This window comes from Nycticebus coucang, chromosome 5 (assembly GCF_027406575.1).
Source record: "Nycticebus coucang isolate mNycCou1 chromosome 5, mNycCou1.pri, whole genome shotgun sequence".
Classification (NCBI taxonomy): Eukaryota; Metazoa; Chordata; class Mammalia; order Primates; family Lorisidae; genus Nycticebus; species Nycticebus coucang.
Window position 1 is genome coordinate 58,451,482 of NC_069784.1, and position 140,687 is coordinate 58,592,168.

The 140,687-nt window shown below is 48.8% G+C and overlaps 2 protein-coding genes and 2 pseudogenes across 7 annotated transcripts; all 4 read left to right on the forward strand.

Moving 5' to 3' along the window:
• Positions 1-895: 895 nt before the first annotated feature.
• Positions 896-4,483, forward strand: LOC128585498 (ribosome biogenesis protein NSA2 homolog; annotated as a pseudogene).
• A 13,922-nt stretch (positions 4,484-18,405) lies between these two features.
• On the forward strand, positions 18,406-69,904 carry INTS3 (integrator complex subunit 3). Of its 2 annotated transcripts, XM_053591103.1 has the most exons (30): positions 18,428-19,181; positions 28,675-28,758; positions 31,726-31,809; positions 38,418-38,531; positions 38,720-38,804; positions 40,088-40,154; positions 44,881-45,025; positions 46,075-46,204; positions 47,593-47,690; positions 50,033-50,224; positions 51,412-51,499; positions 51,909-51,988; positions 52,392-52,483; positions 52,838-52,944; positions 54,436-54,555; positions 54,918-55,047; positions 55,505-55,559; positions 55,793-55,896; positions 56,888-56,932; positions 57,095-57,214; positions 61,967-62,120; positions 63,812-63,880; positions 65,125-65,200; positions 65,636-65,749; positions 66,001-66,049; positions 67,047-67,214; positions 67,633-67,733; positions 67,905-67,977; positions 68,160-68,316; positions 68,434-69,904. In XM_053591103.1, the coding sequence occupies exons 1-30, from the start codon at positions 19,035-19,037 to the stop codon at positions 68,509-68,511; spliced, it is 3,126 nt and encodes a 1,041-aa protein (XP_053447078.1). In that variant the 5' UTR covers positions 18,428-19,034; the 3' UTR covers positions 68,512-69,904. The 2 variants fall into 2 exon arrangements, with proteins under 2 accessions (XP_053447079.1, XP_053447078.1); XM_053591104.1 differs by lacking the exon at positions 68,434-69,904 and having other exon boundaries at positions 18,406-19,181; positions 67,633-67,741; positions 67,912-67,977; positions 68,160-68,298.
• A 526-nt stretch (positions 69,905-70,430) lies between these two features.
• SLC27A3 (solute carrier family 27 member 3) lies at positions 70,431-75,097 on the forward strand. Of its 5 annotated transcripts, XM_053592624.1 has the most exons (10): positions 70,435-71,182; positions 71,512-71,721; positions 72,002-72,160; positions 72,589-72,713; positions 72,952-73,146; positions 73,257-73,347; positions 73,470-73,668; positions 74,127-74,224; positions 74,333-74,463; positions 74,800-75,097. In XM_053592624.1, exons 1-10 carry the CDS (start codon positions 70,534-70,536, stop codon positions 74,974-74,976), a joined length of 2,034 nt encoding a protein of 677 aa, XP_053448599.1. In that variant the 5' UTR covers positions 70,435-70,533; the 3' UTR covers positions 74,977-75,097. The 5 variants fall into 5 exon arrangements, with proteins under 5 accessions (XP_053448603.1, XP_053448600.1, XP_053448601.1 ...); XM_053592628.1 differs by lacking the exons at positions 74,333-74,463; positions 74,800-75,097 and adding an exon at positions 73,844-73,899 and having other exon boundaries at positions 70,431-71,182; XM_053592625.1 differs by lacking the exons at positions 73,257-73,347; positions 73,470-73,668 and adding an exon at positions 73,348-73,469 and having other exon boundaries at positions 70,432-71,182.
• A 41,469-nt stretch (positions 75,098-116,566) lies between these two features.
• Positions 116,567-135,622, forward strand: LOC128585499 (uncharacterized; annotated as a pseudogene).
• Positions 135,623-140,687: the final 5,065 nt, after the last annotated feature.

Here is a 140,687-nt window from a genome sequence, read left to right on the forward strand (position 1 = left end):
CAGAGTCTCGCTCTGTGGCCCTGGCTATAGTGCTGTGGTGTCATTTCCCACAGCAACCTCAAACTGAAGGGATCCTCCTGCCTCACCTTCTCAAGTAACTGCAACTACAGGCACCCACCACAACCTACACCTAGCTGATTTTTCTGTTTTTAGTAGAAACAGTTTTGCTCTTGCTCAGGCTGGTTTCAAACTCCTGAATTCAGGCAATCCACCTGCTTAGGCCTCCCAGACTGCTGGGATTACAGGCGTGATCTACCACATCTGGCCCTTCCTAGCTTTGTATTTTTTGGCCAGGGCTGGGTTTGAACCCACCACCTCCGGTATATGGGGCCGGTGCCCCACTCCTTTGAGCCACAGGTGCCGCCCCCTTCCTAGCTTTTTTAATGTGAAAAGAAACATATGTATCTGCTTTCCCTTTTCTTTCATGAAAGATAGCACCTTGCTTAGCTCACTTAATAATATATCTTGGAACTCTCTGCATGTTAGTGTTGACCTAGAAGGAAGAAGCTGAGGTGGATTAAGTAGAGGATGTTTGGGCCAACCTGAGGACTGCAGCCCAGGAGCACAGACACAAGTGGCCCTGAATATACACCTAGATCAGCAGCAATTACAAGTGGGTTTTTAAAGCCAAAATTACAGGAGTGCACTACCAGGCCAGGCCCTAAAAGTTAATTACTTTTCTCATCAGTTTGGAAAGAACTTCTGTAGAGACCAAAGGAAAGCTTTCCATTTGTTTTCTGAAAGTTCACTGATAAAAAGCACAAAAGGCGATTAAGTGGAGAAAAGTTATTAACTTGCAAAAGGGGAGAGAACGACAGAGTGATCACACCTTCTCAGTGGGGTTCAGAGCTCACTTGAGGCTGCAGAAAGAACAGGGCTTGTATCATGGCAAAACATGTTATGGGAAGCAGGGAAAAGAAACCTGATTAGCAAAGGTAGTTTATGTGTATAAAATCTTACAAGCAGAATCTCTCAGAGAAAGTGATGGGAAATGTCCTTCTGATTTTTTATTTTTATTTATTTATTTTTTTGTCCTGATTTTTAAAGGTGTCACAGTCTGAGTTAATCTTATTTATTTATTTTTTTTTTTTAGACAGAGTCTCACTGGTCACCCTTGGTAGAGTGCTATGGTGTCATAGCTCACAGCAACCCCAAACTCTTTGGTTAACATGATCCTCTTGCCTCAGCCTCCCAAGTAGCTGAGACTATAGACACCCGCCACAGCGCCTGGCTATTTTTTGGAGATGGGGGTCTTGCTCTGGCTCAGGCTGGTCTCGAACCTGTGAGCTCAGGCAATCTACCTGCCTCAGCCTCCCAAGTGCTAGGATTACAGGCGTGAGCCACCAGGCCCAGCCTTCTCTCAGTTAATTCATGGATCTGTGGGAGGGCAGTCTTCAGAGAAAACCTGGCTGCCTCAGTGCAGATTTTCTATACAGATGCAAATCTCCCCAGCAAAGGACAAGTTTGTAGGAATGCTTGTTTGTAAATCCTCTAAACAGCCATCTCAAATTATGTCAAAGAAGTATATTTGGGGGTAAAATATTTTTTCTTTTCTTTTTTTTTTTTTTTTTTTTATTTTTGGCCGGGGCTGGGCTTGAACCCGCCACCTCCGGCATATGGGACCGGCGCCCTACCCGTTGAGCCACAGGCGCCGCCCTTCTTTTTTTTTTTTTTTTTGAGACAGAGTCTCAAGCTGTCGCTCTGGGTAGAATGCCATAGCATCATAGCTCACAGCAACCTCAAACTCTTGGGCTTAAGTGATTCTCTTGCCTCAGCCTCCTAAGTAGCTAGGATTACAGGTGCCTGCAACAATGCCCAGTGAGTTTTATGTTGTAGTTGTCTTTGTTATTTGGCAGGCCGGGGCGGGCTGGATTTGACCCTGCCAGTCCCGGTGTATGTGGCTGGCACCCTTGCCGCTGAGCTACAGGCGCCAAGCCCCGGCGATTTTTTTGCTACAGTTGTCATTGTTGTTTTGTTGCAGGAAGACAAGGCCCAATGGAGAGAAAGAGCACCCAAACACCACGTTTATAAGAGGAAGGGCTTTATTCACCAGCCGGAGCTTACGGCATAGAAGAATTCCAAATGGCCATGCTCTCCGACTACCTTAGTCTTTCCCTTTTTATTGACAGTCAAAAAGTTCCACCCCACAGGTACCCTTCTCATTGGCCAGTTTGAATCAAGTGGGAGATGCTATTCCCGTCCCTACAGAACTACAGGATTTCACAGAACTTGGAAATTTCCAAGTTTCAGGAAGTTAAGTTTACAAATTCCCAAGAGCTGAGACACCGTAGAGAGGACCCTGCATGTGTATCTTGTGGTCTCCTTGAGAAGACCTGTTCTTCTAGACCTCACCCTTCTCGAGTATCCTCTCTCAGTTTTAGCTGGCCCATGTAGGGTTCAAACCTGCCAGCTCTGGTGTATGTGGCCAGTGCTTTGGCCACTGAGCTATGGGTGCCGAGCCTATTTTTTTTTTTTTTTGTAGAGACAGAGTCTCACTTCATGGCCCTCGGTAGAGTGCCGTGGCCTCACACAGCTCACAGCAACCTCCAACTCCTGGTCTTAAGGTGATTCTCTTGCCTCAGCCTCCCGAGTAGCTGGGACTACAGGCACCCGCCACAACGCCCGGCTATTTTTTGGCTGCAGTTTGGCCGGGGCCGGGTTTGAACCCGCCACCCTCGGTATATGGGGCCGGCGCCCTACCGACTGAGCCACAGGTGCCGCCCCCTATTTTTGTTTTTTAATTTAAAGAAAGAAGTTTAAGGCTTAGTGCCTGTTACACAGTGGTTACTGCACCAGCCACGTACACCGAGGGTGGTGGGTCCCAACCCGGCCTGGGCCAGCTAAACAACTGCAACAAAAAAACAGCTGAGCATTGTGGTGGGCGCCTGTAGTCCCAGCTACTTGGGAGGCTGAGGCAAGAGAATCGCTTAAGCCCAAGCATTGCTGTGAGCTGTGATGCCACAGCACTTTGCTAAGGGTGACATAGTGAGACTCTGTCTCAAAAAAAAGAAAGAAAGAAAGAAGTTTAATTAATCACACAACTAGAAGACAAGTGGGCGACGCCTATGGCTCAGTGGGTAGGGCGCCGGCCCCATATATGGAGGGTGGTGTGTTCAAACCCAGCTCTGGCCAAATTACAACAAGAAAATAGCTGGGCATTGTGGCGGGCACCTGTAATCCCAGCTACTTCGGAGGCTGAGGCAAGAGAATCGCCTAAGCCCAAGGATTTGGAGGTTGCTGTGAGCTATGACAGCACCGCACTCTACAGAGGGTTAATAAGTGAAACTCTGTCTCAAAAAAAAAAAAAAAGAAAAGAAGACATGTAAGAAAGTTTTTAAAAAAGGTCTAAAATAAAATAATTTCTTAAGTCTCTTTGATCAGTGATTTGTCTTACTTTGATCATCCATATTTTTACCATTAAATGCCGTGGGATTTCTTTTATATTTTGTAAAATATTAAACATGGTATTGGTTTCTAGTGTATAAATAACTTACTTTGTTTTGGAGTTGAAGATTCAGTTTAATTGATTTCACATGTTTTTTAAAAATTTTAAATAAATTGCTTTTCCTGTCGCGGCAGTCCTGTGTGGAGTCGGCCCCTGGATCTGAGAGTCCCTAAGATTGACAGGGTCTTTGTATCCCAGAGGCTGCGCCCATCATGCCACAAAATGAATATATTGAGAATATATTGAATTACACCGTAAACGCTATGATTATTGCTTGGATTACCATGAGAAAAAGAGAAAAAAAGAAAGTCCAGAGGCTCATGAACGGCCAAAGAAGGCAAAGAAGATGATTGGTCTGAAGGCTAAGCTCTACCATAAACAGCGCCATGCTGAGAAAATACAAATGAAAACGACTATTAAGATGCATGAAAAGAGAAACACCAAACAAAAGAATGCTGAAAAGCCTCCACAGGGAGCAGTACCTGCCTATCTGTTGGACAGAGAGGGACAATCCGAGCCAAAGTACTGTCCAATATGATTAAACAAAAACGAAAAGAGAAAGTGGGAAAATGGGAAGTCCCTCTGCCCAAAGTTCGTGCCCAGGGAGAAACAGAGTACTAAAAGTTATTCGAACAAGAAAGAGAAAGAAGCATGGAAGAGGATGGTTACTAAAGTCTGCTTTGCTGGAGATGGCTTTACAAGAAAACCAGCTAAATATGAAAGATTCATCAGGCCAATGGGCTTGCCTTTCAAGAAGGCCCATGTAACACATCCTGAACTGAAAGCTACCTTTTGCCTGCCAATACTTAGTGTAAAGAAGAATCCTTCATCCCCATTATATACAACTTTGGGTGTTATTACCAAAGGGACTGTCACTGAGGTCAATGTGAGTGAGCTGGGCCTTGTGACACAAGGGGGCAAGGTATTTGGGGGAAATATGCCCAGGTTACTAACAATCCTGAAAATGATGGATGCATAAATGCAGTCTTACTGGTTTGATAACCATTTCACACAAGTAACTTGTTGAAGATCACACGACAATTGAGAAAACCAGCATTGGGTGGCCCCATATACCGAGGGTGACAGGTTCAAACCCAGCCCTGGCTGAACTGCAACAAAAATAGCCGGGTGTTGTGGCGGGTGCCTGTAGTCCCAGCTGCTCGGGAGGCTGAGGCAGGACAATCGCCGAAGCCCAAGAGCTGGAGGTTTCTGTGAGTCCTGTGACGTCATGGCACTCTACTCAGGGCCACAAAGTGAGACTCTGTCTCTACAAAAAAAAAAAGAAAAAGAAAGAAAGAAAAAGAGGGCGGTGCCTGTGGCTCAGTGAGTAGGGCGCCAGCCCCATATACCGAGGGTGGAGGGTTCAAACCCAGCCCCGGCCAAACTGCATCCAAAAAATAGCCGGGCGTTGTGGCAGGCGCCTGTAGTCCCAGCTGCTTGGGAGGCTGAGGCAAGAGAATTGTGTAAGCCCAAGAGTTAGAGGTTGCTGTGAGCTGTGTGACGCCACGGCCCTCTACCCGAGGGTGGTACAGTGAGACTCTGTCTCTACAAAAAAAAATAAATAAATAAATAAAGAAAAGAAAAAGAAAACCAGCGTTACTGTGATGTTTCTGAATGCTACCAAACAGTCTTACATGTCTGCAGTCATTAAAAGAACTATTTATTAAACTGTACAAAACTTTAAAGTGGTCCAGTTTAAAAAAAAATTTTTAAGTAAATTTATTTGTTTAATGTGAGAGCATAAGCAAGCAGGTCAAATATTTGATTTTGTGGGCGGCGCCTGTGGCTCAGTGAGCAGGGCGCCGGCCCCATATGCCGAGGGTGGCGGGTTCGGACCCAGCCCCGGCCAAACTGCAACAGAAAAATAGCCGGGCGTTGTGGCGCGCGCCTGTAGTCCCAGCTCCTCGGGAGGCTGAGGTAAGCCCAAGAGTTGGAGGTTGCTGTGAGCCGTGTGACACCACGGCACTCTACCCGAGGGCGGTACAGTGAGACTCCGTCTCTACAAAAAAAAAAAAAAAAAATTTTGATTTTATTAGGTAGAGTTTGTCTAGTGGTTGTATCCCACATACAAAAGGTGTGCCAACCTCCCCATCCCATGTCCATTCAGTGAGAGTGCCCCCAACCCCCTCCCCCACCCTTGTTACCTCTCCCCACAACTTGAATCAAAATGAGGCCTTTTCCTATTTGGGCATGCCTTGGATCATCATATTAGTATTGAATACATTGGATATTTGCTTTTCCATTCTTGTATTAGTTTACTAAGAGAATATATAATATATTTCAGCTGTATCCAGGATATTACAAAAGATGTGAAGTCACCATCTTTTGTATGGCTGCATAGTATTTCCATGGTATGCATATACCACAATTTGTTAACCTATTCCTGAGTTGATGGGCATTTAGGTTGTTTCCACATCCTTGTAAATTGAGCTTCAACAAACAATCTAGTGCAAATGTCCTTATGGTAAAAGGATTTTTTTCTTCTGGGTTGATGCCTAGTAGTGGGATTGCTAGGTCAAATGGGAGATCTGAGATCTTACAGGATTGTCCATATTTCTTTCCAAAGAGGCTATATGAGTTTGCAGTCCACCCCAGAATTTGCAGCTTTGGGACTTTGTAATGTATTTCTTTCCAAAGAGGCTATAAGAGTTTGCAGTCCACCCCAGAATTTGTAGCTTTGGGACTTTGTAATGAGGGCTAACCTTACTGGAGTTATGTGCTATCTCTGGGTGGTTTTGATCTGCATTTCTATGATCATTAGGGACGATGACTATTTTTTCATAAGTTTATTAGCCATTCATGTGTATTTCTTTTTTTTTTTTTTTTTATTGTTGGGGATTCATTGAGGGTACAATAAGCCAGGTTACACTGATTGCAATTGTTAGGTAAAGTCCCTCTTGCAATCATGTCTTGCCCCCATAAACTGTGACACACACCAAGGCCCCACCCCCCTCCCTCCGTCCCTCTTTCTGCTTCCCCCCCCATAACCTTAATTGTCATTAATTGTCCTCATATCAAAATTGAGTACATAGGATTCATGCTTCTCCATTCTTGTGATGCTTTACTAAGAATAATGTCTTCCACGTCCATCCAGGTTAATACGAAGGATGTAAAGTCTCCATTTTTTTAATGGCTGAATAGTATTCCATGGTATACATATACCACAGCTTGTTAATCCATTTCTGGGTTGGTGGGCATTTAGGCTATTTCCACATTTTGGCGATTGTAAATTGAGCTGCAATAAACAGTCTAGTACAAGTGTCCTTATGATAAAAGGATTTTTTTCCTTCTGGGTAGATGCCCAGTAATGGGATTGCAGGATCAAATGGGAGGTCTAGCTTGAGTGCTTTGAGGTTTCTCCATACTTCCTTCCAGAAAGGTTGTACTAGTTTGCAGTCCCACCAGCAGTGTAAAAGTGTTTCCTTCTCTCCACATCCACGCCAGCATCTGCAGTTTTGAGATTTTGAGATATGGGCCATTCTCACTGGGGTTAGATGATATCTCAGGGTTGTTTTGATTTGCATTTCTCTAATATATAGAGATGATGAACATTTTTTCATGTGTTTGTTAGCCATTCGTCTGTCGTCTTTAGAGAAAGTTCTATTCATGTCTCTTGCCCATTGATATATGGGATTGTTGGCTTCATCTGTATTTCTTAGAGAAGGTTCTATTCATGTCTCTTTCCCAGTGATATAGGGCAGGAGTCCTCAAACTACGGCCCGTGGGCCACATGCAGCCCTCCAGGGACATATATCTGGCCTACGGGTGTTTTTGCTGCAGCTGCCTGTCCTGCTTAGCAGCCGACTCATCCCGGGCTGCAGTGCGCATGTGTGGAATGTGTGCCATACTCTCTGACTCCCCTCCTTCTCTCTGGCTCCTCTCAATCTCGGGTGTGATCAAACTAGTCACCAGCTTGCCTGTGCAGAGCCTGCTGCTGCCTAGGACCACAGTAAGAACAAGTTAGGATTTATTTTTTTTTTTAAGTTAGGAGGTCTATTTTTTTTGCAGTTAGTAGGGTTTTTTCTTTGCGGTTAAGGGGGGCCGTTTTTTCCTGAAGTTAGGAGGTCTTTTTTTTTTTTCAGATAGGGGTGCTTTTTTTTTTTTGAAGTTAGGAGAGCCTTTTTTTTTTTTTTGGTAGAGACAGAGTCTCATTTCATTGCCCTCGGTAGAATGCTATGGGGTCACAGCTCACAGCAACCTCCAACTCCTGGGCTTACACGATTCTCTTGCCTCAGCCTCCTGAGCAGCTGGGACTACAGGCGCCCGCCACAATGCACGGCTATTTTTGTTGTTGTGGTTTTTTTTTTTTTTTTTTTTGGCCGGGGCTGGGTTTGAACCCACCACCTCTGGCATATGGGACTGGCACCCTACTCCTTGAGCCACAGGCACCACCCATGCACGGCTATTTTTTTGTTGCAGTTTGGCTGGGGCTGGGTTCAAACCCGCCATCCTCGGTATATGGGGCTGGCGCCCTATCAACTGAGCCACAGGTGCTGCCCGGAGAGCCTTTTTTTTAAAGTTGGTTAGTTGGTTGGGGGTGGTTTCTGGGGGGGGGTTGCATGACAGTGATAATGCAAATGGTCAGTGCTCAGAGGTAATGCGAATAGTCAGTGCTCAGTGGTAATGATAATTATAAGTGCTCAGTGTTAATGCAAATGGTCAGCACTCAGTGGTAATGCAAATTGTCTGCAGTCAGTGTTAATGCAAATGGTCAGTGCTCAGTGTTATGGCATGGGGGCCCCAAACTGGTAATCTGCCTAGGGCCCCATGGGAACTTAATCTGGCTCTGCAGACAGCCAAGGAGTAGGAAACCCAATTTAATTGACAGTAAGTGCATTTATATTCTGATTGATATTCAGTTGTGTATGATGTTGTATGTTGTGTGCTTGTAAGCCCCGGTCACACTGTTGCAATCTCTGAGCAGTGCGAGTTCAGCCATACAAGCATATGGCTGAACTCGCATTAGATTTGGAAGAAAGGGGCAGTGCCTGTGGCTCAAAGGAGTAAGGCACTAGCCCCATATGCCAGAGGTGGCGGGTTCAAACCCAGCCCTGGCCAAAAACCGCAAAAAAAAAAAAAAAAAAAAAACTTCGGGAAAAAAAGGCATATGTGCCTTCTTTTTTCCTGCTGGAATCTGATCACATGGGTCTTCTCACAGATTCCTGTGTGAGTTCATAGATGGCAGTGAGGTTTGCACAGGCTAATGTGTACTGGAAAGATGGTGGAGGAACTGGCTCTGTAATCGTGCCAGTTACCACACCACACCAGTGTGAGCCTGAGGTAAAAGTGGACTTCCACCAATATGGGCACTGGTGAGGCTGAAATGATGTGGACTGGCAAGGCTGCATTGATGGGCACTGATCAGACTGCATTGATGGGCAGTGCAGTCTATCTGTGTGGGCAAAGTTATTGCTGGTATATTGTTTTTGGAGTGCTGTATATATATATTGGTATTTTACTAATAGCAATTTGGAATCCCTAGGAAACAATGATATCAAGAAAGAGAAAAATTGACTCAGAGTGTAGGATATTCAAAGAACAGTGGACTTATGATTACTTTTTCATGCAGTACAAGGAAAGTGCTGTGTGTTTGATATGCCAGAATATAGGGTCTGTGTTCAAAGAAGACAATTTGCGTTGACACTATCAAACTTAAAGATAAATATGATTATTTGGTCAGAGAAGTGAGAAAAGATAAAATATTAAAACTGAAAAATACATTGACAACTCAGCAAAATACTTTTGTGAAGCAGAGCAGCTAAATATTTCATCACTGCGAGCAGTTTTCAAGTTGCCAAGCTAATAGCATGCACTGGCAGACCATTAGTGGAGGGAGAATTTGTTAAAGAATGCCTTCTTTCTATTGCCAAAGTGATTATGTCCAGAGAAGGCTGATTTATTTAGTACAGTGAGTCTTTCAGGACCTAGAATTACATGAAGGATTGAAGAAATGGGAGACAATTTGCATCAGCATTTGCAAAACTCTGCAAAAAAACTTTCCTATTTTTCCTTGGCACTCGACGAAAGTAATGATGTTTGTTATTCTGCACAACTTCTAATTTTTATTTGTGGGATGAATGACTATTTCAAAATCACAGAAGAGCTTGCTGCACTGCAAAGCATCAAAGGAACAACTATAGGAGAGGATATCTATGAAAAGGTTTGCCAAAAAAAAAAATAAAAAAAAAAAAAAAAAAAAAAAAAGGTTTGCCAAACTGTGAATGGTTTGGAGCTGGACTGGGCTAAACTAGCCAGTGTGACAACTGATGGTGCTCGTAGCATAGTGGGGTCTAAGAAAGGAGTAATTGCTGGGGTGGTGCCTGTGGCTCAAAGGAGTAGGGTGCCAGCCCCATGTGCCGGAGGTGGTGGACTCAAAGCCAGCCTCAGCCAAAAAAAAGCAAAAAAAAAAAAAAAAGAAAGGAATAATTGCTCGCATTAACCAAGAGATGGACAAGCATAACCATTCTCAAATAAGCACTGTGTAGTAAATCACTGAAGTGGGACTCTATTTTGAAAATTGTGGGGCGGCGCCTGTGGCTCAAGGAGTAGGGCGCTAGTCCCATATGCCAGAGGTGGCGGGTTCAAACCTAGCCCCGGCCAAAAGGAAAAAAAAAAAAAAGAAAATTGTGGTATCTTGTGTTAACTTCATTACAGCTAATGCATTAAACCACAATTTCAGGAATTTCTGTCTGAGCTAAATATTGTCTATGAAGATGTTCTGTACCACACAGAAGTCCATTGGCTGAGTCGAGGGAGAGTTTTGAAACATTTCTATGACTTACTTCCACAGATTACAGCTTTTCTGCTTTCAAAAAACAAAGAAGTACCAGAGCTCAGTGATGCAGAGTGGAAATGGCACCTCGCCTTTCTGACAGCAGAACTACTCAATAGTTTCAATGTGCAACTTCAAGGAAAGGGGAAGCTCATCGGTGATATGCAATCACATGTGAAAGCATTTGAAGTAAAATCAGGCCTCCTCATCAAACAAGTGAAGGAGGAAAATTTCTGCCATCTCCCCACAACTCAAAATCTGTTAGTGGAAAAACCATTGGTTACATTCCCAAACAAAACATGTGTGGATTCACTGGAAAAGTTGCAAAAGGAGTTCTAATTTAGATTTAAAGAGCTTCATCTCCATGAACAGGACATACAGCTTTCCGCAACCCATTTTCTACTGACATTGAAAATGTGGATACAGGGCGGCACCTGTGGCTCAGTCAGTAGGGCACCGGCCCCATATACCGAGGGTGGCGGGTTCAAACCCAGCCCAAACTGCAACCAAAAAATAGCCGGACGTGGTGGCGGGCGCCTGTGGTCCCAGCTACTCGGGAGGCTGAGGCAAGAGAATCGCTTAAGCCCAGGAGTTGGAGGTTGCCGTGAGCTGTGTGAGGCCACCGCACTCTACTCAGGGCCATAAAGTGAGACTCTGTCTCTACAAAAAAAAAAAAAAGAAAAAAGAAAATGTGGATACAGTTTACCAAATGGAACTGGCTGAACTGCAGAACTGTGACTCTCTGAAAGATGCATTCAAGTCAAGCAGCCTTCCTAATTTCTATGCATCTTTCCCCTCTGAGACATACCCTAATCTCAGGAACCATGCACTCAAAATGGCAACCATCTTTGGCATCACTTATGTCTATGAACAGACTTTTTCCAGAATGAAACCTCCGAAATCTCCAACCAGATCTAGACTAACGGATGCACACTTGCATCACTTGTTACGACTAGCAGTGACAAATATGGAACCGGACATTGACCATCTCATTAGGCAAAAGCAGGCCCATAGTTCCCATTGAAATACCGGTAAGTAGGGCGGCGCCTGTGGCTCAGTGAGTAGGGCGCCAGCCCCAGGCTCAGTGAGTAGGGCGCCAGCCCCATATGCCGAGAGTGGCGGGTTCGAACCCAGCCCAGGCCAAACTGCAACCAAGAAATAGCCGGGCGTTGTGGCGGGCGCCTGTAGTCCCAGCTGCTTGGGAGGCTGAGGCAGGAGAATCGCGTAAGCCCAAGAGTTAAGAGGTTGCTGTGAGCCGTGTGACGCCACGGCACTCTAGCTGAGGGCGGTACGGTGAGACTCGGTCTCTACAAAAAAAAAAAAAAAAGAAATACTGGTAAGTTTGTTGATTTAACTTTACTTGTTCTTCATTTTAAATATTGTATTTGTTCCCGTTTTGATTTTTATTTCAAAATAAGATATGTGCAGTGTGCATAGGAATTTGTTCATAGTTTTTTTTGTTTGTTTGTTTTTTGTAGAGACAGAGTCTCACTTTACCGCCTTCGGTAGAGTACCATGATGTCACAGGACTCACAGCAACCTCTAGCTCTTGGGCTTCCGTGATTCTCCTGCCTCAGCCTCCCGAGCAGCTGGGACTACAGACGCCTGCTACAACGCCTGGCTATTTTTTGGTTGCAGTTCAGCTGGGGCTGGGTTTGAACCCACTACCCTCGGTATATGCGGCTGGCGCCCTACTCACTGAGCCACAGGCGCCACCCAGTTTTTTTTTTTTTTTGTAGAGACAGAGTCTCACTTTACCACCTTCGGTAGAGTGCCATGATGTTACAGGACTCACAGCAACCTCTAGCTCTTGGGCTTCCGTGATTCTCCTGCCTCAGCCTCCTGAGCAGCTGGCACTACAGGCGCCCACCACAATGCCCGGCTATTTTTTGGTTGCAGTTCAGCCGGGGCTGGGTTTGAACTCGCCACCCCCAGTATATGGGGCCAGCACCCTACTCACTGAGCCACAGGCGCCACCCTGTTCAGTTTATTTATTTATTTATTTATTTTGTAGAGACAGAGTCTCACTTTATTGCCCTTGGTAGAGCGCCATGACATCACAGGACTCACAGCAACCTCCAGCTCTTGGGCTTAGGTGATTCTCTTGCCTAAGCCTCCCGAGTAGCTGGGATTACAGATGCCTGCAACACCACATGGCTATTTTTTTGTTGTTGTTGCAGTTTGACTGGGGCCAGGTTTGAACCTGCCACTCTCAGTATATGGGGCCGGTGCTCCACTCACTGAGCCACAGGCACCACCCTCTTTTCTTTTTTTTTGAGACAGAGTCACTTTGTCACCCTTGGTAGAGTGCCCTGGCTGCTTTTATCCATCTTGAATCAATTTTTGTGAGTGGTGAAAGGTGGAGGTCCGGTTTCCGTCTTTTACATGTGGTTATTCAGTTCTCCCAGCAACATTTATTGAATAGGTATTTTCTCCCAGTGTGTGTTCTTGTTTGATATTATCAAAGATCAGGTGGCTGTTAAGATGTTAGTTTCATCTCATGGTTTTCTATTTGGTTCCAAATGTCTATGTCTCTATTATTGTGACAATACCATGCTATTTTGATCACTATGGTCTTGTAGTATAGCCTAAAGTCTGGTAGGGTGATGCCCTTAGCTTTGTTTTTATTACTAAGAATTGCACTGACTGTATAGGTTTTTTTATTTTTCTTTTCAAACAGAGTCTCAGTATGTCACCCTTGGTGGAGTGTGGTGGAATCACAGCTCACAGTAACCTCAAACTCTTGGGCTTAAGCGATTCTCTTGCCTCAGCCTCCCAAGTAGCTGAGATTACAGGCATCTGCCACAACACCCAACTATTTTTTTTGTTGTTGTAGTTGTCATTGTTGTTTGGCAGGCCCGGGCCAGGTTCAAAACTGCCAGCCCCAGTTTAGTTTATGTGGCTGGCGCCCTAGCCACTGAGCTACAGGCGCCAAGCCTGTACAGGTTTTTTTTCTTTTTCTTTCTTTCTTTTTTTTTTTTTTTTTGTAGAGACAGAGTTTCACTTTATCACCCTCAGTAGAGTGCCATGGCGTCACACAGCTCACAGCAACCTCCAACTCCTGGGCCTAGGCGATTCTCCTGCCTAGCCTCCAGAGTAGCTGGGACTACAGGCACCCGCCACAACGCCCAGCTATTTTTCTGTTGCAGTTTGGCCGGGGCCGGGTTTGAACCCGCCACCCTCAGTATATGGGGCTGGCGCCCTGCTCACTGAGCCACAGGCACCGCCCTACAGGTTTTTTTCTAATTCCAATCTTATTAAAAGACTAATTGTGGGGCGGCGCCTGTGGCTCAGTCGGTAGGGTGCTGGCTCCATATACTGAGGGTGGCGGGTTCAAACCTGGCCCCGGCTTAACTGCAACCAAAAAATAGCCGGGCGTTGTGGCGGGCGCCTGTAGTCCCAGCTACTCGGGAGGCTGAGGCAAGAGAATCGCTTAAGCCCAGGAGTTGGAGGTTGCTGTGAGCTGTGTGATGCCATGGCACTCTACCGAGGGCCACAAAGTGAGACTCTGTTTCTACAAAAAAAAAATAAAAATAAATAAATAAATAAATAAAGACTAATTGAAACAAGCAAACAAAGCAAATGTTGTGGATATGTCTTTACAAATATTTAAGGTTCGGGCGGTGCCTGTGGCTCAGCGGGTAGGGCGCCGGTCCCATATGCCGGAGGTGGCGGGTTCAAACCCAGCCCCGGCCAAATTAAAAAAAAAAAAAAAAAAAAAAAAAAAAAAACAAATATTTAAGGCTCAGTGCCGTAGCTCAGTGGTTAGGGCGCCGGCCATATATACCAGGGCTAGTGGGTTCAAACCGGGCCACTGCCTGCTAAACAACAATGACAACAGTAACAAAAAAATTGCTGGGCGTTGTGGCGGGCACCTGTAGTCCCAGCTACTTGGGAGGCTGAGGCAAGAGGATCACTTAAGCCCAAGAGTTGAGGTTGCTGTGAGCTGCGACACCATAGCATTCTACCAAGGGTGACAAAGTGAGACTCTGTTTCAAGAAGAAAAGATTAGAGAAGTAGCAGGATTTTGAATGGACTGGAATCCACTGGACTCCCTAAAGAGATACATCTACAATGTGTGTGTGTGTGTGTATATATATATATATATATATATATATATATATATATATATGTATATAGCATTGGCCAGAAGGGAGGAACACATTCCAGAGATATTTCTAAGAAAAAAAGGATGAATGTCAATAACAAGCTTCTGCTCTTACGTTGCTGGGGGCAGAGGGGCATATGCTGACACTGACACAAATGGAGCAATTGGGAGGACAATGTCAAGCTTCTAGAAGCTTTTCTAATAATGAATCAGTGAGTCAAGTATTCCTAAATGCCGATTCATTTTTATTTATAATTTATTAATTATTTAAGATTTAACATGGTTAATAGGGCTAGGTGCTTTGAGTTAGAGAAAGGTGTTACAAACTTTTTGAAGTTTATTACAGCAAAAATGATTTTCTTTCTTTTTTTTTTGTAATTTTTGGCCAGGGCTGGGTTTGAACCCACCACCTCCGGCTTATGGGGCTGGCACCCTACTCCTTTGAGCCACAGGCACCACCCTAAAAATGATTTTATTTTTGAAAAGTTGAAATTTCCCAAATCACCACTCTGTTTTCTACTTTGTATTAACAAAAAGGCATTGGGCATGTTCTGGGGCCAGGCCCCTTGGGTTCACATCATAACTCTTGATATGTCCTAAGCTAAGTGATCTGGAAAAATTATTAAATTAAGTGCCTCGGTTTCTTTCTCTTTTTTTTTGAGACAGAGTCTCACTAAGTCGCCCTCAGTAGAGTGCCGTCACATCACAGCTTACAGCAACCTCACACTCTTGGGCTTAAGCGATTCTCTTGACTCAGCCTCCCAAGTAGGTGGGACTACAGGCACCTGCCACAGCACCTGGCTATTTTTTTTATTGTTGTTGTAATTGTCATTGTTTTGGCAGGCCCTAGCTGGGTTTGAACCTGCCAGCCCCGTGTATGTGGCTGGCGCCCTAGTCGCTGAGCTACAGGTACCGAGCCTCAGTTTCTTCATCTGGAAAGTGGGAAAGATAGTAATACTTAACTCAAGGTATAAATGAATTACAACACAAAGTATTTGGATTGTTGCCTGGGACATAGCAGGCCTCTGGTAGATGTAAGGTGTAACTTTATTAATATGTATGTAAGAACTATAATGTGTACCCTGACCATCAGGTAAGCTACTAGAGAAGGGTAAATACATTTCCTCTTAAAATATATATATATATATATATTTTTTGTAGAGACAGAGTTTCACTTTATGGCCCTAGGTAGAGTGCCATGGCATCACATAGCTCACAGCAACCTCCAACTCCTGGGCTTAAGCGATTCTCTTGCCTCAGCCTCCCAAGTAGCCGGGACTACAGGTGCCCGCCACAACACCCGGCTATTTTTTTGTTGCAGTTCGGCCGGGGCTGGGTTTGAACCCGCCACCCTAAGTATATTGGGCCGGCACCCTACCGACTGAGCCACAGGTGCCGCCCTCCTCTTAAAATATTAGTCAGATTTATTATTTTTTGTTTAGAGACAGAGTATCACTTTGTCGCCCTTGGTAGAGTGCTATAGCATCACAGCTCACAGCAACCTCCAGTTCTTTCTTGGGCTTAAGCGATTCTCTTGCCTCAGCCTCTGGAGTAGCTGGGACTATAGGCACCCGCCACAACACTGGGCTATTTTTTGTTGCAGTTTGGCCGGGACGGAGTTCCAACATGCCACCCTCCGTGTATGGGGCCCGTGCCCTACTCACTGAGTCACAGGTGCCATCTTTTTTTTTTGTAGAGACAGAGTCTCACTTTATTGCCTTCAGTAGAGTGCCATGATGTCACAGGACTCACAGCAACCTCTAGCTCTTGGGCTGCAGCGATTCTCCTGCCTCAGCCTCCAGAGCAGCTGGGACTATAGGCACCCGCCACATCGCTCGGCTATTTTTTGGTTGCAGTTTGGCGGGGGCTGGGTTTGAACCCGCCACCCTCAGTATATGGGGCCAGCGCCCTACTCACTGAGCCACAGGCGCCACCCAAGGTGCCATCTTTTAAGTTCAGATTTAAATAATCACTACATGGGCGGCACCTGTGGCTCAGTCGGTAGGGTGCCGGCCCCATATACCGAGGGTGGCGGGTTCAAGCCCAGCCCCGGCCAGACTGCAACCAAAAAATAGCCGGGCGTTGTGGTGGGCGCCTGTAGTCCCAGCTACTCGGGAGGCTGAGGCAAGAGAATCGCCTAAGCCCAGGAGTTGGAGGTTGCTGTGAGCTGTGTGAGGCCACGGCACTCTACCGAGGGCCATAGGATGAGACTCTGTCTCTACAAAAAAAAAAATAATAATCACTACATGTACATGGTGCTTATCTTAAAAATCATGAAAACTCACACAGTAAAATATTAAGTTTCTCTCCCACTCCATGTCCCAGTCATCCAGTCTCTTACCTGGAGAAAACCAGTATTATGGGGTTTTGTGTATGCTTCCAGAGATAGACTATTTATACAGTAGAACCTCTGTAAGTTGACCATCCAAAGGACTATAACAAACTGGTCAGCATATGGAGGTGGTCAACATAAGGAACTAGGCCTGCTGTATACTGATACATACATGTGATGCATGTCTAGTCTATGAAAATTAGGTCAACTTAAGGAGGTGGGCAACTATGGAGGTTCTATGAAGTTAAATTGTCAGGTCATTACAAGTGGAAAAATAGAACTGGCTGTACAGCAGTGATAACTAGTATCGCTACAGTGATCTCCTATCCATAAAATCTCAAAGCTAACAGGTAGGTAGCCCTCGACTCCAATTTACATTAAGCAAAACAAGGAGGGGTATTGATTTTTTCTTTTTGAGATAGGATCTTTGTCGCCCAGGTTGGAGTCCAGTGAGCTCGTCATAGCTCACTGTAGTCTCAAACCCCAGCCTCCCTAGTAGCTGGGAGAAAAGGGGCGCACCACCATGCCAGATAATAATCCTTCTTTTTTTTTTTTTGGTTTTTGGCCGGGGCTAGGTTTGAACCCGCCACTTCCGGCATATGGGACCGGCGCCCTACTCCTTGAGCCACAGGCGCCGCCCTAGATAATAATCCTTTTTAAAACAGTGAAATATGAAAATAAAGATAACAAAATAAAAACACTGAAATATGATCTGTCTTTGAGTCTCTTAAGAATCTTAAAATGCTCTTGAAAACACGGAAAATGCTATTGTGAAGCACAGATCAAGAATGAGCTCACAACGCATTAACGTTCTATCCCGGACCATTAGAGGGAGTACAATGACTTCAGTGACGCGGATCAGTCTCAAATACTCAAAGAGGAATGATTCCATGATTTAGCAAAAAAATTTTTTTTTTTTTGTAGAGACAGAGTATCATTTTATTGCCCTGGGTAGAGTGCCGTAGCGTCACAGCTCACAGCAACCTCCAACTCCTGGGGTTAGGCGATTCTCTTGCCTCAAATCTCCCAAGTAGTTGGGACTACAGGTGCCCGCAACAACACCTGGCTATTTTCGTTGTTGCAGTTTGGCCAGGGCCGGGTTTGAACCCACCACCCTCGGTATAAGAGGACGACACCCTACACACTGAGCCACAGGCGCCGCCCCGATTTAGGAAATTTTTGCTAGGGCTAGTGCTGGCATGATTCTATTGATAATGTTTTGCACAAGTGGGTCAAAGCGCTTTCTTGCATTCTGCCTGATAACCGCACTTGAGTGGGCGCACGCACTTGCCCCCGCGATACACTCAGCTCTGGGAGCTGGTTCCATACCCTGCGATGGCCTTTGACCTGATTGTTTAAGGACAGGGCTCCACTCCCTCTCCCTGCATTGCTTCGCGTCTCCCAAGGCCACGCAGACAGAACGCGCGGTTCCCACACCCAACTAAGTTCTAGAAAGGAGCAAGAGGGCAGGCGGCTACACCACGAAGGAGCATGCACGTACACAGACGCGCCCCTCTCCTTCCTGATCGTCAGATATTCCCACCCACACCGCTGCTGGCCGGCCCGCCCCTGAAAGCAAAAGAGAGATGCGATTGGGCACGTTGGGTGCCCATCAGATCGGGTTCTCTTGTCTTCAGTACAATTGGCCGCCAAGGAAAAGACCTGTCAGTGGCGGTCTTCCTGCACCTTGGAGACGCGGCTCCGCCGCGGAAGCCGCCATTGGCGGAGGACAAGGGCAGCGCCGGCTCACTTCCGGCGCGGGCCGCGACGATTCCCCCTCCCCCTTCCCCCGCTGCCGCCCTCGGCCCTCCACCCCCTTCCCTTCCACCATGGCGGCCTGTGTATGGTGTTACAGGGAGACGCTGGTCCTCCGTGTCCTCCTATAGCGCTTACTGCCTCACCTTCACCTCCTAAGGGCCGGATCTAAAGGAACCTCACTCCCCCAGCCCTCAGGGCACCAGCCAGGAAGGCTTCCTATCCCCTGCTTAAGGGGCAGGACTCCTCTTTTCCCCCCACCAGGAAAAGGGGTAAAAACTTAAGGTTTTCCCTTCTCTAGGTCAGAAGCTCTTAAGGTCCATTTCTTCAGGGGCGGAGGCCTCTGCTCCCCTCCCGTAGGAGCGCAGACCTCGACCCCACCATACTCTGGTGCTAACGGCTTCCCTTCAGCAGCGCCGCTGCAGAGCCGGGACCCCGAGCACCGCCGCCTTCGCCCGCTCCGCGTGCGGCCTTGGAGAGAGGCGCGGAGGGACGGGGCCCTTGCTCTCCTCGGCCGCAGCGTGCTCCTCTGGCCCCCGACCCCTGGCAACCCGGAGTTCTCCATTTCTAGAACTTTCTACCCATCCACTCCCTGACCTTTTCCTGTCTCCTGGCTGCAGCCATGGAGTTACAGAAGGGAAAAGGGACCGCAGCAGCAGCTGCTCCGGGAGCGGCGGGAGGTGGAGGAGGAGGAGCGGGAGCAGGAGCCCCAGGAGGGGGGAGGCTGCTACTTTCAACCAGTTTGGATGCCAAGGATGAGTTAGAGGAGGTAGGTGTGGGGGGTGGGAAAGGGAATTAAGAAACTGGGTGAGGAGTGATACTGGAGCGGATGTGGGGCGGGGGTGGGGGAGGAGGCCTTCAAGTTTTTTATAAAGCTACGCAAACTGCTCCAGCTTCCTGCTCCTGAAGGAAGAAGTGTGTGCCAACATCCTGGACAGTTGTTATAGTAACAGCAGCCTCTAGCATGAAAATAGGTGGGGAGCATTGGTGAAGGGATACTGCATCCGTGTTTACCGAATTTAGTTTTGACATTCCTTTCCACATACACAACACAGCTATTTTTACTGTCGACCCTGTCATATGTCAAGTTGAGAAGTGACGTGTGTCTTTATAGGTGTTTGGGGGCTGGCAGAAGTTGGCAGCAGCTCTTAGATGGGTAGATGGCTTCGTGGACCTCTTGTAGGCACCGTCAATTACCAGTGATGTTAGCTGGGCATTCAGAATGAGTGAAGACTTAAAGGAAAGTGACTAGTGTTTAGTTGGGTGGCATCAACTGTAGCAATGAGAGGGGAAAATGGGACCTAAGGGACTGTCCTTCAGAGCCAAGTAGCACACACACAGGGGAGAGAACATATATGTGGGCTGAGAAAGAGGGTGGAATGAGGCAATGTGATCCAATTGAATGGGGACTTTAGGGACCCTGTTCCTCCCTACTTATGCCTCTTGCCCCTGCCAGCCCAGAGTTGAGTTTGCACACCTTTCCACTGCTCCACAGGAGGTGACTTACTTGGGTATATGAGATCTGGAACTGGGACATGATTGCTCAACTCTTTGTAAGGCCTGATGCATTCAACTCAGTAGTTGTGCAGGGACAAGATGAGTTAATGAACAGGTCCTGGCTATTCACTGGCCATTTCCCTACTTCTGACTTGTTTTTGCTCTTTATTAGTTATCAGAGGGTGGGCAGACAGGTGAAACTCGGAGTTTAGATTTCAAAAGATGTTCAGTCAGATACAGATGTAAAAATGAACTTTGTGAATCAAGGGGTGGTTGGATGGAAACTTTGTGGATTATCCCCTAGCAAATGTCTATTTGCAGTCTGGCTTTTCATCATGCTTTCTGTACAGAAGTAATTCTGTACTTTTAGATAAATCAGATTTGTTTTCTGTTGTGTCTTTTTATCAACTAAGTAGATGTAATCCGGCATGTAAATAGTACTTCTAGAAATAGTGTATTTCTAAAACAAATGAAAATAATTTTGGGATTGCGTGATAATTTGAATTATCCACTTTTTTAGACATGGCCACTGTCCTGTCAAGAGTATTTATTGAGCTCTGTGTCCTAGCATTGGCACTCTAGATTTGTAGAAGGTCAATGCTTTACTGATCCCTACACCAGGTTGGTAGAGGGGAAAATACCCTGAGAGTTGGAATCCCCACCCTGACTTTTAGAGAGATCATTGTGTCTCTGCTTTAATTTGTACCACAGGATAGTAAGCATCCTGTTTCAAGCAGTGACATATTTGCTAGTAAATGAAATGGTATGGTAGGATGAGAGCGCCGAAGAGAGAAAGTGTTTATTTTCTTGCTTATTTATTTTTATTTATTTATTTTTTTTGTAGAGACAGAGTCTTACTTTATTGCCCTCAGCAGAGTGCCATGGCATCACACAGCTCACAGCAACCTCCAACTCTTGGGCTTAGGCGATTCTCTTGCTTCAACGTCCTGATAGCTGGGACTACAGGCGCCCGCCACAACGCCCGGCTATTTTTTTGCTGCAATTTGGCCGGGGCCACCCTCAATATATGGGGCTGGTGCCCTACCCACTGAGCCACAGGTGCTGCCCGTTTATTTATTTTTTTATTAAAAAAAAAAAAAATTTTTTTTTTTTTGAGACACAGTCTCACACTGTGTCACCCTGGGAGAGTGCCGTGGCATCACTGTAGTCACAGCACCCAAACTCTTGGGCTCAGTGATCCTCCTGCCTCAGCCTTCCCAGTAGCTGGGACTACAGGCTCCTGCCACAATATCCAGCTAATTATTCTATTTTTAGTAGCGACAGGGTCTCTTGCTCAGGCTGGTCTCGAATTCCTGAGCTCAAGCACTTCACTAACCTCTGCCTCTCACAATGCTAGGATTATAGGCAGGAGCCACCATGCCTAGCCTTCTTACTTTTATAGACTGCTGAAAGTGAACTTTCACCTATTGCCAGGGATGAGAGGGAAGGAGCATTTCTTTCTTTTCTGATCTCCTTCATGATGTGGATGTTTTCTAACATGTCTCAGACTCTTTTCTTTACCCTTTCTCCTTTGCTTTTGAATTTTCCAGCAGGCCTTGTCACTATTTTCTTCCCGTGTGTATGGATGGCTCTGTTATCCCACTAGACCAGAGTGTCTCTGAGGACAAGACTTGTTTCTTCCTGTTGGGTCTCTTCACAGATCTTTGCACACAGAAGTTATCAAGACCTGGTGTTAATTGACCAACCTCTGAGTGCCTTTGCTTGGTTATTATTATTTTTTTTTTTTTGTAGAGACAGAGTCTCACTTTATGGCCCTCGGTAGAGTGCCGTGGCATCACATGGCTCACAGCAACCTCCAACTCCTGGGCTTAAGCGATTCTCTTGCCTCAGCCTTGCTTGGTTATTTTCTATAACAGATCTGCCTATTGCCTAGGAACATGGAGGTAGCTTCCCGACCAGATATACTTACTATGTGCTGAGTCTGATAGGAAAATAGCACAGGGGAGATCCAAGGTCTGCCTTTCAGAGCTTGTCATAAAGGTTTGGGTTGGCTCAGTGCCTATAGCTCAAGCACCTAAGGCGCCAGCTACATACACCAGAGCTGACGGATTTGAATCCAGCCCGGGCTTGCCAAACAATAATGACAACTACAAGTAAAAAATAGCTGGGTGCTGTGACGGGTGCCTGTAAAAGCTACTTGGAAGGCTGAGGCAAAAGAATCGCTTGAGCCCAGGAGTTGGAGGTTGCTGTGAGCTGTGATACCACAGAGCTCTACCCAGGGTGACAGCTTGAGGCTCTGTCTCAAAAATAAAATAAAAGAAAGGCTTGGGCTAATGTGCCCACAAGGAAGGTAAAGGGGTATGAAGAGACTGGGCTCATTTTAGCTGGGTGTGATTAGGAAAGAACCCTTAAAGGTCTGGAGTGTGAAACACTGGTCAAAAGCATCCTGGGCAGGGACTGTAACTTCTACCCTAGGGACCATTTGTTATATCCTTTCTTCTCTTTGGCCCTGTTTCTCCCTTTGAAGGTGGAAGTCTTCTTGCCTATCCCTTTCCCAGTCTGAGAAGGGAATGAGATAAAAATAGTGCCAGAGATTGGACAAGTTTAGATAGTCTCATGAGCATTTGTACTTCCTGGTTATTCTGTCAATGGGGTCCAGTCACTTAGCAGGTTGAAGCTGAGCCCTGTGGCTCACACCCATAATCCCATCGCTCTGGGAGGGTAAGGCCGGTGAATTATCTGAGCTCAGGAGTTCAAGACTAGCCTGAGCAAGAGTGAGACCCTGTCTCTAGTAAAAGTGGGAGGCGGGAGGATCACTTAAACCTAAGAGTTTCAGGTTGCTATATGAGACTCTGTCTCAAAAAAAAAAAAAAAAAAAAAAAGTAAGGTTGAAAGCAGGAGTGGTGGTCCTAGAAGTCAGAATTTCTTCTTCAGCTATGAAGAGGTCTCAGGGTTGCATTTGGTTAGAGGCATGCTCCTACCAGGTTTTTCCCAAGGAATAAGTCATGTCTTTTTTGTGAGGAAATCTCTAGGGAAAGGGTTTTTTTTTTTTTTTGAGACAGAGTTTCACTTTATTGCCCTCGGTAGAGTGCCGTGGCATCACACAGTTCACAGCAACCTCCAACTCCTGGGCTTAGGCGATTCTCTTGCCTCAGCCTCCTGAGCAGCTGGGACTACAGGCGCCCGCCACAACGCCCGGCTATTTTTTTGTTGCAGTTTGGCCGGGGCTGGGTTTGAACCCGCCACCCTCGGCATATGGGGCTGGCGCCCTACTCACTGAGCCACAGGCGCCGCCCCCCAGTTTTTGTCTCTTAAAGTCATCATTTCATATACAAGTGATTCTTGGTTGTGGATACTTGGGACCCAGTTTGTTCAGTAACTCCTCACCAATATGCATCTTTGAGGATTTTGTAGGTTCCCTCAAGGCCACCCGTATTTACTGTATGCTTTTTACCAGACTGTATATTCACCTGGCTGAGGGAGGGGCAATGGAAAGGTGAGAGGGACCCTCCAACTTGTCCAGTCTGAGTCTCCAGGTTTGGGTATACAGAAAGGCCTCTGCCCCATTCCCTATTCCATCTACTGCTACTGTCATGGAAATCATGGTCTGCTAGTCTTAGTACTAGAGAAATTAGTTCAGGAGCTCCTACAGATGGTTAAATATTTACTCAGCTCTCTGAGGTGCCATCATGGAGGGCTTACTCTGAACAGAGCTATTCTGCTAGCGATTGCTGGCAACTGCATGTATGATTGATTCCATTTTTATCAAGGGCCTCCAGAGGCTGGAGGAAGAGGGGTCCTGCTTGATTGGCGGGATATGGTTTCCTGTGGCTCTGTTTGAGGAGACATGGTCTTTATGTCACTCTGAATGATTTATAATAAATTCTTTTTTTTTTTTTGTAGAGACAGAGTCTCACTGTATCGCCCTCGGGTAGAGTGCCGTGGCGTCACACGGCTCACAGCAACCTCTAACTCTTAGGCTTACGCAATTCTCTTGCCTCAGCCTCCCAAGCAGCTGGGACTACAGGCGCGCGCCACAACGCCCGGCTATTTTTTGTTGTTGTTGCAGTTTGGCCGGGGCTGGGTTTGAACCCGCCACCCTCGGCATATGGGGCCAGTGCCCTACTCACTGAGCCACAAGCGCCGCCAATTTTTATAATAAATTCTTCCATCCTTGTTTGGAAAATAATTTCTGTAGTTGAGAAAGAATAGCATCATCTTTATTTCTGTTGCCTAGAAAAGACTGGCCTCACATTTCTTTCCTCATTGCATTTATTCACCTACCTAAATACTAGATTCTTCCACTTTTTGCATCCTTAGCTGGGCCTCCTCGTTCCAGCGGAACACTTTTCTCCTTGACTGGCCAGTGAGCCATAGAATTGACTCAAGCCTCTGAGCAGAGCTTAGAATATTGAGGAAGGGCAGAGAGAAGCTATTCAGCCTAAGGTCTCTTCAGTGTTAGATCACAGCCAGAGACTCAGGTAGCCCACAAGGCTGCAGAACCAGCTTTGTAGAATCTTGTGCAGGGTATGCTAGAGGGTCTGTAGGAGAGAATGCTTTTAGCTGGGTCAGGCCCTTTATCCTGTCCATGTCTTTTTGTTTTTTTGAGAGAGGGATCTCGCTGTGTTACCCAGGCTGGTCTCAGACTCCCTAGACTGAAGCGTTCCTTCTGCCTCGGCCTCCTGAATAGCTGCGATTATAGGCACACTAGTTTAGACATTATTTCTATTTTTCAGATAAGAAAACCAGAGTTTTTAGAGGCTAAATCATCCAAGATTAGTTTAAGGCTAGCAGCAGTGGAGGAGCCTTCTATACTGTGCTTCCTGTCTGTCACTCGTCTTTTAGCTAGCTGCTGTTTGCCTCCCTACTTGTTAATTCAGCAGAGATTTCTTCTTTTGATAGGAAGCAATATCTAGTATTTTAGGATGCTGTGCTACTTTTGTTCGCTGTCTGCCTCTACTCTGAAACTGTTTGTTAACCTAGGTTAGGTACAGGGTACTCCCAGATCTCCCAGCAAGGATAGTCTGGTTCTAGCAGCTGTAGTGATTGATTCTCCAGTCCTTGATAATAGTCTTGGGTGGAGAGGGGAAAGATTTGAAAAAGAGAGAAAATCCAGCCTGAGGTTTTTTTTCTTCTCTCCTCTTGTCCTATAGGAGTTGGACTAGGTACTGATGGGTCTCAGAGCTTGTGGAAGAGGTGGGTAGCAGGAGTCACAGCTCAGCTTTCATGTGATCTCACAGCTCCTTTCACAAGAACACAGGTGCTGTTTATTGATGCTGATCTGATCTGACCTAATTTAGGGGATGCTTACACCTGACTAATAAAGTACTTTCAAACCCAAGTGGTTTTGGGCCCTCCCTCCCTCTTCTTTCTTTTTTCTCTCTTTCTTTTTTTTCTTGTATTTCTAACTTTGTTTAGGAGGGCTTATTTTAAGTGGAAGTTTTTTTTTTTTTGTAGAGACAGAGTCTTACTTTACTGCCCTCAGTAGAGTGTCATGACGTCACACGGCTCACAGCAACCTCCAGCTCTTGGGTCTACACGATTCTCTTGCCTCAGCCTCCTGAGCAGCTGAGACTACAGGCACCTGCCACAATGCCCGGCTATTTTTTGTTGCAGTTTGGCTGGGCCTGGGTTTGAACCCACTACCCTTAGCATATCGGGCCAGCACCCCACTCACTGAGCCACAGGTGCCACCTAAGTTTTTTTTTTTTTTTTTTGCAGTTTTTGGCTAGGGCTGGGTTTGTGGGTTTGAACCCGCCATCTCCACCATATGGGGCCGGTGCCCTACTCCTTTGAGCCACAGGCACCGCCTCCCCCCCCCACTTTTTTTTTTAGACAGTCTCCAGCTATTGCCCTGAGTAGAGTTAGTGTCACAGCTCACAGCAACCTCAAACTCTTGGGCTTACGCGATTCTCTTGCCTCTCCCAAGTAGCTGGGACTACAGTAGCTGCCACAGTGCCCAGCTATTCTTTTTGTTGCAGTTGTCGTTGTTTAGCAGCTCTGGCCGGGTTTGAACCTGCCATCCTTGGTATATGTGGCCAGTGCCCTAACCACTGATCTACCGTGCCATCTAAGTGGAAGTTTGTAGCTATGAGAGTTCCCTTGCCTTAGCAACTCAGTTCTATCCTGTGCTACTTTATACTCTTACACTGTCTAAAATGAAATGAAAGAGAAATAAAGAATTTAAATTTAAAAGGTATGTTTTAATACATAGGACTCATATATTCTTTTATTTATTTATTTATTGAGACTCAAGCTGTCACCCTGGGTAGAGTGCTATGGCATCACAGCTCACAGCAACCTCCAACTCTTGGGCTCAAGCAATTCTTCCTCTGCCTCCCAAGTAGTTGGGACTACAGGTGTCCGCCACAATGCCCAGCTAGGTTTTGGTTGCAGCCGTCATTGTTTGGTGGGCCCAGGCTGCATTCGAACCCGCCAGCTCAGGTGTACGTGGCTGGCGCCTTAGCCAGTTGAGCCACAGGCGCCTCATATATTCTTTATGTGGATTCATCAACTATTAATATTTGCCACATTTGTCATTGCCTATATACATATTGTTATTTTAACCTTTTTTTGTGTGGGGGGGAACAGAGTCTCACCTTGTCTCCCTCAGTAGAGTTCGTGGCATCACAGCTCACAGCAACCTCCAGCTCTTCGGCTGGGGAGATTCTCTTGCCTCAGCCTCCCAAGTACCTGGGACTACAGGCGCCAGCTACAACTCCCGGCCATTTTTGTTGCAGTTGCCACTGCTGTTTTAGCTGGCCGGGGGCCAGGTTCGAACCCGTCACCCTCCGTATATGGGGCTGGCACCCTACCCGCTGAGTCACAGGTGCCGCCCATTTAACCTTTTTGTGTGTGTTTTCTATTTTTTGAGACAGTCTTGCTCTGTCAGTCTGAGTAGAGTGCAGTAATAGCTTAGCTCACAGCAACCTCAAAGTCCTAGACTCAAGCAATGCTTCTGCCTCACGCTCTTGTAATGCTGGAATTATAGGTGTGAGCCATCATGCCTGGCCTATTTTAACCTTTTAAAAGTAAGTTGCAGCATAATGTTTCTTTATGTTATTTTTTGAGACAGAGGCTCACTTTGTCACTCTCTGTAGAGTACTGTGATGTCATAGCTCACAGCAACCTCAAATTCTTGGACTCAAGTGATTTTCTTGTCTCACCCTCCCAAGGAGCTGGGACTACAGGTCTCCACAATGCCTCCACAATGTCTGGCTATTTTTTAGAGACTAGGTTTCACACTTGCTCAGGCTTGAACCTGTGAGCTCAAGCAATCCATCCACCTCGACCTCCCAAGTGCATGACCCACCCCACCTGGCCTTGTAATACCTCTTTAGATTTAGGTATTTCAATGTGTATTTGCTAAGAATCTCTTACATAACCACTGTTTTGTTATCAAGATCGGATCATTTAACAATGTGTTACTGTTATCTAATTTATCATTTATATTTGCATGTTATCGTCCCTGAATGTCCATTATGACAGTCCAGGATCACACATTGCATTTAAGTGTGATGTCTCTTTATTGTTCCATGATGTGGAACAGACTCTTGGTCTATTTTTGTCTTTCAAGACCTTAAACATTTTTGACAGGCCAGTTGTTTTTAGGGTATCTCTCAATTTGGGTTGTCTGAGATTTTTTTTGATGATTAGACTGAATTTATACATTTTTGGCAAGAAAACAATAAAAGTGATGTGAGTCTTTCTCAGGGCCTCGTGCTGGAGGTGCGTGATGTTGGTCTGTCTCGTTATTGGTGGATGCTAACTGTGGTCACTTGGTTCAGGTGACATCCTCCAGGTTTTCCTGCAGTGGTTATTTTCCCATTATAATTAATAAGTATTCTGAACCTATATAAATTGGGTCTTTCTCCTGAAAGTTTCAACTGGTTTTAGTATCGTTGGTGATAATTTGCCTGAATCAATGTCTGTTTCCACCATCTTTCTATGTTTATTAGTTGGCATTATTCTCTAAGGGAGAGCTTTCTTTTTTTTTGCAGTTTTTGGCCGGGGCTGGGTTCGAACCCATCACCTCCAGTATATGGAGCCGGCACCCTCCTCCTTGAGCCACAGGCGCTGCCCTAAGGGAGAGCTTTCCTTTTCCCTTTATTATGTATGTATCTTGTCAGAATGGTCTCAGGAATTTTATTTTATTCAGTGGGTTATAATCTTGTATCTCTTTTTTTTGAGACAGAGTCTCAAGCTGTCGCCTGGGTAGAGTGCTATGGCATCACAGCTCACAGCAACCTCCAACTCCTGGGCTTAAGCGATTCTCTTGCCTCAGCCTCCCGAGTAGCTGGGACTACAGGCGCCTGCCACAATGCCTAGCTATTTTTGGTTATAGTTGTCACTATTGTTTGGCAGGCCCAGGTTAGATTCGAACCTGCCAGCTCTGGTGTATGTGGCTGGTGCCTTTGTGGCTTGAGCTATAGGCGTCGAGCCATAATCTTGTATCTTTTTTTTTTTTTTTTTTTTGTTGCAGTTTGGCTGGGGCTGGGTTTGAACTCGCAACCCTCGGCATATGGGGCTGGTGCCCTACTCACTAAGCCACAGGCGCCGCCCAATCTCGTATCTTTTAATGTGTTTTTTTCCCCCTTGCAATTTATGTGATAAATCAGGTAACACATGTTGTTGTTGCTACCTTTTAGATTTGGCTAGCTTTATCTCCATGGTAACTTTACTGGTAAACTGGCAGTTAGATCTAGTGGTATGATCAAGGTTGAATTTTTAAACATTTTAGGGCCAGAAGTACTTCCTAGGTAGTGTCATGACACACTTTTCGTTTTTTTCTCACCCCTTCCCAGAGGTTGGAAAGGTGTATGAACGTTGTGACTTCGATGACTGCTGGTGTCTCTGAGAGAGAGGCCAATGATGCCCTCAATGCCTATGTAAGTAGAGCGTTTTCACCACAGCCACTGTTACCACGAGAGCTGAGACAACAGCCAAGCAGGTGGAAAGACTCAGTAGCCAGATGCCAGGGGCCTGAAGTTCCCATCTTGGCTCCCAGAACTAGGTTTCTCAGCTCCTCTCTTTTACTGTGTGAGTCTGTCTCTTGGAACACTGGACATCTTTAAATAAGGATTTTCTATTTGCATAGATATGGTGCATTGCTGTGTTACTTAGGCTAGAGTAGAGAGATGACTCACCAGTGCAGTCATAGCACACTGAAACTTTGAACTCCTGGCCTCAAGAGATCTTCCTGCCTCAGCCTCCCAAGTAGCTGGGACTACAGCAATATACCATCATACTAAACTAATTTTTCTTTCTGTTTTATTGGGATGGGGTCTTGCTGTGTTGCCCGGCAGTTCTTAAATTCCTGGCCTCAAGACATCCTCCTGCCTTGGCCTCCCAGACTGCTGGGGTTGCAGGCATGACCCACCTACACCCAGCTTGTACATTATTTTTAATAATTTTGCACATGGGGTAGCACCCGTAGCTAGGTGGGTAGGGTACCAGCCACATACACCAAGGCTGGTGGGTTCGAGCCCAGCCCAGCTAAACAACAGTGACAACTACAACAAAAAAATAGCTGGCATTATGCAGGCGCCTGTAGTCCCAGTTACTTGGAAGGCTGAGGCAAGAGAATTGCTTAAGTCCTAGAGTTTGAGGTTGCTGTGAGCTATGATGCTGTGGCACTCCACTGTGGGAGGGGAGGGGGGGAGCAATATAGTGAGACTCTGTCGCAAAAAAAAAATTTTTTTCTTTTTTTTTTTTTGCACATGAAACAAAGTTTTGACTACAATCCATAACATGAAATCTGTTGTGGAATTTTCTTTTTTTTTTTGTAGAGATAGAGTTGCACTTTTTTGCCCTTGGTACAGTGCCGTGGCGTCACACAGCTCACAGCAACCTCCAACTCCTGGGCTTAGGCGATTCTCCTGCCTCAGCCTCCCGAGTAGCTGGGACTACAGGCGCCCGCCACAACACCCAGCTATTTTTTTGTTGCAGTTTGGCCGGGGCTGGGTTTGAACCCGCCACCCTTGGTATATGGGGCTGGCGCCCTGCTCACTGAGCCACAGGCGCCGCCCTGTTGTGGAATTTTCAACCTGTGTCATCTTTTTCTTTTAGACAGTTTCACTGTGTCTCCCTCAGTAGAGTGCTATGGCGTCACAGCTCACAGCAACCTCAAACTCTTGGGTTTAAGCGATTCTTTTGCCTCAGCCTCCCGAGTAGCTGGGACTACAGGCACCCTCCACAATGCCCGGCTATTTTTTTGTTGTAGTTGTCATTGTTGTTTAGCAGGCCTGGGCCGGGTTCAAATCCTCCAGCACTGGTGTATGTGGCCGGCACCCTATCCACTGAGCCAAGCCACATTTTTGTCATCTTGACACTCAGAAAGTTTCAGATTTGGGAGCATTTTGGATTTGTAAATTAGGGATGCTCAGCATGTAGTATATTATTATTCTTATTATGTCTTCACTTTACAGGTGTCAGCAGTACAGTCATTTGCCGGTGTTTACTGCTGAGTGGGCGTGTTTGTTACTTCATGACTCTGTAGCTCTCTTTTGGCTGAAGGCTATTAAGTTCTGATAAAGGTGGTGGTGGAGTAGGATTTTTTTGTTTTTACTTTTTCCATTGTAAACATTTGTTATTTTCCACCTCTGGCTTGCATCAAGCTTTTGGAGAAAGTGATAAAGGTTTATCCCTCTCTTCTACCTCTCCCCTAAAATAGCTGCCTCATCCTCTCCCCGACTTTTTATTTTATTTTTTTTTAAGAGACCAGGTCTCGGCCAGGTGTCGTGGCTCATGCCTGTAATCCTAACACTGTGGGAGGCCAAGGTGGGTGGATTGCTTGAGGTCATGGGTTTGAGACCAGCCTGAGCAAAAAAAAAAAAAAAAAAAAAAAAGCCAGATCCCATCTCTACTAAAAATAGAAAAACTGAGTCAAGAGGATCGCTTGAGCCCAGGAGTTGGAGGTTGCTGTGAGCCATGATGCCATAGCACTTTAGTCAGGGCAACAGCTTAAGACACTGTTTCAAAAAAAAAATAGACAAGGTCTCACTTTGTTGCCCTGGCTGGAGTGCAGAGAGTAGTTACAGTCAGGATCACACCTCACTGCTGGAGCTGTTGGCCTCAAGCAGTCCTCTCGCCTCAGTCTCCTGAGTAGCTGAGACTACAGATGTGAGCCACATGCCTGGCTTCCTTATTCCTTTTTTTTTTTTTGAGACAGAGTCTCATTATATCGCCCTTGGTAGAGGGCTGTGGCATCACAGCTCACAGCAAACTCTTGGGCTTAAGTGATTCTCTTACCTCAGCTTCCCAAGTAGCTGGGACTACAGACACCTGCCACAACCTCCTGGCTATTTTGTTGTTGTTGTTGTAGTTGTCGTTGTTTAGCAGGCCCAAGCTGGGTGTGAACCCGCCGGCCCAGGTGTATGTGACTGGCGTTCTAATCACTGAGCTATGGGTGCCAAGCCTCCTTATACCTTTCATAAGGAAGAGATTATCATAGTTAAGAGTTATTGATTCCTTTTTTTTTTTTTTTGAGACAGAGTCTTAAGCTGTTGCCCTGGATAGAGTGCAGTGGCGTCATAGCTCACAGCAACTTCAAACTCTTGGACTTAAGTGGTTCTCTTGCCTCAGCCTTCCAAGTAGCTGGGACCACAGGCACTCACCATGACTATTTGTTTTTTTGTTGTTGCAGTTGTCATTGTTGGTTTTTTTGGCTGACCCAGGCCGGGTTTGAACCTGCCAGCCTCAGTGTATGTGGCTAGCGCCCTACCCACTGAGCTATGGGCACCGCCTCTTGATTCCCTTTTGCATGTTACTCAAGAGTCTTATGTTTTCTAGGAGAAACTGCTCAAGAACTTTCTACCTATGAGTGACAACTAGTTTTTCCCATCCTCACCTTCTAGGTGTGCAAGGGGCCCCCCCAGCATGAGGAGATCTGCCTGGGCCTCCTTACTCTTGTTCTCACTGAGCCTGCCCAAGCCCAGAAGGTAAGACACCTGCTCTGGACTCTCAAACCCTTTTCAAATGATATCGGCGATGCGGTGGAACGTACAGTCTCACTGGGGTAACCTGACACTTGTTAGTCAGAGCTGGATCACCTTGTTCTCCAGATACATATATACTTCCTTCTTTACCTCAAAGAACTGGTCATCCTCCAGCTAAAGTCCTTTCCAGATTCTGGAACTAAAAGTCAGCAAAAAGCACATAAGAGTTTTAATTTTAGATTAAAGAGGCGAGGCTTAAAAGAATTGGAATTTAATCCAGGGCAGAGAAAAAACAGCTATAACCAAGTCCATGAGAGTTCTTATCCAGAAGAACATGACCTGGAGTTTGCAGGTTTTGCCATTGGCAACTGAATGGAAAGCAGGCTTAAAATTGCACAGATAGGATTTAGAAGAGACAGCGTGATGTTGCATGATTGATGCAGTAAATACTGTGATAAGAGTTGTCCTGAGGTACACTGGAGTCAAACTTCCTGAGGAACATCATATAGAAACTAGTATGAGGTTCTTCATAAACAGAAGAGTTTCTCCTAATGTGGAATGGTTTAAGTAGGGTCCTTTCTTGAGGTGAGGGACTAGGCAAGGGTGGTCTCTTTGTATTCTGTTCTTTTCATAATTAAGTACCAAAATTCTATTTTCTGTCCCTCTAGATTTTCCCTTTCCAGCAGTTCTGTTTCCTTTGAGTCTTGCTATGATGATTTAAATAATGTCTGTAGTCTCTGGCATTAACTGTGTGACACTAACAAGAGAAGAGCTTAGAGTGGGGAATCCACTGTTCTCGTTGGCTTGTTCCTGAGTGAGGGTGATGTAGAAGCATTCAGACATGGTCTGTGCCCAGCATTCTCTTGGGCCTTATCCAAACAAGATCTCATTTGGTCCTTCCCCAGAACTGTGAGGTTGCTGGCCTTATCCTCTCCCCCAGACTATTCCCAGTTTACCTGTGAGGCTTGAAGGTCAGAGATACTGTTGTCAGGAAACCAAAGGGAAATCATTCCCAGGGACAGGAACAGTCTGCTCGTGGTCCCCTGGCATAGCTGCTGGACTTAGTCTCTCGTGAAAGATTTGTGGACCTGGGAATAAGACCTATTTGTACTTCTCTGATGCCAGCTGGAATATGGTCTAGGGCAGCGGTTTTTAACCTGCGACCCACAGGAACTGTATTAAAGGGCTGTGGCATTAGGAAGGTTGAGAACCACTGGTCTAGGGTAAGGGTGGGCAAGGAGGCAGCAAGTATTCCCAAGATCAAAGTTTAATTCCTATCCTACCCCCTGCCTTTTTCTTTTTGAGGTGGGGTCTCACTATGTTGCCTAAGCTGGTCTTAAGTTCATGGGCTCAGGTGACCCTCTCATCTCATCTTCCCAAGTAGCTGAGATTACTGTGCCTGGCTAATTTTCTCTTGTGTGGGTTTTTAAAAATATAATTAAAATCCCATTAAGTCATCTCATGCGAAATTAGTGTTGTTTGCTGGAAGCTTTGTCTGTTTCAGGCGCTCTGAGTCAGCCAGGGTAAACCAGTAAACCTCAGTAAAGGGTATGCATGGTAATCAGCCCTTTGCAGGACCTGGTGGCAAGAGGCCTCTGGGTTCTGCACTGTAAATGCTTGTTACATCATGACTCCGGCCATTCAGATGCAGCAAGGAACTAGGGAATCTCTGTGACTGCCCCACGAAGGAGGCCAGGCCGTCTGGGAGGTGAGCTATCTCACTGTAGGTCTCATAACTAGTTGACAGTGGTCCCGGGATTCATGTTTACGTGATGACTTTCTCCATGTAAATGTCTTACCAAGGAGCCTCCCAGAGTAATCCCCTCAGGGCAGGTCTTTTCAGACAAAGGCAGAAGACATAGTTTTAGGTTTCAGGATTCAGGACATAGTTTCAGGATGCATTGAGAGACCATGAGCCAGGTCAGAGTGTGACGGAAGAGTTAGTAACATCTACCTAGAGTTTAATCCTTCTCCCTAAGAGAGTGATACTTTATAAAAATGTCAGTCATGCTGAAAGAAGGTTTAGGTGGGAGTTACTGATGAGAACTGATCGTAATGCTGTTTAGCAAGGGGGTTGATTTCTGGGAGTTTATATTTGGGGTTAATTCTACTTTGGAAACAGAAACCTCTGGATGGATTTGAGATTCCATTGTTCCTGAATCTTCACAGTCTGAGAGGTAGGGTGGGATTGGTAGAGAAGGTGGTAATGAAGTCTTGAGCACACTAGAACCTGCTTTGCAGAAGCACAGGCTACACAGCTTGTATGGTCAGGCAGAGTCAAGGGCTAGGGCCAGCTCTCTGGGGTCCAGTGGGTGGAAGGAGGGTGGATTGAAAGGTGAGCAGGGGAACTCAGTTAAGGAGAGAGTGGGTCGGGCGGCGCCTGTGGCTCAGTCGGTGGGGCGCCGGCCCCATATGCCGAGGGTGGCGGGTTCAGGCCCGGCCCCGGCCAAACTGCAACCAAAAAATAGCCGGGCGCTGTGGCGGGCGCCTGTAGTCCCAGCTGCTCGGGAGGCTGAGGCAGGAGAATCGCTTAAGCCCAGGAGTTGGAGGTTGCTGTGAGCTGTGTGAGGCCATGGCACTCTACCGAGGGCCATGGAGTGAGACTCTGTCTCTACGAGAAAAAAAAAAAAAAAGTAAAGGAGAGAGTGGGTCAGGCATTGGTAAAGAGTGAAATATAGGGCATATTTTTGCTCTGGTTTTACCTTCTTGAATTGCATTTGCTTTTTTGGCCACTCCTAGAAATGTTTATATTCTTTGAGTTTATCTTTTTATAGACAGGCTCTTGCTCTGTTGCCCAGGCTGTAGTTCAGTGGCAACGTCATAGTTCACTGTAACCTTAAACTCCTGAGCCCAAGCCATCCTTCCACTTCAGCCTCCCAAAGTGCTATATTACAGGCGTGCATGAGCCACTGTGCAATGCTTCTTGGAGCTTATATCCTACATGGTGTATAAGCTAGAACTAGACAGCTGGACAGGCCTGGCCTGGGGGCTGTGGTGAGGAGGGGTGCCGATCTGAAGACCCAGGTGTGCAGGTTCTGTCAGGCAGTGCATAGAGGTGATAGGGAAGGCTTCTCTTCATCAAAGGGTCAAGGGCCTTTCAGACATTTCTTGGTCTAGGTGAGTCCCTGACCAGGCATCTCTAGAAAGAAGATTGGGGGCTATAAGGATGTAGGCTGAAACAGTATTGCTCTTTTTTTTTATTTTTTTTAGAGACAGTCTTAGTCTATCACCCTCGGTAGAGTGCCATGGCATCACAACTCACAGTGACCTCCAGCTCTTAGGCTTAGGTGATTCTCTTGCCTCAGCCTCCCAAGTAGCTGGGGCTATAGGAGCCCCCCACAACATCCGACTATTTTTTGTTGCAGTTTGGCCTGGCGCGGGGTTTGAACCCACCACCCTCAGTGTATGGGGCCGGCTCCCTACTCACTGAGCCACAGATACTGCCCAACAGTATTGCTCTTGACATAGGATAGCGGTGCTTTATCAGTGCCATTCTGGCACATTCCCTTTCTTTTGAGCCCCTCTGTTTTACAGTTCCTTGTTGGGTATTTTTCCCCCATCTGCTGCTTTTCCAGGCCAGTCACCAGACTGGCAAAGAGATTGGTAAGAGAACTGTTAACCTCAGGGATATAATACTATGAGTGCCCAGCTGCCATCTGTTACCAGCAGTTTTTTTTTTTGTTTGTTTGTTTTTTTGAGACAAAGTCTCAAGCTGTTACCCTGAATAGAGTGATGTGACATCTCAGCTCATAGCAACCTCCAACTCCTGGGCTCAAGCGATGATTCTCTTGCCTCGGCCTCCCAAGTAGCTGGGACTACAGGCTCCTGCCACAATGCCCAGCTATTTTTTGGTTGCAGCCATCATTGTTGTTTGGCGGCCCGGGTGGATTCGAACCCGCCAGCTCAGGTGTATGTGGCTGGCTCCTTAGCCGCTTGAGCCACAGGCGCTGAGCCAGCAACCTCCAACTCTTGGGCTGAAGCGATTCTCTTGCTGCAGCCTCCCAAGTAGCTGGGACTACAGGCACTTGCCACAACTCCCGGCTCTTTTTTGTTGCAGTTGTTATTGTTTAGCTGGGCTGGGTTTGAACCTGCCAACTTAGATGTATGTAACCACTGTTATGGGTGCCGAGCCTCACCTCAAGCGATTCTCTTGCCTCAGTTTTTTTTTTCTTTAGAGACAGAGTCTCACTTTGTCACCCTCAGTAGAGTGCTGTAGCGTCACAGCTCACAGCAACCTCCAACTCCTGGGCTTAGATGATTCTCTAGCCTCAGCCTCCTGAGTAGCTGGGACTACAGGTGCCTGCACAATGCCTGGCTTTTTTTTTTGTTGTTGTTGCAGTTTGGCCGGGGCCAGATTTGAACCCTCCACCCTCAGTATATGGGGCCGGCGCCCTACCCACTGAGCCACAGGCGCCACCCTAGTTTTTTTATTTTTAGTAGAGATGGGGGCTCGCTCTTGCTCAAGCTGGTCTCGAACCTGTGAATTCAGGCAATCCACCCGCCTCTGCCTCCCAGCGTGCTGGATTATAGGCGTAAGCCATTGCACCTGGCCTACTTTTCTATTTTTTAGTAGAGACGGGGTTTCACCATTGCTTGGGCTGGTCTTGGACTTGTGAGCTCAAGCAATGCACCTGTTGGCCTCCCAGAATTCTGGATTATGGGCGTGAGCCACTGCACTGGCCTGTTTGTTCTGATCACCCATCTTAAGCCCAGAGGGAGTCAAAAGATAAATTTCTCTTTGGGTGTGAAAAGTTTATGGCATATGGGGGATCTCTAATTGTTGGTATTTTCATCAGATCAGTTGTTTTGACTCAAGGACAATAGAAACAGGAGGAAGTGATGAGGGCTCATTTGTAATCACACTAAGGCCAGAGATCAGCTGGTCTTGAGGGACAGGGCTTTTGTGAATGCTCAGGATAAAAGAGTTTAGAAGTTTAGTCCTCTCAAAATCATCACAAACTCTTACCTCTATCCCTAGAAGTTGCATCTCTCTCCATCCCTAGAAGCTGGGTCTCCTTCTAGTTACTTCTAAAGTTGGTAAAAGAGTAAAGTTGGAACCTAGAACTGGACTGCCTGGATTTGAGTCCTGCTTCTTCCTCTAATCCAGTGGTTCTCAACCTGTGGGTCGAGACCCTTTTGGGGGTGAAATGACCTTTTCACAGGGGTTGTAATACATCCTGCATATCAGATATTTACATTATGATTCATAACAGTAGCAAAATTACAGTTATGAAGTAGCAACGAAAATAATTTAATGGTCAGGGGTCACCACAACATGAGGAACTGTATTAAAGGGTCAAGGCATTAGGAAGGTTGAGAACCACTGCTCTAAGCTCTTGCGTGACCTGGGACAAATTGCTTTAACTTCTCTATGCCTGTCTTGTTTGTAAAACAGAGATCATAATGAACATTATCTATTTCAAAAGGTTGTTATATGTATCAGATGCAGTAATATAAAGTATACGGAATGTCAATGATTGTTAGCTAGTATTATTGTTACTATGGATGCCATCCTTGCTACTGGCATTCAGAGGTTATGGGAAGCTACCGACGTAATCTCAACCCTTTCTGATGAGACCCTGACAGGGGAGAGCGCAGCAGGCTAAGGAGGTTGCTAAGGAGGTCCCCTGAGGTCCTTCTGCAGGAGTCCTGCCTTACTAGAGAACAGCTATAAGGAGAGGGAAGCAGTGACTTACAGAGGAAACTGGCACGCCCTCCCTCCCCTACCCCTGGGTTGAGTGTGCTCAGGAGCTCCTTTTTTTTTTTTTTTTTTTTTTTGTAGAGACAGAGTCTCACTGTACCGCCCTCGGGTAGAGTGCTGTGGCGTCACACGGCTCACAGCAACCTCTAACTTTTGGGCTTATGCGATTCTCTTGCCTCAGCCTCCTGAGCAGCTGGGACTATAGGCGCCCGCCACAACGCCTGGCTATTTTTTTGTTGCAGTTGGGCCGGGGCTGGGTTTGAACCCGCCACCCTCAGGCATATGGGGCTGGCGCCCTACTCACTGAGCCACAGGCGCCGCCCAGGAGCTCCTTTTTCAATACTTGGCAGAAGCAAAGGACATCTCCCTGAGAAGAAGCAAGACATTTAGTTAAGAAAATTCAGTTTTGGTTCTGCTCTTTTGGTCTTGGGCCCTGCCGTGATCCCTTTCCTCTAATACATGTGCTTCCTTTGCTGTGTCTGGCTAGGTCATTACAGGTCTAAGATTTTCTTTGGGATCCTATCTGTCTCTTTCAACAAAACCCATTCTGAGGTGGCCTATTACTAGCAGATGAAAAGCAGATGGCCTCCATCTGGTTTTGCTTAGCTTGTGGGATCAAACAGTATGACTTCCTGATGGGGGGGAGGGAGACAGGGATAGGACCAGGAGCCTTGCTCAGCAGGCTTTCCTGCCTTATCAGAGGACAGCTCAGTCCCTTTTCCTCACCTGTGTCACAGAGCAAGGGACAGGTGTGGGACGGGGGACCCGTAGAAGGAAAGTGTGTCATTGCTGCCCAGTGTCCCACTGGTGTTATTCAAGTTTAAGAGACTTGAGGGTGGGGGCCCCTATGGGTGAGGACAGGAGCCCCATCCTTAGCCCACTGGCTGCTCACAGACCTCCCTTCTCACAGTGTTACCGGGATTTGGCTCTGGTGAGTCGTGATGGCATGAATATTGTCCTGAATAAAATCAACCAGATACTTATGGAGAAGTACCTGAAGTTACAGGATACCTGTCGTACTCAGGTAAGGCCAGAAAGAAAAGTGAGGATCCAACTGAAAGACACAGCCAAGGATGGGCCCTCTCTGAGGGAAGGACAGAGGAGTCCGGCTGACACCCCGCCCTTGTGCACCTAAATTATAATGTGATGACTCAGTGCCCTTCTCAGACTCACAGGCCTTGCTCTTCATCTGTTTTTTCCTCTTTCCTTTAGTTGGTGTGGTTGGTACGGGAACTAGTGAAGAGTGGGGTTCTGGGAGCCGATGGTGTTTGCATGACATTTATGAAGCAGATAGCAGGTGAGTTTGATAGTAGGAGCATGAAGAAATAAAGAGGGGAGCCCAGAGGCTGACAGCAGTCAGTGGAGGCTGGGCCTCAGGGACCCGATTCCTGAGTCGCTTAATCCTTTTTCTTTTGATATAAACATCTTTGGCCACATATGTTTCAGAGAGAAATTAATTAAAAAATCATAGGAGGTCTTTTGAAGCAATAAGTCTTGCCTCATTTCCTTTCCTGCTAAACTTAGAGCCTGACAGAACATTTGTCCTAATTTAGCTCGTCTTCACTTTGAGGTTTCTTAGCAGAACAGATTAGGAAGGAATATGAGAATAGTGAGGGCAAATAATTTGTTCTCATGTCATGTCATTATGCTTTACGAAACCTGGACATCTTCCCCATCTCTGTCCCCATGTTCTCAGCATGTGCTCCCTAATACTTAGGACATCTAACTGGGGCCTGTCTGAGGGACAAACCATGTCACAGACAGACCCTGACATTTAGGTGGTATTAGCTTCTTGGCATGAATGACTTCTGTCTGAGTCAATGAATATCCTAAATGCTGCATCCAAGATGGTATGTGCTTGCTTAAAAATGACTACTCTGCCTCACCATTTGCCCATTGGGGCTTCGCTTCCTCTTTCAGATTTATGTAACCCTGATGCTCCTGTTTTGATGTGTAGGAACCTTAATCTGTGTGATGTGTGACTATGTGAACACTGAATTTTTTGATTGGAACCTGAGGCCAGGCATAGTAGTGTGCAGCTATTTTTATCCTGTCTCCTGGTGCTTTCTTCCCTGTTTGCCCCTTCCAGCCCCCACTTCTCATCCCAAGAGTTTGGTCTGGCATTTGCTGCATGTTAATTCTGCCTTAGAAGTTCTGAAGACTGGTATCTGGAAACAAAGTCTTGGCCTGTTGTGAGCACAAGCACAGGACTGAGTTCATCCAGATGTTGAACTGTTGCCAGCCACCTGCACTCTGGGGCCCTCTCTAAGATGCCACCCTTTCTTCCCAACTGTGGGCTCCTCATTTTCAAGGGCAAGAGTGTTCCCTTTCCAACTTCCAGTCTGTGGAAAAGTAACAGCTCTGGTGTCTGAAAAGAATCCAGAACCTTCCCTTCCCTTCTCTCTGGAGGCAAATGGGGGAAACTTTTAAAGCCTGGCAGAATAGAAGGCAGTTTATTCTAGGCCTCAGGACAGCAGTGGTGGAATAACAGGATGGACCAGGAGAATGGATGGAATGTAGTGGATCAGCTGAGTTGCTAATCAAAGCTATCCTGACTTTCTTTTTTCCCCTTGAAATCAGGTGGAGATGTTACAGCCAAAAATATCTGGTTGGCAGAAAGTGTCCTGGATATCCTGACAGAGCAGAGGTAGAGTCCATAAGTGGGGGGGACAAGAGCTAGATAAGGCCACCAGGGGTGTTGAGTGTGGGAGGGAAATGGGATGTAGGGATTGCGTGGCCCAAGAACAGCTTAAGTAAGAGAGGAGGTGTCTAGAGAGGTAATTAATGCCATGGTGTGGCCTAAGGAATGAAGGAATGGGAAAGAGGTCTTGGCTAAAATATCTTAGAGCCCAGGAAAAACTGGTTTCATCTGATAAGGGTATATTTTTGATGCAGACCTCCTTGGAATGTTTATTTTGAGGAGGGAGTGGGGGAGGCATGAGCTCAGTAGCATGGGGCCAGCCAACTACCCAGGCCTGGCAGGTACCCGTTTTCTCCCTTCCAAGTCTCTCCATCCAATCCATGCTGTCATTGAAGTGGAGGCAGTGGACGTGAGGAGGTGATAGAGCTCCGTGAAGCCTGCCTGAGTTTGCGTACAGATCTTGGAGGCTCCAGTAGTACAGAGCATGTAAGGGAGACATACTGGGATTTCTGGCTGATTATTCTTCCTCGTCACAGCATCAGGAATTTACTTATTTACTTACTTTTTATTTATTTATTTATTTATTTTTTGAGACAGAGTCTCACTATGTTGCCCTAGGTAGAGTGCTGTGGAGTCATAGCTCACAGCATCCTCAACCTCTTGGGCCTAAGCGATTCTCTTGCCTCAACCTCCCAGTAGCTGGGACTACAGGTGCCTGCCACAGCTCCCGGCTAATTGTTGTCATTGTTATTTAGCAGGCCCCAGCTGGGTTCGAACCCACCAGCTCCAGTGCATGTGGCTAGTGCCCTAACCACTGAGCTACAGGAGCAGAGTCTTAATTTTTTTGAGAGAGAGTCTTACTTTGTCACCCTCAGTAGAGTGCTATGGCATCATAGCTCACAGCAACCTCAAACTCCTGGGCTCAAGTGATTCTCTTGCCTCAGCCTCCCAAGTAACTGGAATTACAGGTGCCTGCCACAACACCCAGCTATATATATATATTTTTTTTTGTAGAGACAGAGTCTCACTTTATGGCCCTCAGTAGAGTGCCATGGCATCACACAGCTCACAGCAACCTCCAACTCCTGGGCTTAAGCGATTCTCTTGCCTCAGCCTCCCGAGTAGCTGGGACTACAGGCGCCTGCCACAACGCCCAGCTATTTTTTGGTTGCAGTTCAGCCGAGGCCAGGTTTGAACCTGCCACCCTCGGTATATGGGGCCCGTGCCTTACTGACTGAGCCACAGGCGCCGCCCAACCCAGCTATATTTTTAAAGACAGGGTTTCGCTCTTGCTCAGGCTGGTCTCGAACCCATGAGCTCAGGCAATCCACCCACCTTGGCCTCCCAGAGTGCTAGGATTACAGGCATGAGCCACTGTACCCGGCTTTTTTTTTTTTTGAATCTGTGTTCCTTGCTCAACCAGGAATTTTAAAATTTTAATAAGGGCTATTCTGTATCTGAACTTGTTTGGGGGTGAGGCATTGCCATCGCCCTGAGTCTTCCTCAGTGTTCCACAGTCTTCCTCTTGCTTGATTTCAGGGTCTTTCTGGGTTAGGAATCAACAGTTCCAACTGATTAATAAGGCTGCTAGAACCCTGACTGTATGGAGTTCTCTTTTATTTGAGGTAGAGTCTCACTTTGTCACCCTGGGTAGAGCACTGTGGCGTCATAGCTCACAGCAACCTCAAACTCCTGGGCTCAAGCAATCCTCTTACCTCAGTTTTTCTATTTTTAGTAGAGATGGGGTCCTGCTTTTGCTCAGGCTGATCTTGAACTCCTGAGCTCAGATGATCCACTTGCCTTGGCCTTCCAGAGTGCTAGGATTATAGGCGTGAGCCACCGTGCCCTGCCCTTGTATTTAGTTTAGAAGAAGAGATATCCCTTTATTCTTGTAGCTGTGTTCTGCCCAAGTTCTGCCAGAGCTGCTGTGCAGTGCCACCTAGTGCTCCAGGCGTGGGTATGCAGCTGTGTCTGGGCCTGGAGGCACCTGTTACTTGTACCATTGTGCTAGCACCTGAAGTCCTAGCAGTCTCCTAACTGTGTCTGTGCTCTTAGATCTCTGTGCCTTTTTTCACTGTCCTGGGTCTGAGGGTCTCATTTAATCTCTTTCTCTTTATTACACCCCTCCAGGATTCAGATATATTTATTACTTATGTTGGCAATTTTCCTAAAAAGTGACCTTTCTCATTGTGTTCCTGGTGCCAGATACCTCTTGTCCTTGTACAGGAAATATCAGCTAGATAACTGCCCCACTTTTTCCCAACCCTCCAAATACCTCAAATCCTTTGGTGAAAGTGAGCACCTAGAAGTTGAAAACTAAGTCCTCTTCTACATCTTCCTTCCCATTTCCCAAGAGCTGTGGAGCTAAATGGTGGCAGGTGGGGCAGGGACCCTCCCCAGTGACCTTGACTAGTGCTTTCTTTCTGTGAAAGGAAAATGCCAGAGACTTTTTTTTTTGTAGAGACAGAGTTTCACTTTATTGCCCTCTGTAGAGTGCCGTGGCCTCATACAGCTCACAGCAACCTCCAGCTCCTGGGTTTAGGCAATTCTCTTGCCTCAGCCTCCGGAGTAGCTGGGACTACAGGTGCCCGCCACAACGCCTGGCTGTTTTTTTTGTCGTTGCAGTTTGTTCGGGGCTGGATTTGAACCCACCACCCTCGGTATGTGGAGCTAGCGCCCTACCCACTGAGCACAGGCACTGCCTGGAAAATGCCAGAGTCTTTTAATTAGCTTGAGCACTTTTCTTTTTTTTTTTTTTTTTCCTTTTTGCAGTTTTCTTTTTTTTGGCTGGGGCTGGGTTTGAACCTGCCACCTCCAGCATGTGGGGCCAGTGCCCTACTCCTTTGAGCCACAGGCGCCACACCAGCTTGAGCACTTTTCTAGAATCGGGATGTTGCCTGATTGGATTAATCAAACTGTGTTTTCTTTCTTCAGTTCCCTGCCTTCCTTCAAGAGTGCCAAAGCTGCCTGGGTGCCCGTAGCTCAGTGGTTAGGGCACCAGCCACATTCTCTGGGGCTGGTGGATTTGAACCCAGCCAGGGCCTGCTAAACAAAACAAACAATAAAAATAGCCAGGTGTTACGGTGGGCGCCTGTAGTCCCAGCTACTTGGGAGGCTGAGGCAAGATAATTTTTGAGCCCAAGAGTTTGAGGTTGCTGTGAGCTGTGACACTACAGCACTCTACCGAGGGTGACATAATGAGATTCTGTCTCAAAAAAATAAATAAGAGTGCTAAAGCCATTACAAACAATTAGTATTTGCTTGGAGGGGACAGCTTCCCAGTTTTGGCACTTAGAGAACACATTAGAGTTTTAGGGATTTCCTGACTATGTCTTTCTCCCTACTCGTATTAAAGCAGCAGAGAACAAATAATTCTTTCACTCCCACCCTTTCTGTAGGGAAATTCTAAAACTCTGGGGAAGGTGAATTTTGCCATCCAAAATCGGGTTCTTTTTTTCAGGTTGTTATTTAGGGCTCATGACTTACTGTCAGTGATACAGAGAACACCAGGGAAAGTTTTGTGGCAAGGTGGCCGTGAGTCACAAGCAGATAGCAGGGTAGAACAGGGCGGCATCTGTGGCTCAGTGAGTAGGGTGCCGGCCCCATATACCAAGGGTGGTGGGTTTAAACCCAGCCCCGGCCAAACTGCAACAAAAAAATAGCCAGGCGTTGTGGCGGGCTCCTGTTGTCCCAGCTGCTTGGGAGGCTGAGGCAAGAGAATCACCTAAGCTCAAGAGCTGGAGGTTGCTGTGAGTCCTGTGATGTCATGGCACGGCACTCTACCGAGGGTGGTAAAGTGAGACTCTGTCTCTACAAAACAAACAAACAAAAAAACAAACGGTGGAACAATGTGTTCTAAGAACTCCAGTGTCCTGAAAGAAAATCCCTGGGGAGTTTTTTTTTTGGGCCGGGGATGGGTTTGAACCCACCACCTCTGGCATATGGGACTGGCGCCCTACTCCTTGAGCCACAGGCGCCGCCCCCACCGGGGAGTTTTATACCAAACTTAAGAATTACTAACTTAGGGCCAGTGCGGTGGCTCATACTTGTATTCCCAGCATTTGGGAGGCCAAGGTGGGTGGATTGCCTGAGCTCACAGGTTTGAGACCAGCCTGAGCCAGAGCGAGACCTTGTCTCTAAAAAGAGCTGGGCGTAATGGCGGGCTCCTGTAGTCCCAGCTACTCGGGAGGCTGAGGCAAGAGAATCACTTGAGCCCAAGAGTTTGAGATTGCTGTGAGCAGTGATGCTAGGGCACTCTACCAAGGAGTGACAAAGTGAGACTGTCTCAAAAAACCAAAAAAGAATTACTAACTTAGGGACACTTAAGGGAACTCTTTCTTTGTAGTTTGAGCTGAGTAGAAGCTGTGGTTTATCTCTGTCCCTGCTACCTCACCCATTTCTTGGTTCATGATAGACACTCAGTAAATGTTTGAATGAATGAGTCCCATAGATGTTTTATTTGAAGCAAAGTAGTTATGTGGTAAGGAGAAGTTGCTTGCACTTAGGACTTATCTTTTTTGGGTACCTGGTAGAGAAAATCAGGAAGTGACCCTGGGCTGAGCAGACAGTCAAGGCAGATGATGACAGCATGAACAAGTGAGCAGAGCAGCAAAGGGCCTAGTCAGTGTCTAATCATCAAACACACCCGGGGCCTGGGCCAGCCCTGGGTGAAGGTGAAGTGGAGATGCTCGGGTCTCCATAGGCAAGGTGCCAGTGTCCTCTCTCCCTACAGAGAGTGGGTGCTAAAAAGCAGCATCCTCATCGCCATGGCCATTTACACTTACCTCCGCCTCATCGTGGACCACCATGGGACTGCCCAGCTCCAGGCCCTGCGGCAGAAGGAAGTGGACTTCTGCATCTCACTGCTTCGGGAGCGGGTGAGGGTGTGGGATGAAAGAGTGCAGGGAAGTGAAACTCAGGAGGGGACACCTGTATCGCTTTTGTGCACCTGGGATCAGGGATGCACCTGGCATCAGGGATGCCTCGATAGAGATGGAGGTTCTTCAGGACCGGGTGTTTTTCATCATTCTTAGGCAGATGAGAGTGAGGCAAGGAATCAGTGTGAAACGGCGTAGTTCCTATAAATGCTTCCTGTTATGCTGACACCCAGGTGTTTTCCTGGTCAGCATCATGAACACTGATGTACAACATGCCCACTGTTACATCCCCCTGGGGAATTTCGTGTTCAGGTGGGATTGTAAGTTGTCCATTATTAGATCTCTTGATAGAGAGAGCTTAGAGCTGAGCTAATATGGTAACCACGGCCATAGTGGCAATTTAAATGAAAATTAACATTAGACAAAACTTTAAAATTCAGGCTGTGTGCCCATAGCTCAGCTAGGGAGGCTGAGGCAAGAGAATCGCTTAAGCCTAAGAGTTTGAGGTTGCTGTGAGTTATGATGCTACGGCACTCTACAGCGGGCAAAAAAGTAAGACCCTGTCTCAATTAAAAAAAAAAAATTAAATTCAGTTCCTTGGTTGCACTAATCACATGATACTAATAGGTTTTGTTTGAATTGCACAGATATAATACTTCTCTTACCACAGAATGGAACTCACAGAATTTCATTGGACAGAATGAGTTTGGGAATAGTCTGGGGCTCAATTTGCCAGTCCTATCTTAGTCTCACATGAACTGGTTAGGAACAGTTCTGGGTGGGGGGAATAGATTCATGGGACAGCCAGCAGGGATGCAGCACTTCCCATTAACCTCCTGTCCCTGGTGTTAGTCTGCAGTTTCCAGTCCTCTTCCCCTGAATAGCTAGGAGCCAATCCTTTGGTTCCAGAAAAAATCATATAGTCCCGTCAACCCTCTTTCCTTCCCTCCTAAGAACATGTTGTTCCTTTATCCTCCCTCTAGCAGGTAAACAATCCATGTTTTTATTCTCTTTCTGGTCCCCCACTTTTCCTTCTCCTTCCCATCAAGTTCATGGAATGTTTGATGATTGGTCGAGATCTTGTAAGACTACTTCAGAATGTTGCCAGAATACCGGAATTTGAACTGCTTTGGAAAGATATTATCCACAACCCTCAGGCCTTGAGTCCTCAGTTCACAGGTAAGGAGGGGCCTGGGCTTTGTGTCCTTGAGAGATGGGAGCCAATGTGTGTGTCCTGCTTGAATCAGGAAGGTGGTGGGTGCCTGTGCATGGTGGCTGCCACTAGATACTTGGGAGGCTGAAGCAGGAGGATCCCTTGAGCTCAGAAGTTTGAGACCAGACTGGCCAACATAGTGAGATCCTGTCTTTTAAAGAAAAGGAGAGGGTGGCAGGTAGGAGAGTCTTTGTTGTCAGATGTAGAAAGCAGGGACAGGGCCATGTACAGCTGGATATGGGCAGTTTATGTGGTTCCTAGACATCCCCTACTTGGCAGACTCTAGTTGTCATAACTACCAAGAAAAATGTGAGACAGAGAACTCCGATACTCCTCCTCCCCTCCCAGCAGCTCCTTAGCTCAGGAGATGAGCCCATGACCAGTTTTACAGCTTTGCTGAGTCTGGCAGGGGAGTCAGAGGCCAACTCGTGAGACTGAGTCAGCAGAGGGCCTGGAAATAATCCTGTAAGAGAAGGCTCCTTCTTGGGAGCAGTCTTGCCTTTTAATTCCGAGAATCCGGCTTGGCCAAAATCGTCTTTGAGGTAGAAAAAGAATCTCTGTGTGCCTCCATCTGACAAGACCCTTTTCATTCTCTTTCCCTTTTCCAGGGTCCTGCTATGGTCTGAAAAATAACTATGGCTTTGCTCCCACCCATCTCCCAACACACATGTGTGTGCACACACACAAACCGAAAACCAACTGTCCAGGGCCTGGGAAGTCAGGAACAAAGGGAGGAGAGTGCTGGGCCTGCATTAAATTGGACACACCTCTCTGTGTTAGGCACACTCATTAGCCATCTCATATTCAGGACAGCCCTGTAAGATGAGCATTTTACTTTCCAGTTTATAAGCTTAGAGTTTGTGGATAGATTGAGGTTTAAAGAGATTAAACAACTTGTCTAAGGCTACGCAGCTAGTAAATGACAGAGGCAGGATTTGGATCCAGGTCTTTCTGACTCCGGAGCTTATGCTCATGCCACACCACCACGTTGATTCTGACCCTGTAATGGGACCAGGAGGAGCAGGAAAAGAGGCTAGAGTTTTCCGTATTTTCCCCCTAACTTTTCCACTTGTTGCTATCTGGAATCATATGGGTAGTGGGCACTGAAAGGCCAATATAAGAAGGGAATTGGTATAGCTGGAGACTGGGGATAGTGGGTGTTTGGAGCAGAGCACACAGAAGCTGGTTAGAGTTCCCTCTGGTACCAATTCTTGACCTTCCTGGGTCTTGTCTTGGGATTTCCCCATGCTCAAGACCACTGGCCATCAGTGCCTGGCCAAGGCTCCCCAGCTGTCCTCTACTACTCTGGTCCTTACGCTTCTCTCTTTTCTCTTCCCTTCCACATTTGGTTCAGGTATCCTACAGCTTCTTCAGTCAAGAACATCCCGAAAATTCCTAGCATGTCGTCTAACCCCAGACATGGAGACTAAGCTCCTCTTCATGACGTCCCGGGTAAGCTAACCCCCTGCAGTGGGCAGAGGAGTTGCACGTGCTCGCTGGGCCTCACTCTACAGATCTGTTAACCACTGTGTGCTGACCAGTGCACTGTTGGCTAGTAGGCGCCCTGACCTACCTGGGTGCTGGCTGCTTTCCTTGTTCATTCTGTGCTTACACGTTGGATATCTTCCAGTCTTACCTAAAACAGTGATTAGACCAATAATTATATACAAGTAATATCATTTAGAAGTGTGAAATGTGGGTGGTGCCTGTGGCTTAAAGGAGTAGGGCGCCGGCCCCATATACCAGAGGTGGTGGGTTCAAACCCAGCCCCGGCCAAAAAAAAAAAAAGAAGAAGTGTGAAATGTACTATGAAAGGGTAAGTGAGAGTGTTCGTTCTAGGAAGACTCACAGTCATTCCAGAGAAACCAGGGGGTCTCAGGAAGAGAGCGATGGCCTTTTGGTTTCATGTTAGAGACGCTTCCTGTATCCCACTCTCCGAGAGAATCTGATTGAGGAATCTGTATTTTTAGCAAACTTTAGGCAGTCCCTCTATAGTCAGTCTAGAGGTAGAGAACTATTGCCCTGGCCAGCTTTTGGTCTCCCACGTCATGCAGAATTCTTTAGATCTGTGCTGACCTGCATGGTAGCCACTAGCCATGCGTTGCGATTTAAATTTAAGTTAGTAAAGGAAATGAGAAGTTCAGAATCACAGTCACAATAGCTATGTTTCAATAGTCTACCATCACTGCAAAAAAGTTGCATTTGCAGTGTTAGTTGAGATGTATCTTTTTGTTTATTGTTTTATGTTTTGCTCTGTTTTAGTTGATTTCTTCTGATAGATAGGGGATAGAAGAGGAGGGAAAGAAGACTCCCTTAGTGAGCATATAACTTCTGACTATCTAGAGCAGCAGTTCTCAGCCTGGGATTCGCGACCCACAGGAACTGTATTATAGGGCCGCGGCATTAGAAGGTTGAGAACCACTGATCTAGAGTCTGTTTGGGAGGCAAGCTTGCTACAAAGTTTGGAGAGAATGTACCTTGGATAATGGTTCTGCTGGGTAGCTCAGCAGCGGGAAGCTCTCAGTGCTGAGTGGTAAACAGCCTCACTCTTGCTCTTAAGGAACATTCCTTGCTGTTCAAGAAAATAAGGAAAGGATGGGGCTTGATGGCTCACATCTATAACCCCATCACTCTGGGAGGCTGAGGCAGATGGATTGCTTGAACTCAGGAGTTTGAGACCAGCCTGAACAAGAGCAAGACCCTGTCTCTACTAAAATTGGAAAATTAGCCAAGTGTTGAGGCGAGTCCTATAGTCCCAGCTACTCGAGAGGCCGAGGCAAGAGGATCTCCTGAATCCAGGAGTTTGAAGCTACTCTAAGCCATGGCACTCTGAAGCTAGTCTAAGATGCCATGGCACTCTGAACCCAGGGCACAGAGTGAGACTGTCTCACAAAATATAAAAGAAAAGAAAATGAGGAAAGGCTGGGTACGGTAGCTCACACCTATAATCCTAGCACTCTGGACGGCTGAGGCAGGTGGATTGCCTGAGCTCACAGGTTCAAAACCAGCCTGTGGCATAGTGAGACTTCATTTTTAAAAATAGCTAGACGGGGTGGCGCCTGTGGCTCAATGAGTAGGGCGCCTGAGGGTGGCAGGTTCAAACCCTAGCCCCAGCTGAACTGCAACCAAAAAATAGCCTGGTGTTGTGGCAGGCGCCTGTAATCCCAGCTGCTCGGAAGGCTGAGGCAGGAGAATCGCGGAAGCCCAAGAGCTAGAGGTTGCTGTGAGTCCTGTGACATCATGGCACTCTACTGAAGGTGGTAAAGTGAGACTCTGTCTCTACAAAAAAAAAATAATAATAAAAATAAAATCAAATAGCTAGACGTTGTGGCGGGCACCTGTAGTCCCAGCTACTTGGGAGGCTGAGGCAAGAGAAATTGCTTGAGCCCAAGAGTTTGAGGTTGCTGTGAGCTGTGATACTGTGGCACTCTACAAGGGAGACAAAGTGAGACTCTTGTCTCTCCCCCAAAATGAGGAAAGGTTATGCTTATGACTGGAGAATCAGGGACCAATACTGGGAGTGAGGAGCTAAGAGTGAACTACGGTTGTAGTTGGGGGTAATTACAGTGTCAGCTTAATGGCAAAAATCAGTGTGCTTCTGACATGGGTTGTCAGCATACCTTTCAATCAGGAAGTTCTCCCAAAGGAGGGGCATTGGAGAGAGAGTGAGCTAGTCAGTGTGTTTTGGGAAGAAACAGAGGTCTGGGTCAAGCCTGCAGTTGGATGGTGCTCATCTCCTCTGTTCAGGAACCCACCCTCAATTCTAAATTTCCTTTTTCAATTTCCTTTCCCAGGTACGCTTTGGTCAACAAAAACGCTATCAGGACTGGTTCCAGCGCCAGTACCTGTCGACTCCAGACAGTCAGTCTCTGCGCTGTGACCTTATCCGCTATATCTGCGGTGTAGTCCACCCTTCTAATGAAGTGCTGAGTTCAGACATCTTGCCTCGCTGGGCCATCATTGGTTGGCTCCTGACCACATGCACGGTGAGGGCTGGGCCCTGGGGCAGAGGACACTGGGGGTGAGAGGTGCCTCTTCCACCCTGCTCCCCATATTTCCATGCTTCTTACTGACTCTAGGGCCACTGGACCCTGAAGGGCCCTGTTTTCACTCTGGTTCTTAATGCCTTCACCTTTTACCCCTAGTTCCCTTTGAGTCTCTAGAAATGTACTTATACTCATTATTTCTTTCTTTTTTTTTTTTTTTTTTGTAGAGACAGAGTTTCACTTTATTGCCCTCGGTAGAGTGCCGTGGCATCATACAGCTCACAGCAACCTCCAACTCCTGGGCTTAGGCGTTTCTCCCGCCTCAGCCTCCCGAGTAGCTGGGACTACAGGCGCCCGCCACAATGCCCGGCTATTTTTTTGTTGCAGTTTGGCCGGGGCTGGGTTTGAACCCTCCACCCTCGGCATATGGGGCCGGCGCCCTGCTCACTGAGCTACAGGCGCCGCCCAATATACTCATTATTTCCTACATGGGTTTGGGGTGAACAGGTTCATCTACCCCTTGGTAGCCAACCTCCAAGCAATCGCTGCCTTTTCGTTTTAGTTTCTAGAAACTACATAATGGCTACTCCTCTGGTCGTGGTCTTTAGCCCCTCACCTCCATGCTGCTGGTGTCAGCCTGGTACACTTCCCTGTCCTAGAGTTAGGACTCACAGTGGAGCCATTTCCTTCCCAGTGCTTCCCCCCTCTTCCTCCATGCCTGCTGGGAAACTGTCCATCCTCCAGCATCTGGCTGCCCCTGACCTCTTGACAGGGCCACTCCTTGCCCATCTCACTGGGTCCTTGGAATGTGCAGATTCAGATATGACAACAGGCCATTCCTAGGGGGTCTCTCTTCAGGAATGTTCCTGGGGAGCCAGGAAGGGCAGCCTAGGGGGCTGGTGTGAGTGCTGCCTCAGCCTGGGGCAATCAGTGGACTCTTGAGTACAAGTGTCCTCCCCTCTGGGGGTCAGAGGTATGTACAAGGAGCCCAGGCTGGTCCCCATCCTCTTGGTTGGTGAAGCCACTGGAAATGCATGCTCACAGACTAAGGTGCCCCTCTGCCCTGCTTTACCAGGAGCTAAATCCACAGAAGGGCAGCCAGGTGGGTCCTGGACTCTGCCTTGGGCCTCTGAAGAGAAGGGAGGGGTTGGTGAAACTAGCCCCACTTTTCTTCCTCTCTTTTCCAGTCAAATGTTGCTGCCTCTAATGCCAAGCTGGCTTTGTTTTATGATTGGCTGTTCTTTAGTCCAGACAAGGACAGCATTATGAACATAGGTATGTGACCACCCCCGTCCCCTCCCCCCAACCCCGCCTGTTGAGGTAGCAGTCATAAATCTCAGGGTGGCAGGGCTGTAGGCGGCTTATCTGGGAGCAGTTCCTTTGTTCCTTGTCAGTTCTCCCTTCACCTAGGTAGAGAATTGCTTTGATGAGGCTAAGCACTCACCCCTTTCCCTAACAACCTTAGGTTTGGGTCAAGGGAAGGTTGAGGCAAGGCTATCCACGTTCTGCTGCTCTTCTCCAGAATGCTGGGGATGAGAAGGGAGCAAAGGGCTAAGAGCCATTTAGGGGGTGGTGTGCTTGGGAATAGACCTGGCACTCTCCACAGCCGTTCACACACACTGACATCCGGTCTTATGGAGTTGGAAAAAGACTGATGGGGGTCCCTTACTTCCACCTTATCCAGAGCCAGCCATCCTGGTCATGCACCACTCCATGAAGCCCCACCCTGCTATCACTGCCACGCTCCTGGACTTCATGTGCCGTGTAAGTGCCCTGGCCCCTTCCCTCCCCACACCTGTGTGTGGAGAATTAAGTGAGTCTCCCCCGTACCCCTTAACTGTGGGTGTAGAAGAGACCACGAGTCCTGTTCCCTCTGTTAGTGGACGTGTCCCTTCCATGTTCCCACTGTCTCCAGGGATCTTCCCAATTTCTGTGGGGCTTCTCAATCACAGGGGTGAGGACTCCTGGCAGAATCTAGTCTCTTAGAGGAGCGGCCAGGTCCAGAGTTTCCTCTCTTAGTGGCCTAGAGTCGTCAGAAACCCTCTCATCTCTGCAGCCATACTCCCTAATGTCTCCTAATTGAAACCAAAGCAGTTTTTTAGATCAGCTTCAGCAGAGTGTTATGGATAGAGCCTGTGCTCATTTCCCCTCCCGTCTTCCTTTCCAGATTATTCCCAACTTCTACCCACCCCTGGAGGGCCACGTGCGGCAGGGCGTCTTCTCCTCCCTCAACCACATTGTGGAGAAGCGGGTCTTGGCGTAAGAAGTTTGAGGGTGGGGCAAGGGGCTGTTTTCCCGTTTTCCATTAGGTCCGGTCACCTAACAGGTCAGGCACATCCAGACCCTGCCACACCACTGCTGGCCCTTTCCCTTGACAGGTATAAAGAGTACTGATTTCACAGCAGGCTGCTGGTCATATGTCCTTGTGGCTCTTAGAGGAATTTTTCTCATGCTGCCTTATTACAAGGGCCTCAGATGCCTTTATGTTCTCTGTTGACACCTTCCAAGAGTCTGACTCTGGCCCAATTACATGGGTGGGCATAGACCTCACCAACTCCATGTTGAGCTAGAAGGGAGGAGCTCTGATGCGACCTTTGTTTGTGCCCCCTGTAGACACCTGGCCCCCCTGTTTGACAATCCTAAATTGGACAAAGAGCTTCGAGCAATGCTGAGAGAGAAGTTTCCTGAGTTTTGCAGCTCACCCTCCCCACCTGTGGAAGGTATGTAGCCCTTCTGTTCTGTCACCTGTATCAAAAGAGGGATCCATCATCAGAGGCTCTCAGACCAGCGTCTTGCTTAGGATGTCCCTGTGCAGTTGTCCACCTCTGGACTTCTTTTTTTTTTTTTTTTTGTAGAGACAGAGTCTCACTTTATGGCCCTTGGTAGAGTGCCGTGGCCTCACACAGCTCACAGCAACCTCCAACTCCTGGGCTTAAGCGATTCTCTTGCCTCAGCCTCCCGAGTAGCTGGGACTACAGGCGCCCGCCACAACGCTCGGCTATTTTTTGGTTGCAGTTTGGCCGGGGCTGGGTTTGAACCTGCCACCCTCGGCATATGGGGCTGGCGCCTTACTGACTGAGCCACAGGCGCCGCCGGACTTCTTTTTTTTTTTTATGGTTTTTTTTTTTTTTGGCCGGGGCTGGGTTTGAACCTGCCACCTCCGGCATATGGGACCGGCGCACTACTCCTTGAGCCACAGGCGCCACCCAGTTGTCCACCTCTGGGACACTGTCCATCACAGCCTTTCCTTCCCCAGCTTTTCTTTTTTTTTTTTTGTAGAGACAGAGTCTCACTTTATGGCCCTCGGTAGAGTGCCGTGGCCTCACACAGCTCACAGCAACCTCCAACTCCTGGGCTTAAGCGATTCTCTTGCCTCAGCCTCCCGAGTAGCTGGGACTATAGGCGCCCGCCACAACGCCCGGCTATTTTTTGGTTTTGCAGTTTGGCCGGGGCCGGGTTTGAACCCGCCACCCTCGGTATATGGGGCCGGCGCCCTACCCACTGAGCCACAGGCGCCGCCCACCCCCAGCTTTTCTTAATCATTGTTGTCTCTTATTAGTTTTGTCTCTTCATCTAATCCTATCTGACTTCTGGTCTTCTTTCTTGGTCTCTTAACTCAGACTTTTTTCCCTTACTCCTTCTTGATAGAAGGCTTTCTTGTGATGTTTGTTTATGTCTTTGACTTTGCCTGTCTCTTCTCTTTGTAGCTCTAGGCCCTGGCCCCTGGCCTCTGGCCCCTGATGAGAGGTTGTCATCCTGGGTCTCAAATGTTGCTTCTAGTTCCAGACTGCCGTCTCCCCAGCATAGTTTTTTATTTTGAGATAAGGATTTAAGCCAAGCAGTACATCTCAACTTGGTTTTATTTATTTTTTTTATGGAACTTCGTTTGTCAATAAAGGCTTTAGGCCAAGCAGCACATCTCACCTTGGTTTCAAATTAAAGAGCACTTGAGCCTCTGGTCTTACTCTGGTCACTGATTCTTAGCTGAACACAGAGGAGTTACGTCCTGTGCTGTTCTTACTCCTGGCACCATCCGTGGTGGGTTGTAGAGGGTTGTGCGGACAAGAGGTATGTCCTTCCAGGATCAGTAATCTACTTGGGTTAGAAACTCCTTATTTTTCCATGTGCCCCTCAGTTTCCCTTCCCAGAAGCACAGGACATTTTAGAGGACCCAGAGGCCATCAAATGCTTTGTCTTTTTTTACTCCCAAGTTAAAATTGAGGAGCCAGTTTCCATGGAGATGGACAACCATATGTCGGATAAGGATGAGAGCTGCTATGACAATGCAGAGGCAGCCTTCAGTGATGATGAGGAGGACCTCAACAGCAGAGGTGAGGCCAGCAGCATGGCTCACTCAGGTGTGCCAGAGAAACTAGTTCACAGGGGCAGCTTATCTGTGGTCTTGATCACCTTTGCCTGTGAGTTTAAGTTTTCTTAACAGGGTTACTGAATGAGACTGCAGAGTGCAGAGCCCTGTGCTCAACTCTGAAGGCAGGAAGGAGAAAGAAGTGCTCCTGCCCTGTGTGCTTGTGAGAATAGGACATGTGCATGCACAGGGATGGTTTGGGTCCTCACTGCATTGAGTACGCAGGTGCATACATGGGGCACCTAGGAAGGGACGGTTAGTTCAGGGTACTGTTTCTGTCTCTAACATCTGGGCAAACTGACTTTCTTCCCACTTCACCCCCTTCAGGGAAGAAGAGAGAGTTTCGCTTCCACCCTATTAAGGAGACAGTCGTGGAGGAGCCAGTTGATATCACTCCTTACCTGGACCAGCTGGATGAGTCCCTCCGGGACAAAGTGCTCCAGCTACAGAAGGGAAGGTGGGTACAGACTGTGCTCCTCCTCTGCAAGTCCCAGGTGCTCTCTGCCCGGTGCTCAGTGTCTGCGGCAGGATGGTGGGCTGGAGGAGACTTGGTGGAAGTGTGTGGAGAGGTGTAGAGAGCTTCATGACAGTTTTTTCTGCGGTTTACATCTTGGAGGGTATGGGCTAGGGGTAGGGCAGCCTGATTGCTTCACATCTCTGGTCCCTACTTCTCCCCATAGATTGTGGGGAGAAGAGCCTCTAAGAACCAAAGCAAGATTGATGAGGATTTCCCTTTGCTTTGGGCCCCTGCCCAGAGAGCAGAGAATTCTGCTCTGCAGCCTCCCCCGCCCAAGCCGGGGTTTACACAAAGCTCCTTTGTTCTGTCTCTGTGACTTATGCACACTGCTGCCTGTGTGTCCTGTCTTCTGCTATCATCAATGTCCTTGGGATTTCCTCTCGCTTCTGTCCTGCAGTGATACGGAGGCCCAATGTGAGGTCATGCAGGAAATCGTGGACCAGGTCCTGGAGGTAAAGAGGAACCCAGCCCCTTAGGCAGGAAGCAGCCCAGCTTAGAGCTCCCCATGCAGACATCTCCCAGGGATGCTGACCCTCTCCTTCCCCTTCCCCATATGGGTCCCCTCTGGGGGTGGGGAGCCTGCTGATACTGGGGATGGAAACAGATGAGTTCTAAGCCTGTGGGATAGTGGGAGCAGGAAGGCTTGGGTCCAGGTAGTAACACTTTCTTCCTTGTCTCCCCCCAGGAAGACTTCGACTCAGAACAGTTGTCTGTCCTTGCTTCCTGCCTGCAGGAGCTCTTCAAGGCCCACTTTCGAGGGGAGGTGCTGCCTGAGGAGATCACCGAGGAGTAAGGCTCATCTCCCCTGACTTCTGGGTTATAGTCTGAATCCAAAGTGTACCTTGCTGTGAATTTAAGAAAATTAATCTGGGGCCAGGTGTGGTGGCTCACACCAGTAATCCTAGTACTCTGGGAGGTTGAGGTGGATTGCTTAAGCTCAGGAGTTCTAGACCAGCCTGAGCAACAGCAAGTGTGAGATCCCATCTCTTTTTTTGTTTTTTTTGTAGAGACAGAGTCTCACTTTACCTTCAGTAGAGTGCCATGACGTCACAGGACTCACAGCAACCTCTAGCTCTTGGGCTTCAGTGATTCTCCTTGCCTCAGCCTCCCGAGCATCTGGGACTACAGGCGCCTGCCACAACGCCTGGCTATTTTTTTGGTTGCAGTTCAGCCTGGGCTGGGTTTGAACCCGCCACCCTCAGTATATGGGGCCGGCACCCTACTCACTGAGCCACAGGCGCCAATCTCTTAAAAAAGAAAGGCAGGTACCTGTAGCCCCAGCTACACGGGAGGTTGAGGCAAGAGTCTGAGACTGCTGTGAGCTGTGACACCCCAGCACTCTACCAAAGATGACAAAGTGTGAGGCTGTCTCAGAAAAAAAAAAAAAAAGAAAGGAAATTTCACTCAGTGTTTTTGTTCTCCTGTGTATTGATTCATTTAAACAAGGCTTTGGTTTTGCCCGCTCAACATCATGTGTACTAGGAGGGGACTAATGTCCCCTCCCTTTTGCTTCAACCCCTTTTGCTGGGTCCAGTAGCCCCCAAACTGAATCAGGTGGGATTGAACCCTGGACTCTCTCTGAAAACCACAGAATCACATCCGCAGTGAGGATGACAGCCTCAAATCGTGACTTTCTGTTAGGCACGTGTTTCTCTGTAACTAAGCTTCTGGATCAATAGGAGGTTTGTCTCCTGGACAGGAAAGGAATAGACTCCAAAGTACCTACCTGCAGCCCACCTCCGCTTATGTGGATTCTCATGTACAACCCTCCTTTTTGTAGGTCCCTGGAGGAGTCTGTAGGAAAGCCTCTCTACCTAATATTTAGGTAAGCACCCAGCTGTAGGAGATACTGCACTGTCCTTGGTCCTCCCTGTCAAGCATGTGTATCCCCACCCAGGGAAGGAGGAGGTATGCAGTGGGCACAGAGCCCGTGCCCCCCAGAAGCTCCATAGGAGAGTCTGCCTTGGTATGCTCTGCTCCTCCCCAGGAACCTGTGCCAGATGCAGGAAGACAATAGTAGCTTCTCTCTGCTTCTCGATCTTCTCTCCGAGCTATATCAGAAACAGCCCAAGATCGGCTACCACCTGCTTTACTACCTGAGGGCCAGGTGGGTGCCCCCCACCCCAACCCGGTCTCTTCTCTCCTGCACACTGACTCTTCCACCCTTCGCTGTCATTACCAGGGCCTAAAAATGGGAAAGGGTTTGTCATCATCCATGTTGTTTTTCTTAAATAATAGCTTTATATAAAATTCATCCTTTTAAAGTGTACAATTCAGTGGTTTTTAGCATATTCATAAAGATGTACAACTAACACTACTAATTTAGAACCTATTTAACTTTCATCACCCTAAAAAGAGTACCCGTTAGCAATCACTTTCCCTTCTGTCTTTCACCTAACCCCTGGTAACCACTGCTCTGCCTTAGATCTCTATAGATTCGGCTAGTCTGGACATTTCAGATAAATGGAATCAATGTGTGATCTTTTGTGACTAACTTTTTTCACCTAACATAATATTTTTCTTCCCTTTACTCACCATCTACTAACAAGGATAACATAATGCTTTTAAGATTCATCTGTGTTGTAACATATATCAGTTGTCTGCCCAAGTACTATTCTGCTGTATGGATAACCACATTTTGTTTATCCATTTGTCTGTTGGTGGACATTTGGGTCATTTCCACTTTTTTGGCTATTTCAAGTAGAGCTGCTGTGATCATTCATGTACACATGTTTATGGGTACATATGTTTTCACTTGTCTTGGGGTACCTAAGAGTGGAATTGTTGGATCATGCAGAAAGTCTGTTTTTACATTGGTAGGGAACTGCACAGCTATTTTCCAGCATGGCTGCAGGTACCTTACATTCTCACCAGTAGTGTGGGAGAGTTTTCATAAGTTTTCCACATGCTCCCCAACACTAGTTATAGTCTAGCTTTTTTTTCCCTCTTAGTTTCTATTCTAGGTTTTTTTTGTTTGTTTTTTGAGACAGGGTCTCACTTTGTCGCCCTTAGTGGAGTGCTGTGGCATCACAGCTCACAGCATCTTCAAACTCTTGGGGTCAATGATTCTCTTGCCTCAGCCTCCTGGGAAGCTGGGACTACAGGCGCCCACCACAAGGCCTGGCTATTTTTATTTTATAGATGGGGTCTCGGTCCTGCTTAGGTTGATCTCAAACCTGTGAGCTCAGGCAATCCATCCGCCTCAGCCTCCCAAGTGCTGGGATTACAGGCATGAGCCATGGGTTTGTTTTTTTGTTTATTTGTTTTTTTATCTCCTGATTCTCCCTGATTGTAACCATCCTAGTGGACATGAAATGGAATCTCAATGTGGTTTTCATTTATATTCCCTGATGGCTAATGATGTTAAACATTTTTTCATGTGTTTCTTGGCCATTTATATATATATATATTTTTTTTTACAGTTTTTGGCCTGGGCTGGGCGTAAACCCACCACCTCTGGTACGTGGGGCCGGCTCCCCACTCCTTGAGCCACAGGCGTCACCTGGCCATTTATATATTTTCTTTGGAGAAATGTCTATTCAAATCCTTTCCTGTTTTTAGGCTAGGCACGGTGGCTCACACCTATAATCCTAGCACTCTGGAAGGCCGAGTGCGGTGGATTGCTTGAACTGAAGAGTTTAAGACCTGTCTGAGTAAGAATGAGACCCTATCTCAAAAAAAAAAAAAAAAAAAAAAATAGCCGGGTGTTATGGTGGGCACCTGTAGTCCCAGCTGCTTGGGAGCCTGAGGCAAGAGAATCACTTGAGCCCAAGAGTTTGAAGTTGCTATGAGCTGTGATGCCATGGCACTCTACCAAAGGTAACAAAGTAAGACTTTTTCTCAAAAAAAAAAAAAAAAAAAAATCCTTTCCCATTTTTAATTGAGTTTTCTTCTTACTGACTTTTTTCTTTTAGAGACAGAGTCTCACTTTATCACCCTTGGTAGAGTGCCATGGCATCACAGCTCACAGTAGCCTCCAGTTCTTGGGCTTAGGTGATTCTCTTGCCTCAGCCTCCCAAGTAGCTGGGACCACAGGCGCCCGCCACAACACCCAACTGTTTTTTTGTTGCAGTTCAGCTGGGGCCGGGTTCGAACCTGCCACCCTCGGTATATGGGGCCGGTGTCCTACTCACTGAGCCACAGGTGCCATCCTTCTTGTTGACTTTTAAATGTCCTATATATATTCTGAATATAAGCGCCTTATCAAATATATGATTTCCAGATATTTTCTCCCATTCTGTGGATTGTCTTCATTTTTTTGTTTGTTTGTTTTTTGTGTGTTTATTTTGTCCAATCCCAGGAGAAAGGCATGTCTTCACTTTTTTGATGGCATCTTCTTTGTTTTTTTGTTTGGGTTTTTTTTTTGTTTTATTGAGACAGAGTCTCAAGCTGTCGCCCTGGGTAAAGTGCTGTGGCGTCACAGCTCATAGCAACTTCAAACTCTTGGCCTTAAGCAATTCTCTTGCCTCAACCTCCCAAGCAGCTGGGTCTACAGGTGCCTGCTACAACGCCCGGCTATTTTTTGGTTATAGTTGTTATTGCTTTTTGGCAGGCCCAGGCTGAATTCCAACCCACTAGTTCCGATGTATGTGGCTGGCACCCTAGCCACTGAGCTACAGGCGCCAAGCCCTTTGGTTTTGGTTTTTTTTTTTGAGACATAGTCTTACTTTGTCATCCTCCATAGAGTGCCATGGCGTTACAGTCACAGTAACCTCAAACTCTTGGGCTCAAGCGATTGTCTTGCCTCAGCCTCCCACGTAGCTGAGAGTATAGGCACCTGCTACAATGCCTGGCTATTTTTCAAGATGAGGTCTTGCTCTGGCTCAGGTTGGTCTCAAACCTGTGAGCTAAGGGCAGTCAACCCATCTCGGCCTTGCAGAGTGCTAGGATTACAGGCATGAGCCACTGTACTGGCCTTAGTGGCATCTTTTGAAATACAAAAAAAAAAAATTTTTTTTTTTTTTTTTTTTTTGAGACAGAATGTGTTTCTGTTGCCGTGGCAGCATTGTAGGTCAGTGTAATCTCAAACTGGAGGCTCAAGAGATCCTCCTGCCTCAGCCTCCCAGCTAGCTGGCACTATACATGCGTGCCACCATAATTTTCTTTTTTTTTTTTTCAGTAGTAGAGATGAAATTGGTCTCACTCTTTTGTTTGTTTTTGCTTTTGTTTTTGAGACAAGAGTCTTACTCTCTTGCCCTGACTAGAGTGCTGTGGCATCATAGCTCATAGCAACCTCAAACTTCTGGGTTCAAGCAATCCTCCTGCCTCAGCCTCCTGACTAGCTGGGACTATAGGCACCTGTCACAGCAGCCAGCTGGTTTTTCTATTTTTTATTTTATTTATTTATTTATTTATTTTTGAGAGAGAATCTCACTTTGTTGCCCTCAATAGAGAGCCCTGGTGTTACAGCTCACAGCAACCTCAAACTCTTGGGCCCAGGTGATTCTCTTACCTCAACCTCTCGAGTAGCTGGGACTGTAGGTGCCTGCCACAGCACCTGATATGTCTTTAAAAAAACACCAGCTATAGCACCAGGGCTCTCACTCTTGCTCAGGATGGTCTTGAACTCCTGAGCCCAAACAGTCCACCGCCTCAGCCTCCCAGAGTGCTAGGAGTGTCGACATGAGCCACCATGCCTGGCTGTTTTTCTGTTTGTTTATTTAGTTTTTATTTTGTTTATTTATTTATTTTTTGAGACAGTGTTTTACTTTGTCACCCTCGATAGAGTGCCTTTCTATCACAGCTCAGAGCTCTTGGGCTTAAGCGATTCTCTTGCCTCAGTCTTCCTAGTAGCTGGGACTATAGGTGCTGCCACAATGCCCGGCTATTTTTAGATATGGGTCTTGCTCTTGCTCAGGCTGATCTCAAACTTGTGAGCTCAGGCAATCGACCCGCCTGGGCCTCCCAGAGTGCTATAAGCATGAGCCACCCACACCTGGCCTACTTTTCTATTTTTTTTTTTTTGTAGAGACAAAGTTTCACTTTATTGCCCTCGGTAGAGTGCCGTGGCGTCACACAGCTCACAGCAACACCCAACTCCTGGGCTTAGGCGATTCTCCTGCCTCAGCCTTCTGAGTAGCTGGGACTACAGGCGCCCGCCACAACGCTCGGCTATTTTTTTTGTTGCAGTTTGGCCGGGGCTGGGTTTGAACCCGCCACCCTCAGTATATGGGGCCGGCGCCCTGCTCACTGAGCCACAGGCGCCACCCTACTTTTCTATTTTTTATTAGAGATGGGATCTTGCTCTTGCTTAGGCTGGTCTCAAACTCCTGAGCTCAAGGAATCCTCTTGACTCAGTCTCCCAGAGTGCTAGGATTACAGCACTCTGTGAGCCACTGCATCCCTCCTAAAGTGTGAAATTTTTATGAAGTCAAATTTATGTTTTTTCCTTTCGTCATTTTTCCCATCGTCATGTTGTTGATGTCATAAAGAGTTATTCGTATGTTTTCTCTAAGAGAAAATAGTTTTAGTTCTGTGGTTTCGGTACTTTTAGGCCTAGAAGCCCTTTTGATTTAAGTTTTGTGTACGGTGTGAGGTGTTAGTGCATGTGCTTTCTGGGCTCTAGCACAAGGGAAATGCTGGCCTGCGCTGCCTCCTCCTCTTTTGACTTTTCCTAGTCAGTAGCTTCACTAGTTGTGGCCAGAGCTGCATCTGGAACACTGGGGGAGGGTGTGGAGAAAGAGGAGCGTTTCATGGTTCCTATAACTTGTCAAACCCTTGGGGAAGGTAGCAGGGAGAGACACGACACAGATAGCACATCTAGGGCAGAGAAGCTATTGCCAAGAGGGAGCCTACCTCGAGGGGTGTGAAGGTGGGTGCTGGGGCCAGGTTGCTGGCTGAGCTCCATGTGATCTTGCAGCAAAGCTGCTGCAGGGAAGATGAACCTGTATGAGTCATTTGCCCAAGCCACTCAGCTAGGTGATCTGCACACCTGCCTGATGATGGACATGAAGGCCTGCCAAGAGGACGACGTGCGCCTGCTGTGCCACCTCACACCCTCCATCTACACAGAGGTTGGTGCCTTCCTGTGTCTGTGCTGGTGGTGGGGGCAGTAGTCCTGGGAGCTCACAGGAGACTGCAGTGGAGAACACATTTAGAGCATCACGTACGGCTCTGCCCTGCTTTGCCCACTCTGCTAACTTTTCTAGACCATTGCTTCCTGTACTATAGCTGTCCCGTCATCAACCTCTCTCTTTTTTTTTTTGCAGGTTTTTTTTTTGGTCTGGGTTTGAACCCGCCACCTCCGGCATATGGGACTGGTGCCCTACTTCTTTGAGCCACAGGCACCGCCCCCAATCTCTCTTTTTTAAAAGTTAAATATTTTCTAAAACTCCCAGAATTTTTATCCTTTAAGTTGGTATGAGTTAGACTTCTCAGTTTCGGACCCATCATCTGGACCTAGGACCAAGTCCACTCACCCAGACCCATGTTATATATAGCACATCCTGGGCCCTTTGGCTCTCTGCTGGCTCACCCTTAGATTATCTCTGATGGTTCCCAGTGGAGACTCACTCTGATTTTCCTTGTTTAGGGAACTGGGTACAGGAAGTGTCAGCTCTTCCCCCTCTTGGTAGAAGTTCTCAGGAAAAGGGAAATGAGAACCCGTGGTGTGGGCGTGGCCGGAGGAACTGTAACCTCAGCCAAGCAGGGGAGGGGGAGAGGTGCAAAAGCCAGACGCAGGGCTCTTCCTGCCCCGGGCCTCTCTAGAGGGAGCCCTCCCTACCCTGAATACTTGTCACCCCCAGACACACACTCTCTCTGTACCTTCTCTTCTTTGGTTGAGGGGTTAGCACAAGTTGGATTTCTCTCTTTTTTTTTTTTTTTTTTTTTTTTGTGAAACAGAATCCCATTATGTTGCCCTCGGTAGAGTGCCGTGGCATCACAGCTCATAGCAACCTCAAACTCTTGGGCTAAAGTGATTCTCTTGCCTCAGCCTCCTGAGTAGCTGGGACTACAGGTGCCCACCACAACACCAGCTATTTTTGTTTTCTTTTTGAGACAGAGTCTCATTATGTCATCCTTGGTAGAGTGCTGTGGCATCACAGCTCACAACAACCTCAAACTCTTGGGCTTAAGTGATCCTCTTGCCTCAGCCTCCCAAGTAGCTGGGACTACAGGCGCCCACCACAATGCCCAGCTATCTTCTGGTTGCAGTTGTCATTGTTCGGCAGGCCCAAGCTGGGCTTGAACCCACCAGCTCTGGTGTATGTGGCTGGTGCCCTAGCCACTGAGCTACAGACGCCGATCCCGCCTGGCTATTTTTTTTGTTGCAGTTGTTTAGCTGGCCCAGGTCGGGCTCAAACCCGCCACCTTCGGTGTATGTGGCTGGCGCTATAACCACTGTGCTACAGGTGCCCAGTCACAAGTTGGATTTCTTTACAGCTAGGGATGCTAATGTTTTGATTCTGCTGCCATCCCCACTGAGAGCCAGCAATCATGTCCTAACCTTCAGCTCTGGCTTCATCTCTGTAGCTCCCTGGTCCTTTCCTCCCACACCTGTGTGGCATGCACATGCAACTGGGTCTTCACGCTCTCTATGTTTTCCAGCTTTGAAGCTATTGGGTGTCTGTTCAGGGGTTATATTAGGGCCTGTGTCTGGCTGACCTAGTCCAGCCCTGAGCACGATATGGGGGTGGGGCATCAGATTATGCGATAAAAGTGAAGGGGTCCATCTTGGACTCTTCTTCCCTGTTTCTCTGCCTAGTTCCCAGATGAAACCTTGAGGAGTGGAGAGCTACTGAACATGATCGTCGCTGTCATTGACTCTGCACAGGTACATACTGAGCTGTGACACCCCCAGAGAGGCCTGGAAGACAGGGCTGGGGAGTCCCAGCCTCTGCTGTCTGTGGACTGCAGACAGGGCTCTGTGCCCCACAAGCACTGCCTCTGGGGTCTGCCTTACTCTTTTTTTTTTGCAGTTTTTGGCCGGGGCTGGGTTTGAACCCGCCACCTCCGGTATATGCGGCTGGTGCCTTACTCTTTTGAGCCACAGGTGCCGCCCAGGTCTGCCTTACTCTTCATGTTCTTTAGGTGCTCCCATCTCCACAGAGAAAGCTGAGGGAGGTTTTGTATCTCTGAACTGGATGCCTTTCCCATGGCTTAGATCATTCCCACTTGATAATGGTTAGATCATTTCCACTTGACCTTTCTACCTACAGGGTTCCCCAAGAGGCTGTAGCTTTGCTTGGGTCCATCTTATGCCAGTTACCATACATAAAAGAGGAAGCCTAGGTTTGGCGCAGTGCTCAAATCCTAGCACTCTGGGAGGCCACAGGGGCTATATTGCATGAGCTCAGGAGTTCAAGACCAGCCTGACCAAAAGCAAGACACCATCTCTATTAAAAATAGAAAAAAACTGTAGTCCTAGCTATCTGGGAGCCTGAGGCAAGAGAATTTCTTGAGCCCAAGAGTTTGAGGTTGCTGTGAGCTGACACCACGGCACTCTACTGAGGGGAACAAAGTGAGACTCTGTATCAAAAACTAAAAATAAAAATTAGCTGGGCATGGCAGCGTGTATCTGGAGTCCCAGCTACTTGGAAGACTGGGGCAGGAGAATGACTTGAGCTGAGGTGGGAACTGGAGGCTGCAATGAGCTGTGATGCCACTGCATTCCAGCCCGGCTGACGGAGTGGAACTGTGTCTAGTACTCGAATCCTCCTTCCTTCCCCTCCCCAGCCCACACCTATGTGGAGAGCAAAGCCTCCTGGAGCCTTCCCTGTCCTCAGGCCCAGAGCAAGGCCAGGTAGCAGAGCTCATTGTTCTCCCTCTGCCGTCAGGGTGTTAGTGATAGCTGTCCACAGCTATTTCTGCCCCAAGTAGGTGTGTGGTTCCCAGACAGACCTGTTGCTACCTTACCAGCCCCTCTGTCCTTCAGGGCCTGCAGCATTCGTCATGTGCCGTCTCCTCCCCAGCCCTTCTGCTTTCTCTGATTTTGTTCCCGTATGTGTTCTCCTGCACCTCCCTCCATACTAACCTCATCGTCCTGCTCATGGGTTCTGCCTTCTTCCACCTCCTTAGCTCCAGGAGCTGGTATGCCATGTGATGATGGGGAACCTGGTTATGTTTCGAAAAGATTCAGTCCTCAACATTCTTAGTAAGTTGACCAAACCTTTCAGGCACCTGAGAGAGGAGATGGTGGTGGGGCATCAGCCATGTGGATTTTTCACCAGCAGGAAAGCTGGCTCCCAGGCTGGGAGGTCTAGGGGATAGAACATCACAACACTCTGTTTTGGGGCCATGGGCATTGTCTCTGGATCTACTTCTTGCTCTGTAAATTGGAAGGACTTACCTTTGCCCCTCTAACCTCTGGGCTGATAAGAATACAGAAGCTGTGATAAAACTGGGAATTAGCCTTGTGTGGGGACGGAAAGGGCCTACATTTAGGGTCACTGTACCTCCCCCTATACCATTGTGCCATCCCTGCTTGGGGTGCTGGTGGTCTGTGGATTAACTTTGTTGGGGGTGGGGTGAAGAGAGGGAGAAATGGAGTAGGAGGGAGAGGGAGAGAGGTTGGTTCTGTCTCTTGTAGTCCAAAGCCTGGACTGGGAAACCTTTGAGCAGTACTGTGCCTGGCAGCTCTTTTTGGCCCACAACATCCCCCTGGAGACCATAATCCCCATCCTTCAGCACCTCAAATACAAGGGTGAGTAGGGTTGTGGGTTGGAAGCACATAGGAGAAGACAGGGCCTATGCAGAGCAGGCTCTCCAAATGAGCCCTGCAGGCCTCTGAGCCAGGACAGCACAGGGGCTTGGGTTGGGTGGATTGGGGCAGGGCTTTTCCTGGCTCCTTGTTGAAGACTGCCCTTGCTCCCTCCAGTGGCTCTTGGTTGAGGGATGAGAGAGGTGCCAAACTTCCTTCCTGGAATCGTACATTCCCCTCTCCTTCCCTCGCAGAACACCCAGAGGCCCTGTCCTGCCTACTGCTGCAGCTCAGAAGAGAGAAGTGAGTTCCACCCCTGGGGTCTCTTTGGCCCTCAGTCCCGATGCCAAGAGATACTGTGGTATAAAGGGCTAGCCTGCTCCTTTGCTATGTTTTTTTCCTGTCTTTGATGTCTGCTTATATTCCCCAGTGTGACTTTCAGATAAGCAGCTCCCATGGGATCTGGGTTTCCTCTGACTTAACCCCCTGCCACCATGATCTGCCCTTGGAGGTGGGGAAGGGGGGATATCCTTGTTTTCTGCTGCCACAGTGATTCTGATCCTAGCCTGGCTGATTCTGATCCTAGCCTAGCAGCTCCTGCTCCCTTCCCTCACATTGCTGCAGGCCAAGAGGAGGGAGGGTCAGAGTGCAGGGACCACACAGAGTGGAGCCAGCTGCACCTTCTGTGCTCCCCGCCAGAGTGCTAGGGTGAGTGTAGAGGGGAGGGCAGAAGACCCCCACTGCCACCACAGGAGCTTCAGCCGCATGTCCAGACGATGGGACAATGGCTGTGTATCTTTCCCTTCCTCCCATTTTGCCTTCCTTCCACCTTCTTGCTCTTGCTTGAGAAGCTAGAGATGGTGCCGTGTCCTGGAGGAAGCAGAAAGGTAGAGAGCTGTGTGGGCCTGTGGCTCCAGAGCCTCTCTCCTGCCCTTCCTCAAGCTGTACACCACGTTTGCCCATGGCTCTCGCAGGGTGGGAGGAGCAGGCTTGTCCTATTCTCCCAGCCCATTTCCTGACTGTTTGGAGGATGTAGGGAGACTTGGCATGGTCCTCCTTCCTGGAACAAGCACACACCTCCTACCACCAAAGAACTGAAGTCTCATTTCTCACGTCCTGGCTTCCGCAGAGGATGAACCCAGGCCTGTCTTGGCCCAAAGAGAAGAGGGAGAGGGATGTGGGAGTAGGAAGCTGTAGCAGGACTAGGGGCAGGCGTGGAGAACAGAGTTTACAAAGTGAGTGAGGGGAACCAAGCAGTCCCTGCGGCTGTGTTGTGAGTGGCACCAGCATCTGTCCACAGGCCCAGTGAGGAGATGGTGAAGATGGTGCTGAGCCGGCCCTGCCACCCTGATGACCAGTTCACTACCAGCATCCTGCGGCACTGGTGCATGAAGCATGACGAGCTGCTGGCCGAGCACATCAAGTCCTTGCTGATCAAGAACAACAGTCTTCCACGCAAGAGACAGAGGTAGGCATGGCCTCATGACCCACAGTCAGGGCTGCCCAGCGTTTCCTGCCCACTGTCCACAGGCCATCCCAGGGGTAGTCTGCTGTGACTGTTGCCCAGCAACAGTGAGCCGCTGTGGGCCCAGCCTGGCCCGTGGGTGACATCTAGTGGTCTGAACCCACATGGCCTACAGGACCATTGAGGCCTCATCTCTTCTTCTGGTACCCCTGTGGCTGGGCCTCCTTATTTTATGCATACCTCCCTTGCTCCACCCCAGGCCGCAAAGCTTGCCTGTTCCCCTCCCTGTATGGGTTGCCTCTGTCATCTGTCATAAGGAGAGACCCAGGTGGGATGGAGGACTGCAGTGGGGTGGAAGGTGTCTAGTATTCCTGGAACCCTCCCCAGCTCAGACTGTACTCTCATGCCTTTTCCGGTGCAGCCTGAGGAGCTCCAGCAGCAAGTTGGCCCAACTGACTCTGGAGCAGATCCTGGAGCACTTGGATAACCTGCGGCTCAACCTGACTAACACCAAACAGAACTGTATGTGTGTGGTGCTATCTTAGCCCAGACCACCCTTGGGGCCAACCTGGGGTTGGGGCATGATGCCCAGGGCTAAAACCCAAACCTGTTGGAGAAAACCTCTGGGAGCTGCTGAATAAGCTCCCAGGCATCTAATTGTTTTCCCTTCCCTGCTCTGTCTTCTCCCTCTAGTTTTTAGCCAGACCCCAATCCTTCAGGCGCTGCAGCATGTCCAGGCAAGCTGTGACGAAGCCCACAAGATGAAGTAAGGCTCCTTCCAGTTTTGGTCTTGAGAAATAGTGGGGAGGAGGCCTAGGGGACAGGAGGCCTGCTGGTGACACAATTAGTGGTTGAAGAAAAACAGAGAACTGAGCCTGGCGGCAAAGAAGAGTTCAGCAGGTGGCCAGGACCAGCAAGCCCCCCACAGAGTTCACTCCTTTCCCATAGATTCAGTGACCTCTTCTCCCTGGCGGAGGAATATGAAGACTCTTCCACCAAACCACCCAAGAGCCGGCGAAAAGCAGCTCTGTCCAGCCCTCGAAGTCGTAAGAATGCCACACAGCCCCCCAATGCAGAAGAAGAGTCCGGCTCCAGCAGCGCTTCGGTGAGATCCCAGCCAGGATGCAGGGGAGCAGCAGTAGCAGCAGCAGTGGGCGTGGGTAGGGCTGAAGCTGGCAGCTGCCCAGGCTGTTGATCCCCGTCCCTTCCCAATCTCTTTCAGGAGGAGGAAGACACAAAGCCGAAGCCCACCAAGCGGAAACGAAAAGGGTCCTCCGCAGTGGGCTCTGACAGTGACTGAGGCCCTGTGGTTCCCATCCTACCCCCGTTGGACTGCCCTCTACTCTTAGCTGAGTCAAAGGCTGATAGGAGCTGGGGAGATAAAAAGGGAAACACTCTGGCCCAGCCTGAGACAGTGCCCTCAAGTCCTGCCCTGCCCCTCCTCAGGCATCCAGCCCCTCACACTGCTTCCCCCATGATGTTTGGGTTCTCACTGAAGCCAGAGGCTGTGCAAAGTAGGACAGTGGCGGAAGTCCTCAGCCCCTGGTTCCTCCCCAGTCTCCCAAAGAGCCATTTCAACAGAGAAGGGAAATGACAAAGGAGCCACTGGCCGGAGATACTAGGGTGAGAGCAGATGCTCCCTGAGGAAGGTGCCCTTCCTGCTCCCCATCGGGTCTTGATCTCTGAATAGGCATTTGATAGTCACTCTGTGTGCAGTGGGAAGTGGCTGTCTAATCTGACCTTGCCAGCCTGCCTCTTCCTAACCGGAAGCATTCAGGAAAGAACCTGAGAGGGTGTTCACACAGCCTCTGTGGTTTGCCCTGGAGACTTGGGTTGGCCTGAGAGGTTGGCAAGCTGGGCCAGAGCAGGGGGGCGTTCCAGGGGCAAGTTCCACAGAACTGTCAAATGGTCCCATTTCCTTGTTTGTTTTTTTTTTTTTCTTTTCTTTTGGCAGAGATAATTGAGTCTTAAAAGTTGTTTTTAAATGACAATAAAACTAGCCAGAGTGTTTTCTGTGCTGGAGTTTCCACAGGCATGTCTAGGTGGCACTCGAAGCCTCACAACATCTCCCTTTTCTCTTCCCTACTCTGCCCCTTCCCCCTTTTGTCTAGAGTAGGAAGAACTTGGCTTTGTTCCCCCAGCCATCCTTCTGCTACTGGAGGTGGAAGCCAGGCACTGACCTGTCCACGCAGAAACTGATGCTGGCACCATCTCCCTGGAGGCTGAGGTCTGTCTGTGACCATTTCTCCTCAAGAGACAAGAGGCTTCCAAAAGCCAGTATTTGTCTTGTTCTGATTTATTAAATCTGTGAGATCCAGTTGCTGGAGAGCTAACTGCTCCACAGGGAAGGGATGCTGCATGTTGGCTCCAAGGACAGAAGTGTGGCTAGTGGAAAGTTCAGATCCTAGGGATAGGGGCCACCTCCTCCCACAGGATGGCCCCTTGTTGGTCACTATACCAGCAGAAGGCTTCCTTGGCTATGCTTTGTGTTCTGCTGTCCAAGGAGGTTGGCCATGAACTGAGGAGAAAGGCAAGTTTGGGCAAACGGCAGGCAGCTCCTTTTCTGCCTTCAAATTTGTCTGTTTACAGAATCCAGGTTCTCTCCTTCCTCAAAGCTGCTACTCTGAAACTCTTCAACACCAGAGGTTCTTTTTCTTTCCTCTGCTCCAATTAAAATCAGGATGGAAAGCTTTCCTGGCTGGTCCCAATTATTGTACCCTTGCCCAAAGGGAAGGGCCTCTGCACCTTGGCCCCTCCAGAAATCCGGCAGTCGGGGCCTCTGCCTTTCCCCATACTCGGTTCTTGGTCCCACCCATTCCCTGGAATTGCTGCTTTTGTTGGCAGCTGGCGGGAGGGTGTGCGTCTGGATGTCTTGCCTGGGCTTGCAGAATCGCATGGGCGGGGCCCAGGTCTTCAGTCTGTTTGGGGAGAGAGTAATGATACCCTCCTCTGGGTGTTGAAATGGTATTGCGGGAAAGGTGGATTACGATCCTAGCGCCTTGGCTCTCAGAACTGGACGCCAGAGTACGGCAAGATGCCTAACCGCCCAAGGGGAGAAAAAACTTAAAATTAGAAAGACGGATTGAGGCGAGGCTCCAGCACCACCCAGGCCCCAGTGCGGCTGCAGGCCCCAGGCCCCAGCAAGCCGGCTGCAGCCTGGGAGGGAGCGCGCTAGGGCGGAGTATCGCTGTGGGGAGGGCCGAGAGTCCGGGCCGCCCCCAACGCGCGCGCCTCCCGGGAGAGAGCGGTCTCCCTGCAAGAACGAGCGGCCCCACTAATCAGGAGGGGACTGTCAGAGGTGTTCGTGAGCGGCGGGGGTCGGATGGTGCCGAGAGAAGCCGGCCCCATGGCTGCCTTCCTGCTGCTGCTGCTGCTGCTGCCGCCGCTGCTGTTGCTGAAGCGGCGCCTCTGGCCGCAGTTGCGCTGGCTCGCGGCAGACTTGGCTTTCACGGTGCGCGCCGTGCGCTGCAAAAGGGCTCTTCGAGTTCGGGCTCTGGCAGCGGCCGCCGCCGACCTGGAAGGTGCCGGAGGAGGCTGCAGCCTGGCCTGGCGCCTGGCGCAACTGGCCCGGCAGCGCCCCGCGCACACCTTCCTCATCCACGGCGGGCGGCGCTTCAGCTACGCGGAGGCGGAGCGCGAGAGTAACCGGGCTGCGCGCGCCTTTCTGCGCGCCCTGGGCTGGGAAGGGGGCCCCGGCGGTGGGGGCGCCAGAAGCGCTGGGGAAGGCGAGCGGGCGGTGCTCGCGGAGCGTGGCGGAAATGGGGCGGCCAGCGGTGGAGGAACCGCGGTCCCTCTGGAACCTGGGGTGACCGTGGCGCTGCTCCTCCCCGCCAGCCCAGAGTTCCTGTGGCTGTGGTTTGGGCTGGCAAAGGCAGGTCTGCGCACAGCCTTCGTGCCCAGCACCCTGCGCCGGGGCCGGCTGCTGCACTGCCTCCGCTGCTGCGGCGCGCGCGCGCTGGTACTGGCGCCAGGTAAGGCCGGAACGCCCAGCCGACTGGGGCGGGGCCAGCTACGGAAAGGGGCCTGTCTGGGGTCAGAGAGGTCTGGGTCCTGTTGCCAGGACGCTGTTTACATGGGGTTCCGAAGTGAGTGGGGATGTGAGTCTCATGCGAAGGCATAAAACTGAATCTTTGGTTCCTAGGGATTCCCAGGGAGCTCCGGGTCCGCGACCCGTGATGGGGTGTCCACACTCTTTACCCTCCCCCAGAGCAGTGTGGATGGGAACCGGGGTGCACAAATGGGCGGGGGAGGCTTCTGGGGAGCAGCCAAGCCGCGAGCTATACTTTCCTGCCCCTCCCAGAGTTTCTGGAGTCACTAGAGCCTGACCTGCCAGCCCTGAGCGCCATGGGGCTCTGCCTGTGGGCTGCCGGCCCTGTCACCCATCCCGCTGGGATGCGTGACTTGCTGTCTGAGATGTCAGCTGAAGCTGATGGGCCTGTGCCGGGACGCCTCTCCGCTCCCCAGAGCATGACTGACACGTGCCTGTACATCTTCACCTCCGGCACCACCGGTGAGAGCAGGGCCCCATGCTTGCCTCCCAGAGAGGAAGGCAGGGTCTGGGAACAGGGCTAAGCAGAAAGGACAGGGATCTGGGGAACAGTTCTCTCCAGTCCTCCCACCCCTTGTCTCTCCACCACCTCCAAACTCCTCACGCCTCCAGCCTGGCTCCTGTCCTCAATCCACTAGATCTCTGCCTCTTTCTGTGGGAAACCCAGCAGGGGCAGACTGGGGGGATAGCGTTTGGAGCTTAGACCTCATCTGTGATCTCACCCCTAACCGCCACCCTACAGGTCTGCCCAAGGCTGCTCGGGTCAGTCATCTGAAAATCCTACAATGCCAAGGCTTCTACCAGCTGTGTGGCCTCCACCAGGAGGATGTGATCTACCTTGCTCTCCCACTCTACCACATGTCTGGCTCCCTGTTGGGCATTGTGGGCTGCCTGGGCATCGGTCAGTCTCTCCACCACCACCCCCATTCATTCCTGCAGCAAACATTTACAAAGTACATACTGTGGTGTGAGTGCTTCAGGGCAGAGGGGCCAGAGGACGGAGGGGCAGGGCCGACTCTTGAGCTTTGTCTAGTGGGAAAAGTCACAGTTCAGACCTAAGTAACCAGGGCAGCCCAGGGTTCACAGCAAGGGAAGGGCTGTGAGTGTCTTTCAGAAAGAGGCAGGTAGAGGAGAGGTGGGACTTGGGGGCAGGGGTGTGGAGGATGGGATATGTGGGGCTGGGAAGTGAGGAGAGGGCAGTAACCTCTCCAAGACAGGGTGTGGGTCTGCCAGCACATCCTTCCCAGAGAGTTGCACTATTGGAAGGGGGCTGGGGCTCCCCTGTCTTCTCATATCCTTACTTTCTTCTCCCCTTCCCACTTATGGCAGGGGCCACAGTGGTGCTGAAGTCCAAGTTCTCAGCTGGTCAGTTCTGGGAGGACTGCCAGCAGCACAGGGTGACGGTGTTCCAGTACATCGGGGAGTTGTGCCGATACCTTGTCAACCAGCCCCTGGTGCGTGGGCACAGTTCCTGGCACAGCTACTGACACAGGGCCACAGGGAGCAGGGTACTTGACAAGAGGCAGAGACAATTATCGGGAGTTGAAAGGAGAAGAAGGAAGAATGGTGGGAACAGGGAATATGGGCATCTGAAGGAGGTCACAGCAGGAGGGCTGGAGGATGGGAACAAGACTTCCCTGTGGAGAGCTGGCACCTCTGTTAAAGCTCCTGCCACTCCTCCATTCATTTCAGAGTGAGGCGGAACGTGGCCATAAGGTCCGGCTGGCGGTGGGCAGTGGGCTGCGTCCAGACACCTGGCAGCGTTTCATGCGGCGCTTTGGGCCACTGCGGGTACTGGAAACATACGGGCTAACAGAAGGCAATGTAGCCACATTCAACTACACCGGACAGCAGGGTGCCGTGGGGCGTGCTTCCTGGCTTTACAAGGTGAGGGCAGAGAGGACACTGAGGACCCCCAGGGTGGGGGGCTGGTGGGAAGGGACTCACACAGCTGAAATGACCTGGGTCTGAAGTGGCCTGGGTCTCCTTTCCTCTAGCACATCTTCCCCTTCTCTTTGATTCGCTATGATGTCACCACAGGGGAGCCAATTCGGGACACCCAGGGTCACTGTGTGGCTACATCTCCAGGTTTGCATTCAGGTGGTGGGTGAGGCTGGCAGAGAAGGACTGGAATTGGGAAATGGAGCAGGATGGAGACAGAGGCTCTGGGTGAGGTGGGCAGCCACCCCTGACCCCAGTCACTTTGCCAGGTGAGCCAGGGCTGCTGGTGGCCCCAGTAAGCCAAGAGTCCCCATTCCTGGGCTATGCGGGGGGGCCAGAGTTGGCCCAGGGAAAGCTGCTGAAGGATGTCTTCCGGCCTGGAGATGTTTTCTTCAACACTGGGGACTTATTGGTCTCTGATGACCAAGGCTTTCTTCGTTTCCATGATCGTACTGGAGATACTTTCAGGTATCTGTTCATAGCTGCTTTTTTTTTTTTTTTTTTGAGACAGAGTCTCACTTTGTTGCCCTTGGTCCCTTGGTAGAGTGCTGTGGTATCTCATAGTAAACTCAAACTCTTGGGCTCAAGTGATCCTCTTGCCTCAGTTTTTCATTTTTAATAGACCTGTCTCACTCTTATTCAGGCTGGTCTTGAACTTCTGAGCTCAAGCAATCCACCCACCTACGTGGGATTACAGGTGTAAGCCACCCATCCATAGCTTCTTGACACGTCACCACCTGATCTCTGTGACCCAAACTTCCACTCCTCTATCTCCCACCTCAGCCCTCCTCTAATGTCTCATTATTGGACTTCCTAACCCTCTAATCATTAGAGGTCTGGCACCTAACCTCTGACCTCTTCAGCTCCCTGCCAAGCCCTCAAAGCCCTGACCTAGCTCTCAGTTTCAAGTCTCTGCTCTCCAACAGGTGGAAGGGGGAAAACGTAGCCACAACTGAGGTGGCAGAGGTCTTTGAGGCCCTGGATTTTCTTCAGGAGGTGAATGTCTACGGAGTCACTGTGCCAGGTGCCTAGACATGGAAGATGGGGGAGATAGTAATGCTGGGCATAGGAACATGAGGCCTGCATGGTGGTCAGCCCTGGAGTGGCTCACCCTGGCTCCCACCCTCACCAGGGCATGAAGGCAGGGCGGGAATGGCAGCCCTAGTTCTGCGTCCCCCCCACTCTTTGGACCTGGTGCAGCTCTACACCCATGTTTCTGAGAACTTACCACCTTATGCCTGGCCTCGATTCCTAAGGCTTCAGGTAACCAGCCCCTCCCACTCAACCCTGCCCCATTCATCTACCCCATATGTCAACTTTGGGAGTTTCATGCTCTAGGAAGCTCCAGGAAGGCCCCCCCCCCCACATAGTCTTTCCAGACATATGCTCTTTGCCCCTTCTTTCCCTGTACCCCTCCTCCTCCCATCCTGGCTGCTTCTCTTCCCTGTCACCTCTTCCACTAAACCTTCCCTGTCACCTCTTCCACTAAACCTCATAACCCCTTTCCCTAGATTTGTTCCTTAACAAAATTCTGGCCACTCTTGAACCCACTGGGAAGAATACTTTTTCCTTCAACCCTTAACCTCCTCCTCTCCCCAGGAGTCTTTGGCTACCACAGAGACCTTCAAACAGCAGAAGGTTCGGATGGCAAATGAGGGCTTTGACCCAAATGCATTGTCTGCCACCCTCTACGTTCTGGACCAGGCTGCAGGTGCCTACCTGCCCCTCACATCTGCCCGGTACTGGGCCCTTCTGGCTGGGGACCTGCGAATCTGAGACCTTCTGTATCCAACGTGCCTGGGGGGGATGTTGTGGGATGGGGGCATTGCAGGTGCCCCAGGGGCTGTCAGGGATCTTTTATATACTAAGTTTGTGGTAATAAAGGGACTGGATCCTGTCTGGCTCTTTCTGATTTGTCATCTTTGTGCCTGTGAAACTGCTGTTCCTCAGGAGGTGGTTCTTGCCACAGGCCCCTGCATTCCTGCCCTGACTTTACGTGGCCTGAGCCCAGGGTCTAGACCTTGGTGATTTTCCTCTCAGATGAACCTGCCTGATCCTTTTCCTTGGAGAACCCCTGGTTACTTGGTGTCTGTGCTCATGTGTATCTTCTCCCATTTTAATCCCTGAGTGTTGTCTTGGGAGTTGGAGGAGGGGGTGGGGGGCTTGGTGCTAATGGCAGAGGTAGACTGAGGCAGGAAGAAACACTGCCCCCTCCATGGCCAGCTGCAATCCCCTCCCCTTCACAGCTCTCTGAGGACCCCGTCAGTGAGGGGGAAGTGTGGGACCACCAGTCTCCGCAGTTGGGTGTCTCCTGCCTGATGGCTGTCAGACATTCCCAGAAGGAGCAGCTCAGATGCTCACAGGTGCTGGTGGAATCTGAAGGCCCCACAGGGCTCAGGGTGCAAGTGTGTATGTTTTGGCCATTCCTTGGCCCTGAACAAGGTGTTAAGAAAGTTCATCACTGGGTGGCGCCTGTGGCTCAAGGAGTAGGGCACTGGTCCCATATGCTGGAGGTGGTGGGTTCAAACCCAGCCCTGGCCAAAAACCACAAAAAAAAAAAGTTAGTTCATCACTTAAAAGCTTGAAATGATAAAACACCCTGCTGCCTGAGGGGGCTCACTCCTGTAATCCCAACATTCTGGGAGGCCAAGGTGGGTGGATTACCTGAGCCCAGGAGTTTGTGAGACCAGGACAGAGATTCCCTCTCTACTAAAAATAGAAAAACCAGCTGGGTGTTGTGGTGGACACCTGTAGTCCCAGCTACTGGGGAGGCTGAGGCAAGAGGAGCACTTGGGCCCAGGAGTTTGAGGTTGCTGTGACCTATGGCACTAGGGCACTGAACCCAGGGTGACAGAGCATCAAAAATAATAATAAAAATAAAAAAGAAATGATAAAACTCCTGCTTATTCTAGGAATCACAGTTTCCTGCTGTTTTGATTTGAGCCTTATAATTTTCTACTACTTTCCTTTGGGTGTCTTTCCCTTTCCAGCCCCGTTCTCCAACATGAAGGGTGAGGTCAGAGGACATGGGCAACGCGATCCCTATTGCCAGCACCCTGTCCCTGTACAACACAACCCCTTCCACCCCAAGCCTCTTTCTGCCTCACTGATAGACTGGCAGAAGCACATGCTGACAAGTGTAGGGGACGTCTTCCCACACTGACCAGTAAATTAGGGGTTTAGTGCTTAAAAAAAAAAAAAAAAACTTTATTTAAATTAATACGAGGGTACAATATTTAGGGTACATTGTTCTCACTTCCAGGGCAAAGTTCCAATTGTAGAAGAGCCCCTCACCCAGGGGGCGTGTTATACACCTCACAATGTGCACATTAGGTGATATCCCAGGATTTAGCTCTTTCTGCTCACCTCTCATCTGCCCCAGAAGTGTGCAGTAGTTAGGGTGTTCCCAGGTGTGGGGTGGAGAAGTGTCCAGTGGCTGGCATTGGGGCATCCCCTGCAGTTGCTCTCCCATCACCGTAACTAAGCCCAGAGTCCCCAGATCTCTTAGCCAAGTGACTGTCTCCTCCCTTGAGGAATTACACACCAAACTCTTCTCCCCACCCTTCCTCTTTCATTTGGCCTAAATTCACATTGCTGAATATGGTAGTTGCTGGCCATGTGTGGCTATTGAGGGCTTGAACATGGCTACCCTATAGTGAGATGTGCCGTAAATGCCCCATACACACAAAGTTGTAAAGGTACAGTACCAAAAAATTAAAATATTCAGTCAATTGCTTTATATTGCTTAAATGTTTAAATACTAATACTTCGGATGCATTGAGTTAAACAAAATGTAGGGTGCCCTAAAGTCATCATAAATAGGGAAAATGGGAAATTGTAGCTAAAATGTACCTTTTAGCTGAAATGTAGCTAAATGTACATGGGGGCTCACACCCGTAATCCTAGCACTCTGGGAGGCCAAGGGGGTGGATTGCTTGAGCTCAGGAGTTCAAGATCAGCCTGAGCAAGAGTGAGACTCCGTCTCTACTAAAAATAGAAAAACAGGGGCAGCGCCCATAGCTCAGTGGGCAGGGCGCTGGCCACATACACGGAGGCTGGCAAGTTCGAACCTGGTCCGGGCCAGCTGAAAAACAACAATGACAACTGCCAACAACAACAAAAATAGCTGGGCATTGTGGTGGGCGCTTGTAATCCCAGCTACCTGGGAGGCTGAAGCAAAAGATTCACTTAAGCCCAAGAGTTTGAGGTTGCTGTTAGCTGTGATGCCTCAGCACTCTACCCAGAGCAACATAGTGAGACCGTCTTAAAAGAAAACAATAATAAATAATAAACATAAGAATTAGGTTTTCCATTTACTACAATTAAAATAAGGTTAGCCTACAAAAATATCAACTGAAATACAGTTAAATGGGATATGAGATCATTTACCAAGATGCACTAGGTTGGTTCTCAGGTGGTGAGTCATCTTTCACAAGAGGTTGGTCAGCCAGTCTGGGACGCTGGAGGCAGAGGCCCTGCAAAGTTCTCAGCTTTGAGCCTTCCCTGGGGGTACTTTAGGTCATGTGTGCATGACAAATAGAAAAAAAGGCAGAGGCACCAGATCTCAAATCAGCCTCAAAGGCAGGAGTCAACAAGCTATGGCGCCTGTTTTTGTACAGCCACCGAACTAAGAATGGTGATTTATTTTTAGACGGTTGAAGAAAATCAAAAGAAATTTCGTAACAAGTAAAAATTCTAGGTGATTCAAATTTGTATCCACAAATAAAATTTTATTGGGACACGGTCGCCCCATGTCTACACACAGTGGAGCTGGGAACCGCAAAGCATGAACTTTGCGTGTTGCCCTTGACAGGAAGTATGCGGGCCGTTGTTCTCCCGCCTTTCCCTCTTGCTGGGCTGCAGCTTCACGAGCGCGAGCCCACGGGGTGGGGAGCCCGCCCGCCGCGTGGGACTCCACGGAGCGCGGAGAGAGGGTGCGGCACAGAGGCGCTGGAAGCCCCTCGAGCGAACTTTGGTGACCGGTCCCAGTGTAAACCTAGCAAGAAGATCGCTGCCCGGTCGCTGACCGAGCCACCAGGTAGGCTCAGGCGTCCCGGCCCTGCGCCCACGTAAACCCGGCCTTGCCGCGCAAGCGTAAACCCGCGCGCATCCGAAAGAGGCGGGCCAGGCGGGGGGAGGAGTCGCGCTCGTGGGCGGGGGAGGTGCCCCCTGCGCTCTGGAAGTGGGATCTCCGCACTGCGGGTGAAGGTAAGAGATAGAGGCGCCTGTTGGGAACGCTAGCCACTCTCGATGCAGTGGGGGTCCCCTGGGCTGCAGTTAGCTATGATGATGCCACTGTACTGCACTCAGATAGCGACATCCTGTCTTAAAAAAAAAAAAAAGTTGCATGGAGGGCTGAAACAAAGTACCTAGACTTCTCCCTGAGCCTCTAGGGCCAAATGCCAGGATACATTTTCCTAGATTGAGATCTAATCCACATACTTTAATATTCACCCTTTTAAAGTGTACAATTTGGTGTTCTTAGCATATTAACATATTGGCATGGCCACTATCTAATCTAGTACATTTTCATCCCTCCAAGGAGCGCCAATCCCGCTCACCCAATCCTTGGGAACCACTAACCTATTTTCTGCCTCTGTGGATTTGCCCATTCTAACACTTCGTGTCCATGGAATCAGCATGTGGCCTTTGTGTCTGGCTTCTTGTATTTAGCATGTCTTCAAGATTCATTTGTGTTGTAGCATGATTCAGAACTTCATTCCTTTTTATGGCTGTATAATATTCCAGTGTGAGAATACCACGATTTGTTTATCCATTTATCTGCTGATGGACATATTTCTACCTTTTGGCTATTTTAATTATAGTCCAATTGACGTTCATGTACAGGTTTTTGTGTGGACATATATATGTACAATTTCATGGGTATATACCTAGGAAAGGAATTGCTGGGTCAAATGACAACTCTGTGTTTAACTTTGTAAGGAACTGCCAAGCTGTTTCCACAGTAGCCTGTGCCATTTCTCATTCTCACCAGTTAGTGTATGAAGTTTCCAATCTTTATATATTCTTACCAATACTTGTATTATTATACACATATCTGGCCTGGCTTTTTTTTTTTTTTTCAGAGACAGAGTCTCACTTTATCGCCCTTGGTAGAGTGCCGTGGCATCACAGCTCACAGCAACCTCCAACTCCTGGGCTTAGGCGATTCTCTAGCCTCAGCCTCCCGAGTAGCTGGGACTACAGGCGCCCACCACAACGCCCGGCTATTTTTTTGTTGCAGTTTGGTCGGTGGGTATATGGGGCCCTACCCACTGAGCCACAGGCACCGCCCATATCTGGCTTTTTTCTATAGGCATCTTGGTCGGGTGATGTGGTATCTAACTGTGGTTTTGATTTCCATTTCCGTGTAGCTAATGACCCTGACTATTCTTTCAGGTGTCTATTGGCTATTTGCATATCTCCTTTGGAGAGATGTCTGTTCAAATTCTTTGCTTGCTTTTAAATTGGGAGATTTGCCTTTTTATTGAATTCTAATAGTTTTTATTTTATTCTGAACACAAGTCTCCTATCAGATATATATAGTCTGAAAATATTTTATCTCATTCTGTAGGTTGTCTTTTTCACTTATGAAAAGTGTTCTTTGAAGCACAAACTTTTTTTGGTTTTGTTTTGTTGAGACAGGGTCTCCTGTTGCCCAGGCTAGAGTGCAATAAGTTCATCACAGCTCACTGCAACCTCAGACTCCTGGGTTCAAGTGATTCTCCTTGCTCGGCCTCCTGAGGAGCTGTGATTACAGGTATGTGCCACTATGCTTATGCTTGGCTAATTTTTTTATTTTTTGTAGAGACATGGGTCTCACTATTACTACCCAGGCTGGTCACAAACTCCTGTCCTCAAGTAGTCTTCCCACCACAGCTTCCCAAAATACTAGGATTACAGGTATGAGCCCCTGCACCTAGCCAGAAAGGTTCTAAATTTTAATGAAAAATAATTTATCTTTTTTGTATGAGGAGAATCTTGTGAAGACATCTTACATTTCATTCGGTAATGTACTTGTTAATAGTAATATGGGTATTATTATTTGAAATTATTTTATGGCATATGATTGCATCAGAAGACACATATTAGAAGTTAATATTTACGGCTCGGCGCCTGTGGCTCAAGCGGCTAAGGCGCCAGCCACTTACACCTGAGCTGGCGGGTTCGAATCCAGCCAGGACCTGCCAAACAACAATGACGGCTGCAACCAAAAAATAGCCGGATGTTGTGGTGGGCACCTGCAGTCCCAGCTACTTGGGAGGCAAAGGCAAGAAAATCGCTTGAGCCCAGGAGTTGGAGGGTGCTGTGAGCTATGACACCACAGCACTCTACCGAGGGCATAGTGAGACTCTGTCTCAAACAAACAGATAGATGAAAAAAAAAGCACATCAACTAGGAGTGTTAGTAAAGCGAAGAGACAAGTTGGACAGAGTCCCAACTCTTGACTCTAAATATTGGCAATTAAAAGAAAGAAATAAGCATTTGTCCCTCCTTTCCTGTGTGATACGTATTTTGGGGTTACCAGATTTGTCCTAGTTGATAAGGGAAAGTTCTTCTTTACAGAATTAAAGTTAATAAATGAGAATGGAATGATAAAATTGGAAAAATCACTATTTCAAGACTGCTAAGTTAGGTGATTACTATCAAGGGATACAACTGTTGGATGAAGGTTGATTGGGGCCTTCTTATAAATGAGGGTCAGGCTGTCACTGATAGTGAGAGCCACCAGGCATGTGGTTCCCTCAAATAATCCTCTTGCCTCAGTATAAACTTTGTTCTTGATTTAAAAAAAAAAACTGCAAGGTGCAGTGGCTCATGCATGTAATCTCAACACTCTAGGAGGTTGAGGCGGGTGGATTGACTGAGCTCAGGAATTATAGACCAGCCTCAGCAAGAATAAGACCGCATCTCTTGGCTGGGCGCAGTGGTTCATGCCTTTAACCCTTGCACTCTGGGAGGCCAAAGCAGGTGGATTGCCTGAGCTCACAGGTTCAAGAGCAGCCCAGCCAAGAGCGAGACCCCATCTCTAAAACAATAGCCAGGCATTGGAATGGGTGCCTGTAGTCCCAGCTACTCAGGAGGCTGAGACAAGACAACACTTGAGTCCAAGAGTTTGAGGTTCCTGTGAGCTATGATGCCACGGCACTCTACCAAGGGCAAAAAAACAAACAACAACAACAAAATAAAATGTAAAAAGACATTTTTGAGATAATCAGGGAAATTTGATTATGCACCGGGTATTAGATGATACTAAGGAATTATTAATTTTGTTATTATTTTTTTTTTTTTGAGAGAGAGATTCTCACTATGTCGCCCTGGGTAGAATGCTGTGGTGTCACAGCTCACAGCAACTTCCAACTCTTGGGCTTAAGAGATTCTCTTACCTCAGCCTCCCAAGTAGCGGGGACTACAGGCGCCCGCCACAACACCCAGCTATTTTTTGTTGCAGTTGGCATTGTTGGTTAGCTGGCCCAGGTGGGGTTCGAACCCGCCACCTTTGGTGTATGTGGCTGGCGCCGTAACTGCTGTGCTACAGGCGCCAAGCCTAATTTTGTTAAATATTATAGCAACATTGTGGCTATGAAAAAAAGGTTTGTAATTTATTTATTTATTTATTTTGGCAGTTTTGACCAGGTCTGGGTTTGACTCCACCACGCCCCAGTATATGGGGCCAGCGCCCTACTCCTTGAGCCACAGGCACCGCTCAATTTGTTTTCTTTTTCTTTTTTTTTTTTTATATAGAATCTTGGTCTGTCCCACTGGCAGAGTGCAGTGGCATAGTTTACAGCAACCTCGAACTCCTGGGCTCTAGCAGCAAGCCTCTTGTCTCAGTCTCAATAGTAGCTGAAATTACAGGGGCCCGCCTTGTGGCTAATTTTTTTTTTTTTTTAATTTTTTTGTAAACAGTCTTTATCGCCCTCAGTAGAGTGCCCTGGCGTCACACAGCTCACAGCAACCTCCAACTTCTGGGCTCAAGCGATTCTCCTGCCTCTGCCTCCCAAGTAGCTGGGACTACAGGTGCCTGCCACAATGCCCAGCTATTTTTTTTTTTTTTTTTTTTTTTGCAGTTTGGCCGGGCCGGGTTGATCCTGCCACCGTCGGTATATGGGGCCGGTGCCCTACTCACTGAACAACAGGCGCCACCCTTTTTTTCGAGATGGAGTCTCACTATGTCACCCTTGGTAGAATGCAGTGGTGTCACAGCTCACAGCAACCTCAAACTCTTGGGCTTAAGCAGTTCTCTTGCCTCAGCCTCCCAAGTAGCTGGGACTACAGGCGCCTGCCACAACACCAGCTATTTTTTTTGTTGCAGTTGTCATTGTTGTTTAGCTGGCCTGGACTGGGTTTGAACCCACCAGCCTCGGTGTATGTGGCTGGAGCCCTACCCATTGAACAACCGGCACAGCCCATGGCTAATTTATTTTTATTTTTATTTATTTATTTATTTTTATTTTATTTTTTTTTGAGACAGAGTCTCACTATGTCCCCTTGGGTAAGGTGCCATGGCGTCATAGTTCATAGCAACTAAAACTCTTGGGCTTAAGTGATTCTCTTGCCTCAGCCTCCCAAGTAGCTGGGACTACAAGAGCCTGCCACAATGCCTGGCCTGGGCCGGGTTTGAACCCACCAGCCTCGGTGTATGTGGTTGGCGCCCTATCCACTGAAATATGGGCGCTACCCAATTTTCTAATTTTTATTTTTTTATTTTATTATTATTATTTTTTTGTGGTGGTTGTTGCAGTTTTTGGCCAGGGCTGGGCTGGAACTTGCCACCCTCAGCATATGGGGCTGGCACCCTACTTCTTGAACCACAGGTACCACCCCCAATTTTTTTATTTTTAGCAGAGACTGGGGTCTTACTCTTGCTCAGGCTGGTCTTAAACTCCTGAGCTCAAGATATCCTCCTGCTTCAGCTTCCCGGAGCCACTGTGCCCAGCCAGTTTGTAATTTTTTTTTTGTTTACACTGATTGCATTTGTTGGGTAAAGTCCCTCTTACAGTCGTGTCTTGCCCCTAATAGGTGTACACACCAAGACCCCACCCCCTCCCTCCTTCCCTCTCTCTGCTCTCCCCTTCCCCCACCGTGTCCTTAATTGTCATTAATTGTCCTCGTATCAAAATTGAACACGTAGGATTCATGTTTCTCCATTCTTGTGATACTTTACTAAGAATAATGTGTTCCACTTCCATCCAGGTTAACACAAAGGATGTAAAGTCTCCATCTTTTTTTTTTTTTTTTGTAGAGACAGAGTCTCACTTTATGGCCCTCGGTAGAGTGCCGTGGCCTCACACAGCTCACAGCAACCTCCAACTCCTGGGCTTAAGCGATTCTCTTGCCTCAGCCTCCCGAGTAGCTGGGACTACAGGCGCTCGCCACAGCGCCCGGCTATTTTTTGGTTGCAGTTTGGCCGGGGCCGGGTTTGAACCCGCCACCCTCGGTATATGGGGCCGGCGCCTTACCGACTGAGCCACAGGCGCCGCCCAAGTCTCCATCTTTTTTAATGGCTGAATAGTATTCCATGGTGTACATATACCACAGTTTGTTAATCCATCCCTGGGTTGGTGGGCATTTAGGCTGTTTCCACATTTTGACGATTGTAAATTGAGCTGCAATAAACAGTCTAGTGCAAGTGTCCTTATGATAGTGAGACCCCGACTCATGAAAAAAATGGGAAAACCCAGCCAGGCGCCTTGGTGAGCGTCTGTAATCCCAGTGGCTTCCCGAGGCTGAGGCAGTGGGGTGCCCGAAGCCTGAGTCTCAGGTTGTGGTGAGCTACCACTCCCACTGCACTCTGCTCAGGGGCATAGGGTGGGACCCTGTCTCAAAAAAAAAAAAAAAAAAGTAAAGAAATAAAAAAAATAAGCAACGAAATAAAATAAAAAAGCCAAAAAAAAAAGGATTTTTTTCTCCTTCTGGGTAGATGCCCAGTAATGGGATTGCAGGATCAAATGGGAGGTCTATGTTGAGTTCTTTTTTTTTTTTTTTTTTTTTTTTTTTTTTTTGTAGAGACAGAGTCTCACTTTATGGCCCTCGGTAGAGTGCCGTGGCATCACACAGCTCACAGCAACCTCCAACTCCTGGGCTCAAGCGATTCTCCTGCCTCAGCCTCCCGAGTAGCTGGGACTACAGGCGCCCGCCACAACGCCCAGCTATTTTTTGGTTGCAATTCAGCCGGGGCTGGGCTTGAACCCACCACCCTCGGTATATGGGGCTGGGCTTGAACCCACCACCCTCGGTATATGGGGCCGGCGCCTTACCGACTGAGCCACAGGCGCCGCCCTTTTTTTTTTTTTTTGTAGAGACAGAGTCGCACTTTACCGCCTTCAGTAGAGTGCCATGATGTCACAGGACTCACAGCAACCTCTAGCTCTTGGGCTTCCGCTATTCTCCTGCCTCAGCCTCCCGAGCAGCTGGGATTACAGGCGCCTGCCACAACGCCCGGCTATTTTTTGGTTGCAGTTCAGCGGGGCTGGGTTTGAACCCGCCACCCACGGTATATGGGGGCGGCGCCCTACTCACTGAGCCACAGGCGCTACCCTCTTTTTTTTTTTTGTAGAGACAGAGTCTCACCTTATCGCCTTGGTAGAGTGCCGTGGCGTCACACAGCTCACAGCAACCTCCAAATCCTTGGGCTTAGGCGATTCTCTTGACTCAGTCTCCCAAGTAGCTGGGACCACAGGCGCCCGCCACAACGCCCGGCTATTTTTTGGTTGCAGTTCAGCTGGAGCTGGGTTTGAACCCGCCACCCTCGGTATATGGGGCCGCTGCCCTACTCACTGAGCCACAGGCGCCACCCCTATGTTGAGTTCTTTGAGGGTTCTCCATACTTCCTTCCAAAAAGGTTGTATTCGTTTGCAGTCCCACCAGCAGTGTAAAAGTGTTCGTTCCCTTCTCTCCAAACAGCATCTGCAGTTTTGAGATTTTGTGATGTGGGCCATTCTCACTGGGGTTAGATGGTATCTCAGGGTGGTTTTGATTTGCATTTCTCTAATAAATAGGGATGATGAGTATTTTTTCATATGTTTGTTAGCCATTCATCTGTCTTCTTTAGAGAAGGTTCTATTCATGTCTCTTTGCCCATTGATATATGGGATTGTTGGCTTTTTTCATGTAGATTAATTTGAGTTCTCTGTTATCTCTAGTTATCAAGCTTTTGTCTGATTCAAAATACACAAATACCCTTTCTCATTGTGTAGGTTGTCTATTTGCTTTGGTTGTTGTCTCCTTAGCTGTACAGAAGCTTTTCAGTTTAATGAAGTCCCATTCGTTTATTTTTGTTGTTGCAATTGCCAGGGTAGTCTTCTTCATTCCCTAGGCCAATATCTTCCAGTGTTTTTCCTATGCTTTCTTTGAGGATTTTTATTGTTTCATGCCTTAAATTTAAGTCCTTTATCCATCTTGAATCAGTTTTTGTAAGTGAAGAAAGGTGTGGGTCCAGTTTCAGTATTTTACATGTGAATATCCAGTTCTCCCAGCGCCATTTATTGAATAGGGAGTCTTTCCCCTAAGGTATGATCTTGTTTGGTTTATTGAAGATTAAGTGGTTGTAAGATGTTAGTTTCATTTCTTGGTTTTCTATTCAATTCCAAATGTCTATATCTCTATTTTTGTGCCAGTACCATGGCATAGTAGTCTTGACTACTATGGCTTTGTTTTTTTTTTTTATTTGGAGAGACAGAGTCTCACTTTATTGCCTTTGGTAGAGTGCTGTGCCATCACAGCTCATAGCAACCTCCAGCTCCTGGGCTTAGGCGATTCTCTTGCCTCAGCCTCCCCAATAGCTGGGACCACAGGCGCCGCCACAACACCCGGCTATTTTTTGTTGCAGTTTGGCCGGGGCCGGGTTTGAACCCACCACCCTCAGTATATGGGGTCAGCACCCCACTCACTGAGCCACAGGTGCTGCCTGACTACTATGGCTTTGTAGTACAACCTAAAATCTGGTATGGTGATGCCCCCAGCTTTATTTTTATTACCAAGAACTTCCTTAGCTACACGGGTTTTTTTCTGGTTCCATACAAAACGCAGAATCATTTTTTCCAAATCTTGAAAGTACGATGTTGGTATTTTGATAGGAATGGCATTGAATAGGTAGATTGCTTTGGGAAGTATAGACATTTTAACAATGTTGATTCTTCCCAGCAATGAGCATGGTATGTTCTTCCATTTGTTAAAGTCCTCTGCTATTTCCTTTCGTAGGATTTCATAATTTTCTTTATAGAGGTCCTTCACCTCCTTTGTTAGGTATATTCCTAGGTATTTCATTTTCATTGACGCTAGGTATTTCATTTTCTTTGATGCTATGGTGAAGGGAGTTGTGTCAGACCCCCAGATCTGATGGAATGCATGACTTCAGAGCCATTGTTCATGGAAATTCATTTCCATGGAAACACACCCTGTGTATGCTCAGGGGAGCCCAGCCCTCTGTTCAGCTTTTTTGCTGTTTGCAAAAGCTGTTTCTGTGTTAGCAAAAGCCAATTAACCTTTACCAGGCTCACTTCATGTGCTTCATGTGGGGAGCTCTGTCACCCTACATGTAGTCCCAGCTACTTGGGAGGCTGAGGCAAGAGAATCACTTAAGCCCAAGAGTTTGAGGCTGCTGTGAGCTGTGATGCCACGGCACTCTACCCAGGGTGACACAGAGAGACTATGTCTCAAAAAAAATTTTTTTATTATAAAGCTTCTTTTAAAAAATACTCAGCACAAGAAAAAAAAATTGCTTAGCACGTTAACTCAAACTGGAATGACAAATGTTAGATGAAAGTTTGGGGCAAAGGCTATGCCTTGCAATTTTAAAAAATGGGTGCATCATTGCTCATTTTAACAATGGCATGAAATTCCACTAATTGGCTAATAAAAACAGATACAAATACAGAACATTTAAAGTAATAATTCGATTGGGGGACTTTTAACATTTAAAGTAATAACAATTTGATTGGGGGGCTTTTTACAAGGGAGTGAGAAGGAAAGAAATGAAAATTCACTGCAAACTGATCTGCTGAAGGTTCCTGTTAAGGTTTACTGTTTAAAAAAAAGTCATACAGTGAGTAGGGTGCCAGCCACATACACTGTGGCTGGCGGGTTAGAGCCTGGTTTGAGCCTGCTAACAAAAATGACAAATGCATAAAAAAAATAGCCAGCATGGCTCAGTGCCCATAGCACAGTGGTTACTGTGCCAGCCACATACACTGAGCGTGGTGGGTTCAAACCCAGCCTGAGCCAGCTAAACAACTGCAACAAAAAAATAGGTGGGTGTTGTGGTGGGTGCCTGAAGTCCCAGCTACTTGGGAGGCTGAGACAAGAGAATTGCTTTAAGCCCAAGAGTTTGAGGTTGCTGTGAGCTATGATGTCACAATACTCTACAGAGGGTGAGAAAGTGCGACTGTGTCTCAGTAAAAATAAATAAAAATCATACATACATAAAGTGAAATACAACTGCCAAATGGCACCAAGAGTGGATGTGACTATTACAATTATTTAACTCCATCGAACACCTTTTACAAAGAGGGATAGAAGCCACTATGTTTTATAGGCAATTCAGAGAAGCCACTTTATTGGATAAGTTGTCTCTCAGAAAAATACTTCTTTTCACTTTATTTTATTTCAAACGTTTCCAGAACTTTGAATTTTATTTAAAAGCTCATAGCTAGCAAAATATACAACAAGAATATTGAAACTAAAAAGTATAAATTTAAAAAAAAAATTCAAGGGTGGCACCTGAAGCTCAAGTGGCTAAGGTGCCAGCCACATATAGCACAGCTGGTGGATTTGAATCTGGCCCAAGCCTGCCAAACAATGACAACTACAATAAAAAAAAAAAAAGCTGGGTGTTGTAACGGCCTCCTGTAGTCCCAGCTACTTGGGAGGCTGAGGCAAGAGAATTGCTTAAGTCAAGGAGTTGGAGGTTGCTGTGACCTGTGATGCCAGGGCACTCTTCTGAGGGCGACAGCTTGAGGCTCTGTCCCAAAAAAAAAAAAAAATTTCAAGTTTAGGCTCGGTGCTGGTAGCACAGTGGTTACAGTGCCAGCCACATACACTCAGCGTGGCAGGTTCGAACCTCGCCCGGGTCAACTAAACAACTGCAACAAAAAAATAGCCAAGTGTTGTGGTGGGTACCTGAAGTCCCAGCTACTTGGGAGGCTGAGACAAGAGAATCGCTTAAGCTCAAGAGTTTGAGGTTTCTGTGAGCTGTGACGGTACAGCACTCTACAGAGGGTGACAAAATGGGACTCTGTCTCTAAAAAAAAAAAAAATATATATATATATAGAGAGAGAGAGAGAGAGAGTATGAATCTTTTACCACAACAAATAAGTAAGCGAGGAGATGGTTATGTTAATCAGTTAGATGTAAGCATCCCACTGTGGAAGGATATTCTGGCAAATTCCCCCGTGTGAGGCCAGTTGCAGCTCCCCGTCCATGTATTTAAATCGTGCCGCTGTTGCCCCAGGCTCCTTGTGAGTGAGCACTTCCTGCCTCAGACCTGGAGTCATTGTTCCTCATGGTGCTGGTTGCCATCTGATTGTCACTTTGAGGCCTTTTTGGTGAACTTAGAGGATCCACGTGGAAATGCTTTAGCAAAGAAAGAGGGACGGGCCAAGGAGAATGTGGAACTTTGGGACCGGGTCCTGCAGAGCCTCGTATGGAGAGCGGGTGTCTGTGCACACTTGGCTGCAGACTGGAGAGTGGCGGGGCAGCTCCGGAGTCTGCTGCATGTCCCAAGAGTTTGAGAAGGGACTGCGTTCAGAGAAGGGACACGCAGCACAGCGGAGGTAGCAAGGCCGCTTCTTTCCCTCTTCTTTTTTTTTTTGGCCGGGACTGGGTTTGAACCTACCACCTCCAGCATATGGGACCGGCGCCCTACTCCTTGAGCCACAGGCGCCGCCCAAAGGCTGGAGTCACTGAAGATTTACCTTCAAGACAGCCCCTTTTTTTTTTTTGGCTGGGGCTGGATTTGAACCTGCCACCTCCGGTATATGGGACCAGAGCGCCCTACACCTTGAGGCACAGGCGCCGCCCTTTCCCTCTCTTCTTGAAACATCCCCTTGTATAATTAATAGAGGCCGTAAGGTGGGGACTGTGGCAGGGGGAATATAAGTGTAACCAGCCATGCTCCGGCTCCGGCTCTGCTCGCTGTCCTACTGTTGCTTACAACTGGGGAGCCACACCGCTGACTTAAGGAAGTTATTGCTCCCGTAGTGTCACCCTTTTTGAAACCTAAGGCTGGTTTGTGCCCTATCTCACAGGCCCTGCATCCCGGTGAAAGAGCCACTCCACCCAGACAGTGACCTGTACCCAGGAATTGGCTCACCTGGTCCCTGAATCCTCCCTCTAGGAAAGAATGAACTCAGCAAAGGTAACAATTTCTATACCCTTCTGCCCAACTCAGCCAATTAGCAGACCCACTGGCCCTTCGCCTGTCAAACTATCTTTAAAAATACTTTCTCCCAAATCTTGGGGAGACTGATTTGAGTGCTTCGGCTCAGCTCCTTTTATGGTGCCTGCAGTGCCAAACTCTTTTTCTGCCTTACTCCTGCTGGCTCAGTCCACTGGCTGTCCCCTGAGCTGGCAGGGAGCCTGCTGAGGCTGCAACATTCTCCTCCTCTTGACAAATAGCTATCCAGGGCAGCGCCCATAGCAGAGTGGTTACAGCACTGGCCAGATACACCCAGGCTAGCGGGTTCGAATCAGCCTGGAGCTAAACTACAATGCCAGCTGCAACAAAAAAATAGCCTGGCGTTGTGCCAAGTGCCGGTAGTTCCAGCTACTTGAGACAAGAGAATTGCTTAAGGTGTGGCTCAGCGATTGTAGCTCAGCGCTATGGCACCAGCCACATACACCAGAGCTGGCCAGTTAGAACTGCCCGGGCCTGCCAAATAACAATGACAACTACAACCAAAAAATGGCCTGGTGCTGTGGCGGGCACCTGTAGTCCCAGCTACTTGGGAAGCTGAGGCAAGAGAATTGCTTAAGCCCAAGAGTTTGAGGTTGCTGTGAGCTGTGACGCCACGGTACTCTACCGAGGGCAACATAGTGAGACTCTGTCTCAAAAAAAAAAAAAAAACAAATAGGTATGCCTTGTGGCAGCCTCTGCTCTGGGCTTTGGGGACACAGCAAGGAACATAGCAAGGTCCCTGCCCTTGTGGAGCTCACACTTGAGTGGAAGGAGCCTAGCAGAGAAGGCCAGTGTGAAGCCCAATGTTCTGTGCTGAGCAGGAATGTGTATTCATTCGCTGTGACCACTGTAACAAGTCCCCATGATTGTGGGTATCTTACAGCTCTACAGCTAGGATGTCTAACAGGGGTCTTCCGGGGCTAACATCCAGTGTCGAGTAGGCATCTGTGTTCCTTCTGTAGGCTTGAGGGGAGAATGTGCCTCCTTGTCCCTCCCCCTTTCTGGAGGCTTGTGCACTCTATTTTTTTTGAGATAGAGTCTCAAGCTGTTGCCCTGGGTAGAGTGCCATGGCATCACAGCTCACAGCAACCTCAAACTCCTAGGCTTAAGCGATTCTCTTGCCTCAGCCCCCCAAGTAGCTGGGACTACAGGCACCTGCCACAGTGCCCGGCTATTTTTTGGTTGTAGTTGTCATTGTTTTCTCTTTTTTTTTTTTGGCTGGGGCTGGGTTTGAACCTGCCTCCAGTATAGGGGGTCAGCACCTGACTCCTTGAGCCACGGGTGCCACCCAGTTGTCATTGTTGTTTGGCAGGCCTGGGCTGGATTCGAACCCGCCAGCTCTGTGTATGTGGCTGGTGCCTTAGCCGCTTAAGCTACAGGCGCCGAACCGGCTTGTGCACTCTTGGCTGTGACCCATCCTAACCCTCAATGCCAGGGGAGGCCTCCCTATCAACTCACTCTTTTTTCTGGGGTCACATCTCTTCTCCTTTCCTCTTCTGCTTTTAAGGACCCTGGGATTACATTGGGCCCAACTGTGTAATCACAGACAATCTTATTTCAAGATGAGTCCATTCACATCCTTAATTCCATCTGCAACCTTAGTTCTCCTTGCCAGGTAACCCAGCATATCCGTAGGTGCCAGGGATTGGGGCATGGAACTCACCAGGGGCCTTATTCTGTCAACTGCAGATGGGGAAACAGATGGGACAGAGAAGGGTGGAGTTGGATAAAAAAGTACAGAAAAGACAGATCTGGGGTAAGGAGAGATACAGTGACTGAGAAGGGAGACAATGTCCCAGGTGTACTTAGGACTTCTGCAGGGTATTATCTGCCAGCTGAAACTTTCTAGGGAAGTTGTTCCAGAAAAGCCTGGGACAGCTGTGGACCCTCAGACAGGACAGCATTTGCAAACGTTCAAGGGAATGTGGGCATATCCCCTTGGTGGCCCGAGGTAGGCTTTCTTCAAATTCTCACAGGGGCATGGCACCTATACAAAGTTAACCCTATCTTGGAAAGTAAAATATTGCAGTCACTGTGGAAAAGAGTTTGGCAGTTTCTCTCGGAGAGTGATCATCTGATCCAGCAACTTCCCCTGGGCGCATGCCCAAGAGAACTAAAAACATAACCCTGTAAAACCTTACCTGTGCAGTTTGTAGCAGTATTGTTCATAATAGTCAAAATGTTTCTACCCAAATGCCAATTGCTTGATGAGTAGATAAACAAAATATGTTATATGGACTATTACCCATACATAAAAAGGAAGTTCTGACACAGGCCACAACATGGGTGAGCCTTGAAGATAGTATACAAAGGAAAACAAGCCAAACACAAAATTATGTGATTCTGCTGTGTATGACGTGCCTAGTGGTCATATTCATAGAAACAGAAAGTAGTCAAGGGTTGAAAGGTGGCAGATGGGGCTTGAAAGTTAATAGGTACTAGGTTTCTTTTGGGGGTGATGAAAGTATTCTAAAATAGATTATGGTGATGGCTGTGCAACTCTGTAAATACACTAAAGGCTATTGACTTGTATGGTTTAAAAGGGTGAACTTTCTGTTGTGGAAATTATGTCTTAGTAAAGCTGGTCTCAGGAAAACAGGAAACATCCTGATACTTGCTCCTTGAAAAGAAAGAATGAAAGAAAACAGAAAGGGCCTCAGTGTCCACACTCAGTGGTTAGGGTACTGGCCATGTACACCAGGGCTGGTAGGTTTGAACCCAGCCTGGTTCTGCTAAACAAACAAACAACAACAACAAAAATAGCTGGGCGTTGTGGTGGGCCCCTGAAGTCCCAGCTACTAGGGAGGCTGAGGCAAGAGAATCACTTGAGGCCAAGAGTTTGAGGTTGCTGTGAGCTATGACAGAGGGTGACAAAGTGAGACTCTGTCTCCAAAAGAAAAAAGAAAAACAGAAAAGGCTTGCCCCTTAAATAGAGCATTTCATTCAGTCCCCACAACTCAGAAAGGTGGGTAATTTTTTTCTTTTCTTTTCTTTCCTTCTTTTGTTTTGGAGATGGAGTCTCACTCTGTTACCTTGCTAGGCTAGAGTACCAGGGCATCATCACAGCTCACAGCAACCTTCCTGCTGAGTGGTTTGGACAGCAGGTGTGACCATGCCTGGCTAATTTTTGTATTTTTGGTAGAGACGGGGTCTCCTGAGGCATGAGCCCCTGTCCCTGGCCTGAGAAGTGGGTCTTGTCTTCTTCCTTATTGAATAAACTGTGGAAAGTGGAGGGATGGGAGCCCGAAGCCAGACAGCTGGTGAGTGACAGGCTTTGGACTCAGGGCTTCTGTGTCGGTGGTTCTCTGCTCTATGAGCCATGCAAGAATGAATTTGGAAGTGACAAGGTTCAGACAGCAAGGTGGATGGTCTTGACAGCCGTAGGAAGCACCAGTTTGGGCAGAGTGGGTGTCTGAATCAGTGCAGGCTACCAGAACAAACTACCTCAGAGGGCAGACTGCATGCTTTAAACAGCAGGAATTCATTTCTCAGAGTTCTGGAGGTGCTGGCCAGTTCCCTCCCAGGGGCCCTTCTTCACCCCGCAGGTACCTACATTCTCACTGTATGGCTTGGTACTGTAAGAGAACTCTCTTCCTCTTTTTATAGTCACCCCTCCTATCAGATTAGGACCCCATCCTTATGACCTCATTTAAAGTCATGTATCTCCTGCAAACTCTGTCTCCAAATATAATCACATTGGGAGCTAGGGCTTCAGCATATTAATTTGGGGGAGACACATCAGTGCATGGCAGAGTGCATAATCAAATATCAAAGCATACTCAGGTGTGGCACACTCTATGCCAAGCCCTCACCTCATGTAATCATCCTAGTCATTGGGGGAAGTTGTCTCTGTCACACACCCCCTCCCATTTAACAGAGGCAGTAGGCTAAAGAGGCATAATTGCCTGACCAAGGAACACAGCTCAGTAAGTGATCCAGACCTCATTCCCTTTCCCTTCTTTTCCCTGTCCAAGCTGCCCTAACTCACAGGCCCCTCTGGAAAAGAGGCATGAACTCTCTGGGGAGGTTCCAGGACATAGTGTTTAAGGGGCTCTGAGGAGACTCCAGGACAGGGCAATTCAAGGGAACTGAGGAAGCTCCAGGACAGAGGGCTTCAGGGGAACTGGGGAGCTCCAGGACAGAGTGCTTCAGGGACACTGGAGAGGCTGCAGGACAGAGTGCTTCAGGGGCTCTGAGGAGACTCCAGGACAGGGCAATTCAAGGGAACTGAGGAAGCTCCAGGACAGAGGGCTTCAGGGGAACTGAGGAGCTCCAGGACAGAGGGCTTCAGGGGAACTGAGGAGCTCCAGGACAGAGTGCTTCAGGGACACTGGAGAGGCTGCAGGACAGAGTGCTTCAGGGGCTCTGAGGAGACTCCAGGACAGGGCAATTCAAGGGAACTGAGGAAGCTCTAGGACAGAGGGCTTCAGGGGAACTGAGGAGCTCCAGGGCAGAGTGCTTCAGGGACACTGGAGAGGCTGCAGGACAGAGTGCTTCAGGGGCTCTGAGGAGGCTCCAGGAAAGAGTGCTTCAGGGGCACTGGAGAGGCTCCAGATCAGAGTGCTTCAGGGGCACTGGAGAGGCTCCAGATCAGAGTGCTTCAGGGGCTTTGAGGAGGCTACAGGACATAGTGCTTCATGGGTTCTCATGAGGTTCCAGGATAGAGTGCTTCAGGGGCACTGGAGAGGCTCCAGGACAGAGTTCTTCAGGGGCTCTGAGGAGGCTACAGGACAGAGTGCTTTAGGGACTCTAGGGAGGCTTCTGGACAGTGTGCTTAAGGGGCATTGGGGAGGCTCCAGGACAGAGTTCTCCAGGCACATGGGGAGGTTCCAGGACAGAGTGCTTCAGGGGAACTGGAGAGGCTCCAGGACAGAGTGCTTCAGGGGCTCTGAGGAGGCTCAGAACAGAGTACTTAAGGGGCCCTGAGGAGGCTCCAGGACAAAGTTCTTCAGGGATCTCGGGAGGCTCTGGGACAGAGTGCTTCAGAGGCACTGGAGTGGCTCCAGGATGGATGATTCAGGGGCTCTGAGGAGGCTACAGGATAGAGTGCTTCAGGGGTACCGGGGAGGCTCTAGGATAGAGTGCTGCAGGAGCTCTGAGGAGGTTCCAGGACAGAGTCCTTCCTGTGCCCTGGAGAGGCTGCAGGACATAGTGCCTCAGGGGATCTGAGGAGGCTGCAAGACAGAATGCTTCAGGGGAACTGAGGAGGCTCCAGGAGAGAGTGCTTCAGTAGCTCTGAGGAAGCTCCAAGACAGAGTGCTTAAGGGGCACTGAATAGGCTCCAGGACAGAGTGCCTCAGGAGCACAGGGGAGGCTGCAGGACAGAGTGCTTCAGGGGATCTGAGGAGGCTCCAAGACAGAGTGCTTCAGGGGCACTGAAGAAGCTCTAAGACAGAGTGCTTCAGGGACACCGGGGAGGTTCCAGGACAGAGTGCTTCAGGGGCAATTCGGAGACTCTAGAACAGAATGCTTCAGGGCCACTAGGGAGGCTCCAGGACAGTGCTTCAGGAGCTCTGAGGAGGCTCCAGGACAGAGTGATTCAGGGGAACTGAGGAAGCTCCAGAACAGAGTGCTTCAGGGGAACAGGAGAGGCTCCAGATCAGAGTGCTTCAGGGACACTGGGAGGCTCCAGAAGAGAGTGCTTCAGGGACAATGAAGAGGCTCCAGGCCAGAGTGCTTCTGGGGCTCTGGAGCGGCTCCAGGACAAAGTTCTTCAGGAGCCCTGAGGTGGCTCCAGGACAGAGTGCTTCAGGGGCATTGGGGAGGCTCCAGGAGAGAGTGCTTTAGAGGCACTGGGGAGACACCAGGACAGAGTGCTTCAGGGGCTCTGAGAAGGCTCTAGGACAGAGTGATTCAGGGGCACTGGGGAGGCTCCAACACAGTGCTTCAGGGGCTTTGAGGAGGCTTTAGGATTTAGTGCTTTAGACGCTCTGGGGAGGCTCCAGGACAGACTGCCTCAGTGTCACTAAGGAGTCTCCAGGACAGAGTGCCTCAGGGGCACTGATGTGGCTCCAGGACAGAGTGCTTCAGGAGCACTGGGGAGGGCCCAGAACAGAGTGCTTCAGGGGCTCTGAGGAGTCTCTAGGACAGAGTGTGTCTGGGGCAGGGAGGAAGTTCCAAAACAGAGTGCTTCAGGGTCTCTGAGGAGAATCCAAGACAGAGTTCATCAGGGGCACTGGAGAAGCCTTAGGACAGAGTGCTTCAGGGACGCTGGGGAGGCTCTAGGATAGAGTGCTTCAGGAGCTCTGAGGAGGCTCCAGGACAGAGTGCTTCATGGGCCCTCGGGAGGCTCCAGGAGAGGTTTCTTCAGGGGCTCTGCAGAGGCTGGGAACATAATGCTTCAGGGACACTGGAGAGGACAGACTGCTTCAGTGGGCACTGGAGAGGCTGCAGGACAGAGTATTTCAGAGGCTCTGGGAGCTACAGGACAGATGCTTCAGAGGCACTAGGGAGGCTACCAGACAGAGTGCTCTAGGGGCACTGGGGAGGCTCCTGGACAGAGTGCTTCAGGAGCACTGGGGAGGCTCCAGGACTGAGTGATTCAGGGGCTCTGAGAATGCACCAGAATAGAGTGCTTCAGGGCCTCTTAAGAGGCTCTAGGACAGAGTGCATCAGGGGCACTGGAGAGGCTCCAGGTCAGAGTGATTCAGGGGCTATGAGGAGGCTCTAGTACACAATGCTTCAGAGACAGTGGGGAGGCTCCAGAACACAGTGCTTCAGAGGCACTGGGGAGGCTCCAGGAGAGACTGCTTCAGGAGCACTAGAGAGGCTGTAAGACAGAGTTCTTCAGGGGATCTGAGGAGGCTCTAGGAGAGAGTGCTTCAGGGGCTCTGAGCAGGCAAAAGGACAGAGTGCTTCATGGGCACTGGAGAGGCTCCATGACAGAGTGCTTCATGGACACAGGGGAGGTTCCGGGACAGAGTGCTTCATGGGCTCTGAGGAGGTTCCAGGACACAGTGCTTCGGGGGAGAGGGGGGGAGACTAGTGAGGATACAAGGCAGAGTGCTTCAGGACCAGTGGGGAGACTCTAGGACAGTGCTTCAGGGGCACTGATGAGGCTCCAGGAGAGAGTGCTTCAGGGACAATGAAGAGGCCCCAGGCCAGAGTGCTTCAGGGGCTCTGGGGAGGCTCCAGGACAGAGTGTGCTTCAGGGACACTGAATAGGTTCTAGGGCAGAGTGCTTCGGGGGTCTGGGGTCACTCCAGGACACAGTGCTTCAGGAGCACTGGAGGCTCCAGGATAGAGTGCTTCAGGGGCTCTGAGGAGGCTCTAGGACAGAGTGTTTCAGGGGCCCTCGGGAGGCTGTAGGACAGAGTGCTTCAGGAGGCAGTGGGGAGGCTCCAGGACAGAGTGTTTTAGGGGCATGGAGAAGACTCCAGGACCAAGTGATTCAGGGGCACTGAGGAGGCTCCAGGACAGAGTGATTCAGGGGCTATGAGGAAGCTCCAGGACAGAGTCCTTCAGGGACACTGGGGAGGCTCCAGGAGAGAGGCCTTCAGAGGCTCTGAGGAGGCAACAGGACACAGTGCTTCAGAGGCACTGGGGAGGCTACAGGACATAGTGCTTCCCAGGCACTGATGAGGCTCCAGGAGAGAGAGCATCAGGGACAATGAAGAGGTTCCAGTCCAGAGTGCTTCAGGGGCTCTGGGGAGGCTCCAGGACAGGGTGCTTCAGAGGCACCGAATAGGCTCCAGGACAGAGTGCGTCTGGGGCTGTTTGGAGGCTCTAGTACAGAATGCTTCTGGGATACTGGGGAGGCTACAGGAGAGTGCTTCAGGGGCACTGGTGTGGCTCCAGGACAGAGTGCTTCAGGGGCTCTGAGGAGACTCCAATATGCAATGCTTCAGGGACACTGGGGAGGCTCCAGGACAGATTGATTCAGGGGATCTGAGGACGCTCCAGGAGAGAGTGCATCAGAGCATCCTAGGTTGCTACTAGATAGCATGCTTCAGGGACACTGAGGAGGCTCCAGGACAGAGTACTTTATGGCCTCGGAAGAGGCCCCAGGACACAGTGCTTCAGGGGCTCTGGGGAAGATCCAGGGCAGAGTGCCTCAGGGGCTCTGTGGGGGGAACCAGGACGGAGTGCTTCAGGGGCACTGTGGAGGCTCCAGGACACAGTGCCTAAAGCCTATGCAGAGGCTCCAGGATACAGTCCTTCAGGGGCTCTGGGAAGCTCTAGGACAGACTGCTTCAGGGGATTGAGGAGGCTCCAGGAGAGAGTGCATCAGGGGATCTGAGGAAGCTCCCAGACAGAGTGCATTAGGGACACTGGGGAGGCTCCAGGACAGAATGCTCCAGGGGCACTGAGGAGGCTCTAGGACAGAGTGCTTCAGGGACACTGAGGAGGCTCCAGGACACGATGCTTCAGGGACACTGGGGAGGCTTCAGGACAGAGTCTTTCAGGGGGTCTTGGGAGGCCCAAGGATAGAGTGCTTCAGGGAATGTTGGGGAGGCTGCAGAACAGAATGCTTCAGGGCCTGTTGGTGAGGCTACTGGACAGAATGCACTGGGGAGTCTCCAGAAGAGGTGCTTCAGGGTCACTAAGATGGCTCCAGGAGAGAGTGCTCAAGGGACAGTGAAAGGGCTCCAGGACAGAGTGCTTCAGGGGCACTGAGGATGCTCAAGGAGAGAGTGCTTCAGAGACACTGAGGAGGCTCTTGGACAGAGTCCTTTATGGCGTCTGAAGAGGCCCCAGGACATAGTGCTTCAGGGGCTCTGGGGAGGCTCCAGGACAGAGTGCTTTATGGCCTCTGAAGAGGCGCCAAGACACAGTGCTTCAGGGGCTCTGTGAGGGCACCAGCAGAGGGTGCCTTAGGGACACTGGGGAGGCTCCTAGACAGACTGCTTTAGGGCCTCTGCAGAGGCTCCAGGACACAGTGCTTCAAGGGCTCTGGGGAGGATCGAGGACAAAGTGATTCAGGGATAGTGAGGAGGCTCCAGGCCAGAGTGCTTCACGGGCACTGAGGATGTTCAAGGAGAGCGTGCTTCAGGGATACTGAGGAGGCTCCCGGACAGAGCGCCTTAGGGCCTCTGCAGTGGCTTCAGGACAGAGTGCTTCAGGGGCGCTGGGGAAGCTCCAGGACAGAGTGCTTCAGCGACACTGAGGAGGCTTCAGGACAGAGTACTTTATGACCTTTGCAGAGACTCCAGGACACAGTGCTTCAGGGTCTCTTGGGAGGCTCCAGGACAGTGTGCTTCAGGGACGGTGAAGAGGCTCCAGGACAGAGTGCTTTATGGCTTCTGAAGAGGCTTGAGGCAGCAGTGCTTCAGGGTCTCTGGGGAGGCTGCAGTAGAGTGTGCTTCAGGGGCCTTGCGGAGGCTCCAGGAAAGACTGCTTCAGGGACAGTGAGGAGGCTCCAGGACAGAGTACTTTATGGCCTCTGAAGAGGCTAGAGGACTCAGTGCTTCAGGGGCTCTGGGGAAGCTCCTAGACAGAGTGCTTTAGCAACACTGGGGAGGCTCCAGGACAGAGTGCCTCAGGGCCTCTGCAGAGGTAAAGTGCTTCAGGGGCGCTGGGGAAGCTCCAGGACAGAGTGCTTCAGCGACACTGAGGAGGCTTCAGACAGAGTACTTTATGGCCTTTGCAGAGACTCCAGGACACAGTGCTTCAGGGTGTCTGGGGAGGCTCCAGGACAAAGTGATTCAGGGATAGTGAGGAGGCTCCAGGCCACAGTGCTTCACAGGCACTGAGGATGTTCAAGGAGAGCGTGCTTCAGGGATACTGAGGAGGCTCCCGGACAGAGCGCCTTAGGGCCTCTGCAGTGGCTTCAGGACAGAATGCTTCAGGGGCTCTGCAGAGGTAAAGTGCTTCAGGGGCGCTTCAGCTCCAGGACAGAGTGCTTCAGCGACACTGAGGAGGCTTCAGGACAGAGTACTTTATGGCCTTTGCAGAGACTCCAGGACACAGTGCTTCAGGGTCTCTGGGGAGGCTCCAGGACAGTGTGCTTTATGGCTTCTGAAGAGGCTTGAGGCAGCAGTGCTTCAGGGTCTCTGGTGAGGCTGCAGTAGAGTGTGCTTCAGGGGCCTTGCGGAGGCTCCAGGAAAGACTGCTTCAGGGACCCTTAGGCAGTTCCATGAGAGAGTGCTTCAGGGGCCCTTAGTAGGCTCCAGGACAGCATGCTTCAGGGGCACTGAGAATGCTGCATGAGAGAGTGCTTCAGGGGCTCTGGGGAGGCTCCAGGACAGAGTGATTCAGGGACACTGAGGAGCTCCAGGGCAGAGTGCTTTTTTTTTTTTTAAAAGAGGTCACTTTTATTTATTTATTTATTTATTTTTTGCAGTTTTGGCCAGGGCTGGGTTTGAACCCGCCACCTCTGGCACATGGGGCCGGCGCCCTACTCCTTTGAGCCACAGGCACCACCCAAGGGCAGAGTGCTTTACGGCCTATGCAGAGGCTCCAGGACACAGTGCTTCAGGGATGGTGAAGAGGCTCTCAGACAGAGTGCTTTATGGCCTCTGAAGAGGCTCGAGGCCACAGTGCTTCACGGGCTCTGGGGAGGATGCAGTAGAGAGTGCTTCAGGGGCCTTGCAGAGGCTCCAGGAAAGAGTGCTTCAGGGACACTTAGGAGGTTCCAGGAGAGAGTGCTTCAGAGGCTCTTAGGAGGCTCCAGGACAGTGTGCTTCAGGAGCTCACTGGGGAGGCTCATGGACAGAGTACTTCAGGGGCACTGAGGATGCTCAAGGACAAAGTGCTTTAGGGCTTCTGCAGAGGCTCCAGGACAGAGTGCTTCAGGGACAGTGAGGAGGCTCCAGGACAGAGTGCTTTGTGGCCTCTGAAGTGGCTCCAGGACACAGTGCTTCAGGAAAATAGGGGAGGCTTCAGGACAGAGTCTTTCAGGGCCTTGGGGAGGCTCCAGGAGAGAATGCTTAAGGATTCCTAGGGGGGCTCCAGCACAGAGTGTTTTAGGGGCCTGTTGCAGAGGCTCCAGGACAGAGTGCTTCAGGGGCTCTCATGAGGCCCCAGGACAAAGTGCTTTAGGGTATGTTGGGGAGGCTGCAGGACAGAATGCTTCAGGGGCACTGAGGATGCTCAAGGGGAGAGTGCTTCAGGGACACCGAGGAGGTCCCAGGACAGAGTGCTTTGGGCCATGTTGGGGAGGCTTCAGGACAGAATGCTTCAGGGGGCATGTTGGGGAGGCTGCAGGACAGAATGCTTCAGGGCGTGTGGGGGGAGGTACTGGACAGAATGCACCAGGGAGTCTCCAGTAGAGAGTACTTCAGAGGCATGGAGGAAGCTCCAGGAGAGAGTGCCTGAGTAGCTCAGGGAGGTTCCAGGACATAGTGCTTCAGAGGTTCTGAATAGGCTGCAGGACAGAGAGTTTCAGGGGCTCTGGGAGACTCCAGGACAGAGTGCTTTAGGAGCTCTGAGGAGGCTCAAGGAAAGAGTGCTTCAGGGACACTTAAGAGGTTCCAGGAGACACCTGTAGTCCCAGCTACTCGGGAGGCTGAGGCAAGAGAATTGCTTAAGCCCAGGAGCTGGAGGTTGCTGTGAGCTGTGTGAGGCCACGGCACTCTACCAAGGGCCATAAAAGTGACACTCTGTCTCTACAAAAAAAAAAAAAAAAAAAGAGGTTCCAGGAGAGAGTGCTTCAGGGTCTCTGAGGAAGCTCTAGGACATAGTGCTTCAGGGGCTCTGAATAGGCTGCAGGACAGAGTGCTTCAGGGGCTCTGAGTTGGCTCCTGGATACTGTGCTTCAGGGGCATAGAGGAGTCCCCAGAAGAGAGTGCTTCAGGGGCTCTGGCATCAGGACAGAGTGCTTCAGGGGCATTTAGGAGGTTCCAGGACAGGGTGCTTCAGGGGTATGGTAGAGGCTCCAGGTGAGTGCTTCAGGGGCATGGAGGAGGCTCCAGGGGCTCTGGGGGAGGCTCCAGAACAGAGTGCTTCAGAAGCACCTGGGAAGCTCCAGGACAGAGTGCTCTAGGGGCACTGAGGAGGCTCTAGGACAGAGTGCTTCAGGGGCACTGAGGAGGCTCCTGGACAGAGTGCTTCAGGGGCATGAGGAGGCTCCAGGACAGAGTGCTACAGGGGAACTGGGGATCCTCCAGGACAGAGTGCTTTTCAGGGGCACTGGAGAGGCTGCAGGACAGAGGGCTTCAGGGGATCCGAGTAGGCTCCAGGACAGAGTGCTTCAGGGGCTCTGAGGAGGCTCCCGAGAGAGTGATTCAGGGGCTCTGAGGAGGCTACAGACACAGTGCTTCAAATCCACAGGGGAGGGTAGAGGACAGAGTGCTTCATGGGTACTGGAGAGGCACCAGGACACAGTGCTTCAGGGACACTGAGGAGGCTCCAGGCCAGAGTGTTTTAGGGGCACAGGGGAGACCCCAGGACAGGATGCTTCAGGGGCACTGGGGAGGCTCCATGAGAGAGAGCTTCAGGGACACTGTGGAGGCTACAGGACAGAACTCTAAGGGGCATGTTAGGGAGGCTGCAGGATAGAATGCACTGTCAGAGCCCTTGAAGTACTCTGTCCTGGAGCCTCCCCAGTGTCCCTGAAGCATCCTGTCCTGGAGCTTCCCTAGTGCTGATGAAACATTCTGCCCTGGAGACTCCTCAGTGTCCCTGAAGCAGTGTGTCCTGGAGCGTTGTCAGTGGTCATGAAGCACTCTGTCCTGGAGCCTCCCAGACCCCCTGAAGCATCCTGTCCTGAAGCACTTGGTCCTGGAGCTGCCTTAGTGCCCCTGAAGCACTCTGTCCTGCAGCTTCCCCAGAGCCCTTGATGTATCCTGTCCTAGAAGCTCCACAGAGCCCCTGATGCATCCTGTCTTGGAGTTTCCCTAGTGCCCCTGAAGCATCCTGACCTAGAGCCTCCCCAGAACCCCTGAAGCATCCTGTCCTAGAGTTTCCCCAGTGCCCCTGAAGCACTCTGTCCTGGAGCCTCCCCAGAGCCCCTGAAGCATCCTGTCCTAGAGCCTTCCCAGAGCCCCTGAAGCATCCTGTCCTAGAGTTTCCCCAGTGCTCCTGAAGCACTCTGTCATGGAGCCTCCTGTGTGCCCCTGAAGCATTCTGTCCTTGAGCTGCCCCTGTGCCTCCCCCTGACAGAGTGCTTCATGGGCATAGAGGATGCTCTAGACAGAGTGCTTCAGGGGCGCTGAGGAGGCTCCAGGACAGAGTGCTTCAGGGGTTTGGATGAAGCTCCAGGAGAGAGTGCTTCAAGGACAATGAAGAGGTTCCAGGCCAGAGTGCTGGAACCACTGAGGAGTGTGTTATGGGTGGGGGAGACCAGAGTGTGTTGCAGGCCAGAGTGTGTTATGGGTGGGGGAGACCCTAGGACAGGATGCTTCAGGGGCACTGGGGAGGCTCCATGAGAGAGAGCTTCAGGGACACTGTGGTGGCTACAGGACAGAACGCTCGGGGGCATGTTAGTGGGGCTGCAGGACAGAATGCACTGTCAGAGCCCCTGAAGCACACTGTCCTGGAGCCTACCCAGTGTCCCTGAAGCATCCTGTTTTGGAGCTTCCCCAGTGCCCCTGAAGCACTCTGCCATGGAGACTCCTCAGTGTCCCTGAAGCAGTGTGTCCCAGAGTGTCGTCATGAAGCACTCTCATGAAGCACTCTGTCCTGGAGCCTCCCTTGAGCCCCTGAGCACTCTGTCCTAGAGCCTCCCCGGATCCCTTGAAGCATCCTTTCCTGGAGCCTCCCCAGTGCACCTAAAGCACTCTGTCCCGGAGCTGCCTCAGTGTCCTGAAGCACTCTGTCCTGCAGCTTCCCCGGAGCCCTTAAAGCATGCTGTCCTGGAGCCTCCCCAGAGCCCCTGAAGAATCCTGTCCTGGAGTTTCCACAGTGCCCCTGAAGCACTCTGTCCTGGATGCTCCCCAGTGCCCCTGAAGCATCCTGTAGTAGAGTCTCCCTACTGCCCCTGAAGCACTGTGTTCTGGAGCGTCCCCAGTGACCCTGAAGCATCCTGTCCTAGACCTCTGCAGAGCCCCTGAAGCATCCTGTCCTGGAGCCTCCTCAGTGCCCCTGAAGCACTCTGTCCTCGAGCTGTCCCAGCGCCTCCCCCGACAGAGTGCTTCATGGGCACAGAGGTGGCTGAAGTACAGACTGCTTCAGAAGCACTGAGGAAGCTCCAGGAAAGAGTGCTTCAGGGGCTCTAGGGAGGATCCAGGACAGAGTGGTTCAGGGTAATTGGAGAGGCTGCAGGACAGAGTCCTTCAGGAGCTCTGGGGAGGCTCCAGGAGAGAATGCTTATGGGCCCTTGGGAGGCTCTAGCACAGAGTGTTTTAGGGGCCTGTTGCTGAGGCTCCAGGACAGAGTGCTTCAGGGGCTCTCAGGAGGCCCCTAGACAGAGTGGTTCAGGGCATGTTTGGGGGGCTCCTGGAAAGAATGCACTGGGGAGTCTTGAGGAGAGAGTGCTTCAGGGGCACGGAGGAAGCTCCAGGAGAGAGTGCTTCAGTGGCTCTGGGGAGGCTCCAGGAAAGAGTGTTTCAAGGGCACCTGGGAGGCTCCAGGAGAGAGGGCTTCAGGGGCACCTGGGAGACTCCAGGTCAGAGTGCTTCAGAAGCATGAGGAGGCTCCAGGACAAGGGACTATGAGTAGTCTCCAGGACAGAGTGCTTCAGGGGCACTCAGAAGGCTCCAGGAGAGAGAGCTTCAGGGATACTGAGGAGGCTCTAGGACAAAGTGCTACAGGGGATCTGGGGATCCTCCAGGACAGAGTGCTTCAGGGGCACTGGAGAGGCTGCAGGACAGAGTGCTTCAGGGGATCTGAGGAGGCTCCAGGACAGAGTACTCAGGTGCTCTGAGGGTCCAGGACAGAGTGATTCAGGGACACTGAGGATGTTCCAGGACAGAGAGCTTAATGAGCACTGAGGATGCTCAAGGAGAGAGTGCTTCAGGGGCAGTGAGGAGGCTCCAGGACAGTGATTTGGGGACACTTCGGAGGCTCCAGGACAGAGTGCTTCAATGACACTGGGGATCCTCAAGGAGAGAGTGCTTCAGAGACACTAACGTGGCTGCAGGACACAGTGCTTCAATAGCTCTGTGGAGTCTCCAGAACAGAGTGCCTCAGGTGCTCTGTGTGGGCACCAGGACAGAGTTCTTCAGAGGCAATGGGGAGGCTCCAGGACATAGTGGATGAGGGGCAATGCGGAGGCTCTAAGACAGAGTAGTTCAGGGGCTGTGATGAAGCTCTAGGACAGAGTGCTTCAGGGGCACTGGTGAGGGTCCAGGACAGAGTACTTCAGGCATCTGAGGAGGCTCCAGGACATAGTGCTTCAGGGCATGTTGGGGAGGCTACTGGACAGAATGCACTGAGGATGCTGCAGGACAGACTGCTTCAGGGGCAGGAAGGAGGGTCCAGGAGACAGTGCCTCAGTGGCTCTGGGGAGGCTACCTGACAGAGTGCTTCAGGGGCTCTGAAGAGTCTCCAGGACAGAGTGCTTCAGAGACTCTGGGGAGGCTTCAGGGGAGAGTGCTTCAGGGGCACTGAGGATACTCCAGGACAGAGAACTTCAGGGTCACGGCATGTTGTACCCATTGTCACCTGTAAGAAAAAATCAGATCCCACTTCAGGTATAAATCAGATGGTGATTTATTACACCTGCTCAGGAGGCCCCTTCCCTAAAGGGCACGCAGCCCTGAAGTGAGGAGCAGACTGATTTTTATACCCCTCTTTGTGCTGCATGGCAGGCAAGCAAGCGATCACAGATGCAAAACATGGTGGTTAGCTCAGAGAGGGGTTACAGTGTGATGGCTGGTTCAGGGGATTACATTGTGGCAGTTGGCACTGGGACAGCCTGGGAAACTTAGCTTGAGTTAGCTTTTACCATTGTTTTACCTGTGGCTAGAAGTCTTTGGGAACTCAGGGAACTTCCTTATGCTATTCTGAATCCTGTTCCCAGATTTGCCAGGAGGGTGGGGGTTGGGGTTGAGATGTGCGGGGACTCAGGCTGAGACAGTTAGGGGCCTTTAGGGGTCCTTTGCTGGGTTGGTTATTACATTCCCTACTGGTCTTTTTGGGAATCAAATCCTTGATTCATTTGTGTTGCTGGGAAGGGGCTGATAATTTTAATTCATGGCTAGGCAGGGAACCCTCATTTTTTTAGGCTAAGGTAAGCTCTGAGATACAGTCTCATCTAGTGTGAGATTTGCACTCTCTCTCAGATTTTCAAGGGCCCTCCAGAGTTCACTGGACTGCCTGAACCGCAACACTTTCCAAGGCATGTTCCCTCTGCCAATGACTCTTCTTGGGTTCTCTATTCAGGCCTTACTTTTCCCTGTGAAATTTCCCCCCTTTTTCCCAAAGTCTAAAAGTCCAATTAAGACAAGTCCCTCAAGGAGTTCTTTCACGAGCCAGCGCTTCTCCAATAATCGTGGGTGTTTTGAACCCTTGTGGAAACCTGGTCCATGTATATGGATCGCAGTTCCCATGTCTGGTCTCTCTTACTGGAAAGTAAACAGACTCTGGCTCTCCGGAGCCAGCTTATCTGTATGGACATAGTAGATAACATTTAATACTGCACAAAATTTCCAGTGTAGCCAACAGGAGATCTTTGTTGAGTCTGAAGGCTTCAGAGTAAATATAACTACTGTATATAATTCTATACTCTTTGACCAGTTCCTTAGCCCCATTTAACAGATTAGTAAAACAGTTATGTCTCATTTTATGAGTTGACATTACAGACAAGGCTGGGATTTAATACAGGTGGATCACAGCCTTTTTTCTCTTTGAATCATTTTTCTCTCTTCAATTTTTCTCTTTATTAAAAAAAAAATATAGCAAAACTAACTTAGTTGCCAAAATAAACTGTACTTTCAGGATACTGGGTCTGATTATTTACATAGAGTGCAGTAAAAATAATTATTTAGTCATCTAGGCTTTTCTTTCTTTTAAAATTGCCTTTTGCTGGAACCTTTTATAAGGAATCTCAGGCTGGACTTTCTCAAAAGCCTTTCACGAGCCCAGGTTTCATCAGGTGCCATTAGATACCTGTATGCATTGAGTAAATTCCTATTCTCTTGAGGTCCTCAAGCATATTTCAATTCCTGGACCCATCAGCAAGTGACCTTTGTTACTTACCACAGAACAGGAAATGTTACTGATGGGTATCTGGCCAGTTTCTTTTCTTTCAAAGGGCTTTTTATTGGCTTTATAAAATCAACCTTAATTCCTTAGTGCAGTCTGGACACCTCTGGAAATGCTATTCTAGACAAAGCCTTGGTACATCAATCAGTGTCTTCATTATTCTATAGAACAAAACATATTCTTATTGAACTTATGCAAATAACTGTATTGTCAGGAATTAAAAATACTTACAAGTGGCTTTTAAATTTTAGAGAAGTTAAGGATAGAGAAAAAATACATGTTTCAGATTCTGCTCATAAGTACATACTTGAAAAGCTATAAATAGCTTAAAAGATAGAAAATAGTTTTCTTGATTACTAGAAAACAAAACACAAAGGATCAGCAATATTTCAAACTACAGCAAATTGGCTTAGTTCCATGTAGCTTATTTCTGTTCTGTTTGGAGTTAGGTTAGCAATTCTCATAGACATGTTATCTTTCTAATAAAAGTTCTAAAAGTCTGTTTTTAGTTAACAAGTACTTCATTTTTAAAGACAGTAAACATTAAGACAGATCAATATTTTATACTTTAGGACAGACTAATGTTTTATAATATTGGAAAATACATATAACCATAATTTGTACAAAATTAATTACTATTTTATATTCTGTGATGTTAAAGGAGTTAGGTGTTTAACTTAACCTTAAGATTCTATGTGAACAGTGTGGGAGGGTAGTTAAACTTTATTTTCCAGAGGCGAGAAAGTTGTGGAATACACAGGGGGTTGTATTTTACCTTTTACTTCAGAGATAGAGTTAACAAAAGTAGGTTAATTGTCAGAGCCTGCTCTTCCCCTGCATGTTCATTCCCCTATTGGTGGGCTGCTGTCACAGAGACCACCGTGGGACCTTCCTACCACTCTGCTGGGGCCCTTCTCTCTGTGTTATTAGTATGGGAGGGCTCTTAGGGAATGGCATCAGTCAGGGTGCTGGGGAGCACTCCTATCAGGGAACCAGAATGTTTCAGGAAAACAGTGAATTAAAACAGACAAACAGGGGCAGCGCCTGTGGCTCAGTCGGTAAGGCGCCGGCCCCATATACCGAGGGTGGCGGGTTCAAACCCGGCCCCGGCTGAACTGCAACCAAAAGAATAGCTGGGCGTTGTGGTGGGCGCCTGTAGTCCCAGCTACTTGGGAGGCTGAGGCAAGAGAATCGCTTAAGCCCAGGAGTTGAGGTTGCTGTGAGCTGTGTGAGGCCACGGCACTCTACCGAGGGCCATAAAGTGAGACTCTGTCTCTACAAAAAACAAACAAACAAACAAAAAAAAACAACCAGACAAACAGGGGCGGCAGCGCCTGTGGCTCAGTGAGTAGGGCGCCGGCCCCATATGCTGAGGGTGGCGGGTTCAAACCCAGCCCCGGCCAAACTGTAACAAAAAAATAGCCAGGCATCATGGCGGGCGCCTGTAGTCCCAGCTGCTCGGAGGCTGAGGCAAGAGAATCATGTAAACCCAAGAGTTAGAGGTTGCTGTGAGCCCTGTGATGTCATGGCACTCTACTGAGGGCGGTACAGTGAGCTCTTGTCTCTACAATAAAAAAAAAAAAAACAGACAAACATTTATACTAACAATATAGAGGAAGAAACCTCTAATTGTTGGTAAGAACTAGAGCTCAGGTGTAAAATGCTGAGTTCTAGGGAACTTTTTTTTTTTTTTGTAGAGACAGAGTCTCACTTTATGGCCCTCGGAAGAGTGCTGTGGCAGCACACAGCTCACAGCAACCTCCCACTCCTGGGCTTAAGTGATTCTCTTGCCTCAGCCTCCCGAGTAGCTGGGACTACAGGCACCTGCCACAATGCCCGGCTATTTTTTGGTTGCAGTTTGGCCGGGGCTGGGTTTGAACCCACCACCCTCGGTATATGGGGCTGGCACCTTACCGACTGAGCCACAGGCGCTGCCCTCTAGGGAACTTTTTAAAACTCTTTTATACTTGTTTTCTTTTTCTCTTCAGTTCAATACAAGACTGTTTCAGGCCGACACCAATTCTTTAATAAACGTTGAACAAATGACATAAAATGACACGGTAGACATGGGCCTGATATGAATAATGTCTAAAAGTTTACATTTATTTACTCTTACACTCTTATATTCTGAAAACCAGAACCAGAACATTTTTTCATATAGTTTTTAACAGGCCTGTGGGTGATCTAATACTCCAGAGGTTGATTCGAATCCCGTTTTCATTTTAATGGTGTTTCTGGTGACGGGTGTGAACACACATTTCTGGGAGCCCCTGACTGGCCAATAGGGCCAAGGCTTCTCATGCCTCCAAAAGCTTCTGACAGGCCAATAGCCCTGCAACCTGAAGTCCCTGTCTCTTTGGCCTTCCCTCAGAGGCTTTACACAAATTATAACAATTGAATTCCACAAACGGTTGCATATTTTTCTAACAATTTACAACAAATAAGCACAACAAAAATACTATGAATAATTATATTAACATCTGCTGACATTAGCCAAAATTAGCTGTTAAAGTGGCGTTCCTCAGGGAGCACATGAGGCCATGTCATTTGCTTTGGTTGGGGGGCCAGTACCCCTCCACGTACCTCCAGAGGTGGACTCACAGGTCAATTTCAGCCAGTCTCCTGAGGGCTCCAGGTTCTCAGAGGACCCTGGGACGTTTTCCAGGGGGCACCTCCCCTCAGAGGGACCACAGCCTGTCCCCCTCCTGGAGGCCACCTGAGGATCGGCAAAATGTGTGCCAACCAGGGTAATGCCAAGTGGCTGCTGTTTTAAAAAGGTAAAGAGGACCCCCCCCCTTTTTTAAAATGGGTAGTTGATCTTGGGTTTTCTGCTGAGTGCCAGCACCTTATCTCAAGATGATTTATAACATAATAACCACAGTTTTTTGGCAGCCAAAAAGAGGAATAGTTTTAACAGACTTTGTAGTAACTCTTTAATTGCTGGAAAGAGAGGGTCTCAACCGCAAGTGGACTATTTACACTACAATGTCAAAATAAAATTAGGAAGTACAAAAGAGCCATGTAAGAAAGATAGGAGTCAGTCAGCACAGCACGCTGCCAAACAGGTCAAGATTCTAGAGCAAAACTGTATAGTAAAATCCAACTCCTACCCGGAAAGCAATGTCAAGGGCAGTGGGAGTCATAGGGGATATAAAGCAAATTGTACATTGACATGTTGACAGACAACAAGAAAACAGAGATGTTGATACCCAAACTTGGAATTGACCAATCTTTGAAAGGAATTCTGACAAACCATTGGAAAAACATAAATTTGACAAACAACTCACACACACCAGTGCTGACATAAACTTGTATTTCACCAGGGACTCACCCTCTGTGAGCCCAAAGAAGAAAAAAAAAAAAAAGAGATAAAACGAAGACCCATATTCTGTGAGTCCTAAAAGGAAAAACCTGAGACAGACCAGGGATTCACCCCTGTGTGTCCAAAACCTAGACAGACCAAAGATAGACCAGGGACTCACCCCTGTGAGCTCAAAGAAGAAACTAACAGGACCACACTCTGTGAGTCCAGAGAACAGAGACCAACAGACCCACACTCTGTGAGTACAGAAAGAGAAACCAACAGACTGGGCACGAAAAAGACTGACAGGTTTCACACAATCTTATTGACATGGAAGAGGGAGTTTACCGAGAGACAGAAAGACAAAAACAAAGACTACCATGAGACGAAGTGTCACCCCTGTGAGCCTGCCACAAAACCCCAAAGACTCACCCCTGTGAGCCTGCCATGAGACCCCCCCCAAGACTCACCCCTGTGAGCCTGCCACGAAGACCAAGGATGAGGAGAGACGTCCCCACTCCCACCCCCAGCCTGGAAACAGACCATATACTTACATCCAACTGGTCTGGTTTCCTCAAAAAATCCTCTAGAGCAGGCGTCCTCAAACTTTTTAAACGGGGCCAATTCACTGTCCCTCAGACCATTGGAGGGCCGGACTATAGTTTTTAAAAAAACAACAACTATGAACCAATTCCTATACACACTACACATATCTTATTTTGAAGTAAAAAAACAAAACGGGAACAAATACAATCACACTGCCTCATGTGGCCCACAGGCGGCAGTTTGAGGACCCCTGCTCTAGAGACTAGATAAACTTACCCGGGTGTTGGTGTTTTATCACCAGTTTTAGAAGTTTTGGAAACCTATGCCCTAGCTCCACAAGTCTGAGGACTCCAGGGCGGAGGAACGTCTCTTGGAGGCCTTCCCCTGGAGCCATGGGGTGGCGGCGGGCCTAAGTGAGGGGGCAGAGGTGGTAATCTCTCTGGGGCCTCCAGAAATGTTGTACCCATTGTCACCTGTAAGAAAAACGCAGACCCCACTTAAGGTATAAATCAGATGGTAATTTATTACACCTGCACAGGGGGCCTCTTCCCTAAAGGGCAGGCAGCCCCGAAGTGAGGAGCAGGCTGATTTTTATACCCCTCTTTGTGCTGTGTGGCAGGCGAGTGAGCGAACACAGAAGCAAAACATGGTGGTTAGCTCAGGGGGTTATAGTGTGGTGGCTGGCTCAGGGGGTTACATCATGGCAGTTGGCACAGGGACAGCCTGGGAAATTAAGCTTGAGTAAGCTTTTACTATTGTTTTATCTGTGGCTAGGAGTCTTTGGGAACTCAGGGAACTTCCTTATGCTATTCTGAAACCTGTTCAGGGATTTTGCTGGGGGTGGGGTTGAGATGTGTAGGGACTCAGGCTGAGACAGTTAGGGGCATTTAGGGGTCTTTTGCTGGGTCGATTATTACAGGAGGACACTCCAAGAGAGAGTACTTCAGGGGAACTGTGGAGGCTCCAGGACAGAGTGCTTCATGGGCATGAGGAGGCTCCAGGACAGAGTGCTTCATAGGCATGAGAAGCTCCAGGACAGAGTGCTTCAGGGGCACTGAGGAGGCTCCAGGACAGAGTGCTTCAGGGACACTGAGGAACCTCCAGGACAAAGTGCTTCAGGGGCACTAAGGAGGCTCCATGAGAGACTGCTTTAGGGGCAATGAGGGGGCTCTAGGAGAGAGTGCCTCAGGAGCACTGAGGGGGCTCCAGGACAGAGTAATTTAGGGGCTCTGAGGAGGCCCCAGGAGAGAGTGATTCAGGGTCTTTGAAGAGGCTCCAGGAGAGAGTGCTTCAGGGTCACTGAGGAGGCTCCAGGACAGAATGCTTCAGTGACGTTCAGGAGGGTACAGGACAGAGTGCTTCCAGGACACTGGGAAGACTGCAGGACAGAGTGCTTCAGGGGCTTTGAGGAGGCTCTAGGACAGAATGCTTCAGGGACACTCAGGAGGCTCCAGGAAAAACTGCTTTAGGGTAACTGGAGAGGCTGCAGGACAGAGTGCTTCAGGGGCACTGGGGAGGCTCCATTAGAGGATGTTTGAGGGGCTCTGCGGAGGCTCCAGGACAGTGTTTCAGGGGCTCTGCGGAGGCTCCAGGACAGTGTTTCAGGGGCTCTGGGGAGGCTCCAGGACATGATGCTTCAAGGGCACTGGGAAGGTTTTCAGGACAGAGTGCTTCAGGGCCACTGGGGAGGCTCCAGGACAGAGTGCTTCAGAGGAGCTGGGGAGGCTGCAGGACTGAATGCTTCAGGGGCCTGTTGGGGAGGCTCTCGGACAGAGTGCTTCAGGGGTGTTAGACAAACTCTGGCTATTTCTTGAAACTTTTCTGGACAGTCCAGAAGAGGAAAACCTCCCCCTGGGACTGTGCTTCAGGTGCAATCAAATTGGCCACTGATTGGAATGCCCAAATCCAAATCCCCCGTAGCCTCTGTCTAGCCTGCGGAGGCCCTCTCTGCAAGTCTGACTACCCGGCCCTTCCCAGGACCTGGCAGAATTCCCCGATCTTGGGCTTGGCCACTGAAGAGTAACAGTTTCTGGAGAGTCAACAGGCCCCTTTGACGATCCAGGACTGAACTTTGCTAGTAGAAGGTAAACCAGTATCTTTTCTGATTGATATTGGGGCCACATACTCCATGTTATCCTGCTACAACAGTCCCTTAGAACAAACCCATCTCTTGGGTAGCGCCTGTAGCTCAGTGAGTAGGGCGCCGGCTCCATATGCCAAGGTTGGTGGGTTCAAACCCGGCCCCGGCCAAACTGCAACAACAACAACAAAAAAGGTATATAGAACAAACCAATCTCGGTGGTGAGTACTGAGGCCAATTTACTTCACCTTCATGCTACCCCACCCTTGTGGTGTCCACTTTCTGGACACTCTTTTTCACATTCATTCCTTATCGTTCCTTCATGCGGCATTCCCCTACTAGGGAAGAGATACCCTCTCAAGATTACGAGCAACCCTGATGATTCCTGGCTCCCCCCTCTCACTACCCATCCTGCTCCTTCCCTACAACCACTCCATTCTCTCAATCCTACTTCCCTGTAGACCCCATCGTGTGGGATACCTCTCTTCCTTCTATAGCCTCCCATCATTCACCCATATCTTTTCTTCTCTTCTCTTTTCTTTTTCTTTTTTTTTTTTTGAGACAGAATCTTATTCTGTCACCCTGAGTAGAGTGCTGTGGTGTTACAGCTCACAGCAACCTCAAAGTCTTGAGCTCCCTCTTGCTTCAGCCTCCCAAGTAGATGGGACTACAGGCTCCTGCCACATGCCTGGCTATTTTTAGAGATAAGGTCTCGCTCTGGCTCAGGCTGGTCTCGAAACTGAGAGCTCAGGGAATCCACCCACCTGGGCCTCAGAAAGGAAAGAGGGTGCTAGGGTGCTAGAGGGTGCATGAGCCACTGTGCCCAGCCCCCATTCACCCATTCTCATTGCCTTCAGACACCAATATTCATATCCTTACCTTAAACAATCCCCAATCCCCACGGCAACCCTAAGGGGCGATAAACCTCACATCCTCAAACTCCTGTTGGCCGCTATTCTCAAACCTACTAACTCACCCTACAACACTCCCAACCTTCCTGTAAAAAATACCAAAAGTTCATATCGGTTAGTACAAGACTTATGGGCCATCAGTGAAATTTTTCAGCCTATTCACCCAGTAATCCCTAATCCCTATACCCTCCTATCTACCATTCCTTCCAATACCTCCCACTACACAGTTTTATATCTCAGAGATGCCCTTTTGTTAGGGGCCAGACACGATGGCTCATGCCTATAATCCCAGCACTTGGGAGGCTGAGGTCGGTGGATTGCTTGAGTTCATAGGTTCGAGACCAGCCTGAGCCAGAGTGAGACCTCATCTCTAAAAATAGTCAGGCATTATGGTGGCTGCCTGTAGGCCCAGCTACTTGGGAGGCTGAGGCAAGAGAATCACTTGAGTTCAAGAGTTTGAGGTTGTGGGGGACACCTGTGGCTCAAAGGAGTAGGGTGCCGGCCCCATATAGTGGAGGTGGCATGTTCAGACCCAGCCCCATCTAAAAACTGCAAAAAAAAAGAGTTTGAGGGATGCCACAGCACTCTACCAAGGGTGACAAAGTGAGACTCTACCAAGGGTGACAAAGACTCTGTCTCAAAAAAAAAAAGGCCATTTTTTGGTTGTAGCTGTTGTTTGGCTGGCCCAGGCAGGAATTGAACCTTCCAGCTCTGTCGTATGTGGCTGGTGCCTTAGCCGCTTGAACTACAGGTGCCAAGCCAAAAAGATGCCTTTTTTACCATCCCTATCCATGAACTTTCCCAACCCCTCTTTGCCTTCACCTGGACCAACCCTGATTCCTCCACCAGCCAACAACTCACCTGGACAGTTCTCTCATAAGGATTTAGAGACAGTCCTCATTACTTTGGTCAGGCACTTCAGGCTGACCTCCAGCAGTTAACTTTACCAAAAAATTCCACAATTCTTAAGTAGGTAGATGGCCTTCTCTTATGCAGCACCCCCGCACACACACAATCTCCCAGCAAGACACCATTCACTTACTCTCCTTTTCAGCACCAAGGGGTATAGAGTGATCCCTTCCAAAACCCAGTTAACCTCTCCCTCTGTCTGATACCTCAGCATCCCCTTAGGATGCAGGAATGAAAAAAACTCATTCCCCCTGACCACATTCAGGCCATCTCTTTCTTATCCCTTCCCCAAACAAAAAAATGACCTCCTTTCCTTCCTGGGGGTTCTAGGATATTTTAGAGCCTGGATTCCCAATTCCATGGCCTTGGCTAAACCTCTGTGCACTGCTGCTAAAGATTCCCCAAGCAACCTCCTAGACCCACACCAGCTTTGGTCAAGTTCCTTTCTCTCCCTACAATCCTCTCTGTCCCAAGCACTCTGCCTCCATCTCCCTGATCCCAGATATCCATTTTACCTCTCAGTGTCAGAACACCAAGGATGTTCAGAAGGGGTTCTAACACAGAAACCTCACAATAATCACCTCCAAATATCATTCCTCTCAAAACAGATAGAATTCACAGCTCTGGGCTGGCCCCTGGAGGTCCAGAAACTTACCTGCCACGCCCCCATATATCTACTTACCCCTTATGACATTCAATCCCTTTTAAAACACCAACACTTACTGTCTTTACATTCTGCACCTCCATTCCCTCCTCTGACTGGCAGCCTCCTGGTCCCTGGTGCCCCAGTCCACTGTCCCAGTAAGAATAGAGAGAACAGCTTTGTAAAGTGACACTGTGAATGGGGAGTGCTGCTTTGGCAGTGACTGAACAGAGATGACCTGTTGTGGCCACCCTGGCTCAGGACCTGAGACTACTAGGAGGGTGGGGGCTTTGCATCCCTCCCTGGGACCCTCAAAGAAGACTCTAAGCACTCAGGGAGGGGTGTGATGGACCAGATGTCCCAACTCCTCCCAGAAATTTAGTCCTTTTTTTTTGAGACAGAGTCTCACTATGTTACCCTCCATAGAGTACTGTGGCATCACAGCTCACAGCAACCTCAAACTCTTGGGCTCAAATGATTCTTTCGCCTCAGCCTCCCAGGTAGCTGAGATTACAGGCGGCTGCCACACGCCCGGCTATTTTTTTGTTGTAGTTGTTGTTGTTTAGCAGGCCTGGGCCAGGTTTGAACCTGCCACCCTTGGTGTATGTGGCTGATGCCATAACCACTGTGCTACGGGACCTGAGCTTTTTTTTTTTTGAGACAAAATCTCACTTTGTCACCCTGGGTAGAGTGCCATGGAGTCACAGCTCTCAGCAACCTCTAACTCTTGGGCTCAAGTGATTCTCTTGCCTCAGCTTCCTGAGTAGTTGGGACTATAAGCGCCTGACATAGTGCTTGGCTATTTTTAGAGACCAGGTCTTGCTCTGTCTCAGGCTGGTCTCAAACTCGTGAGCTCAGGCAATCCACCTGCCTCGGCCTCCCAATGTTGGGATTACAGGCATGAGCCACCATGCCCAGAAATTCATTCTTGTTCACAAGACGAAGTGAAGGGTGGGTCTGAAGGGCTGGGAAAGGGGCAGGGCTGGCCCCCAACTTTGCCTTGCTGTCATTGGCCCTCATCGTCCCCCTGCCCTAATTGTCTCAATGTTTGGGTCTTGGCACTGGGAGAAGGGGACAGTGAGAGGGGATAGGGATGGGGAGGAGGCTCAGACTGAGCAGAGAGAGACAGCAGCCTCCAGCCTCTACCTCAGAATCATTCCCCCAACCAGAGCTCCCCAAAGTAAGGCCATGGGGAGCAGAGGTGGGGGCCATGGGAGGAATGGGAAAGCCACAGGCAGTGTACATGGAAGAGGAAGGGGGAGAAGCAGGGATGGGAGAGTTGGGGGCCAGGCTGGGGTGGGGGAGCAGAGGGATAGGGTGGCAGGAGAGGAGGTGGGGAAACCCTGAAGATAACCCCGAAGAGAGGGGTGACAGGAGGCACATAGGTGGGGAATGGTTAGAAAATGGTTAGGCTGAGACCTTAGACCTCCCCAGGAAGATGTCCTGTGGGCACCAAGGCTGCCTGAGCCTTGGGTGTGAGCTCAGAGGTGCCACGCGGGTCTACGTGTGCCTTCTGAGCTCTGCTGCCCAGTGCTTACATATTTGTGACTATGAGTCTGTAGCACAGGTGACTTGTTTGTGGCCTCTGTGACATAGTGTATTAGGGATGACTCTCTCTAGAACATGGGGTGGGCTGTGAGGCTGTGGTCGTTGGTCCAAGTGTGTGAGAGAAGTCTGCTCCTGGCACCGTGGACTCTGCTGGTCTGTCCTACATCAGCCTCGACTGCCACTCCAAAGATGGGCATCTCAAGAAATGGCTGCTCAGCGTGTCATGAAGGTGGAGCTGCGTATTTCCAGTAACAATCTTTTGGATACTGATGTAGGGTAGGGTCAAAGTCAGACCCTCTATGTGTATTATTTTTGAATACAAGTGGTCAATAGTGATACGAGGTTGAACGCACAGAAAGGATTAAGAATTGCTTGAAGATGCTTATTATTGATTACTACTTTGAAATTGTTCAGAAATTGAAATTTGGGATTTATGACCTTGATAACAAAACTATCGAGCTGAGTGACGATGACTTTTTGGGAGAATGTGAATGTACCCTTGGACAAATTGTTTCCAGTAAGAAGCTAACTCGACCACTGGTGCTTAAAAATGGCAAACCTGCTGGGAGAGGGAGCATTAAGATTTCAGCTGAAGAAATCAAGGATAATAGAGTGGTTTTTGTTTGAAATGGAAGCCTGGATAATAAGGATCTATTTGGGAAGTTAGACCCATACCTGGAGTCCCACAAGCAGACATCTGATGGAAACTGGTTAATGGTTCATCGAACAGAGGTTGTTAAAAACAACTTGAATCCTGTTTGGAGACCTTTTAAAATTTCTCTTAACTCTCTGTGCTATGGAGATATGGACAAAACAATTAACGTAGAGTGTTATGATTATGACAATGACGAGTCACATGATCTCATTGGAACATTTCAAACCACCATGACAAAACTGAAGGATGCTTCCAGAAACTCACCTATTGAATTTGAATGCATAAATGAAAAAAAGAGGCAAAAGAAAAAAAGCTACAAGAATTCAGGTATTGTCACTGTGAAACAGCATGAGATTACAGTAAAATGTACATTTCTTGACTATATTTTGGGAGGATGTCAACTGAACTTTACTGTGAGAGTGGACTTCACTAGCTCCAATGGTCACCCAAAGTCTCCAGACTCCCTTAATTTCTTTTTTTGTTTTTTTGCAGCTTTGCAGATTTTATTTTTTTATTTTTTATTGTTGGGGATTCATTGAGGGTACAATAAGCCAGGTTACACTGATTGCAATTGTTAGGTAAAGTCCCTCTTGCAATCATGTCTTGCCCCCATAAACAGACTCCCTTAATTTCATCAGCTTCAATGGTGTTAATGAGTACTTGACTGCTGTCTGGTCGGTGGGACTGGGTCATTCAAGATTATGATTTTGGGCTCGATGCTGTGGCTCAAGCAGCTAAGGCGCCAGCCACATACACCTGAGCTGGCGGGTTCAAATCCAGCCCGGGCCCGCCAAACAACAATGATGGCTGCAACCAAAAAATAGCCGGGCGTTGTGGCGGGCGCCTATAGTCCCAGCTACTTGGGAGACGGAGGCAGGAGAATCGCCTGAGCCCAGGAGTTGGAGGTTGCTGTGAGCTGTGATGCCACAGCACTCTACCCAGGGCGACAGCTTGAGGCTCTGTCTCAAAAAAAAAAAAAGATTATGATTTTGATAAGATGTTTTCAGTTTTGGTTTTGGAGCCTAGATACCTCCTCAGTGGCAGATATCCCATGATACATTGGCTTGTAAAACACACTCACACACATTCATTCCAATGAATTTTAACCCATCCATTTCTTATTTTAATGGAATCAAGGCATTGTAGATGCTTATCGGGCTTGTCTTCCTCAGATAAGACTATGGACTAACTAATTTTTCTCCAGTCATAAACAATGTAGCCAGATTTGCTGCTGCAGCCACACAGCAGTGGACTGCTTCTCAATACTTTTTACTTTTTTTTTTTTTTTTTTGCAATTTTTATTTTTTTTTGTAGAGACAGAGTCTCACTTTATGGCCCTCGGTAGAGTGCCGTGGCCTCACACAGCTCACAGCAACCTCCAACTCCTGGGCTTAAGTGATTCTCTTGCCTCAGCCTCCCGAGTAGCTGGGACTACAGGCGCCCGCCACAACGCCCGGCTATTTTTTGGTTGTAGTTTGGCCGGGGCCGGGCTTGAACCCGCCACCCTCGGTATATGGGGCCGGTGCCCCACCGACTGAGCCACAGGCGCCGCCCTACTTTTTTTTTTAGCCTTTTAAATAGCTGGGACTACAGGCACCTGCCACAATGCTGCGGTTGTCATTGTTGGTTAGCTGATCCAGCTGGGTTTGGGGCCGGGTTCAAACCTGCCAACTGGGGGCAGGTTCGAACCTGCCAACTTTGATGTATGTGGCTGGTGCTGTAACCACTGTGCTATGGGCGCCAAGCCAATATTTTGTACTCTTGACCATTGCTGATGTTGCGATCACAGACCTTGATAAAACCAGACAGGCCATAGTTAATGCTGCCAAGCTGCCCATGTCCATCATCATCATTGGAGTTGGAGGTGCTGTCTTTAGTGCCATGGAATTTCTGGATGGTGACAGTAGAAGTCTTCGCTCACCACCAGGTGAGGTGGCCAACAGAGATATTGTCCAGTCTGTGGCTTTCAGACAGTTTCAGAATGTTGAAAGAAGCACTCATTCATTGTGTCTTGGCGGAAATTCCCCAGCAGGTGATGGGCTACTTCAACACATACAAGCTCCTTCCTCCCAAGAACCCAGCTACCAAATAAGAGGAAATCAGAGTAGCTGTGACCACTTCAGCACTTCAGCAGAGTTCTGCTGTGCTGTGTGGAGTGATGCTATCTTTCACCCAGAACCTCATGTCTGTCATTTTTTTTTTTTTAGAGACAGAGTCTCACTTTATCGCCCTCAGTAGAGTGCCGTGGTGTCACACAGCTCACAGCAACCTCTAGCTCCTGGGTTTAGGTGATTCTCTTGCCTCAGCCTCCCGAGTATCTGGAACCACAGGCGCCCACCACAATGCCCAGCTATTTTTTTATTGCAGTTTGGCCGGGGCTGGGTTTGAACCCGCCACCCTTGGTATGTGGGGCCGGTGCCCTACACACTGAGCCATAGGCGCCGCCCTCGTGTCTGTCATTTTGCATACTCTTCACTTCTAGCATTTATGATGTAAACTTAGTTCTGTAGAGATTGTATCTGTTTCAATCATTCTTTTATACTCTTTTGGGGAGGACAGTGCCAAGTCTATTTTTGCTCAATCAATTTAGTGATTGGATTGCTAGTGACTTACAGTAATTGCAAGAAGCCTATTTGGATTAGAAACTAGTGTAGCTTGTGGCGGGCGCCTGTAGTCCCAGCTACTCGGGAGGCTGAGGCAAGAGAATCGCTTAAGCCCAGGAGTTGGAGGTTGCTGTGAGCTGTGTGAGGCCACGGCACTCTACCGAGGGCCATAAAGTGAGACTCTGTCTCTACAAAAAAAAAAAAGAAAGAAACTAGTGTAGCAAAAGCTGATTTTGTTGTTTTTGTTTTTTCCTTTCATATGATGAAAATGCTGGTTTTAAAAGTTTGTCATGAAGAATGAAAGATTGCTGGGATGATGTGATCTGTACATTACTGTACTTGGTTCATAGTGTGTGTTTTACAAGCCAATGTTCATACCTGATTATGAGAGCTTCTTCAATTAGATGAGATTGAATTTGTTCCTGGAACTCTGTGCATCTGATTTTTGCTGCAGTTTAGACACTACAGTTTACAAAATAGCATGCACTCACATGAGACTTCATGAAAAGTCCTAACTGAGCACGAAAGACACATACTCAATTTTTAAAGTATATGATTGACAAGTCAAAAAAAAACCCCTCATGATGGGTGGTGCCTGTGGTTCAGTGAGTAGTGCTCTGGCCTCATATACCAAGGGTAGCAGGTTCAAACCCAGCCCAGGCCAAACTGCAACAACAACAAAAAATAGCTGGGCATGTTGTTGTCCTCAGAACTAGATTCTCGGAGACTCAGAGATAAGCACTGCACACAGAATGATTATTATGAGAGGGAGACCAAGGCTCGCTCAGGCCTGTGGCGACTACCCACATTGATTGGGTGTTTTTATACACAGCACTAGTCAAAAGAAAAAAAAAGGTATAGAAATAAAAAAAGGAACATATAGTGGTGAAATCATAAAGACTGCTAAGAAATTCTGTGTTCAGTACACATGCTGCTGGACACATACATAGTTAGTTCTAAATCGAGACCCTTTGCTCAACACTTTGCTGAAGGCTTAACCACAACGGCTTCCAGCTGTCTTGTTCTTGATTAGTTCCCTGAAACTTTAAGAAAGAATAGTTTGCTAAAAGGAGAATAGAGCGGAGCACTTCTTCCCGCAACCTCTGCAGGTGCCCAGCCCCCGGCTGCAACCATGCAAAGCCCTCCGGTAACTTTCCTTTCTGTGAACATTTAACTGATTGTTCTTACTAGCCTGGGCATGTCCACAAAGAAAGAAGTTTTTTCATCTTAGGGCAACGTTCCTCAGGGAGCACATGAGGCCATGTCACTTGCTTTGGTTGGGGCGCCTGTACCTCTCCATGGGCGTTGTGGGGGGTGCCTGTAGTCTCAACTACTCAGGAAGCTGAGGCAAAAGAATCACCTAAGCCTAAGAGTTGGAGGTTGCTGTGAGCTGTGACGTCACAATACTCTACAGGGCGACAGCTTGAGACTCTGTCTCAAAAAAAGAAAATGCTTACATGTACAAGCAGTCTCTGAGTTAGAAATATCCTATGGACGTTCTACTCACACTTACAAACAAAGGCTATTATAGGTAATAGGTAAACATGCCTGTTCCAACTTACATATAAACTCAACTTAACAACAAACCTACAGAATCTATCTCATTTGTAACCTGGGGACTGCCTGTATTCTTAGTATATGGTAAAACAAATGTAGCATCTCCATTTTATGCTAGGGCAGGGTCCAGAGCCCTACTCTCTGGGTCTGCACCTCATTCTCCTTCACCAGCTCCTCAGGAGCACCCATGTTGCCTGTACAAGGGGACTGGGGAACTGCTGGTCATGAGCACTCATTGTCTGGCCAAATAATAGTCATCCTGTGAATTTGGTTTGGTCTTCATAATTTTATGTTCTGGTTTTACCAGAATTGTTCTGTTGAAAAAAATTTTTTTAAAGAATTATTAAAGGGGGCGGCGCCTGTGGCTCAAAGGGGTAGGGCGCTGGCCCCATATGCCGGAGGTGGCAGGTTCGAACTCAGCCCTGGCCAAAAACTGCAAAAAAAAAAAAAAAAAATTATTATAATTATTCATTCTTTTTTTTTTTTCTTTTGAGACAGAATCTCACTTGGTCACTCATAGTAGAGTGCTGTGGTGTCTTAGCTCACAGCAACCTCAAACTCTTGGGTTCAAGTTATCCTCTTGCCTTAGCCTCCCAGGTAACTGGGACTACAAGCACCCACCACAATGCTTGGCTATTTTTTAGAGATGAGGTCTCTCTCTGGCTCAGGCTGGTCTCGAACCTGTGAGCTCAGGCAATCCACCTGCCTCAGTCTCCCAAGTGCTGGGATTACAGGCGTGAGCCAGCATGCCTGGCCTAAAAATTATTAATTCTTGATCAGATTCATCAGTAGATGCTATTATTTTTAAGAGCTGTGATTCTAGCAAATTGGGGTGATTGGTGCCCTTTTTCAGTTTTGAGTTTAAGCACATACAATTTCTAAATTAATATTTTACAAATTTAGCCCTTGACCTCATTGCATACTGATTGAATATTATTTTATATTAAAATAGTCCTTTTCCCTGTTGTGCCACTATTTATTCAAGTGCCATTTTTTTCTTAAAATACATTTAAAGAAAAATTAAACAAACTGAACTTTCCTACTTCACATAATCAGATATATTACAAACATATATTGTAGCAATAGTGACCTGGATAGACATATTTCTCAAATATGCCTGTGCTGTGAAAATACTATACCAGCTGTCCTAGCCACCTCACCTTGTAGTAAGAATTGAACTTTTAAGACCGTAAAAATTTAAAGTCTGAGCAGGGATTTCCAGTTGTTCACTTTGGTAGTGCCTTAGGCAGCCTTTCCAATGTCAATTCAAGACCCCATTGCTGCTTATGCTATGTTTTGACATATGTTACCTTTTTCATTTTGTAAGTTTTCTGAAAAGACGTCTTCAATACATTCCTTTATATGTGTGATTGATAGTCATAGATGTGACACTTAAAGGAACCAGAAGTTTGGTGGGAATTGTGAAAGACTATTTTGTGCTTCTATGGATGTTATATTTGATAATATGTGTGAATTGATGTTAAAGATATCTTCTATTTGAGGGCAGTGCCTGTGGCTCAGCGAGTAGGGTGCCGGCCCCATATACCGAGGGTGGTGGGTTCAAACCCAGCCCTGGCTGAACTGCAACCAAAAAAAAAAAATAGCCGGGCGTTATGGTGGGCGTCTGTAGTCCCAGCTGCTCGGGAGGCTGAGGCAAGAGAATCGCGGAAGCCCAAGAGCTGGAGGTTGCTGTGAGTCCTGTGACATCACGGCACTCTACCGAGGGCAATAAAGTGAGACTCTGTCTCTACAAAAAACAAACAAACAAAAAAAAGATATCTTCTATTTGAATTCCCTTTGGATAAAGTTATTTCTTTCTTTTTTTTTTAGAGACAGAGTCTTACTTTATTGCCCTCGGTAGAGTGCCGTGGCATCACAGCTTACAGCAATCTCCAGCTCTTGGGCTTAGGCAATTCTCTTGCCTCAGCCTCCCAAGTAGCTGGGACTACAGGCTACAATGCCCAGCTATTTTTTTGTTGCAGTTTGGCAGGGGTTGGGTTTGAACCTGCCACCCTTGGTATATGGGGCCAGTGCCCTACCCACTACGCCACAGGATAGTGGCTCCACCCAGGTTAAAGTTATTTCTTGATGTAAAAAAAAAAAAAAAAAGAAGAAGAAGAAGAAGTCGGGTGGTGCCTGTAGCTCAAAGGAGTAGGGCTCTGGCCCCATATGCCAGAGGTGGTGGGTTCAAGCCCAGCCCCTGGCAGTGGGAGGAAGGAAGAGGAGAGCCAGGTCCTGGGAAGCTGACCCTGCTGCAGACAGGCAGATGGGCTAGGTGGGGCAGGGAGGGGATGACCGCATTGTCTCTGGGGAGCACAATACCTAGCCTCACCATTATGCCTGTCTGTTGCGTGACCGGAGACGCGAACGAACAGCAGCTTTGCCATGGGTGTAAACACACTCCTGTAATTATTACATCAAGAAACAGGCTACACACTATGAGATGGCATGTAGTGAAAATCTTTATTCCAGGTTTTGAATTTATACTCTTCTAGTCATGTAAACACTTAATCTATTATCTGTTATTTTCACCATTACCTCAATTTACCTATCTGAGATCAATTAAAAAGGAAATAATCCTGTTACCACATCAACACAATCACTTTTGCAGTAAACATCTTCTTCTAAACCCTGACTAATCTCTGGGCAGGTGGGTAAACAAAATCATAAAGAAGAAAGTAAACAAGGGGAACACAGTTAATGAAAAAATATTTTTAAGCATTCACTCAGTTTACTCAGTATGAAGTAATGACTGTGACCTTCCTTCAGGGCAGAGCACCTATAGACCTCTGACAATATGTTGTTAACATATGTCAACCCTCTGGCCCGTATCTCTGAGGAAGGGCGGCATGCCCTTGGATCTTAGGCTTCACGGGGTGTACTGCTTCAGACAAAAGGCCTAAGGAATTTTACAACTCCAAGAAAGCCTAACTCTGCATGTAACCCAGGGGGGGTCCAAGTTTCTTAAGCCTCTGGAAGAAAAGCAAGTCATTTTAAACTCACACTGAATTCACTTTGTGTGCTTGATGTAGGATATGTTTATTTCTTTTTTTTGGCCGGGGCTGGGTTTGAACCCGCCACCTCCGGCATATGGGATCAGCGCCCTACTCCTTGAGCCACAGGCGCTGCCCGCAGGATATGTTTATTTCTAAATATTATCCTACACTGTCCCATCCCTTCCCGTTGCCAGGACCCATCTGAAGAGTCAAAGAGGCCATCAATCAATGGGGGCTGCTCTGCTCTCTCTGGCCCCTTACCCAAGTCTTCTAACCGGAAGTCCCCCAAAGTCAAGTCCTTGCCCCTTGCTCAGGCTGGGAAGGAGTCAAAGCTGAGAGGGCAGCGGTGGGTAGAGGGTGGTTCTCATCAGGAGGCTACCATGTCTAGGCTGTGCTAACTATCCTCACAAGTTGCACTGCAGGCTCAGAGCTGGCCTTCATACACAGCCTGGGGACGCGGTGGCCCTACGGCAGTTTAAGGCCCCACTGGTGCCCACGTGGTGGCCCCACCCCTGCCAGGTGGACCGTGAGTTGCCTGTGTCCATTTCCTGGCAGTAGGATGGGATGGTTCTGGCCAACAACAGTAGCACTACCTTGATGCCAAATGGTTCCCTGCACCTGGCCGCCCTGCCTACGCACCAGAGCCCCCCCTTCCCATGCCCACGGGTACCATTCCATGGCCCAGACTGCTATGGGTGGCTGGTGAGCCAGCGGGCGTAGGTACAGCTGGCAAGTAAGTGACTGAGCTGCTCCTAGGGGTGGGGGATGAGTGCACATGGGGAACTCCCAGCAGGAGGCACCTATGGGGCTGAGCTGCAGCCACACACAGGCTAAGACTTTAAAAGTTTTTTTGTTTGTTTGTTTTTTGAGACAGTCTCACTTTGTGGGCCTTGGTAGAGTGCCATGGAGTCACAGCTCATAGCAACCTCAAACTCTTGTGCTTAAGTGATTTTCTTGCCTCAACCTCCCAATTAGCTGAGATTACAGGTGCCCACTGCAACATCCAGCTATTTTTTAGAAATGAGGTCTTGCTCTGGCTCAGGCTGGTCTCGAACCTGTGAGCTCAGGCAGTCTGCCCACCTCAGCAGCCTCCTGAGTGCTGGGATTACAGGGGTGAGCTACCGCACCTGGCCCCCTTAAAGAGTTTTTAATGGCCTGATGAGGTGGCTTGTTTGTTCTGAGCACCTGATGAGGCACCTGGATTGGTTGAGCTCAAGGAGTTCAAGACCAGCCTGAGCAAAAGCGAGACCTAGTCTCTAATTAAAAATAGAAAAATTAGGGTGACAAAGTGAGACTCTGTCTCTTAGAAAAAAAAAAAAAGGCTGGGCGTGGTGACTCATGCCTATAGTCCCAGGGCTGTGGGAGGCCGAGGCAGGTGGATTGCCTGAGCTCAGAGGTTGGAGACCAGTATGAGCAGCAGTGAGCCAGAGTAAGACCCCGCCTCTACTAACATCAAAGAGCCGGATGTTGTGGTCCCAGCTACTGGGGAGGCAACAGGAAAGACCATTGCCAGAGGAAGAAGAAAATGAACAACAACAAAAAAAGAGTACTTCAAACGACAAAGAATGAACAAGCAAGCTGAAATTAAAAAAAAAAATTAAAAAAAAACTAGCTTGCGTTGTGGTGCACACCTGTAAGTCCCAGCTACTGGGGAGGCTGAGGCAAGAGGATCACTTGAGCCCAAGAGTTTGAGGTTGCTGTGAGCTGTGATGCCAGACCACCCACTCCTACAGAACTTGCCTGGCACACACCCTGGTAGGACTTAGCCTGTGTGGGAACCAAGGCAAGACGGAGTTTCCCAGACTTTCAAGGAGCTCCCAGTGAGAGGGGGATGCTGTTCAGTGCTGCAAGATTCGGGGTGGAGTCCCAACCCTGCCAGTCCCCCTGTCATTAGACAAGTCTGTCCCCCTCTCTGACACTTGATTTTCTCATGTAGACTTGCAGAAATAAAGGCACTTATCTGGCAGACTGGATGCGGACTGAGAGAGACAATGTGGTGGGGCTCACAGCAGGGTGCCCAGCAGGGAGAAGGGTGTGGGTGGTCAGGTTTGGCAGTCACAGCTGACATGGTTTTATATGGTTCTGGATTGCACAAGGAGCAGTCTGCCTGGGCAGTACAAAGCCTCCTTGACAACTGATGCCAGGACTCTCCAGAATAACCCATAGCCTGTATAGAGCTTGCAACAGGCAAACTGGGCAGTGCTAGACCCTCAGTCTATAGCTGCTGAATGAATGAATGAATGAAATACTATCCTAGACCTTGAATATTTAAAGATGTACGATCTTAGATCAGCCGATAAGATACTTTCATCTGAGATACACTTTGTCTGAGAAGTTCTTAATAAAGGGCATTTATGAATGTTCAAGATACATTGTAGCTCAGTGGTTAGGGCTCCAGCTACATACTCTGAGACTGGTGGATTCAAATCCGGCCCAGTGCCTGCTAAACAACGACAACTGCAACAACAAAAAAATAGTCAGGGGCGGCGCCTGTGGCTCAAGAAGTAGGGCACCGGTCCCATATGCCGGAGGTGGCGGGTTCAAACCCAGCCCCGGCCAAAAAAAAAAAACCACACACACAAAAAAAAAATAGTCAGGCGTTGTGGTGGGCGCCTGTAGTCCCAGCTACTTGGGGGGCTGAGGCAAGAGAATGTCTTGAGTCCAAGAGTTTAAGGTTGCTGTGAGCTGTGATGATGATGCCACCACACTCCAGCCTAGACACAGAGAAAACCCTGTCTCAAACATCCAAACTAAACCAAGGTAGCAAAACAATAGGCTTGATGGTACACTGTTGTTCACAACTGTACTTGATGTGGCAGTGTGAGAGCAGGGCCTGGTGCTAGGTAGCCCCCAACGGATAATTTGTTGAATAAGGGGGGACTGTAGCATAAAGTGAAGATGCAATTTGGACACAAAAGAGTAGTGTATTTTGGAAAAACATTGACATCCTCCTAAGCAGGGGGACATCTCCTGTTAGCTTTCTAGTGACGTAGGGCAGGGAGCCAGACACCACAGCCCCTGCTACCTCTCTGGGCACTGTGCCCAGGGAAGGGGGCGCCGTCTGCCGCCCGCACACATGCCGCCTCCTATTTTATTTTGGGTCCGCTTAGTCGACCAAAGCTACTTCACCCTGGTAGTTAATGCCTTAGAACTTTGGGCAAGTCATTCTTTTTATGTGTAAGCTGCGGGTAGAACAGCAGTTGCTATGCGCAGCTCAGAGTTTGGTGACACATTTGTGCTAGAAATTTAAGTTTAGGATGTGGTTCACGTTTCCTAATCAGACCTGCTAATTTCCGCCGCGCAGTGGTGCCCCCGCAGCCGCTGCAGAAGCCAGAGATCCTGTCGGGGCCTCAGACCCTGACGCTGACTGGCACCAGACGGCCATGCCAGAGTGCGTCGCCACCGGCCACCCGCGCGCAGCCACTGGGGTCCTGGACGCTTCGGTGCGTCCCGCCTGCTGCGCCCGCCCCGCCGCTCGCCCAGCCCCTTTGATCCCTGGCGCCTGCCAGCACACGGACGCTCCATCGGCGTGAAGGTCGTCTTAAGTCCTGGGCACCGGCACCTCGTGATCTCCGACATGTCGGTCCAGCACTGGAGCGTCTACTACGTCTGCGCCGCCCATGCGCCCACGGTGTCCTGCGGTGCAGCGTGAGACCCAGGGCGAGCGCGCGGGGAGAGGGCCCTGGGCAGGAGAAAGGCAAGAGCCTCAGGGCGTCTTCCTCCCCACTGTTGCCTGTCCAGCTCCCTCCGATTTGTCCAGTGTCCACGGTCCTTGTCCAAGCCTCCAGGCAGAAGCGCTATTTTCACTTGCGTGGCCCAGGGCGGCCCCAAGCCCGGTCTGATCTAGCTGAAGAACTGGAAGGTGCCGAGTCCTGGGGATAAGGTCAAGCTGACTCACAGCAGCATGGACCGTGCCCCGTCTCTCCCCTCTACCTTCTACCCCTGTAAACAGCAGGTATCCCGACTCACCCTGGGCATCCATCCCACCTACGTGCGACACTCTTCCTAAAGCTGCTCTACAAGTCACAGCCACACACAGCCCCCAGCACACCTGCTTCATCACCGGTGATGCGCCCCCTGGTGGTGTGTCCTGCCTGGAGCAGGTCTGCAGGTGTCTGAGACAGGCAGCCTCCAGCTCTAGGGCCACTTCACTAGAGGATGGGGCTTGGCAGGGAAAGGGCTCCCAGAAAGCTGAGTTTGTCTTTCTCTAGCACGCTGATGCTGGCAGGATTCTCAGTCAAAGATGAGGCCATTTGCCAATGCGTGGCAGAGAACAGTGCCAGCCCCAATCAGGCCAGTGCCCACCTGGCTGTGACAGGGGCACCAGAGCCATTCCCTGTCCCTAGGGGCCTGCAGGCTATGGCTCTCTCCACTTCTGCAATTCCAGAGTCTTGGGAGCCCCTCCCCTCTGGAGGGGGCATCACTGGCTGCTGCTGCACCTGCAGCCATGGGAGGCGGGTGTGGGTGGGCAGATTCAGAGCTTGGCACAGGGACCAGGGTCTTGCCCTCCCCAGTCCTCTGTCCCTGACTGGTGGTGGCCAGGGCAAGTCCCTCTCATCCCTCTCACTATTTTGGTCCCAGCCTCCTTGGTGAACCTCAGGCTCTCTGGGCCGCCCCTCTAGCACTTCTTCACTGGTCTGCGGCTCACCCTTCAGGGCCCCTTTCTCACCCTATCCTTCCAGCCCCCTTCCCTGTCCTCTCCTTGGAGGCTTAGTGGGCCCAGCCAGGCACCAGGAGGATCTTTGTGCCCATTTTGTGAGGGTGGGGGTGTGTGGCCAGTTGAGAGTGGCCACTGAGTTGCTGACACTCTGCAGCTTAGAGCCAGTGTGGCCGGAGCTGCAAGAGGCCATGAATGAAGGTGCCTTGGAACATGTCTTCTCCCACCTGGAGGCTGCCACGGGCTACACCAGCCACTGCGGGCCCACTCAGCGGAGGGTACAGTCAGCATTCTGCCCCCAATCCTTGCCTCCATCTCGGCCAGCACTGAGTGGCAACCTCTCTGCCCCTACAGAGTCCCAGGGCTCAGGTGGACAGGAGCTGCCAACCAGTTGACTTATTTTCTTCTGCAGCCCCTGGGCAGAGGCCTGGGCTTCTCTACCAAAGTGCTTAGTGCCACTTTTGTGCAGGCCTCCTGGGAACTGCCTCTCTAGCTGGGGCCCATCCAAGGCTTCAAACTCTTTCACTGAAAGCTGCCAGCTGCCCATTTTGAGGGACCCTGCTTCTGGCCAGCAGTGTCAGCTCCTTGCTCTCCACAGACCTGGGTGAGGCTCTGAAGCTTCTCATGCCTCCCACAGGTCCCCTTCTCAGTGTGACCTCAGGTCAGGCACTGAACTTCCTGGCCTAGTGTTCCTTTCACGTTGCCCTGCTCCCTGCAGAACCAGCTGTGCTCTCTGAGATCAAGCTCCAGATGTTCAATGGCAACGGGACAGGAATAGCAGTGCCTGCTTTGTCTGTTTCTATGATGTGCCCCTGACCACCCCTGGTGAGGGAGTTCCAGTAGGAGGGGAAGGAAGAAGGGCTGGCTCTCCCATGTCCTCTAACAGATGGCATTGTGTCCACAGAGCCCAAGGCTGGGTCTCTTGCAGCCGGGGTGAGAGCAATTTGCTGTCTGGGATTGTGGTGGGCATCCACGTGGGCCTGCCACCCTCACTATTTGTGTCCTCTGCCTCTTCCTGGGCTGGAGACATAGGTAAGGGCTAATGTGGAAGACTGCAGGGAGACAGTCTGCATCAGCGTGGCACAGGACCAAATGGAGCAGGAAAGGGCTTTTATTCTTTTTTTTTTTTTTTGGCCGGGGCTGGGTTTGAACCCGCCACCTCCAGCATATGGGACTGGCACCCTACTCCTTGAGCCACAGGCGCCGCCCAGGGCTTTTATTCTTTACTAAGCAACTTTACAAATGAGAAGACTGAAGCCGAAAGGAGCCAGACCCAGTGCTGCGGCTTACACCTATAATCCCAACACTCTGGGAAGCCAAGGTTAGGAGGATCCCTTGAGCTTGGGTGTTTGAGACCAGCTTCAGCAAGAGTGAGACTCCATCTCTACTATCTATCTAGCTCTCTCTCTCTCTCTAGATATATATATATATATTTTTTTTTTTTTTTTTTTTGAGACAGATTCTATGTCACCCTTGGTAGAGTGTCGTGGCATCTCAGCTCACAGCAACCTCCAACTCTTGGGCTTGAGCGATTCTCTTGTTTCAGCCTCCCTAGTTAGCTGAGACTACAGGTGCCCGCTACAGTGCCCGGATATTTTTTGTTGCAGTTGTCATTGTTGTTTAGCAGGGCTGGGCTGGGTTCGAACGCGCTAGCCCTGGTTTATGTGGTCTGGTGCCCTAACCATTGAGCACAGGCACCAAGCCTCCATCTCTACTATAAATAAAAAAACTAACTGGGCATTGTGGCAGGCACCTGTAGTCCCAGCTACTTAGGAGACTGGGGCAGAAGGATGGCTTAACCCCAGTGAGGAAGGAGAAATAAATCTCACACTTCTCAGTGATCCTGAGAAGGCAGCAGGCAGCTGCAGAAGAACTCCTCCAAACATCAGGACAAACTACACTGAGCTGCAATAACCTTGAAAAGAAAAAGAAAAAAAAAAAAAAGACTGTAACGAATAACAATACCCTGGTTTCTTTCTTTCCTTTTTTTTTTTTGAGACAGGGTCTTGCCCTGGCATCACAGCTCACAGCAACCTCAAACTCTTGAGCTTAAGTGATTTTCTTGCCTCAGCCTCCCAAATAGCTGGGACTGGGTGGCTCCTGTGGCTCAATGGAGTAAGGCGCTGGCCCCATATGCCGGAGGTGGTGGGTTCAAACTCAGCCCCAGCCAAAAACTGCAAAAAAGAAAACAAACCAAATAGGGACTATAGATGCCTGCCATAATGCCCGGCTATTTTGTTGTTGTTGCTGTTGTTGTTTGGCAGGCCCCGGGCCAGGTTCAAACTGTCAGCCTGGGTGTATATGGCCAGTGCCCTGGCTGCTAAGCTACAGGTGCCAAGCCCAGTACCCTGGTTTCTAACATCTATAGCCATGACTATGTAGCTGATATTGAACTGAAGGGAAAAAAAGATATAAAAGAGCCTGGAAAAAACTGTTCCTTGGAATTCAGCATTTCACACCTTGAGGCACCTGAGTTCTTGCTGGCAATCCTTCCTCTATATTGTTGGTGTAAGTGTCTGTCTGTTTTAATTCAGTTTTCCTGCAACATTTTTGGTTCCCTGATCAGGAAGATGAGCAGGCGGATTAGGATGGAGGGACTCTGGGGGCTTCCCTGCACTGGGTGTAGCACCCTTTGGGGGTACTTCCTGTCACCCTAACGTTGTTCCCTAAGAGCTCTCCTGTGCAGGTTACATGGTGGGGGAAGGGGGGCTTGGCAGAGTGGCAGGGAGGTCCCATGGTGGTCCTCTGCAGAGGCAGTTTACCAACAAAGGAATAAGCATACAGGTAAAGAGCACGTCTGAACTTAGGTTAAGAACTGGATTAAAAAGGGTATAATAGGGCGGCACCTGTGGCTCAGTGGGTAGGGCACCAGCCCCATATATCGAGGGTGGCGGGTTCAAACCCAGCCCCAGCCAAATTGCAACAACAACAAAAAATAGCCGGGTTGTGGTGGGTGCCTGCAGTCCCAGCTGCTTAGTAGGCTGAGGCAGGAGAATTGCCTAAGCCCAGGGGTTTGAGGTTGCTATGAGCTGTGATGCCACAGCACCCTACCTAGGGCTATAAAAAAAACAAAACAATAAAAGGTATATAATACTAGTAAAGCCCACTCCAGAGAGTGGAAGAGGAGCTTGATCACCTCCTTGAGGCGGAAGCCTCAGTAAAAAGGGACAGGAAAAGGAATTGACCTCCATGGGACAGGGAGCCTCAGTCAGAGAGGCAAGTTGACCTCTGTGAGTCAGGGTGTGTCAGTAAGAGGGGCAATAATGAACAGGAGGAGGGATTGACCTCCATGAGGCAGAGGGCCTCAGTAAGCAGGGAAGGGATTGGGAGGAATTCTTTAGCCTCTGTGAATAAGTGGTGTGTGAAAGTGAGTGACTATTTGTGTAGCTTCACGACTGGTCACATTTATGGAGCATGATTGGGCCCTGACCTGTAGTTCCCTGGAGACATCATAACAGTGACTTGCTGCACAGTGGCAACCAGGCCCAGGGCTTACCTCAGCTAAGACTCTCTCAAAGCCTCGCTAGAGGCATGGCCAGGGAGGCACCTGAGACATCTTCAAACCCCCCTTTGTTTGTCTGCAACCTGAGGATAGGTCCTGCGCTGACTAAGGAAACTCCCCTAGGGTTAATGGTTCAGAATTTTAAGAAAGGCTTTGGAGTTACTATGACTCCTAAAAGGTTGAGAAAGCTTTGTGAACTAGAATGGCCATCCTTTGAGTAGGCTGGCCATCAGAAAAGAATTTAGATGTAGGCCTAGTAAAGAAGGTATACAGAGTAGTGACTAGTAAGCCTGGATACCCTGATACAGAGACACTTAGCAGACACTAGTGTTTAGACCCTGTGGCTGAGCAGACAGGTGGCAATTCCAATGGCAGCTAAAGCAGAAGAACAAAAAATAAAAAACCTGGTGACAAACTAAAAGGTCAAGTACTAGTAAATCCTCACTCAGTGGACCCAACTGAAATACAAATAAAGACACAATAGCATTTACTGACAAGGGAACTATTGAGCTCAAGGTTCCTATACCACATCTAGTGTTAACTGTAACGATGCCCCAGGAAGAAGAGTGGACACTGTTCATGAAGCCAGAATAAGAAAACTTAGTGTCTGGCTCAGTGCCTGTAGCTCAGTGGTTAGGGCGCTGGTCACCTACACCCAGGCTGGTGGGTTTGAACCTGGCCAGGGCCTACTAAACAACAATGACAACAGCAACAAGAAAAATAGCTGGGTGTTGTGGCGGGTGCCTGTAGTTCCAAATACTTGGGAGGGTGAGGCAAGAGAATCACTTAAGCCCAAGAGTTTGAGGTTGCCGTGAGCTGTGATGCCATAGCACTCTACTGAGGAAAGTGAAACTGTCTCAAAAAAGAAGAAAAAAGAAAAGAAAACTTAGAGTCAGGGTTAACTGCTAAGTGGCCTAAGGTATAGACAGAAAACAACCTCCCTGGACTGGCCATAAACCAGGAACCTGTGTATATGAAACTTAAGACAGAAGCACAACCTGTCAGACAAAGGCAGTATCCAATGCCAAGGGTGGCACTGGAAGGGATGCAGGCCCCTTTAAACAGGCTAAGGTCTTATGGAATTATCCGCTCCTGCCAGTCACAATGACCCTCTTTGGCCAGTACCAAAGCTGGGACCTCAGAGTATCATCCTGTGTAGCATTAAGACTAGTTAATCAAGCTACTGTAACTTTGCACCTGACTGTGCCAAACCCAGACACTCTTCTTAGCTTGGTATCAGCAGAGGTTGCTTGGTTCACTTTAGATTTAAAGATGCCTTCTTTACCATCCAAGTGGCTCCAGTAAGTCAGAAGCTGTTTGCCTTTTAGTGGGAAGACTCCCAAAACAGTTTTTCAGTAACATAGCTGGACTTGTTTGCCACAAGGGTTCAAAAACTCCCCTACAATCCTTGGGGAAGCACTGGCCAGGGACCTGCCAACCTTCCTAGATGACAGTCACAGTGCACCTTACTGCAATATGTGGATGATTTACTATTAGGCCATGAGACTAGGAAAGGATGTGCTCTAGGGACTATGTTGTTAAAACATTTAGAGAACTGTGGATATAAAATTTCCTGAAAGTGGGCAGCTCCTGTGGCTCAGAGGAGTAGGGCACCGGTCCCGTATGCCAGAGATGGCAGGTTCAAACCCAGCCCCGGCCAAAAACTGTAAAAAAAAATTCCTTAAAGAAAGGTTATTTTCTTTCAAAATGTTAAGATTTTATTTACAAAGCTTTTTTGTTGTACAGAACGTAAAAATGTCAGAGCTCCAGTGGCGCAATTGGTTAGCGCGTGGTACTTATATGACAGAAAGTAAAAATGCTTCCTGTGTAGCATTTGTGTAACTGGTAGCCACAGATAGTTGACTCACCAATCACAGCTATCCGTGCTACAGCAAGTCTTACACAAAAACCTAACAAGGGTTACAATTTGTTGGGGTGAAGTCCCCAAGCTTGGTGGTGGATACCAAGAGGGACTAAACAGAGGAAGGTGGAATGTCACAGGAACTATTCTTTGGCTCTTGGGGGGGGGGGGTGTCCTGGGGTTTGTATCACAGCTATCTTTTTTTTTTTTTAAACAGCTACCAAATCCATGAGCAGTCCAACCTATACTGAACAGGTCTGATTCTGCAGGTAATTTGGGGTCTTAATCATCTTCTCCTTCATCATCAGTTTCTCTCTTCCTCTTTCCACCTTTACAGTTTTCTTCCTCCTCTTCATTTTCTTCACCAGATCTTCCTCTTCACTGTCCTCATCCTCTTCATCTCCTTCTTCGTTACACTGCCCACTTCTGCATCTGAGGCTGGGGCTTCCTGGTTCTCTTGAGGAAGCTTGATGACACTCTCTCTGTAGTCATTCAGGTTAGTAACCTCACAGTTAAAGCGGTCCAGGCTTTTTAGACATTCCAGCTTTTTCAAAGGTGCCAAGATGCTGGTATCTTTCAGTTTATTTCCACTGAAGTTTAGATGTTTGAGATTGGGAAGTTTTTCTGCTAATACATCCAGACCTCTAAAGATTCTACTGTCACTGAGCTCAAGCCTTTTCAATTTAGGTAGTTCTGGGAGATTTGAAACTGAAATCAAGCCTACATTTATTAAACTGAGGAACTCTTTCAGCTGTTAAGGCCTTAATTTTTCCAGCATTTGATCTGCAATTGTCCAAGACAAGTTCTCGAGTAGATTCAGGGGTCCTGTTCCTCAGCTCCAGATGGATCTTCTTCTTCATGCCCATGTCCCCCTCCCTCCTTCAAACTTAATTTTCCGCGGCAGGGGCGGAGGCGGGGAGAGGCGTCCCGGCCTGCGCAGCGAGGGCCGTCTGACGAAGTAGTCTGCTCGCTGCAGAGGCCGGCGGCGCGGTCCCGGGCGGGCGAGGGGAGCCCCCGGAGCCAAGTTACTCGCGGGAGTGCAGAGAAACCATGGAGGGGAAAGGGGGCAGGAGCGCAGCGCTGGTCTCACTACTGCCCCCACGGGCCGCGGCCCTGCAGTGCCCTGAAACCCGCGACGCAACGCGGAGCGGCGGCTGCTCGGCTCCGGAAAGCAGGTTATTTTGTAACCTGCCTGTTCCCAAGGCCAGGCAGCAGTTGCGAGAAATTTTAGGGGCAGCCGGCTTCTGTCACCTATGGATCCTAAATTTTGCTACACTTGCTAATCCCTTGTATGAAGCCACAAAGGGAGGTGTTAAGGAGCCCCTAGTGTGAAAGGCCTTCAAGAAAAAGCATTTCCCAGCCATTAAAGAAAAGAACTCTCTCCTGGGACATCTGTCCAAAGGGCAGAAATTGTAGCACTCACCAAGGCTCTGAAATTAAGTAAAGATAAGACAGTCAGCATTTATCCTGATTGAAAGTATGCCTTTTTAACCCTGCATAAGCATGGTGCACTGTATAAAGAAAAGGACTATTAAACTCAGCTGAAAAACAAAGTATCACCAAGAGATGTTAAACTTATTGAAGGTTGTGTGGAAACCTAGCAAGGAGTTACATTACAAAGGACACCAAAAGAGGCAAGGACATGTTATTTTAGAGAATACCAAAACCACTGCAGAAGCACACCAAGTAGTGGCAAGCCAATGTATATTTGCAGCCCTACTACCTTGGGTCCCAATTGTAGCACCAGGATACAGTAAAAAGGAATTAGAGTGGTTAGCACAAGAGCAAGCATTTGAGTGGCGCCTGTGGCTCAGTGGGTAAGGTCCCAGCCCCATATACCGAGGGTGGTGGGTTCAAACCCAGCCCTGGCCAAATTGCAACAACAACAAAAAATAGCTGGGCATCGTGGCGAGTACCTGTAATCCCAGCTACTGGAGAGGCTAAAGCAACAGAATACGCCTAAGCCCAAGGATTTCGAGGTTGCTGTGAGCTGTGACAGACCCCGCAGCACTCTACCGAGGGTTAATAAGTGAAACTCTGTCTCAAAAAAATAAAAATTTGCATACATGATGGTTGGATGTGTTTACCAGATGGAAGAATAGTTGTGCCAGAATTGTTAGGAACTACTGTAATGGAGGCTGTGCACCAATCCACCCATCTAGGACACTCTACTCCAACTACTAGAAAAGTCTTTCTATAGGGCGGCGCCTGTGGCTCAACGGGTAGGGCGCCGGTCCCATATGCTGGAGGTGGTGGGTTCAAGCCCAGCCCCGGCCAAAAATTAAAAAAAAAAAAAAAAGAAAAGTCTTTCTATATAAAACATCTAGCATGGGTGGCACCCATACTCAGTGGGTAGGTTGCAGGGCACATACACCCAGCTTGGCAGGCTCGAACCCGGACAGGGCCAGCTAAACAGCAATGACAACAAATAAAATAGCTGGGTGTTGTGGCAGGCACCTGTAGTCCCAGCTACTTGGGGGTCTGAGGCAAGATAATCACTTAAGCCCAAGAGTCTGAGGTTGCTGTGACCTGTGACACCATAGCACTCTACCGAAGGCAACATAGTAAGACTCTGTCTCAAAAGAATAAATAAATAAAAACAAAACAAAAAAATGTTGGGGTGGTGCCTGTGGCTCAGTGTATTTTCCCTATACTAGCCTTTAATGTTCTATTTATTCTTTCAACTTTCCCAGAACTTGTGGCCTATAGGATGCAGTTTCCAGTCAATTCCCAACATGGTAGCAGTTTTTTGAATAAAGTCACTTCAGTTACTCTAAGAACCAAATAGAGTAACGGCATTTCAGAAAGAAAAACAGCTTCTGTTTCAAAAAGTAAAATGGGCTTTTTTTTTTTAGTTCCAAATGAGTAACTGACCTTCGGTCTTCTCCGGGGTGCTGGGTACCTTATCTCAAGGCTATTCGTAACATAACAACCAAAGTTTTTAACCAGGAAAAAGATAGAAAAAATGTTTTGTAACAAACTTTGCATTAACTCTATAATGATAAATTGACCCTTTGAGTTCAGACTTTTGATGTTTTTCTCATTACTTTAAATATATATACAAGAGGAGAAATTTAAGAGGCTTCAAACGTAAATCGTAAATCTTACGAACTGAGGACAACATTATTGTTTTAACTAGAGATTTCTTTTTCATTTTAATCAACTTAATCACATACAAAATTCTTTCTAAATTCTTTTTCACAAACTTTCATGACTTACATGCACCATCTTTCAACATTTTAAAATTCCTCATTTTGTCTTAAGTTTTCTTTCTTAAAACCTGTAAGAGTGCCGTGTTGTCACATCTCACAGCAACCTCAAACTCTTGGGCTCAAGTGATTCTCTTGTCTCAGCCTCCAAGTACCTGAAACTGCAGGCCCCTGCCACAATGCTTAGCTAGATTTTTTCAGAGACAGGGGTCTTCCTCTTGCTCAGGCTGGTCTTGAAACCATGAACTCAGGTGATCCACCTGCCTTGGCCTCCCAGAGTGCTGGGATTACAGGTGTGAGCCACTGGGCCTGGCCTCCAGTTTATGCTTTTAAAATAAAAAGACAAAAGCGTGATGTGAAAATAGAATTTAAAACTATGATTACAGGTTTTCTTCTTATAGTTGGAAGGTATTTGCTTTTGCCTTGCTTATTACTTATCTTCGTTGAAAGGCATAGTCTCTGCAATAGTTATAAAAGAGAATGCAAAGTGTTCATAGCTCAACAATATTATCAAGTAGCCATGGATATCGGTAAAGAATGAGACCCCATTCCTGACTGATGGGGGTCTCAAAGAGGGGAATGAGAAGGATAAATAAATCTCACACTTCTCAGTGATCCAGAGAAAGCAGCAGGGAGGTGCAGAAGAACTCCTCCAAAGGTTAGGATAAACCTTACAGTGATCTGAAATAACCTTGAAAAAAAAAGCTCTTTAACTAATAGCAAGCAATACCCTGATTTCTAACATCTGTAGCCATGACTACCCTGTTTCCCCGAAAATAAGAAAGTGTCTTATTTTAAGGTGTGCTCCCAAAGATGCGCTAGGTCTTATTTTTAGGAGACATCTTACCTTTCCTGTAAGTAGGTCTTATTTTCGGAGGATGTCTTATTTTCGGGGAAACAGGGTATGTAGCTGATAGTGAACCGAATAAAAACAAAAGGGTATGAAAGAGCCTGGAAAGGGCGGCGCCTGTGGCTCAAGGAGTAGGGTGCCGGGCCCATAAGCCGGAGGTGGCGGGTTCAAACCCAGCCCCGGCCAAAAAAAAAGAAAGAGCCTGGAAAAACTTCTTCCTTGGAACTCAAGATTTCACACCTTGAGGCACCTTAGTTCTCACTGGCTATTAACGGTTCCTTCCTCTATATTGTTAGTGTAAGTGTCTACCTGTTTTAATTTGCTGTTTTCCTGCAACACCAGGAGTTTGAGCTAGGCTGATGCCAGAGCACCTAGCCTGGACAACAGGGTGAGACTTTGTCTCAACAAAACAAAAGCAAGACAATGTTGGCTTGGTGCCTGTAGCTCAGTGGTTAGGGCGTTGGCCAGATACCACAAGGCTGGTTGGTTCCGACCCAGCCTGGGCCTGCTAAACAACAATGACAACTACAATAAAAACGTAGCTGGGGTTGTGGCGGGCGCCTGTAGTCCCAGCTACTTGGGAGGCTGAGGCAAGAGAAGCCCAAGCGTTTGAGGTTGCTGTGAGCTGTAACACCATGGCACTCTACCAGGGGCAACAAAGTGAGACTGTCGCAAAAACAAAAAACAAACAAACAAAAAAACCCCAAAACAACAAAAGGAGGAGTCTGCTCTTTTCCAAGCTATGTGGTACCAGGAGTAGGAGGAGGCCTGGTGGGCTACATAAGCAGGACAGAGAGGATAGAGGTGGCAGAGTGGGCCAGAACCAGTATCCTGGCATTGAGTGGCACAAGCAAGGGGCCCATCTCTTCATTCCTGGGGATGTGTAGCAGGGGGGCTGGGACTGACACCAAGGGAGGGGAGGCCCCACAGAGGACCATGTTGCTGACCCTTCCTATCTGGGCAGCCTCGTCTGCATGCAGGGTCCCAAGAATGCTGAGCAGTGCCTCGTACTGCCTTGGACAGAGCTGGGGGCCATGGAGGCCAGGTTGAAATGGAGAGAAGGCAAGGGAGAAGACTGAACTCATTACCCAGGTGAGGGGGCTACACGTGACAAGGAGTTAGTGGGAAAAGGAGTGTGCTTGGGCTTTTGGAGAGAGGCCTGACCTTCTCCTTCATCCTCAGCTGACCATGGAACAGCCACCCTTAGCCAAAGACCCTCCAAGTTGGCACCCTCCCTTATGCTACCAACTCTGGACCCACCAAAGAATCTACCTCATTCTTGCCTGTTACCCAGAGTCAGAAAAGAAACAAAAGCCTCTCAGCCCCTCTCTAGGGAGGGGCAGGGCTGGTCAGATGGGGTGGGGGGAAATAGAAAGCATGGATTCTGTTCCTCCCACAACCTGACAAAATGGAAGAATTTTTCCTTCCTCCCAACATACCAAATAACCTCAAACTAACCAAACTCAACCGAGGGTTACCCCTGACCCAGTTACTCCTGCCTCTTACTCCAGTATACCCATCCCTTAATCCAAATACGAACCCACCCAAAGATTTATAGCTTTAAGGGCTCTCTCCAAGAAGGGGCAGCAGGGTAACAGGCTCTATCACCACCTCCATCTCATACCCTGAATGCCTCTAGTCTAAAATGTTTGTCTTCTCATGCCCAGTGATAGGCAGCCTACATTTCTTACAGTCTGAGTGGCGGGTAGGTACCAAGTTCCTTGCCCCCTTCTCCCAACAATGTAAAGTCTTGAATATCTAAGCTCACATGAGCTGCTTCTCTGAGCAACCAGATAGCCATCTTCCCCTTCCCAGGTCCAAATCATTTGGCCCCTCTCCAGGGGGAATCCCTCCCGACTTAATGTTTATTTTTGAAAGAGATTAGTCAGGATTTTGGCAGTCTTGGATCACTTTTGTAGAATGAACACAGAGGCTGTGGGGCATCCTGTCTCCTTCCCACAATTCGAGGGGTCCAAAAAGTACCTTTCTCACTCCTCTTGCTGCCAGCCTATGGGACCCAGGACCCCCTAGACCCTCCTTGTCCAGCTGTCAGGACCTAAAGCCAAAGCCCCTGCCATTCCCTCAATCAGCCTCTCCTTTTAGAGCTGTCCAGTATTGAGCCAAAAAAGGGGAAGGGTCTTGGAGGAAGGAAAGCCCAGGGCTTTGGGGACCCCCAAACATCATCTCCTCTGTGCTTTTACAGAGTAATGCTAGTACCTCTGCAGCTTGCTAAGAGC

Excerpts from the sequence above, each read along its gene's own strand:
- INTS3 (XM_053591103.1), top strand. The coding sequence starts at position 19,035 with ATGGAGTTACAGAAGGGAAAAGGGACCGCAGCAGCAGCTGCTCCGGGA. Across the intron at positions 38,805-40,087 it reads ATTTATGAAGCAGATAGCAG|GTGGAGATGTTACAGCCAAA; the intron begins GTGAGTTTGATA and ends CCTTGAAATCAG. Across the intron at positions 46,205-47,592 it reads CTTGAGTCCTCAGTTCACAG|GTATCCTACAGCTTCTTCAG; the intron begins GTAAGGAGGGGC and ends CATTTGGTTCAG.
- SLC27A3 (XM_053592624.1), top strand. The coding sequence starts at position 70,534 with ATGGTGCCGAGAGAAGCCGGCCCCATGGCTGCCTTCCTGCTGCTGCTG. Across the intron at positions 72,161-72,588 it reads TGTGGGCTGCCTGGGCATCG|GGGCCACAGTGGTGCTGAAG; the intron begins GTCAGTCTCTCC and ends CACTTATGGCAG. Across the intron at positions 73,147-73,256 it reads GTGCTTCCTGGCTTTACAAG|CACATCTTCCCCTTCTCTTT; the intron begins GTGAGGGCAGAG and ends CCTTTCCTCTAG.